At 36.4% G+C, this 143,903-nt stretch overlaps 5 protein-coding genes, 1 long non-coding RNA gene and 1 other non-coding gene across 9 annotated transcripts; 4 read left to right on the top strand and 3 right to left on the bottom strand.

Annotated features, from left to right (window-relative positions):
* The first annotated feature begins 3,096 nt into the window (after nucleotides 1-3,096).
* On the top strand, nucleotides 3,097-3,203 carry LOC144322882 (U6 spliceosomal RNA). Its single transcript, XR_013388480.1, has one exon. It is a non-coding gene; the product is annotated as a U6 spliceosomal RNA (small nuclear RNA).
* Nucleotides 3,204-5,306: 2,103 nt separating this feature from the next.
* LOC144322576 (uncharacterized) lies at nucleotides 5,307-95,212 on the bottom strand. Its single transcript, XR_013388188.1, has 3 exons — nucleotides 95,037-95,212; nucleotides 91,677-91,826; nucleotides 5,307-5,730 (listed from the first exon to the last, which is right to left on the bottom strand). It is a non-coding gene; the product is annotated as an uncharacterized LOC144322576 (long non-coding RNA).
* LOC144322798 (olfactory receptor 13F1-like) lies at nucleotides 48,754-49,737 on the top strand. The gene has a single exon (XM_077913149.1). The coding sequence runs from the start codon at nucleotides 48,754-48,756 to the stop codon at nucleotides 49,735-49,737; it is 984 nt and encodes a 327-aa protein (XP_077769275.1).
* LOC144321769 (olfactory receptor 13C4) lies at nucleotides 74,499-75,455 on the bottom strand. The gene has a single exon (XM_077911014.1). It carries the CDS (start codon nucleotides 75,453-75,455, stop codon nucleotides 74,499-74,501), a length of 957 nt encoding a protein of 318 aa, XP_077767140.1.
* On the bottom strand, nucleotides 90,644-91,597 carry LOC144321770 (olfactory receptor 13C3). The gene has a single exon (XM_077911015.1). The coding sequence runs from the start codon at nucleotides 91,595-91,597 to the stop codon at nucleotides 90,644-90,646; it is 954 nt and encodes a 317-aa protein (XP_077767141.1).
* Nucleotides 95,213-113,158: 17,946 nt separating the features above from the next.
* Nucleotides 113,159-118,617, top strand: LOC144321771 (olfactory receptor 13C8). 3 transcript variants are annotated; one of them, XM_077911017.1, is made up of 2 exons: nucleotides 113,159-114,087; nucleotides 117,937-118,617. In XM_077911017.1, exons 1-2 carry the CDS (start codon nucleotides 113,159-113,161, stop codon nucleotides 118,010-118,012), a joined length of 1,005 nt encoding a protein of 334 aa, XP_077767143.1. In that variant the 3' UTR covers nucleotides 118,013-118,617. The 3 variants fall into 3 exon arrangements, with proteins under 3 accessions (XP_077767143.1, XP_077767145.1, XP_077767144.1); XM_077911019.1 differs by lacking the exon at nucleotides 117,937-118,617 and adding an exon at nucleotides 114,963-114,990; XM_077911018.1 differs by lacking the exon at nucleotides 117,937-118,617 and having other exon boundaries at nucleotides 113,159-114,118.
* Nucleotides 118,618-140,884: 22,267 nt separating this feature from the next.
* LOC144321772 (olfactory receptor 13D1-like) lies at nucleotides 140,885-141,823 on the top strand. The gene has a single exon (XM_077911020.1). It carries the CDS (start codon nucleotides 140,885-140,887, stop codon nucleotides 141,821-141,823), a length of 939 nt encoding a protein of 312 aa, XP_077767146.1.
* The last annotated feature ends 2,080 nt before the right edge of the window (nucleotides 141,824-143,903 follow it).

Genomic DNA, 143,903 nt, shown 5'->3' on the forward strand with positions numbered 1-143,903 from the left:
GGTGATGGCAGATGCTTCCATTGCCAGAACACAGTAGTACTCTCAGTGGTTATCATAGCTGATGGGAATTTCTCAAGCTCCACAAGCAGAAGGACGTAGAAGCATAATGGTTAGACACTGCCTTAGCCCCTTTGCAAAAGTCATCTCTGGCACCTATAACCCGTGGCAAGAATTTTAAGGCAAGTTTTTTCAGAACTCATCAGTGAAATTCTTGAAATGTTCTTGCTAAGAGTTCCAAATTATTTTCAAATTTCTAATTCCAATAAGTGGTCTCTTTTCATTTATTTTTATACTCTGAGATATCCGGCAGTAATCATCACTTCCTGTTATTGGAAATACTTTCTTTACTAGATTTCCATCACATCATGCTATCATAATTTTTTCTCTCTCTTTTTGCTTCTTTTCAATCTATTCCATTTATCTTTCAACTTGTTGCTATTCCCTGGGAGGTGTACTATTGGCTCTTTTCTCTTTTCCATGTATACTCTTATTTCAAATCACCTACTTATCTAAACTCAGCTATAATCTTTATGTTGGTTATTGTTTGAAGTGACATTTTATGCTCTAATTCTTGAAATTTGGACTTAAATTTGAATTCCCCTCTGGACATCTTTCTCTAGATTATCTCCAGGGCCCTCAACTTTAACCTATCTAAAACCATAATTACGATTTCCCCTGCCAAAAGTTTTCTTACCCACTTATTTCTTATGTAAAAAAAAATGATTATAAGTTTTGGTGAGTTACAAGTTCTATGAGAACGCCTATGACAAAGCTTTTCTCTTCCTCAGTCAACATATCTAATTATTTGTTAAGTTCTTTTGAGTCCAACTTTTCCAGTGTATTGTCAACCCTGTCCTTTCTATTCCCACTATCCTCGTCCTGGATGAAGTCTCCATTGTCCTCTATATTACTATAATAGCGCCCTTATTTATTTCCCTGAGTATAAAGTCTCCTCTCTATCTATACTGATACTAGAGTCGTGTGTCTTTAAAAATAAGTCAGTAACTATCATCCTCCATTCCATTTACTTTAGAGAAAAATCCACTGCCTTTGCATGGAATTTTCCAATCCCAATAATGTCTTTTGCAATATTCCAAATATATCAATGCTTTTATGGAGCAGAAATGGACTAAATGCTCCACTTAAAATAACAAAGACTGCCAAACTGAATGAAAATGCAAAACCTAGACACAAAAGGCACATCTAAAATGCAAAAATACAAAATGATTAAAAGTACAAGAAAGAAAAAGAAATACCAAACCAAACAAGACAGAACAAAAAACCAAAGAAGTTTATATTAGTGCCTGGTAAGTTGTATGAGCTCCATAAATATCGATTTTATTGAGAAACCTATCCAATGTTCTATAATGATGACAGGAACAGGATTATAACCCTGGCAACCCAAAGTCCATATGCTCTTAACTATTACACAGAGCAGCACAGGCACAGAATAAACGTTGTTAACAAGAAAGGGAATAGAAAAGAAATACAGCAAAATGCAAAATTCCTACCTATCAAAGGTACCATAAAGAAAATTAAAGGAAAGCTATACTTACAAAGAAATTATACTTTAATCTGATCTAGTCTCTAGATAGAACTATTAGTTTACAGGTATTATAAACTCAGAACATGTTCAGTGATGCCAGAGATGCAATCAGCAAAATACAAAGCTGTGGGTTTTTGGAATCCATCTCTGCCTTTACTGTAAGGCCATGATAGCCATGGGCTGTTCTCCATAAATTACTATGATAGACTTCTTCCTAGAGGAATTCTTTTATCTGTAGATTTCGTGCTAGGTATCCCCAAAAGACTTGAGGCTGACTGTCAGTCTAAGATGCTTCCACCCGATTTAGATCATGATCTAAAAGTTCTCAGTTTTCCCTGATTCCTTCCTACTTATTTTCTCACAATCCCCCAATTAAACACTGTTTTGGCATCTGCTTCTTGGAGGATACAGACTAACACATCTTACTTAGAAGGCCCTGTACAGCATGGCCTCTTCATCTCCACCTTGCACAACACCTCCTCCGATACTCTCTTCTCCAACACTAGTCTTCTCCTGAAATTAATTCTCTTCTATCTTTTCCTACTTAATCTACTGGTCCTTCAGCTCTCAGTTTAAGAATACCATTTGCAGGGGTGCTTTCAACATATTACATGTTATAAAAGCCTCTTGATGATAAAGCACTATTGCATTTCAAATTTTTAAAAATATTTTATTTATTTATTCATGAGAGACACACAGAGAGAGGCAGAGACACAGGCAGAGGGAGAAGCAGGCTCCATGCAGGGAGCCCAATCTGAGACTCGATCCCAGGACCCCGGGATCACATCCTGAGCCAAAGGCAGACGTTCAACCACTGAGCCACCCAGGCGCCCCTGCATTTCAAATTTTATATTTATTTTGTGACCATTATGTTCATTATTCTCTGCCTTGCAAGACTACAAGCTAAGTAAATAAATGGTTGCATGAGCAAACTATTCACTCATCACTGTATTCCCATCATATTGTAAAGTGCCTGGCATATAATAAGTGCTCAATAAATCTATGCCAAATAAAACAATGAAAATTAGCTGTATAGAAATCCCCACTTTTATTGACAGCAAATCACACTAGAGTCCAGCAAAATATTTGGCTGCTTATATCTCGTCTTTCCCCTCACCTGCCTGGGGCTAACCTTATTTATTCTTTTGATCTCAGCACAGTTATCTTCTCCTCAGAAGAGCCTTCAATGAAGATTGCCACCACCAGATAGAAGACTCTACATTATATCCTCTAATGGTCCAGATAGTCTTCCTTCACATATTTTATCACATCTTTTAAATTTTTACATTAGTTTATATAGTTATTTAATTGCATAAAGATAAATTGATTAAATAATCTACCTTCAGTAGATTCTAAGTTCTATAAGGATATAAATATCCACAATATATATGGATATTACATATATTACATATGTACACATATTACATATACCCATATGTATTACATATATCCATATATATCCAGAAATATATGTAATATGTATATAATATATACATATTACAGTTAAATGAATTAAGAAGATTTCTCTTCGGTTAAGAAGGCAGCTTTAGGTGCTCGCTTCAGTAGCACATATACTAAAATTGGAATGATACAGAGAAGATTAGCATGGCCCCTGCGCAAGGATGACACGCAAATTCGTGAAGCGTTCCATATTTAAAAAAAAAAAAAAAGAAGGCAGCTTTAGGAAGGAATATTTGGACCAGTTTAGAATAAAGGGGGCAACTGTTACCTAAGCAAATCATCTAAGCCAGTCCTGGGATAAAAATGGGGTGACAGATATGTTACACAGATCACTATTATATTCATAAAGATGAAAAGAAATAGGAACACCTAGGTGGCTCAGTCTGTTGTGTCTGTCTTTGGCTCAGGTCATGATCCCAGGGTCCTGGGATCAAGCCCCGGATCTGAGCTCCCTGCTCTATGGGGAGTCTGCTTCTTTCTCTCTCTCGCTCTGCACCTCCCCCTTGCTCATGCATTCTCTCTCTTTCTATCTCAATCAATCAATCAATCAATCAGTCAATCAATCACTTTAGAAAACAAGATGAAAAGAGAATAAAGCACATACAAAGAAATAAGTCTTGGCCAACTGATGTATAAAATGTTTGCCAGGAACACGTGGGTGGCTCAGCATTGAGCATCTACTTTTGACTCAGGTATGATCCCAGGTCCAGGGACTGAGTTCTGCATTGGGCTTCCTGTGGGGGGCCTGCTTTTCCCTCTGCCTATGTCTCTGCTTCTCTCTCTGTTTCTCTCTCTGTCTCTCATGAATAAATAAATAAAATATTTTAAAAGCAAATAAATAAAATATTTTCCAGAATTACAATGCAAATACTAGCCAAGCCCAGGGAAATAAATTTTTACATATTAGATCTATTTTATGTTAAACAGCCAGCAAAAACAAGTCCTGTTCCAGCATTTTATAGAAGACTGATTTTTGAGCATTAGAGTCTTAAGTGTGAGTTCACCTTGTTTATATATTTCTCTATTACAATATCTTAAGGAGTTATCATTTAAATTATTTACCCCAAATTATAAATAACATATACTGAATGAAACATTAATGCTGATAATAATCACCACCACTTATGGAGGACCTACCATATGTTGGAGTCCATAAAATAGGGAATTTGGATGTTCATTCACCCTTTCCCCCAAAGCTGGTACTTCCCTCACCTTTATCCAAAGGAGAGGGCCTTCATCACCTCCTGAGCTTGTGGGTATATACAGTTGCAGGGTGAGCACATAGCTTAAGTTGGAAGAGAACCAGACAAAGTCTCAGGACATAGTCAAGCATTGAATAAGTTCTGGGAGGTCTTTAGTCTAGATTCGAACTGCTAGTGAATACAAATCCACATAAAAAATTGACAGAGACAGCATCATAGACCCCGGATATAGTTTCAGCAAAGGTTGCATGGTCAGCTGTGGCAAGTTACAATTAAAGAGGGCACTTGTGATGAGCACCTGGTGTTGTATGTAAGTGATGAATCACTGAATTTTACTCCAGAAACCAATATTGCACTGTTAACTAACAAAATTTAAATTAAAAAAATAAATAAAATATTCAACAGCTATAAACTATTAGGAGCTGAAGCAATTCTGTTTCATTCCTTCTCTACCTCTATAACCATAAATATGAATCAAAATTTGTTCATTATATAGCATATAATGAAGTGCCTTACCAAAAATTACCATTAACATCTAATTTTCACCTATACCATAACACTGGAGATTATTATATAATGTATAATGCAATTTCTCTGTTTAGCAAGGCTTTATCTCACATATATCTATAAACTCTTATTCTTAGTTCACTTTAGTATGTTGTTTTTCTTCTGAACTATTATTTATAATGCTTTTCTTGTCCCTTATCATTTAAGAGGCTTTCATAGACTAAAAGCAGTACTTTGGGTACCCTTCTGAGTGAGCTGTATTGGCATTTTATAGAGGAGTACAATCCCAGAGTGAGAATACATAAAACAGATCAGAAGTCTTTGTTTATGATTCAAAGAATTAAATGATCCATCAGAGAAAGTATATAACACACACAAAAATAATTGATTGGATTTGATGGTATTTTTGTCACTTTTGCAAAATGGGACAATCTAGGTAGCCATGGGAGATATAGCTTACTACATATCCTAATGATTATTTATGGTTATTCTTGTAGAAAAAGACTAAAATTTAAGCAGAAAAAAACTGATTCAAATCCAAACTCTATCATATCTTTTTAAAGATTTTATATATTTATTTTAGAGAGACAGCAAGCACGAGTGAACATGAGCAGAGTGAGAGGCAAAGGGATAGAGAGGGAACCTCAAGCAGACTCCTCACTAAGCATGGAGCCCAATGCTGGGCTGGCCCATGACCCTGAGACCACAACCTGAGCCAAAATCATGAGTTGGGTCTCCACCAATTGATCTACCCGGGCACCTCTAAACTCTAACATTTTTAAATTTCTGAAATACATAAAATTTGGATTGACATTTTAGATATTTTTCTTCAATCATTTCTTTGGAGTATAAAATGGAATTGGAGTAAACTGGGATCCCTGGGTGGCGCAGTGGTTTGGCGCCTGCCTTTGGCCCAGGGCGCCATCCTGGAGACCCGGGATCGAGTCCCGCGTCGGGCTCCCGGTGCATGGAGCCTGCTTCTCTCTCTGCCTCTCTTCTTATCTCTTTGTGTGACTATAATAAATTAAAAAAAAAGAAAAGAAATTAAAACAAAGCAAAAAAAAGAATTGGAGTAAACTGCAGAAGCTTAAGTTCAGTTCAAAGAAGTAAACATTTCCCCAAAACTTGGGTATAATAAACTCTTGAATATTTCATAATTCCTCTTTAATTACCTACTGATTCCTACAACATATCACATCTCATAGTAAGTAATTATGCTGCTCTAAAGAAAGTCTGAAACAAAAAAGTTTGGGTTTTCTTTCTAAAACACTATCAGATATCTGACATTTTTTGGTGGTAATTTTAAACTTTTGATCATTGTTAACTAGTATAAGGTAAATTCCAGATGCATTTGGCCAGTCCTGGCATCCTGGCATATAATATCCTGCTTAAGTAATGCATGCCTTCACTTAATAACATCCAATAATCACATGCACAAATAAAAAAAGTTTAAGCTGTGTAGATCATATTTAGCAAATAGAACAAAAATAAAATGCACTTTCAAAGAGAATAACATTTCATTCTATCTCATAATACCTCATATAAAGGGAGGCTGCCACTCATCCTCCATTCCTAAACTAAAACAGAATGCCCACTGACTCTAGATGATTGTCTCCTTGGATGAGTGAATGCATTAGTGAGAAGCCTTCCAACCAGCAGAACAAATGAGTAGAAGACTAGCCCAAGTAAATTCAAAATTCTCCAATCTATAATCACAAACTACTTCTTCCATTTTAGGCCTTCCCAGGATTAAGTTAAGGTTTCCAAAGCCATAAAAAGCTAAAAATACCATTTTTTTGTAGTCTGTATCAAAATGAATACAACTATAAACCACAGACTAAGAACCTTTCCACTATACAATTAATGAAATTAAAAAAAAACAATTAATGAAATTACCTGATTAGATTTCAAAATACTGGTTGCATTGGGAATGCAATCCATTAGTGAATAAGCCTTTAAATCTTTGAGAGGATGTTATTAGAAAAAAATTCAAAGTTCATTGTTGAGTCACCGATTTCTTCAACTAGTTCTTTCTGTATTGTAATTGATAATTGAAATTTATTTGATCTTTGTAGCAAAAGGACTAGTTTTCATGAATGGTTAAGCACAGAATTAAGTATGGCCGTTGAACAGTCAATAATGTACTTGCCTATCCTCAATCAAGTAAGCACTTGATCAGCAAGAGAAACTGTTATTCACCCAAGGGTAAGTATGGTGAAAACAAATTGCAGTACCTATTGGAATAGTCATCACTTAACTTATCTGGAAGAACATGTTTTTTTTGTTTTGTTTTGTTTTGTTTTTTTTTGTTTTTTTCATTTTGTAGACATTTGGGTGAGACTGCCTAGACTTTCTCCTTAATCACTCCATAAACTTAATAAATCACTAAGCCCTATATATTTTACCTTCTAGAATCTCTCAGAATCATACCTTTTTCTCCATCCCCACAGCCACAATCTCTGGGCCATTACCATCTATTACCAGAACTATTAAAACTGTCTTTCAACTATTTTTCTGCCAATTTCTCCTTGTCCCAGTGTATGTCTACAGTTTGTCCAAGTCTACTTTGACTATGTGACTTCTCTAATCAAAAGTCCCTATTTGTACACTGTAATCTGGATCAAGTTCAAACCTCTTTACATGCCACACGGGGCTAAACATTATCTGGCCTCTGTCTTCTAATCTTACCTTCCTCCAATAACGAGAGGGGCAGAGATCTATGCCAATCAAAGGGTTTACTTTGCCCTGAGTATCTGTTTCATGGTGATTCTTCCTTCACAATACTCTCTCTATCCAGAATGTTCTCCCAACCCTGAAAATAGTACTCATTACTCTTTCTTGAGTCATCTCAGACAGAGATAACTTTTTTAAAAAAAGATTTTTTTTATTTATTCATGAGAGACACAGAGAGAGAGTCAAAGACATAGGCAGAGGGAGAAGCAGACTCCCTGAGGGGACCCCAATGTGGGACTCAATCCCAGGACCCCAGGATCACAACCTGAGCCAAAGGCAGACACTCAACCACTGAGTCACCCAGGCGTCCCCAGAGATAACTTCTTGAGGAAAAACTGTCCTGATGACTGCAGAAAGAACAGCTAATGAGAATATTTCCTATTATTGCCAGCATGTATAATTCATTTAGTAGCTATAATAACCCTAGGAAGGTCTATTGTTATTTTCGTTTTTCAGGTGAGAAAATGGAAATTCATAGGGATTAGAATTTTGCCCTATGTCACACAGGTAGGTAGTGAGTGTTAGTGCTAAGATACGAACTCTGGCAGTCTGAATCCAAAACATCCACATACTTTATTGTCACACCATATCACTTTCTGATCTTCGTCATAATACATAGAACAGCCTTGGAACACTACAGCTTATGAGTCTATCCCTACCAGACTCTGAATCCTTCAGGGCAGGCTAAATATCTATATTATCCTCCCTGAGCTCTCAACATCCAGTCCCCTCCCCCAAGACAGTAGATCCTTGAATAAATGAGAAAAAAAAAAGACTCATGAATTGACTTTTTTCTTTTCCTCACTTTCTTTTTGTTCATTAATTGCCCTGTAAGTGTGGCCACCTAAAAGACAAGCTAAAGAATTGAATATATAGGAGCTTCAATTCAGTGTTTCATGTTCTGTTAGATACAGTGTTGGGAAAAATGAAAATAACTGATTTAAGTGAAGTATCTGCATGTATTCTTGGAAGCCTCCTATTTTGTTATCAAGTATATATTTAAATTTGGCCTGTGTGTGTTTTGTCTTTCAAATTAGATCAGAAAATCCTGAGAGGAGAGACTGTGTCTATGTTCCTCTGTACCTCTTCCATTACTTAGTAATATATGCTGTGCACATGAAATGCTCAGTAAACATGTGTTGAATAAATGAGCCAATTATTTAATTACCTACAATTTGATAATACAGTGGCATGATTCTGTTAAGGTATTTATAGTATTTGAATCAGAAACTGTATTTGTGCAATTGAAATAATTGCAAGAGAAGGACTCTGGAGATATTTGTTCCTTAAATTTTAAAGATCACTCTGATGCTATAAGGGAAAAGATGATGCACCATCGACTTATCAACTTCTCTGAATTTGCTGACCTCAATTTCCACCCACTTGTGTTCCTCATTGAAAAAATCCTAGTGTCGGGGAAGGCCAGGGCACATTGACCATTGATGAACATCTCTTAATATCACCTCCAGAGACTCACACGATGGAGATCTGAAGCAATGAATGAACCACCCCACGAAAAGACCATGGAAGGGCATCAAGGCAAGGAGGAGAGCAAATATGTATACAATGGAATATTCCTCAGCCATTAGAAACGACAAATACCCACCATTTGCTTCAACGTGGATGGAACTGGAGGGTATTATGCTGAGTGAAATAAGTCAATCGGAGAAGGACAAACATTATATGGTCTCATTCATTTGGGGAATATAAAAAATAGTGAAAGGTAATAAAGGGGAAAGGAGAAAAAATAAGTGGGAAATATCAGAAAGGGAGACAGAACATGAAAGACTCCTAACTCTGGGAAGTGAACTAGGGGTGGTGGAAGGGGAGGTGGGCGGGGGGCGGGGGTGACTGGGTGGCGGGCACTGAGGTGGGCACTTGACGGGATGAGCACTGGTGTCATTCTGTATGTTAACAAATTGAACACCAATAAAAAATAAATTTATTTAAAAAAAAAAACAAAGCTGAAAGGAAGTTGGAGTGTTTGCAGAGACTTTGGGCTGTATAGAGTCTGCATTTATTCTAAAAGCAAGGGAAAGTCCTTTGGGATTTTAAGCAAGGCAGAGATCTAATTAATAATTTTAAAATCTGGGGCACCTGGCTGGCTCAGGTGGCAGCAAATGTGATTCTTGATCTCAGAGTTTATGAGTTCAAGCCCCACTTGGGCATAGGGATTACTTTAAAAAATAAATTATTAAAAAATCTTTCTACTTGTAGTGGATATGGCTATCAAACATTATTACAGATGAGGAATGAGATGGCTATCTTGCAGAAATGACTAGTAGATATTTTTGCTTCATCCTCAACCTCCAAGTATAGTCCTGTTAACACCACTCACGTCTGTTTTTTCAAAGCTACCTCCTTGTACTCAACCCTGCTGCCTTGTATTCAAGTCCCGCTGGTTTGGTCCAGTGTCTCGGAATCTGTCTCATTGGTTATTCTAATAGGGTCCAAACTGGTTTACCTCCAGGGGTAAACCTATCGCTTCTTAAAGCCCTTCGTTGAATCTCTAATACTTAAAGTAACCACAAATCCGGGTTTGCCCATTCTCAGTTTATAACTTTTGTCTCAGGGTAATTAATAACACCTACTGTCACTCTCAAAAGTCTCCTAGTTTGAATAATAACTTACATAGTGACTCTAATACTTTTAGTTTTAAATCCACACTCTTGAATGGAGGGATTCATATGACCTACATTCCTCTACACTCTATCCTATATTTTCCTGCCAAGCCTAGAAATCTGCAGTATTTTTAAGCATAATGTGCTCTGCCCTCAGTGTCTCTGCCTGTGCCCTATGAACCTCTCCCACTTCTTCCCACAGCTAGCTTCTGCATGATCTTCAAATTTCAGAACATTTTCCATATCTTTCAAGAACGCTTTTTGAACTTGGCTGAGGTTATGTGCTTCTACCTATAACACCATAACTGTTTGTATTCCCAGCAACTACCACAAAGCCAGGAAATGCCTGTTGAAAGCAGCAAAAGACGAAACTAAGAGAGCAAACAGGCAGACAGGAAAGAAAGGAGACAAAGAAAGAGGGAAGGAAAAAAAGATCACAGAAAGGAAAAATACCATGTCTCACACATCAGAAGTGTTTAATAACCTCTGGCTATCATCAACTTAAAAATTTTCCTCTAACCAAATTATCATTTCCATTATAAAAATGTTTATCAGTTTCTAGTCTAAAAAATATATTTTATGACTGCTATTTTGTCTTATTCTTAGAATCCTGTAATATAGATGAGATTGCTTCCATTAATTTTACAGATAAAGAAACTGAGACTCTCTCCCAAAGAGAGTCTAATTGCTTTTAAGCAGCATTTTTTCATCATTACTGGATTAAAACCAAGGTGTACCTATAGTATGTAGCTATGGATTTATTTTTTTAATATGGATGGATGACAACTGATTACAAGCTATGGTTTCTCAATTTGCATGATCACAGATATTTCACTCATATGCTTTTAGTCGAATCTCATTTCCCAAGGATAGATTAATTTAATTCATCGGTTTGCACATTTCAAGTTAAAGGGTGGATATCTGATATTAGAGAAGAGCTACTGACTTGTAGTATGTCAAAGAGTAACTGAAATGAAAAATGGTCAAAATGAGGCTAAAGTTTTCTAGGACACTGCTGATTATTTTTCATTTCCCCTATGCTTCTCCAAGATTAATTCTCTGTCTTTCTCTGCCCTGCACTTTCCCTAGGAGGCAGACATAAATGGACTCCACCTAGTAGGCTCCACTGCCAAAAGTTTTCCAGTTGGATTTGGATACTGGAACAGAGGCAGGCGATCTGAAGGCAGGAAGACAAAAACTGCAGTATTTCTTCACTTCTTTTCTATTTCCTTGCCATGTTCCTGGTGTAGCTGTGACCCTCTGTGTCAATAAGTTTTACCACCAGGCCTTCCTCCATAGTTTTAGCTTTCAATGGGATGAGATAACTAAATTCATTTTCCTTGTCTATTCAATTTTAAGAATAACATTCAATTTTTAGAGTGATAATTGTCTATTTGATTTTCAGAGTGGTAATCATTTAATAGTGATAATTCAGAGTTATTGGGAATATAAACTGCTTCTGGTCTCTGGGTGCCATTTTTTATTTTTATTTTTTTAGCCCTATTCAGTATATGTTCACTCTTTTTGTTAAAGTCTCTTCATTTGTAACATTTGAGTTCATTTCTGTTTCCTGCTGGGACTCTGTCTGAAACAGACACAGTATCTTCATTCATGATAATAATTAAAATTTAAAAATTGATATTTATGAAATCTCTAACATAGAAAATATATTACACTGGATTCTATCTGACAACAAGGAATAAAACACTTGGTTTAAAAGGCTTAAATGAATTAGGGTTTATTATTTTCACGTAACAAGAAGTCTGGATGTAGATGGCTAGTGGTATTAATTCTGGACTCCACAATACAGGTTCTGACATCCTTGATTCACTTAGCTTTTATTTAAAGATCATATGAAGTCTATTGTAGCTCCATCTGTCACATATTTATTCAATTAGAAAAAAAAAGGGAGAAGAGGAGAGGTAAGAGCAGCTATGTCCTTCTTAGGACTTAGTTTACTGGACACTGCTCTCAGTGGTCTTATGCTTAGCATTTGTTATGGGCCAAATTATATTCCTCAAAATTGATGTTGAAGTCCTAACCCCCAGTACTTCATAATGAGACTATATTGGAAATATAACCATTAAAGGGGCTATTAAGGTTAAATGAAATCATATAGATGGACCTAGTCTAATCCACATATGATTGGTGTCCCTATAAAGAGAGAAAGAAACACCAGGAATATGTATGCCGAGAGGAAAGACTACATGAGGACACAGTGATGTCCTTTTCACCACTCCTTTCAATATCAATGGAAGTTCCTAGCTAATGAACTAGATAAGAAATGGAAAACTATGGGGATCCCTGGGTGGCTCAGCGGTTTAGCGCCTGCCTTCAGTCCAGGGTGTAATCCTGGAGTCCTGGGATCAAGTCCCACGTCAGGCTCCCTGCATGGAGCCTGCTTCTCCCTCTGCCTGTGTCTCTGCCTCTCTCTCTCATGAATGAATAAATAAATAAATAAATAAATAAATAAAATATTTTTTAAAAGGAAACTAAAATTATACATATTGGAATGTAAGAATAAAAGTAGTTTTTTGCGGGGGGGGTGTTGGTAGATTGTTTTGTTTGTTTTTGGCAAATGACATGGTGTCTATGTAGAAAATCTCAAAGAATCAACAACAAAAATCCTATAACTAATAAGCAATTATAATAAAGATGTAACATATAAGATTATATCAACAATGGAAAATTGGAATTTAAAACACAGTACAATGGCCAAAATCCAGACAACACCAAATGCTGGTGAGGATATGAAGCAAGAAGAACTCTTATTCATTACCAGTGGGAATGAAAAATGGTACAGCCACTCTGGAAGCAAACTGGTAGTTTCCTACACAACAAAACATACTCTAACAAATGACTCAGCAATCATGCTCCTTGATATTTTACCTAAGGAGTTGAAAACTTATGTTTACGTAAAAGACTGCACAAAGATGTTTATACTAGCTTATTCATGACCGTCAAAATTAAAAGCAATGAAAATGTCCTTCAGAAAGAGAATAAATGAACTTTGATACAACCAATTAAATACTATTTGGTTCTAAAAAGAAATAAGCCATAAAAAAGCATGGAGTAAACTTAAACAAATATTATGAAGTAAAAAAAAAAAGCCCATATGAAAAAGCTATACACAGTATGATTCCAACCATATGACATTCTCAAAAACACAAAACTTTGGAGACAGCAAAAATATCAGGGGTTGGTTGCCAGGTGTTGGTTGGTAGAGATGAATGGGCAGAGCACAGAGGATTTTTAGGGAAGTAAAACTACTCTACATGATAGTATAATAGTGGATACATGTCTTTGTGTAAACCTACAGCAGATACAACACCAGAGTGAAACTTAATGTAAACTATTGACTCTGGGTGATAATGATGTGTCAACATAGGTTCAACAACTGCAACAAATGTACCATTCTGCTACAGAATGTTGATAATGAGGAAGGTTCTGCATGTGTGAGGGTAGAGGGTATATGGGAAATCTCTGTACTTTCTGTTCAATTTTGCTGTGAACATCGAAATGCTCTAAAAAATGAATCCCATTTATATTAGCATCAAAATGAAGTACTTGGGAATGAATCTAATACATATAGGATCTATATGTGAAAGACCCAGAAGAGCCAACACAATACTGAAGTAGAAGAATAAAGTGGGAGAATTAGCACTACAGAACAGCAAGACTTACTATAAAGCCACAATGATCAAAACGGTGTGGTTTTGGTGAAAGAATAAACAAAGAGAGTGATAGAACAGCCTAAAGAGCCAGAAACAGACCCACAGAAACATAGCTAACTGATCTCTGAAAATGGAAAAAAGCTAATTAATGGATAAAGGATAGTCTTTTCAACAAATTGTGCTAGAACAAAGGGATACCCACATGCGAAAAAAAAAATCTAAACACAATAATGAGTTTTGATGAAGCTAGAAAAAAACAATAAGTCTTTTTAATAGTGCACACAAATACTAACCTTGTGTATGAACATAGCTCCTATTTATATTATCATTATCAGCTTCAGAACTAAAGTAGATTCAGGTCTTAGAAAAATGATACGACGTACTGTAATGAAGTAGGGATTTGTGATATATTCATTGTCATTTATTAAATCTTTGGTACTGGAAAAATGATTGAATATCCCTGAGTAAGGTTTCCTTACCTATAAAATGGAAACAAAGATATTGCCTTCCCTTCCTAACATGGTTACAGAGATATTATTAAATAATGAAATAATTTAACAATATTGCAATAATGAAATAATCTCTGGAAGAGATCGTATTGGAGAGAAGCATCTTCCAGAGCTGAAAGTTAATCACAGGGTTATCAAGTCTTTATCAAACCACACCAAGTTCAAGTACCATGAGGAGAGGCAGCCACAGAGCAGCCACTTGAGAGTAAGATTGAGCATGAGAGAGAGAGAGAGAGAGAGAGAGAGAGAGAGACGAGGTCCAGAGTAACTGCTGGAAAGAATCTAATGGCAGCCACAGCTCACGTTACTATAGGCAGGTATATATGGGTCCTGCCTGGCTTTCAGCATGGACTGGCCTTTAGCATGAAAGTATGTATATATCGACATGCTCCAAATCCATTTTATGTATTCTCTATAGATGACTCTGGCCTTGAGCCTATTTCAACCTTGATGCTGAAATGTCTCCACCCACTTTGTTTTAATTTGGGTTTCTTCTAATACACACACACACACACACACACACACACACACAACCATTTACTCTTACATCCTCTCTATTCCTGGGATAGTAGTCTGTGTAGTTCCTTCATAGAAGTATTTACAGCTTTGCACAAAAACTATTACATAGTTCTGAGCAAATGAGCCAGGGAAAACTAGGATTATTTTTAATATTCAAGAGCATGGAACTTTCCAAATATAGTATGAGGTTCCTAACCTCCTCTTACATTTACTTTTTACTAGTTCAATCCTTCACTGGAGTAGTTCACCAGCAAACCATTCACAGCTTCCAAAACTGTAGTTTGAACTTCCTAATTATGTTCTTTAAATTCAATGCTTTTGATAACTATTTCTATAATCTGCATACTAGTCTCCATCTTCTGATGACCTGTATATTATGAAATAAAATGTTTTCTATTTATTTTTCCATCTATCTCATTTCTGTTGTTTCAGACCCTTCTAGTTGAAAGGGAAAGAAGACTGAACCTGCAGTAAAAACATCTGAATATAGTAATTAGCTCTGCTATTATATATTTATGTGACCTTGGGAAATAACTTGAATGCTTCAATGCCTTCATTTCAGTCTCCTCGTCTCCAAAAATAAGAATATGAACATGCACCTAGCTCACAGAATTGTTGTGAAATTAAATTAGATAATATAAGTAAAAGTTCCGGGCATTGGGTACTCAATAAATATCTGTTACCACTCAGTTATGAGCTCTCATTGCCCTTGACGTTGCTTCCAAAATGTTTAGAGCCATTATGATGGTAAAATACTTACTCAGACAAGGCTGAACTAAGCTATAAATTCACTGAGGCGTTCATATTTTCACAAGGAACAAATTCAAAACTCCTCTTCAAAACTGTAACTATCCATGTTCCCATGATAACTGCTTAGGATAATGGTGAAAGTTAGACAAAATTCTTCCAAAGGACAAGTTTATTCTTACAAGGTAAAGGCAAAAGGAACCCCCCCCCCAAAAGTCATCCATCTCTCTGCTCTCTGTTCACACTTCTTCCCCATCATTCTCTCTCGTCCTCTTATCCTATTTTTTTCTATATCTGTAGCCCCTGAATTCCTATGTAGAACCCTATGAATTTTAGAATCCAAGTTCTCAGCAAGTAGTACAGCATATCCTTTAGTCCCTTCCTACTCCAAGGTCCGCCCACCAATGACCAGCATTATGATCACGGTGAAGCTTGTTAGATGTGCTATCACAGACCTTACCTCAGATGTATGGAAACTTATTTGCATTTTAACAGGATTCCCAGCTGATTCTTATACACCTTAAAGTTTGAGAAGCACTGGTGTAGCCAATAGTTCTCAACTCTGGCTGCACAGTAGAACTACTCGGAGAATGTTAAAAAATGTATGTGTCCAATCCCTGCCCTCAAAAACATTCTGATATAGTTGGTGTGAGGTAGTGCCTGAGCATTACTATTTTTAAATTGTCCCAGATGATTCTAATGTATTGCCATGTTTGAGAGTCTTTTTCCTGTCTCAGTCAGGTTTTAGTACAATAATACTTTTAAAATCAGTATTTACAAACTTAAACAGCTTTAGCTACCCATTTAGCAACACTAAAAACCTATACAATGAGACATACTCAAAAACACTGTTATTAAAAAAAACACTGTTATTTCTTGCAATATGATGAGAACATACAATGTCTTAAAATTTAAAGATTTAAATTAAAAAATTTTAAATAGACATACACATTTTGTTTTGTGGGCTTAACCTCAGTCCACATATCTCCTGCTGACACTTATAAAAAATAAATAAAGTTGCATTATAGGACACAGAGGATTCCAAGTGAAAAGTGAAAACTGCTCTTCTCCAATCAATCTATCTTCCCAAAGGTAGTAACTATTAGTATTTACTTTTATCATCTAGAAAAAAAAATTTAATACCACATAGATAGATAGATTTACTTTTATTCTCACACACCAGAATCACACTATATGTTGTGCTCTTTATTGCCTTTTTTCATTTAATATATCTTAGAAATCCTTCCTTTTGTGTATACCTTATTCTTTTCAATAGCAAGTTTTTTAGTTCTCTGTTTTGATTGAAGCCCTGGTTGTATCCAGTTCTTTTTTGATGTCTTTTTATTTCTTTGTGGTTTGATTATTTTTCTATATCACAGCATTAAATGAATATCCTTATACTTGTATCCTGGCACAATCCGGTAAGGGTATCTATGAGATATATTTTAGTGGTATAATTCCTGGAACAAAAGGTATGGGCAGTTTTAATTTATATGTGTTACCAAATTGACACTAATGAGGTATATGTCTACTGTCTCTCAGCACCAGTATATGCTTCTGCATAATTTTATCCCCACCAGCTCAAGATATTATCAAATCTTATAATTTTTGTCAACATGATATATAAAAAATGAGATTTTATAGTTGTTTAATGTTGCATTTCTTTATATATGAAAAGGTCAAACATCTTCTCAGATGTTTACTGGTTGTCTTCTCTTTTTTCAACTATGTCTCTTTCTGACTTTTATATTCAGCCTGGACCAATTAAGTTCAGAAATCAGATGTTTAGGAGTGATACTTCTTTTCCTTTGCTGCTGTATTGGAAAAAAAACACTGAAAAGAACCAAAGCAGAGAAAGAGGCCATTACCTGGTATCATCCTAATATGTATGAGGAATATAGAGGATTCTATGGTTCACAAAGATAGTTCTTTTCAGCTTTCTGATAATTGGTAGATTACGAGTAGAGTCTGAGGCTGAAACTAGAGTAAGTCAGCTAGAGAAGGAAGACCCCCTTTGAACCATTGGTCTTTGATTTCCTACACCACACCAGATACCAGATAGCCTCCCATAGAAATAGGGGTCATCTTGCCTGAGAACATGTCAAGCATGCCTAAGAAAAAGTTTGGGGGTAGAAAAGGCCTAGTTATAGGTTGAGATTCCCAAGGCAAAGCCAAAGAAATATGGCTAGCAGCAAAACTCACTTACATAGGTCTAGACTGGGAATCTTATTCATACTTCTTTATCAGTGGTTGGCAAATGGCTATCTTCATCTCTAAACAGCCTACCTGAGAAGACACATGGTGACTCTATGTGATGAACACTGGGTTTTATATGCAACTGATGAATAACTGAACTCTACATATGAACACTAATGGTGTACTGTATGCTGGTTAATTGAATTAACCTAAAAATTTTTAAAAATATTTCCATCCCATCCTCCATCCAGAACAATTACTGGATATTAGTAAGGACTCTTCAAAGAATTATAAGGACTTACTAAAGAAAAAGTAAGCAGGAAGTCTCAGTTTAAACTGAATACTATAGGGGATCCCTGGGTGGCGCAGCGGTTTGGCGCCTGCCTTTGGCTCAGGGCGTGATCCTAGAGACCTGGGATCGAATCCCACATCGGGCTCCCAGTGCATGGAGCCTGCTTCTCCCTCTGCCTGTGTCTCTGCCTCTCTCTCTCTCTCTCTCTCTCTCTCACTGTGTGCCTATCATAAATAAATAAAAATTTTAAAAATATAAAAAAATAAAAATAAACTGAATACTATACTTTATTAAAAGTATATATGCTCAGAGCAATAATTAGAAAGATAGAAAAAGCCAGGTGCAGGCAGGTTGGCTTAATAACAAAGCCATAGTCATTGAAGATATTTCAAATATAACATGTTGCCGATTCTAAATGTATTTTCTAGACCAGTTCCCACTGTACATACATCTAAATCCCATTAGAGAGCAAAAAACAAATGATGAAGGAGCTAGTTCATAAGAATCCCTGTAAAGGACTATGACATATATAGCACTACTTTATGGACCTGAAAATGTAATTTTAAGAAAGGAAAGAAAGCTTTGCTTCTGAAAAGAGAACTTCCTCGCTTACTTTTTTTTTTCTTGGCTGCAGAGTATCCAAAGCTGCTTCATCACCCAGACCTCACCACAGTAATAGAGGCCCCCAGGAAAGACCCATGGTGCAGAAGGCGGAAGAGGCACCTCCAGAAGAGGTGATATACAGTGGAAGTGACTTCATAGCCAGGAAAATGTAACCAAAAAAATAAGGTAGTACTCCTCCATCTGAGAGGAGGGAGATGATCTCCAGAGGAGAGTGAGACAAGGCAAAGTAGTATGGCTTAGTAAGCAGAGGCACTACCCCTAACCCCTGGAGTCGAGGTGAGCAAGGGAGTAAGGAAGATGCAATGTGACCAGACTTGGTCTAAGCACACCTGATATATATCCAGGAGGCTACAGAAATGATGAGGAAACAAAAAGAAAGTGGAATTATGCATTAGCAGGTGGATCATGAACCAGTGAAATAAAACCTATTACTTATTACCGTATTACCTGGGTGTGCTAAGGAAATACATGTACAGGTATTTATTCATGTATAACCAGAAAGGGTAACAATATTTTTAAAAATATGGCTCGTATGATAAAATACCATGCAGCCATTTTAAATGCTCTGCATCACTGGCCATCAGGGAAATACAAATCAAAACCACAATGAGATACCACCTCACACCAGAAAGAATCGGGAAAATTAACAGGAACCACAAATGTTGGAGAGGATGCGGAGAAAGGGGAACCCTCCTGCACTGTTGGTGGGAATGTGAACTGGTGCAGCCACTCTGGAAAACTCTGTGGAGGTTCCTCAAAGAGTTAAAAATAGACCTGCCCTATGACCCAGCAACTGCACTGCTGGGGATTTACCCCAAAGATACAGATGCAGTGAAACGCCGGGACACCTGCACCCCGATGTTTCTAGCAGCAATGGCCACAATAGCCAAACTGTGGAAGGAGCCTCGGTGTCCATCGAAAGATAAATGGATAAAGAAGATGTGGTCTATGTATACAATGGAATATTCCTCAGCCATTAGAAACGACAAATACCCACCATTTGCTTAGACGTGGATGGAACTGGAGGGTATTATGCTGAGTGAAATAAACCAATCGGAGAAGGACAAACATTATATGGTCTCATTCATTTGGGGAATATAAAAATTAGTGAAAGGAAATAAAGGGAAAGGAGAGAAAATGAGTGAAAATATCAGTGAGGGTGACAAAACATGAGAGACACCTAACTCTGGGAAATGAACAAGGGGTAGTGGAAGGGGAAATGGGTGGGGGGATGAGGTGACTGGGTGATGGGCACTGAGGGGGGCACTTGGCGGAATGAGCACTGGGTGTTATGCTATATGTTGGCAAATTGAACTCCAATAAAAAAATAAAATATAAATAAATAAATAAAAAATAATAAATAAATAAATAAATAAATAAATAAATAAATAAATAAATGTTTTAAAATAAATATTTAAAGAGTTACGGGTAAAGTTATACCATAAGAAGGAAAAAAAAGAAAATTAAATTGTATATATAATATGACCCAAATATTTATTAAAGAAAAACATAGGTAGAGATTAGAAAAAAATATCAAAATATCAATGCTTACTATTTTATCATAGTAGAATTATGTTGTTTTCTATCATGTTTATCATTTTTAAATAGTATAGTGAAACTAAAAGCCTACATGTAGAAGTCTAGACAGGTAGGCGTAAACAGTGCTGTGATTAATATCTCACACATTCCTTGTTGCTCATTGGTTCATAATTACTTTATGTAAAATGATACAAAGTTAAAGCAAAAAACAGCGGCAGAGCTATATGATACATACTTTAAAAGCGACTTGAATTTTATTAAGAAAGGTGCTAATATTTTTTTAAGATTTTATTTATTTATTTGAGATAGAGAGAGAGAAGACCAGCATGGGGAGGGGGCAGAGGGAGAAGAAGAATGAGAAGCGACTCCCCATTGAGCAGGGAGCCTGACTCAATCCCAAGACCCTGAGATCATAACCTGAGCCAAAGACAGATGTTTAACCAACTGAGCTACCCAGGCATCCCTCAGAAAGCTGTTAATTAAGCTTATCTCCAGATGAAAGTATTACAGGAAATTAAAAATTTTCTCTAATTTTTCTTTTCTTCTTTCTTTCTCTTCCTCTTCTTCCTTCTCCATTTTCCCTTCCTCCTCCACCTCTTCCTTCTCCTCTTTTTTTCTCTTCCTCCCTTTTCTCTAATTAATCAGGAAAATACATGTTATTAATCTCTTCAAATGTATCGTTTACTTCATGGATTTTTCTGCCTGCTGTCTTTCTTTGGTATTTTGGAAAGCAAAAATACCATATTTTTGAAAGCAAATTTGAATCTTATGCGTTCCATAAAGTGTCCCAGGTGACTACTCTTTCCTCCACCTCACACAAGACCCTGGGAAGGATTTCATATGTAGAACATGTTGTGTAGTATCCTACACTGACACTAGCACATTAGCCCTGAGAAGGCAAAGTTCTTCACTCAATGTCCTCAATTTATGGAATATAATAGCTGTCTTCTATTAGATAGGCAATTAATATTATTGGATGCTTAATAGCTTTGGTAACCCCAGGTTAACCATTTTAATACCAGATTATTTAAATATTAATTAAGAGACAATCATACATTTTCCTCCCATTGATTCAAGCTTAGTATTTTTTGAAACTTATCACATTATTTTTCAATTAGAAAATATTAAGAAGACAATAAACAAGACTTGTGCCTATCAAATTCCAAGGACTCCTTCTCCAAATCCCACATGCTTACAGCTCATATTAAATCTGCAAGTTGACTCTGAGTAAATAAATGCACACAAAATCAATACTTGATCTACAGAAATACTTCACTGCCAAATGTTTGAATAAAATATCCATTCCCTGTAAGCATGCAGGATTTGGAAAGAAAACTAAGGTGGATGTGACTGATGTTCTTGGAATCCAGAAATACTTCCCTCTCCTCCGAGGCACAAACATGGCAAGAACCATGGAGAAGGGGTCCTTGGAATTTGATATGCACAAGTCCATGGTTCTCATTGTTGTTAGCCCAAATTGTCATAAAAGTTTGTCAGATCTCAATTACATTACTACATCTTTGACTAAACGTCATAATGTGATCAGGATGGCAAAAGGGTTTTCAAATATGCAAATCTGTTCTCTTCACTTTGATCCTCTAAAATTCTTCAGTACTTTGTTCACAGAGTAAAACTTAAACTTATTTTACCAAATAAGACTTTCTCTTTTTCCCAAAATTGTATTTAAATTCTGGTTAGTTAACATATAGTGCAATATTGGTTTCAGGAGGAGAATTCAGTGATTCATCACGTACATACAACACCCAGTGCTCATCATAACAAGTACCCATACCCCATCTAGCCCATCTCTCATCCACCTCCCTCTATCACCCCTCAATTTGTTCTCGATCCCTAAGAGTCTCTTATGGTTTGTTTCCCTCTCTACTTTTTTTCTCCTTTTTCCTCCCTTCCCATGTGTTCATCTGTTTTGTTTCTTAAATTCCACATATGAGTGAAGTCATATGGTATTTGTATTTTTCTGACTTATTTTGCTTAGCATTATATATTGTAGCTCCAACTCTGTCATTGCAAAAGACATCTTTTGATGGCTGAGTAATATTCCAGTGTGTGTGTGTGTGTGTGTGTGTGTGTGTGTGTGTATCACCTCTTTTTTATGCATTCATCAGTTGATGGGCATTTGGACTTTTTCCATAGTTTAACTATTATTGATAATTCTGCTATAAACATCGAGGTGCATATACCCCTTCAAATCTATATTTTGGTATCCTTTGGGTAAATACCTAGTAGTGCAATTGCTGGGTTGTAGGGTAGTTCCATTTTTAACTTTTTTGAGGAACTTCCATACTGTTTTCCACATTGGCTGCACCAGGTTGCACAAGAGGGTTTCCCTTTCCCCATATCCTTGCCAACACTTATTTTCCTGTGTTAATTTTAGCTATTCTGAGAGGTATGAGGTGGTATCTATCATGGTTTTGATTTGTTTTTGTATTTAATTTGTATTTTCCTGATGATGAATGATTTTTCCATGTTCTGTTAGCCATCTGAATGTCTTCCTTGGAAAAGTGTCTATTCATGCCCTCTGCCCATTTCTTAACTGGATTATTTGTTTTTTTGGGTGTTGAGTTTGAGAATTTTTTTGTAGGTTTTGGATACTAACCCTTCATCAGATATGTCATTTGCAAATATCTTCTCCCTTTCTTTTTTTTTTTTAATTTTTATTTATTTATGATAGTCACACAGAGAGAAAGAGAGGCAGAGACACAGGCAGAGGGAGAAGCAGGCTCCATGCACTGGGAGCCTGATGTGGGATTCGATCCCGGGTCTCCAGAATCGCGCCCTGGGCCAAAGGCGGGCGCCAAACCGCTGCGCCACCCAGGGATCCCATCTTCTCCCTTTCTATATGCAGCCTTTGAGTTTTGTTGATTGTATCCTTTGCTGTACAGAAGCTTTTTATCTTGATGAAGTCCCAATAGTTCTTTTTTGCTTTTATTTACCTTGCCTCTGGTGATATGTACAGTAAGAAGTTGCAGCCAAGGTCAAAGAGGTTGCTACCTGGGTTCTCCTCTAGGATTTTGGTTTCCTGTCTCATGTTGAGGTCTTTCATCCATTTTGAATTTACTTTTGTGTATGTGTAAGAAAATGATCCAGTTTCATTCTTCTGCATGTTGCTGTCCAGTTTTCCCAATACCATTGTTAAAGAGACTATTTTCCATTGAATACTCTTTCCTACTTTGTCAAAGATTAGTTGACCATATAGTTGTGGGTCCATTTCTGGGTTTTCTATTTTGTTCCATTGGTCTGTGTCTATTTTTGTGTCAGTACCATATGATTTTGATGACTACAGCTTTGTAATATAGCTTAAAGTCTGGAATTGTGATGTCTCCAGCTTTGCTTTTCTTTTTCAGGTTTGTTTTGGGTATTCAAGGTATTCTGTGGTTACACACAAATTTTAGGATTGTTTGTTCTAGCTCTGTGAAAAACACTGGTGGTATTTTGATAGAGATTACTTTAAATGTGTAGATTTCTTTGGGTAGTATAGACATTTTAACAATATTTGTTCTTCCAATCCATGAGCATGGAATGTCTTTCCATTTCTTTGAGTCCTCTTCAATCTTTTTCATGAGTGTTCTATGGTTAGGAACAAGACAGAATGTCCACTCTCACCACTACTATCTGCTATTTAACATAGTACTGGAGGTCTTAGCCTCAGAAATCAGATGACAGAAAAAAAAATAAAGGGCATCCAAATAGGCATTGAAGAAGTCAAACTTTCCCTATTTGCAGATGACATGATACTTTATGTAGAAAACCCAAAAGACTCCACAAAAATATTGGTAGAACTAATATATGAATTGAGCAAAGTTGCAGGATTTAAAATCAAGATACAGAAATCTGTTACTGATAATGAATCAAGAGAAGAAGAAATCAAGGAATTGAACCCATTTACAATTGCACCAAAACCACAGGATATCTAGGAATAAACCTAGCCAAAAAGATAAAAGATCTGTACTGAAAACTACAAAGAAGACTTTTACAATCTTTCCCTTTCCACCTTTTGCATCCTTTCACATGACTGTTCCTCTGGGTATACTTAATTACTCTATATGGTATTCATTTAATATATCCAGAAATATTTAAAGTGATATATTTAAGTACTTTTGGTTGTCCCAGTTTCATGACCTTGAACCTTTTTACTTGCTCACTTCTGATTAAAATATGCTCTTACAGACGTTCCCAAGTTAATGTAGCTATATAGTCATTTTTTACAACTTAGCCTAAGCATAATTTGCTATAAGAAGTTCTTTACTTCAATTTGAGTTAAAGCTCCCAATTCCTACTGTCACCTTCTACCTGTGCATGTCTCTATCTTAAGGCCCTCTATTGTATTTTCCTCATTGCTTGTGCATCTCTACAATTCAAATGCAAGTAAACTAAGACAATTACAATTGTTTGATTCATCCTTTTATTGCCAACAGGAATTACTTAGTGGATTATCCTTAGTAGGGTCTTTAAAAAGGATTTACTGAATTAACACACACGTAACCAATATCGAAGTATTAAAAAAAAAACCTCATTGCTAGATGTTCTAATAAAATGTCCATTTTCTATAGTTCATACAGGAGAAAGGAAAACTGAAGTGATGCCATACTCTTAAAATCCAGAGCTTTATCACTATAGCCTGGCACATCAGGTGACAAAAACTATGGACTACCTATTCTTAGACTTCGATTTGTATCAGAACCATCTAGTTTCTCCCTAAGAAAGTCTGATTCATTAGGGTTAGCATCTAGTTTGAGCACCTGCATTTTAAAAGATGATCCTGATTCACATAGAAATCTGAGAACTAGAGATATGGAGGGTGCCTTGAATATTTTCTATTTGTTTTACAATGTTTAAGAGGTCTTAAAGAAAAATAAAATGCTCCATTTTTACTAGGACATTTATTCTATCCTTTGGGACTATCATCTTGTCTACTTTATTTGTCTTTGAAATCAATAAATTCTTGCTTGATGCTCTTAAAAATCTCCCGCCTTAATATCTTCCTCCATCCATCTTAATTAAAGCACAGATCCATAGCTGGGGGCATCACAATGCCAGATTTCAGGTTGTACTACAAAGCTGTGGTCATCAAGACAGTGTGGTACTGGCACAAAAACAGACACATAGATCAATGGAACAGAATAGAGAATCCAGAAGTGGACCCTCAACTTTATGGCCAACTAATATTCGACAAAGGAGGAAAGATTATCCACTGGAAGAAAGACAGTCTCTTCAATAAATGGTGCTGGGAAAATTGGACATCCACGTGCAGAAGAATGAAACTAGACCACTCTCTTGCACCAGACACAAAGATAAACTCAAAATGGATGAAAGATCTAAATGTGAGACAAGATTCCATTAAAATCCTAGAGGAGAACACAGGCAACACCCTTTTTGAATTCGGCCACAGTAACTTCTTGCAAGATACATCCACGAAGGCAAAAGAAACAAAAGCAAAAATGAATTATTGGGACTTCATCAAGATAAGGAGCTTTTGCACAGCAAAGGATACAGTCAACAAAACTCAAAGACAACCTACAGAATGGGAGAAGATATTTGCAAATGACCTATCAGATAAAGGCTAGTTTCCAAGATCTATAAAGAACTTATTAAACTCAACACCAAAGAAACAAACAATCCAATCATGAAATGGGCAGAAGACATGAAGAGAAATCTCACAGAGGAAGACATAGACATGGCCAACAAGCACATGAGAAGATGCTCCACATCACTTGCCATCAGGGAAATACAAATCAAAAACACAATGAGATACCACCTCACACCAGTGAGAATGGGGAAAATTAACAAGGGAGGAAACCACAAATGTTGGAGAGGATGCGGAGAAAAGGGAACCCTCTTGCACTGTTGGTGGGAATGTGAACTGGTGCAGCCACTCTGGAAAACTCTGTGGAGGTTCCTCAAAGAGTTAAAAACAGACCTGCCCTACGACCCAGCAATTGCACTGCTGGGGATTTACCCCAAAGATACAGATGCAATGAAACGCCGGGACACCTGCACCCCGATGTTTCTAGCAGCAATGGCCACAATAGCCAAACTGTGGAAGGAGCCTCGGTGTCCATTGAAAGATGAATGGATAAAGAAGATGTGGTCTATACATACAATGGAATATTCCTCAGCCATTAGAAATGACAAATACTCACCATTTGCTTTGACATGGATGGAACTGGAGGGTATTATGCTGAGTGAAATAAGTCAATTGGAGAAGGACAAACATTATATGGTCTCATTCATTTGGGGAATATAAATAATAGTGAAAGGGAATAGCGGGGAAGGGAGAAGAAATGGGTAGGAAATATCAGAAAGGGAGACAGAACATGAAGACTCCTAACTCTGGAAAATGAACTAAGGGTGGTGGAAGGGGAGGAGGGCGGGGGGTGGGAGTGACTGGGTGGCAGGCACTGAGGGGGCACTTGACGGGATGAGCACTGGGTGTTATTCTGTATGTTGACAAATTGAACACCAATAAAAAATAAATTTATTATTAAAAAAATAAAAATAAAGCACAGATCCTAGGTCTTTGAAGACTGCTCATGTCTTATATTAGACTGAGCCATCCCTGCAGTGACATCAGCTATGGATCAAAACATCTCTCAGTTACCCTCTGGGGCTCTGCTGTTTACTCGCAGAGACAACAGCATATATGGCATTCTTCAAGCAGCTTTCAAAATAACTTGAGGGTTTAAAGAATTTAAATGGAAAATAACCTATGAATTTTGGAGGTTTTCTGTCCAATATACAATATATTAAATGGCATGTTTCCCCCCAAGCAAGATCTTCATTAAGTTATAAAATTCACACACTGTAATAAAAAGGAGTTCTTGGTCTGATACAACAACATAGTGCCCTAAGGGTAAGTACTACAGAAATAAAAATCAACAGTATTATAATTTGACTATCTTTGTAGACTTAAAAGATGATTAAAAGAAACTTCAATAGGTTTTTGTAGTTTAACTTTTGTGACAGTGAATGATTTGGAATTTTACTAACACTCTTATTACAGTCCTTCAGAATACTTACAAATCTGTTATGCAGAAAAGTAGTTCTCATGTTTCACTCAGAAGCAGTGATGCTTTTTCTTTACCACAGGAGGGAAAAAATGGATGGGGAAAAAGGAATGAAAAGTTAACTACTCTTATCGTCAAGAAACATTCAAATGAGATCCATATTTTGCTATGAATTTGTGCACTGTGTGTTTGTTAATATACAAATGCCAAGTATTAGTACCAATTATTAACCATAATACAGATGGTTTCTTAAAGCCAATAATAGTTCATATCATATTTGCATTAACATGAACTTCAGATTGAAGTCTACATGATACTTTATAAGAAAAAGGAAACCTGTAATCCAGCCTGAACAAGATTAAGAAGACTGTCTGCTTTCTGATAATTCTGTGATAAATGAGAAAAGATTTGTGTTTGAAAAACATCATTCCCTTGATGAGAACAGTAGATACCTTTTCTCCTCAGATAGCTACCTAGTATCCTTCAGTATTCTGTTATTTTATTTAGATGAACCACTGAAGGGGAGCAATAGGAACTGTAGTGAAAATCTGATACAATAATATGTGTAAAAGATAAATTATAGTTCCTGTACACAGAAGGTATTTGGTAAATTCCACTGTATGCCACACTAATGCTTCGTTATTTAACTATAGAGAAAAAGCTAAAACTGATGGTTAACAGAGGGGAAGTGGGGGGGGGATAAGGAAATAGAGGATGGAGAATAAAGAGTACACATAATGAAAAAGATAAAATGAAATGAAAAAAAATTACAAAAAAAAGGAGGGGGTACAACATATACCAGCCCTGCGACAGATGCTGGGGATATATCTGAAAACAAAAGTAACACAGTTCTTCCACTCTCGGAGCTCACATTCTACTGGAGAGGAGAGATAATAGGCAATTAAGTAAGTGTTTATAAAATATCAAATTGTAAGATATTCTATTTAAAAATAGAGCTAATAGGGAGCCATAAAAGTGAAAAAAAAAAAAACATTCTAGCCTCTTGGAATCCCTTCCCTCTCTTAGATTTAGCCCTTTCCCCAATCTGTCACTTTAGACCAGGACCTTTACCTATACCTCTGCTCCTTCTCCTCAAGCTGTCTCTCTCTGTCTCCTAAAAGCTTCCAAAAACATGCCTTATATTAATTCACTCAGTTGATTTTAATAGAATTGAAGTCATTTTCAAGAAATTAAACACTATCATCTTGGCAACAATTCACAAAAGACAGGAATTTGATTTGTGAAACATCGCGGTACAATCACTGGACCTCCAAGCTTGTAATGCTCTAAAAATTCACATGCACAATTCCATCTGGATAGAGAACCATCAGCCAAACAGGGCCAGATTCACACACTCTTTTTAGAACTGATACTGAAGAAGTCATTTCAAACATTTAAACTTAGCATTACTTTTTAAAACTTGAAGAAGTGGGCAAGTATAATTGAAGTGCACTAATGACTCTAGTGTAGTTTTAACCTACATTAATCAGAAGTGTTCTCATTGTTTGCAGATGGACTTTATAGAAATGGCTTTGCAAGGTTTTGCTTACCCATTCTGGCAGTTGGAAGCAGCATAATTTATTTGCAAAGCATCCTTTATGCAAACTATATCCATTCCCCAAATGTTCCCCTGAATTAAATAAGGCAAGAGTGTAGACAGAATAAATTAAAGAAAATCATAGCATGCAAATATTATAGAAGGAATTAATTAAAACCCACATGGCGTTTGGCCAGAAAAAAAAGAGGAGAAACTAATAAGTATATTCAAGTACAGGAAAATAACTTTAGATGATATTTGGAGGAAATGGAATGTTGAAAGTGATAGAGAAAAGCTGACACTGGCATTATTATAAAGAGTGCAAGAGACTCTTTTACCAAAACAGGAATAAACAGAATTTCAAATTATATGTGACTTCAATATTAGATAAGTCTACAATTAAATATAGGAAGAGGATTTTCTTCTAAGAAACTACTACAAATTGCATTCAACTAAGATGCAGTTGTATTATATCTTCCAGGAATAATTTTAATAAAGTATGTTTTAGTTATCCTATGATATATTCAATTTCATTTCAGAAGTGTAATCACAATAATGAAATAAGAAAATTAAAAAAAAATAATTCGCTGTATTTACTTGAAGAATTCTACCTCAACATTTCTGGATAAAGTCAAATGGTTATGTATTCTTCTAAAATAATGTCACAATTTCTACTGCTAGGATAACTAACGAATTGGGTCTATGGAATTATTAGATCTTCTGGTTAACCAGGTTTGAGATAATCCTTTACACATCAAGCCTATGTCAAAATTCCTTTTGAATGTAAGTACCAAATAAATTCATGATCTGGTGGTGGAGATGTTCAAATAAATAGCTAATTATAGTACAATGTGATAAGACATACAAAAGAGTTTTGCAAGTTGTTGGAGAGCAGAGGAGGAATTACCAACCTAGGCTGGGAGGAATCAGGGAAGATTGCACAGCTGGTATGATACTTGCAATGGGTCTTAAAACCAAGAATATAAAGTTGACAAGTACATTTTAGACCTAAGTAAAGAGAGAGCATGTCCAAAGACACAGAGGTGTGAAGGTCTCTGCCCAACTGTTTCCCAATACTTGGCAATGTCTGTGGTGAATTGTGGAAAGAGCAAAAATGAAACTGGAAGGTGTGTAGTGGCCAGATGTGGAGTGGCGTTGGTTCAGGGAGACAGGACAAGTTCTATGGGCCAATCAAGAGCTTAGGGTGAAGCAGGCTGGGTGGGGTCTATGGTAAACTGGATAGCATGGATTCTTTCCCAAAGGAGGCATCCCCTAACTAGCTCCAGATGTATACTGCTTTGTGTGAATAATATTTTGTATAAAATATTGCTGTGTTTAAATGAGGAAGTTAATTTGAACTTATAGAAATTAGAGTATAGGCCAAAACAAACACTTCCATGGACAAATTCCAGTGGAGTAGGCTTCCACTTTATAGCCACTGCTATAATATATATAAGCATAATATATACATTTAATTAATCCTAAACCATATTGTATACAATCTTCTAGATCTAGAAGCTGGACCTGTAATTCTATATACATGTTATCAATATATTGTCTTAGAATTTCTCTTTTCTTAAAGAAATGTTTGGGTTATATGAGAGTTCTAATTAATCATTGTAACTATTTTTTTTTAATTGTATCCTATAGGACAAGGCTACCCACATTTATATATCTACAGACTATGGTACAATGTGACCACAAAGTGATGTGATTACAAACTAATCAGAATCTTGCAAAATGTTAAACATTTAGATTGCTGGCACTGACTCAAACCAATAATATCAGAATCCCAGGACCCAGGAATCCACCTTTCAGGAAGCAATCTAGATGTTTCTGATATAATGGCCTCATGACCACACATGGACAATCCCTATGTAGAGAAAGCTCAGTGCAAGTAAAAAGATCCATTCTTATTCCACTGCAAATATGGAACATGACCTGAAGCAGAAGTTAATCAAAGTCTAGGAAGCTGAGATCATCAGACTAAAATGATAACCTACTTGATGGAGGACCTAATTCTGTCTCACTGAGTCTCCTTCTTTAGACTGGAAGTCACTCACTGAGAGGAAACTGATAAGCAACAGGGCCGCAGAGCTTCCCTCAGAGCCTGGTAAACTTACAGAACCAGGAGATTGGTCCTTGATGTTTTTGTCCCTTTAGAAAAAAAAAAAAACAGCTTTATTGAGATATAACTGATATACAAGAGACTGTACATATTCAAAGTATACAACTTGATGGGCTTTGACATACATATATATCCATGGAACTATCACCACAATCCAGACAACAACTATATCTGTCACCTCCAAAGGTTTCATCCCTTTCAGTACCAAAAATTTAAATTTGTAAGTGTGCCAAGGGTTACCTGTTAAGGACTGGTTCATAACAACCAAATTCTCAAGAGATAGATGGTAAAGCAGACACTAACAGATTTGTTAATTTATTATAGAAGTCTAAATGCTTCCAACAAACTGAGAGTGCACTTTCTCCAGTATGAGGAACAAGATATATTCGTAGTTTGGAAACAGTACGTCATCAGAAGTTTGTTCAGTAACAAAGAATGAGAGCAAAGGAATTAGATGCTCTTGAGGGATATTTCTACAAAGATATAAAAAAGCGAATGGTCTCTCTCTGTTCCCCAATTCTCTTCACTTTTCTACTGGTCAGACTCTGTGCCTTTTAGGTTAAAGTGTTTCTATTTCTGACAAAAGTTCGCCTTTTCTAGACTCAAGCAGATAAAACCTCTCCTTTGTCTATAGGGATGTGCATACTGCAGATGATTCAGTGACAACTTTCTTTTGTTGCAGCTTTGTCACTAAGACACTGTCCATAATACAGCCATTTATCTTTGCACTTGTTTGTAAACTCAATGGTTATGTCTGCATAGGATTAAACTCCAGGATATTGTGTGCTGAGCCCTATGAGATATGCTCACAGAGGATGATTTTATCAACCTATGCACATTGAAGTCATCTTGCCATGGCTCCTATGGAAATGGCAACACCAATACTTACTGGGCCACTAAGACGCTAAAACATTTTCATTTTACACTGCAACAGGACTAGCAACCTTGATCTGTGATATGACTTCATAGTGAATGCTGCAGTCATTTCTCAAGGATATGTGATGTTATGGGTAGCCTTCTCTTCACTTTTGGTAGATGATTTACAGAAATATTTAAATGTGTTTCAGCAGTTAAACATGTCAGCACATGTCAAAACACTTAAATTATAATGAGAATCTATGACCTTACCACAAACATGATGTCAATATCAAAAGACCTCTTGCTGTAATGAATGTCCTCCATGAATTGAGTCTCTTTGAAATGACTTTTTACCAAGCTCTTAAGTTAACTACTGCACATATTTCCTAATTGAAATATTCCTAGTATGAATTTTTAAGGAAACAAAAAATTTTAAAGGCTAGAAACTACTTGATCATTTTCATAGTGGGAAGAATTTTGTTTCTAATAAGAACTTAATGAAAAGATCTCTTTGTCTCTTTTAACAGATAACTAAATAGAGAATTTAATTTTTCTATCAACATGGTAAGAAAAATTATTATTTTTGAATACTGAATCAGTTCAGAGAAGAAAGTTGCATCATAAGTCTGGATATTTGGTACATAGTAGTAACTCAAGTAATAGTAACTGAGAGCTTTAACATCATGTGTAAAGTTTTGATTATAAAATAATTTTTATGGTTTTTGACTTGAGATTACTTTTTGGACATTTATCCTTCAATTTCAAACTAATAAATGGTTATTAAGCACTGTTTAAGGAAGTAAACACATGCATTAATCAGGAGCACTGTAGTAGGCATCATGTTAAACTAATAAGAAGTGAGAGTGACAGCGCATTTCAAACTATTCCAGAATATACAATCTTCCACACTTGTTGATTTACAAATTTGAAAATTTAATTTGATTTGATTTTGTAGACCATTGTTCAATTATGTTTGTCAATTTCTAAATTATTTACTCTTGAAAATAATAAAATAAATAATAAAAAATATCTGGTCTTGTGGTCTCCTGTGACTTGCCTAAAGATAATTTGTCAAATAAATTGTTGATCTTTTAAACAGTATTTAACAGAACCTCCAATTCCAAAACTATTGGGTTAACTGTGTTTAGTCAGTTTTGTCATATAGTCAGTGAATGTGTATTTATGCTGCACTCAATGCTGAGAACAGTATAAGCAAAACAAAAGAGCTGCCATTTTGATTCTGTGTGATTCCTCCAAGGCTTGGGTTCTATCTTGTATTAGTATGTGGACCTCCATTTTTGGCTGGGTCCTACTACGAGAGCCCCTATTACTATTTTTAGGGATAGAATTTGCCTAGCATTTCTCCACCCAGCTCTTCCTTTGTGTCCTCTTACGACATGGGTGTCACACTAACTCTATTGACAGAACGCCTAAAATATATAGTGTTCTCTGCAGAAGCATAATTGATCTGGCATACAAATTGGGAAGAATTTTTCTGCAGAAATAGGATTCTATTTCATGAATAAATTATATAATTATAATCAGGAATACATTGTTTCATATATTAAAAAGATATTCAATAAAGCAAAATTGAGAGCTTTAAAAATAGGCTTAAGCCAGTGAAGGAAGAGTTAAGTGTTTAAATAATGTTATTTGAGAATGCTGATGAATTGGAGAATTAATGAGTATATTAAGGTTAATAGAGGACATTTAAGAGTTGTCCTTTATTTGAGAAGAGGACACTAATCATGATAATCACACTCAGCAGATATGAGGTGTTCTCCAGGTGTTCTGGCCACACTTACTTGCTTGACCCAAAAACATGACCAACAGAATGGTCAAAGAGGATTTAAAAAAGAGACGGTGGCAAGAGTACAATTTCCCCCACAAGCTGGCATGACATCCCCATCAACCACATGCAGAGTTTCTGACACTTGTCCTGGATTTGGCACTGGTCTAACTATGGCTACTTAGGTTGTTTTTCACACTGCTATAATACACATATGTGTGTTCAAGTTGTTGAGTTCAATTATAAGGGATGATTCTTTTGAAGACAGAGGTCATGCCTTATCCAGCTCAAAGCTCTGTGTGCTCAAAACTGAGTCTTCACATGGAAAGTATTCTTCAAAAATTTGTTGAATGTATGAATGAACAAAATGTTTTTCTAACTATACATAATGTAAATAATGCATTTTGTGAAGACAAATCTAATTCAACACCAAAAGTCCAGTTACAATACAACCATGGTTAGACTCGGGTGCTCACTAGAGCAAAGTCACTCACTAACATCCTGCTTTGTTTTGTTTTGTTTAAAGATTTTATTCATTTATTTGAGAGAGAGAAAGAGCAAAGCAGGGGAAGCAGCAGGCAGAGGGAGAAGCAGACTCTCCACTGAGCAGGATGCAGGGCTGGATCCCAGGACCCTGGGATCATGACCTGAGCAAAGGCAGACACGCAATGGACTGAGCCACCCAGGGACCCTCACATCCTGTTATTGAGTGTTCTTCCTCATGGTCAGTTTGCCTGCTATAGGCCACATAATAGGCCACATAATAGGCCTTAATGGGCTTCACCTTGAAGAGCAAACAAATACAGAATAGCATTACACATCTCCTATGAAGTAAGCAAAGGTCTTAGAATATCTGCTATAGAAACTTGGCTATTACAACTTAAAGAGGTACTGTGTTGTCATTTTTTATTTAAAACATGAAATATGGGAATGGCTGGGTGGCTCAGTGGTTGAACGCCTGCCTTTGGTCCAGTGCATGATCCTGGAGACCTGGGATCGAGTCTCACATCAGGTTCCCTGCATGGAGCCTGCTTCTCTCTCTGCCTGTTTCTCTGCCTCTCTCTCTCTCTCTCTGTCTCTCATGAGTAAATAAATACAATCTTTTAAAAAAAACATGAAATATGAGTGCTAATATTTTGATAAATTACAAGCTTCTCCTATTTTTTCCTACTTCCATGCTCTCCTATTTTTCACTGATTCACATTTGCCAGTCATGTATGAGATCAAAGCTCAACATCACTGTGTGAAAAAATAATAATGAAGAAGAGAGGACAGAAGAAAGGAAGAAGGGGAACAGGAAATTTATCATTGCTTTGTAGCAATCTAAAAATAGATACTATGGTACATTTTATACATTCTATAGAGGGGTCATGTAGGCCATCTCATGAAATTTAACAGCCCCCTCCTTCAAAGTAAATCAACCAGAAAATACCTATAACATCCTCTTGGGAAATAGTTTTAAACTCTTCTGTTGTTAACTGAATTGCGTTCCCTAAATATTCATGTGTTGAAGTCCTAACCTCCTGGTCCTCAGAATGGGACCTTATTTGGAAATAGGGTCATTACAGATGTAATTAGTTAAGATAAGGTCATACAGGAGCAGGGTGCGTCCCTAATGCAATATGACTGATGTCCTTATAAAAAGGGAAAATCTGATGGGATTCACCTGCAGCAGAAATAGATTGGAATGTCCAGAATGCATTTGCTCAAATGTCTGGTTCTTTCCACTCGGAGGCTCCAGCAGAACAGTCAGACCTCTTCCATAGTGGTTAAGGGCTCCAACAGCAAGTTTCCAAGAGCAGGGAAGTGGAAGCTGATATGTTTTTTAAAGGCCTGGGCTCAAAAACTGGCATAGTACCACATCTTTAATATTTTATCAGTCAGAGCAAGCACATAACCTGCCCAGAACTCAAAGGGAAACAATGCTTCGACGAGAGAAGTGTCTAAGAATCTTCAGCCTAACTTAATATACTACATGCCTCTTATCAGATATCATTTCCAGGGACACCTGGGTGGCTCAGTCAGTTAAGCATCTGCCTTCAGCTCAGGTCACAATCCTAGGGTCCTGAGATTGAGCCCTGCATAGGGCTCCTTGCTCACCAGAGCATCTGTTTCTTCCCCTCCCCCCCCCACCGCCCCTTCCCAACTCGTGCTTGCTCGTTCTCTCTCAAATATATAAAAGTCTTTTAAAAAATCATTTCCATATGTACTTTGAAAGATCATTGCATTAATTACAATTAACTAATCATTTTGATTTTTCAAAATCTCTTTTTTCCAGGCAAGGATTCATTACTTAAGAAATTCAACATCTTTCAGGGCCCTTGCCTTGTCCCCTTCAGTGAGCATTTTTGTGTCCCTTTATATCCAATGTGTGTATTTATTTTTTATGATTATATTCATAAATGAATTCATAATGCCTCAAAAATCCTTAAAGCACCTTGTCTTCTACATCTTTTATAATTTCTCTCAGAGAGGAAAAAAAAAGGGAAAACTTGGATACAGAAATGGACACAGGAAGGAGGCCATGCTAAAATCAAGGCAGAGATTGAGGTGATGCTTCTACAGGCCAAGGAATGTCAAAGATTGCCACAAACCATCAGAAGGTAGGTAAGAGATTCTCTTACAGCCCTCACAAGGAATCAAGCCTGCCAATACCTCAGTCTTAGCCTTGCAGCCTCCAGAACTGTGAGATAATACATTTCTGTTGTTTAAGCCACCCAGTTTGTGATACTTTGTTATAGCAGCCCTAGCAAACATCCTCTTTAAAGTCATTGATTAGAAATAATAGTGTCTGTCTTGTCAAGACAGGCCATTACCACACTCCCACCCTCAATGAAACCATACTCTATAGGACAGTAGAACCTTGTGTGCTACTTTGGCTGAAGCTTGAAAAATCACTTAACTTTGAAACCAACACTGTATCTTGCTCCCTTGTGGTTACACAAAGCAAAAGCAGGAGTAGCAGTAGAGCACAGGTGCTCCTCATAGAGCTTTCCTATTGTTTACCCTAAGCAATGGTGAGGCAAGAGAGCTGTTGACTGATACACTACATAGATTAATGTAAGAGATATTAATGAGTTCAAGGGCGGAAATGAATCGTTTTCCTTATTTCTATTCCCCATAGCCTCTAGCTCAATGCTGAGCACAGAACTATTATTTAGTACTTAATCTTTGATAAATGATACTATCAACTCTCCTCAACAGTTTATTTTTATTTTGAAACCTTATGAATAAAAAATATAAGTAAAACAACTTGTTTTCACTGCATGTAGATATCAATAAGTACAAAAAATAGTGAATTTGTTTTGTTTTGGAGAGATTTTCAGTAGGGTGGTCTCAAAGACAGACAAGCTAGTCTCTGTCGCCATCTAGGGAAAATAGAGGATAATAACATAAAGAGCTGAAATTTAAACTTCCTTCTGAAAGAATAGTTGAAACTATACTTGAAGATTTTGTTTTTCAGCCCTCTGATAGGCCAAACATGTCAGATGGATTTATAAATATGCTATGATAGGCTCAGAATGAATCATTTATTGGCTGCCTCCTCATTTGTGACAACTCAAGTGCTATGCTTTTAGGAACTGCTTTTTTTTCTTGCAGATTTTTTTCTTCCCCAGTGGTTTCATGTTAGTATTTTTTTTCTATTCCAATACTTGTCTAAAATAATCATAATCTACTCATATTTATAAGTAAGCAACACAAATCAAACTATTATATACCTTAAAGACTTATATGAATCTTTAAATTCAAGGAAATGGACGTAATCTGCACATGTTAACCTTTTCAAAATCAGTTTTATATATCAAGGTAAATTATAGTAAGACAAGCATAAGGGTTTCACTTATTTGAACAATGAAGTGAAAGTAGTTACTCCTACACATCAATTATTAGTAGACAATTATTGTGGACAAAATGTTCTATCTCTATTGCTTTACATGCTTGTCACATCCCAAAATGTTATACTCTAAGGCCTTACATTGCTTCTTGATTATAGAATTCAACCCCTTGGGGAATATACAATGGTTTGCCTAGAATATCAAGATAAACAAGGTGATTCTTCCTGGATATTGATTTACAGAATAATAAATATTATTTTATGCTAAACAACAACAACAACAACAAAACTATACTTGAAGAAATGCTGGAATATAGAGTTCACACATAGAGCTGCTTCCTGCATCTATGTTGGGTAGGCTAGTGTATACTTTCACTCTTTGTTACTTTGTGCCAGTTTGCAGGAATATGCACCTCTATGATTAACTCTTTCTTCATTTAACAAATCTCTATATAGACTATTATAGTATATAATATTATATATAATAGTCTATTATAGACTATTATATTCTAATATTATAGACTATTATATATAATAGTCTATTATAGACTATTATATCCCAAGCACTATAATGATAATCAAAAGTGGTATAGAACACCTTACTCACAAAATAGTCCATCATGTGATATAAGGGAGTCTGACCTAAATTTCTGTTTCAATTAATCCATTTTGCCCTTGCTATGCTATCCAAAATTCTAAAAATCCCACCTATTTGTGGTTACTCTGTTCACTCATAGTCCTCTCTCTCCCTCCATTCAGATCCATTATTGCTTGCTTTCATCACCCTGGGCTTCCTAACCACTTGGCTTTGCCCCCGTGTTCCTGGTTCAGGCTGAAAGCTACCTTTTGCTTGAGGATTTTTTTTTTTTTGCCTCATTTTTTTGACTTTGCTCCTCAGAAATTTTTATTTTTTCTTTAATATTTTAGTTACTGATTTAAAGAGAGAGAGAGAAAGATAAAAGGAGTGCATAAGTAGGGTGAGGGGCAGAGGGAGAAGGAGAGAGAGAATCTTAAGCAGACTCCATGCCGAGCAGGGAGCTCAATCTCACAACCCTAAGATCATGACCTCAGCCAAAATCAAGAATCAGATACTTAACTGACTGAGCCACCCAGGTGCCCCTCAGAGATTTTACTTAAATATTATTTTTTTTAATTCTAGCTTCTATGCCAGCCTTAGAGAATCTTACTGAACCAAAAATTATACTGGGAAGCAAAAATGGCACCCATCAAAAGCCTTGGGCCTTGAGGACATTATCTACATTACATAGATTAATGCCTTCTTTACTCTTGGTTTAGGAAATGCAGTACAAACCAATGTGCACCCAGCTGTTAACAGTGACCCCTATACCTGCCTGAAGTATCTACTTTGCTGGAGTCCCACTTTAAGAAAGGTGCCAGACAGCTATCAGGTAGGTGTGCTCCCTGCCACCAAAAAAGAAAACTCACCACTACTTGGAGCAGATCAGTATGGATTTTGGTGGGCAGTTTACTTCAAAGGACCCCAGATATTCCCTGAATCCATGCACAAGCTTTAATAGGCCCTGAATATATTCCTGAAGAATTGTAAAATTGCCAGGTGCCAAGCAACCATTCATTTTGTTATGGGCTGAATTATGCCTTCCCAAATTGTTAGGCTGATGTCCCAACCTCCAGTACCTCAGAATGGGACCATATTTGGAGATAGGGTTTTTTTTTTTTAAGTTTTTATTTATTTATTTATGAGAGACACACAGAGAGAGGCAGAGACACAGGCAGAGAGAGAAGCAGGCTTCCTGCATGGAGCCCAATGCAGGACTAGATACCGAGACTGGGATCACACCCTGAGCTGAAGGCAGATGCTCAATCACTGAGCCACCCTGGTGTCCCATGGAGATAGGATTCTTAAAGAGATAATCAAATTAAAGTGAGTTCATTAAGGTGAGCTCTGATCCAGTATAACTACTGTCCTTATAAAGAGAAGAAGTTTGGACACACAGAGAGACACTGGACATGTGCATTCAGAGAGTCAACCACATGAACACACACAAGGGAAAGGAAAGCCATCTGCAAACCAAGGAGAAAGGCCTCAGGGGAGGCCTCCTCAGGGTAGAAACCAATTCTACCAACACCTTGATCTTGGACTTGCAGTCTCTGGCACTGGGAAAGAGTAAATTTCTGTTGGTTAAGCCACCAGGTCTTGTGATATTTTGTTATGGAAGCATACCAAATTAATTCATTCTCCTATGCAATAACCCCAATCTTGGTTCACTGCTCTCTCCTCTCCAGAAAATTTGGCTCCATAGAGCCTTCAACTTGAGTAACTGCTCTACTCTTAGAAGATGAGGTTATCTTTCCCTTGATCTTAACCCTTCTTTGGGGAGGCATAAAGATTTTTCAGGCAGACTTAGGTCCAGTCAGGAATAAATGATTGCTTTCTTTAGGAAAGATCAGTAAAGTATCAAAGAAATTCCCTCAGCCCCAAATATTTGTCACATCATAATTTAACCATGCACACAGGTCCTCCTGAGATCACAGAAAGAGGCTAACCAGTCCTCCCAGTGCCCTTTATTAACACATCTTTCTTGTTGCTCCAGGAACTTTTAGAATAAGTCAAAATAAGACTTTTATTAAGCACCTGTAAGGACACATTACGACCTCAGCTGAGAGCTCATGTTACCCCTCTCTCAATTTTCTCAAATTATGTTCAACTATGATGTTCTAACTCCCTGAATCAAGATATACTGTAAAGTGAACACCAGATGATGTTATATTTCAGGACTCAAACTTGTCTCACTCATTTTCATTGTCAGACCTTTAGTTTATTTCAGCTTTGTTTCAAATTCCTTCTCCCCAATATCACCAAAGTGATTTTTTTAAATTAAAGACATATTCTCTATTTTTAATTTATTTTTATTTTTTAAAGGTTTTTTATTTATTCATGAGAGACACAGAGAGAGAGAGAGAGAGAGGCAGAGATATAGACAGAGGGAGAAGCAGTCTCCCTGTGGGGAGCCTAATGTGGGACTCAATCCCAGGACCCCGAGATCGAGACCTTAGCGAAAGGCAGATGTTCAACCACTGAGCCACCCAGGAGCCCTAAAGACATATTCTTATTGCTTTTCTCCCAGTAAAAAAAATCTTTCTGCAGTACCTAAAACATGGACTATGAAGCTCCTAAATTAGTATGGACTACCTCTTGTGACAATTCCAATTTTATCCCCCGCTACTCCTTTTGCATTTAATGATCAAATCACACCAATCTACTTACCTTTTCCTGAAGGCAAAATGACATTGTACAAGTCCAAGTTCAAATATAAGTCATTCTCCTTGCCTGGAAGGCCTTTCTCTCACAAATGCATCTGGCCACCCGTAATAAGCATCCAAATTCAGCTCTAGTATCAACTCTTCCAGGAAGTCCTTTGTAAACCATTCCCAGACCACAGCAAAGGTTACTCACTCACTCCTATACCTCACAAATTACTCTATCCTTATATTCCATTTCCCTAATTAGACTGAGGAGATGCTAAGAGAAGGACTTATTCCTTTATCATCTTCTGATCATCAGCACCTAACACAGTAATTAAAAATCGGTGTTAATTACATGATTTATTCAAGATCAAAACAGAGCAGGAGAAAAGCATGCTCTATAGGTGTTTGCTTGTTTGCTTGCTTGTTTTTTGAGGGGGAGGGTAGTTAGATATGGGAGTAATAAAAATACTGTTTTTGCAATACCTGGATCATCTAGGTAGCAGGAGCTTCTCAGTCCATACTCTCGCATCCAAGTGTTGGGGAGGATGCAGAGAAGTTGGAACCCTTGTACACTATTGGTGAGAATGTAAAATGGTGCAGCCATTAAGGAAAATATTATGAAGATTCCTCAAAAATTAAAATAGAACTATGATATGATCCAGCAATCCCACTGCTGGGTATAGATCTAAAAGACTTTAAAGCAGGATCTCAAAGCAATATCTGTATACTCATGTTTCACACAGCACTATTCACAACAGCCAGGAGAAGGAAACAACCCAAATATTCATCAACTGAAAGTATAAAGGACAGTGGTATATACATACAAGGGAATATTATACAGCATTAAAAGAAAAGGAATTTCTGTCACATGCCACAACATTAATGAACCTCAAGGATATTATGCTAAGTGAAATAAGCCAGTCACAAAAAAGACAAATACTGTATGATTTTCATTTATATGAAGAAGGCAAAATCATAAAAATAGAACATAGTTGGTTGCTAAGGGGTGGTGGTGGTAAGGGGGATTAGTGTATAATCAGTACAGAGTTCCAGTTTTACAAAATGAAAAAGTTCCAAGGATCTAGTACATGATAATGTGAATATACATAACACAACTGAACTATACCTTAAAATGGTCAAGATGATAAATTTAACCAATTTTTTCCATGATTAAAAATAAAAAGATGATCTACATCAATCCTCTCCACCTAGAGACAAGAAAAAAAAAGAGGCTGAATATGGGGGATATATCTGAGGCAAAACAGCAGTATAAAATCAGTTAAAAGATTGAATGTTCTCCTGAGATCAAGATCAAGGTAAGAATGTCCACTACCATCACTTCCATATAACATTGTATTGGGTGTCATGGGCAGTGTAACGAGGCAAGAAAAATAAATAAAAGACCTTATAAATAGGAAGAAGGAAACTGCCTTTATTCAGAGATTGTGTATGTAAACAGCTACAAAAAAAAAAAAATCCAAGGAATCCACAAACTAACCAATAAAATAGTATGAGAATTTACCTAAGCTATCAGAATGTGTCAGATTACACAAACTAGTTGCATTTCTATTTACTAATAATTAACAGCTGGAAAATACATTTTAAACATAATCTGTAATAGATTAAAAATAAAAATAACAGAAAATTAATAGAAGATGTATAAGACTTTTACACTGAAAGCTACAAAGCACTGAGAACAGATTAAGGAAGACCTATTATAGAGATACTTTTGTCATGAATTAAAAGAGTCAATATTCAGTTACCAGCTCTACCCAAATTGATTTACGGATTAATGCCATTCTATTCAAAATTTAGGCAGAGATTTTAGAGAAATTGTCAAGATGATTCTAAAACTGATATGGAAGTGAAAAGACCTAGAATAGCTCAAATTTTTAAAAGAATAAAGTTGGAAGATTATACTACCTTCTTATTAAATCTATAATAATCAAGTCACTTGGTATTGACATAAAGTAAGACAAATCAATGGAACAGGACAGAGGTCTACAGAAAGAAACCCACATATACATGATCAACGGATTTTCAACAAAGTTGCTGAGATAATTCAATGGAGGAAAGAATAGTTTTTCCACAAATAATGCTCCACATCTCACACCATATACAATAATGGATTTGAAATAGATCATAGACCTAAAGATAAACATTCAGTCTATAAAACTGCCCAAGAGACACAGAATATCATTTTTACCACGGAGAAGGAAAAGGTTTATTAGATAGAATCCAAAAATATCACCATCTAAAAGAAACATTCAAACTCTTCTTTGATTATGTTTGATGTTAGCTGAAGTCTTCTACAGATGTCCTTTATTATGTTTTGAAAGTACCCTATTATTGTTGTTGTTAGGTGCTATTTTTAATTTTTTCCCAGCTTTATATAGGTACAATTGACAAGTAAAATGTATGTATTTATGGTGTACAATGTAATGTTTTGAAATGCATATACATTGTGAAATGATTACCACAATCATGCTAATTAACATATCCAACACCTCATTTAGTTACTTTCTGGGTACCTATGCAGAGTGAACATTTAAGATCAACTCTCTTAGCCAATTTCAAGTATAAAATATGGTATTATTAACTATCCTCACCATACTGTACATTAGATCTCTAGAACTTACTCTAGAGATAACTATTTATCTGAATATCTGAAACTGCATAACTGGAACTTTGAACCATTTGGCCAACATTTCCTTATCTTCTCTAACCTGGAGCCCCTGCTTGGCACTATTCCATTCTATGATTCCATGAATTCAACTTTTTTAGATTCCACATATAAGTGAGACAATCTAGTATTTGACTTTCTGTGCCTGGCTTATTTCACTTTCACTTAGTATAATGTCCTTGAGATTCCCCCTAATTGTAGCACTTGACAAGGTTTCTTTTTCTTTTAAAGCTGAATAATGTTCAATTGTATGAATATACCATAATTTCTTTATCTATTCATCTGTTGATAGACACTTAGGTGGATTACATATCTTTACTATTTTCAATAATGCTATAAATAACATGGGAGTGGAGATATCTCTTTGAGATACTGATTTTATTTCCTTTGGATATATATCCAGGAGTGGGATTGCTGGATCATAAGGTGGTACTATTTTTAGTTTTTTGAGGAACCTCCATACTATTTTCCATAATGGCTGTATTAATTTGCATTCCCACTAACAGTGCCTAGCATTCTTTTTCTGCACATCCTCACCAATATTTATCTTTTATCTTTTTTTATAATAGCCATTCTAACAGATAAAGGTGATAGCTTAATGTAGGTTTCTAAAAGTTTTTATTTAGGGGTGCCTGGATGACTCAGCTGGTTAAGCATCTGCCTTCAGCTCAGATCATGATCCCAGGGTCCTGGGATTGAGACCCACACAGGGCTCGCTGCTCAGTGGGAAGTCTGCTTCTCCCTCTTCCTCTGCTTTCCTCCCCTGCTTGTGCTTGTGCATGCTCATGCACTCTCTCTTTATGTCAAATAAATAAATAAAATCTTTGTTAAAAATAAAGTAAAAGTTTTTAGTTAAATTCCAGTTATTTAACATATGTTGTAATATTAGTTTCAGTTGTACAATTTAGTGATCCAACACTTCCATACAATACCTGGTGCTCATCACTACAAGTGCATTCCTTAATCCCCATCACTTATTTAACTTACCCCCACCACTTGCCTCCCCTCTGGTAGCCGTAAGTTTGTTCTCTATAATAACGGTATACATTTGTGAGCATTTTGTCATATACATGTTGGCTATTTGTATGTCTTCCTTGGAAAATATGTTTATTCGGTCCTTTGCCCATTTTTAAAATTGGGTATTTGTTTCCTGAGTTGTTGTAGTCCCTAGTATATTTTGAAAATTAACTCCTTGTTATTTGTATGGTTTGCAAATATTTTCTCCCATTCCATAGGTTGACTCTTCACTCTCTTGATCGTTCTTTACTATGCAGAAACTTTTAGTTTGATGCAATCCTATTTTTCCATTTTGCTTTTGTTGCTGGTGCTTTCGGAGTCATAATCAAAAGACCAATCTTAAAAAGCTTTCTCCCTATGTTTCCTACAAATAGTTTTACCATTTCAAGTCTTTTATTTAAGTTTTTAATCCCTTTTGAGGTGATTTAAGTATACAGTCTGAGGTACGAGTCCAATTGCATTCTTCTACATATGGAGATCCAATTTTCTGAACACCTTTTATTGAAGAGACTATCCCTTCCCCATTGTATAATCTTGGCACCTTTTTAAAGATCAATTAACTCTAAGTGCATGAATTTCTGGTTTCTCTATTCTGTTCCCAGTGAGCTATAGGTCTGCTTTTATGCCAGTACTATGCTGTTTTAATTGCTACAGCTTTGTAGTATATTTTGAATTTAGGAAATGTGATGCTTCCAGCTTTGTTCTTTCTCAAGATTGGTTTGGCTATTTAAGATCGTTGTGGTTCCATAGAAATTATAGGATTTTTTTTTCTATTTTTGTGAAAATGCCATTGGAATTTTAATAGGGATTTCATTGAATCTGTAGATTGCTTTGGGTGGTATGGACATTTTAACGATATTAATTCTTCCAATCCATGAGTGTGGGTATCTTTCCACTTATTTGCATCTTTTTCAATTACTCTAATCAATCTCTTTAATTTTTAGTGTACATATATTTCACCTCCTTGGTTAAATTTGTTACTAAGTATTTTATTATTTTTAATGCTATTACAAATGGGATTGTTTTCTTAATATCTCTTTCTGATTAGTTTATTGTTATGTATAGAAATGCAACAGATTATTGTACATTGATTTTATATCCTGCAACTTTACTGAATGTGTTTATTAGTTCTGTTTTTTGGTGGAGTCTTAAGGGTTTTCTATATATGAGAAGATGTCATCTGCAAGCACAGACAATTTTCATTCTTCCTTTCCAGATGCCTTTTTCTTATCTAATTGGTCTTGCTATGACCTGCAGTACTATACTGAATAGAAATGGCAGGAGTGGGCACCTTTGTCTTGTTCCTGGTCAGAGAGGAAAAGCTTTTAGCTTTTCACTATTGAATATGAAGTTAGCTGTGACTTGTCACATATGGCCTTTATTGTATTGACGTACATTCTTTATAATTTATTGAGATTTTTATCATGAACAGTGTTGAATTTTATCACATATTTTTTCTGCATCTATTGTGATAATCAGCAGGGCTGCAGCTGCCTGCCTGACACTGGGGTAGACATGGAAGGGAGGTCCAAAGGGCAGGCATCCTGCCTGGGGCCTCGGGTCTTGACCTAGCACAATGGTGGCCAGGACTCTTGTTCTGGGGGAGTGAGCTTGGAGCCTGAGAACACAAGTGCCAGCCTGGGTGCCCAGATTCACTGGTGTGGGCCCTGTGCTGATGTTCACAGTAAAGTTGGATACTGCTTCACCCTTCCTCTTCCTAGGTATATTGATGCATTTCACTGCTCAGGCTTGAGGAAAGGATAACATGGGTAACGTAAACGTGTTGTTCTTACCTTCTTCAATGTATCTTTTCTTATTTCTGTGCTGGGTTTCAGTAGAGATCTGGAAGTATTTACCAATCCATAATCTCTCACCTAAAATCCTTAGCTCTTGTAAAGATATTTTCATTTGTGGACAGCTATTCAAACTTATGTTTCTGTGAGAGTACAAACTCTGAAACTACTATTCCACCATTTTGCTGATGTCTCTGTGGAAGTATCCTTTATTGCTAGTTTGCTGAGAATATTTTATTGTATCATAAATAGGGTTTGAATTTTTCCATGGAGGTTCAGAATATCTCTTCTTTTCAGTGTGTTGTGAGGTGTCTCCAAAGCAGGACTGTGGTTTGGTGCTATATACATAGTGGGGGAGTCAGATCAGCAAGCTTCCTCAGTCTTAGTCACTACTTCCATCTAAATCTGTGTGAGGAAGCCCTAAAATACAGTTCTCTTCTAGGCACAATGAGCCCAGCCTGAATTATTTACTTTATAAGCTATGGCCTACAGAAATCGAACAAGTAAGTTGGGAATGGTATTGGATAAAGGAATTCAAAGGGAAATGGGACTCTGGGGCCTCTTTTGCTTCAACCATTTGTATTACGGCTGCAGTGAATCTTGTCTAAATGGGGGGGGGGGAGGCAAGAATATTGCTGTAGTCAAACGAGAGGAAACAGTGAGAAGAGGAAGTAAATACAAGAAAGGAAGAGGATGCAAGAAACAAACAATACTGTAGAAGAGAAAAAAATCTAAAATCTGTAGGTACCTACTATATATAAGGTACTATATAAGTTGCTTTACATAAAATATCTCTACTCCTCCAAACAACCCTGATAAAGAAATATTATCATTGCTCTTTTATAAATAGGCTGAATCTCCAACTTGCCTTAGGTGGCAAAATGGAAGTGGCAAAGTGGGAAGTATTTGTAGCACCAAAGCCTAAGCCTTTCCTGTGCACCAAGCTGTCCTTTAGTTAAAGAAGTGAATCATCCCAGGACTTTGAAGGTTATATCCCTATGGGAGGAGAGTAAATAGAAGACCTCAAGGCTACATTCTATTTGTAATAAACCAAATGGTGAGGAGGGGATTTCTGGTTTTCTGGTTGTTGGTTTTGTTTGTTTGTTTGTTTTAATCTTGGCAATAGTTCAAATTTATAATCTTTTCTGAGAATGAGAACATATTCAATGTGATATAAATAATTTAGTAATAGCAATGATTACAATCTGTTACTAAAAAACAAGGCAACTAATCAGAGTTGCACAGTGATGAAAATGACAGCATGTTTTCTCCAAACCACCATGCACTATTCACCATTAGTCTCTCACTTGGAAAACAGAAAATTGTGAATAGAGCTTATAAAAATAACAAATAAATAGAGCACTCATTGGATTTCTGAAGGGTCAAGATGTTTATATGGTGATCTTATCTTCTTAAAATGGTTCTACCTTGAAATAAGTGTTCTTTAAGCAAATTGGCCTTTTGTGTCCCATGAAGAATATTTACTTTCATCTTACCTTTGAGCTATGATGAGCAATGGAAGAGTTACTTAAGCTCTCTTTCTTCCATGTTTGGTGGGCTCCACATTAAGTATAACTTCTTGTCGTACATAATATGAAATCTTCTTTAAATCTACAGGAAAATCTGCCAACATTATTCATTCCTCTTAACTTTATTTAAATTAGCCAGTTTGACTGATTTTATAACACAAGCAGAAGTAGAGCAAAGTTCCACTTCCCAAAGACAGTGTAGACAGGAACATATTTATTTCTTGTTTGAATAACACTGCAATTAGAACAGACAAGCTACTGACTATAATTGGATCTATGGGACATTATCCCTGGAGTTTCAGGATTTTAATACTGCACAAATAGATTTCTAACTTTAATTTGCTGTATGAATTGGAAACTTCTCATGAGCAACAAAAAAACCTAAATTGCCTTATAGTGCCAATAGCTGATCCTTTGGAGGATGTTTCTGGAGCCAGATGCCATGGCAACTCTGGCTGTATGAAAGAAATTTCTCTATATGTCTACTACTGTGAAAATATCTGTCATCGTCTTCCAGGGTTTGAGATGGAAAGTGTGGATCTATGTTGAAATGTTCAAGGCTTTCAGTTAATTAATCTGTGACTGCAGAAATTTAGAACTGGTTTGTTTCTCACTGAATCTCCAAAATTATTTTGGACAGAACTGTAGGAGTGACAGAAGAAATGATGAGCTTGGAAAGCAGAACAATTCCTAAGGAAGAAGACTATTACCAAACTAGGGGAAGAAAATCATTCCAATGGTTCAGGTAAATGGGTGACTTATCCATAGATCAGTTACAAATGCAGTTTCAGGAAAAGAAAGAATGCATAAGATTATTTCTTTCCTCAATCTCTCATGATGTTTATGAAATAAGCTTTCCCCTCACCAACATTGCCAAAAAAAAATCTTGAATCAAAAATAACAGCTTGAAGATTTATCTGTTGGCTTCCTGCTTGAAATTTTCCTAATTAATAACAAATTCCCTCAAACATATATTACTAATACTATCACCAAGCTAGAGAAGCAATTAACTACATAAACTACAAGTCTATAGCATAGACTACAAGTTCATATGAAGAAAAAAATACCAGAATATATAAAGGGAGACGATCTTATGTTTTATATATAATATGTGATATTAATCCGTCTATGCATATATACAAATGAATATGACATAATAAAATGTTCCAGGCAAATTTGACATATGTAACACATTTTTTCCTCCTGGGGTTTTCCCACTACCCCAAAGTTGAGGTCATCGTATTTGTGCTGTGCTTGCTGATGTATCTGATCACTCTGCTGGGTAATATAATTCTGATCTCCATCACCATCCTGGATTCCCACCTACACAAACCCATGTACTTCTTCCTCAGCAACCTCTCCTTTTTAGACATCTGGTACACCTCTTCTGCTTTCACTCCAATGCTGGCAAATTTTGTTTCAGGGGAATACACCATCTCATTCTTAGGGTGTGCTGCTCAGATGTACTTTTCTCTTGCCATGGGTTCCACTGAGTGTGTGCTCCTGTCCATGATGGCATATGACCGGTATGTGGCCATATGCAACCCCTTGAGATACCCCATCATCATGAACAAGAGGGTTTGTGTGCAGATTGCAGCTGGCTCCTGGGTGACAGGCTGCCTCACCACCCTGGTGGAAACAGTATATGTGCTGCAGCTCTCTCTGTGTGGTAATAATACAATCAATCATTTTGCTTGTGAAATTCTGGCTGTCTTGAAACTGGTTTGTGTGGACACCTCCATGGTGGAATTAATCATGCTGGTGATCACCATATTTCTCCTCCCTATGCCAATGCTTCTAATTTGTATATCTTATGCGTTCATTCTCTCCAACATCCTAAGAATCAGCTCTGTGGATGGTCGAAGCAAAGCCTTTTCAACATGTACAGCCCACCTGACTGTGGTGGTTTTGTTCTATGGGACAGCTCTCTCCATGTACCTGAAGCCCTCAGCTGTAGATTCACAAGAAATAGATAAATTTATAGCTTTGGTATATGGTGGATTAACCCCTATGTTGAATCCTATCATCTATAGTCTACGAAACAAAGAGGTGAAAGCAGCCGTGAAAAAATTGCTGATTAGAAATCCTTTTGGTACTGTGTTAATTTCTGCCCTCAATAATATTGGAGCAAGCACACTCCCCTGAATAATCTCAAACATTATCCAGAAAGCTGCAAAATAGTTGGTATAAAACAAACCCTGGAAAATACTCAATTTTGATAGTCCAACATTAAGTTCAATATCTTGATTTATCTTGTAAATAAATAAAACTCCTGAAATTAATGAATTATTCAGATAGAATGAATTATTTCCAGAAAAGTATTTAACACTTATTGAATATTAATATAACTTTAAAAAATACACAATTTCTTATTGTTTCCTATTGACTTGCTACATATCTAAGAGTCAACTCTAGCATCACCCTGGCAATAACTAATACACCAAGAGTGTAAAATTTTAAGCTTAGTAAATTTTTTTAAGCCTAGAAAATTTTGAAATAATTTCTCCTTATATGATTTGCAATTATATCTGAATATATAAATAAATAGGTATTTTTACATAAGTGTCAATATAATCCAAGGTATAATATGTCATAATTCATAAACCAAGACACTATCAATTTTAGAACTTTTCCTAGTTTCTGAATGCTAAAATATGGAAAATATGGTTTTAGATTTGATGAACTATGGCATGAGTGATTTTGTTTATTCGGGATGTATATGTGGGGGATGAATAAATATCTATGTTTGTTCAAAGATACCATAACAAGGAATTGTAATCTTGCATTGCATATGAAATTGAGTAAAGAAATATATGAAATGCATATGAAATTGAGTAAAGAAATATCTTTTGGGACATCTTGAAATATCTATGGTAATAAGGTCAGAATACTCTCATTAAACTTTGAATGTCTTATCAACACATACACATACCATGTTACTATTTAAAGCATGCTAAATTGACCCTTTCAGGCTGAGAAAGAAAAGATTCCTACTCTGTAGAGATTACATTGCAAAAGAAATGATTTATGAATGTACACACATATTGCAGGAAACCATTCATGGATATGTTAAATATATGTGAACAAAATCGCATAAATATAATTTTATTAATATTACATATTGATGAGCTTTTCTTTGTCTTTTCCACCTTCGCTAGAGCTGGGGAATAATGAAGCCAACCTGTACACATAACTTCCTTTCCTCTATCAGTGAGGTATTTTTGGATATGCATGGCTATGACTTTATTATATGGAACAAGTGACTCTTGCTAGCATAGATATAAATCTTCCTGAGTTTTAGATTTAAAGAAGGTGGAACAATTATAGGTACTTATTGCAGAAGGCCCCACTCTGAACAAGTCAGAGTTTGCAAGGAATTATTCAGTTTAGGTCATGTGAATGGGTTGATGAGAGAAACTTGAGGAAAAAAAATCAGAGCAGCAACTGTGCTAGTGTCCCTAATCCAAGTACCCTTAGTATATATGAGTCTACGTAACTTCTTTCTCAGATAACAGATGTCTAGTCCTATTAATTCAGAAAATCTTCAAAGGTAGGAACTGGGAATTTGTATCATAAATAAAAGCAACATAGTTATTCCTATTTTCATCCTTACTTAAGCATTTCACTACCAGACAATGACTACCATGTGATGCTGTTATTTGGTAGAAGAGGAGGAAGGAATGTTAACCCTATTACCTACCCAATCTCTATAATCATTTACAACAAAAACTGATTTCAAGTAATCATGAACATTGAGCCTATACATATTCATCTTCTTCATTTATATGGGTGAAGAGAAAAATCTATAAATAAGGTATTGAAATTAAAGTCCTCTGCCTCATTAGTTCCAGGAGTATATATCTTCTTCCGTAACTTTTGTCTGATGCTCTTTCTGAGGATGTGGATGAGCTAATTACTGCCTGTGAAGTAAGCCAACCAGCTGTCTATATGCAATACAATACCCAATAAAATTGTCTTATCCCACCTGCTTGGATCACCGTAGGCCTAGGGAAGTTCCTCAGAGGTCAGGACCTTTTCCAAGAGTCATCTTATCTAAACAACTAGATCCAAGATTGAGTAAACTTCTGCATGGTTCAGTATGTTTTGTTTGTTGCCTTTCAAAACTGGAACTATATATGTTTTTTGTTTTGTTTTGTTTTTTTGGGTTTTTTTTCAGATACCTATTTTAACTTTTTTTTTTAAATAATAAATTTATTGTTTATTGGTGTTCAATTTGCCAACATACAGAATAACACCCAGTGCTCATCCCGTCAAGTGCTATATATGTAATCTTGAATTGTATTTTAATTACTTCTTCATTACTCCATATTCCGTGATGAGCAGTCTCCACTGCTACAACATTCTTCGTCAAGAGGGAAAGAGTTCATTAGAATGAAGCTTACAAATTGCATCATATTCCCGTCCTGCTTCTCTGAGGTAACATGCAGTTCACACTTTGCAGTATTCATATTCAGTGTTCTTGGATGTTTCACTCACAGAGGTGCTTAATTTCAATGGATGAGTAACTTCAGCTCTTTGTGGAAAATTTACTGTTTCAACTTTCAGAGAGCGACCTTGATTCCAAGTTCTTAGGAGCATCTCACTGTGACCCACACCCAAGTACTACTTTTAAATATATTCATGTGAGCTCAGAGGAAACACTTGCCTTTGCAATCATCCAGTAAATGGGAACTTACCCATGACACTAGATTTCTAAATGTCTGTCTGATCAAAGGTTTTGTTTTTTTATTTTCAGGTTAATAAGATTTTACATGATTTCTAATGTGGTCTTTTATTTTTCAATTCAGTAATTTCCCACAACCAAAGAACATACTAATACCTGTGCTACTTTACTTGTTTTAAATTATCCTGAAGCTTAAATATCAAGATCATCTGGAATGTTTGCCTAAAATATCATGTTCATGCTCAATCTAGAATTTCTAGGGGATATATCTCTATAAGAGACTCCTAACTATAGAGAACAAACTGAGGATGGCTGGAGGAGAGGTGGGTAAGGGGATGGGCTAAAGAGGTTATGGGCATTAAGGAGGGCACTTGTAATGAGTACTGGGTGTTAAATGCAAGTGATGAATCACTAAGTTCTACCCCTGAAACTAATATTACACTACATGTTAACTAGCTTGAATTTAAATAAACTCTGGTAAGAAAAAAAGAAAAAGAAAAGCATTTCCAGGGGAGAGATCTGCCAATCTGTATGTTTTATTAGACTCAGTCATTCTTATTATGTGAGAATGATGAGAATTCTGATTCAGAGCAATGAAATGGAAGAGATTGAACCTTATTATTCAATGCTTTTAGAATCGGGCAGGGAGGGGAGAGATGTGTTAAGTGCTGAGGACATAGAATATCCCATATTGGAACTGATCAGAATTTAGGGAAAATGTCCTTTGTCTGCCAGAGCTCAGAGCTTCATTGTAAACTACCAAGGAAGAATCCATTTAGTGATGTGAAAAGCTTGAGTGCAAAACCCTTGGAACTCTGTTCAAAGAAAAGCTGTTTAAATGCAAGGTTCATTCTGTTTTGTTTACTGCAGCTTTCATTTATATGGAGAAAAAAGTAAAAAACAAATTCATCAATTAAATTTGAAAAATATACTCTTTTTTTTTAAGATTTTATTTTAAAGTAATCTTATACCCAACATGGGGCTCAAACTTACACCACCAAGATCAAGAGTTGCATGCTCTACTGACTGAACCAGCCAGGCACCCCTGAAGAATATATTCTAAATATAGTAGAGGGATGAAATATTTTAAAGGCTATTAAAATATGTTTACTTAAAAAAAAAAAAAAACATTATCACTTTAGCAAGACTTCACATCAGCAATGGACAATCCATCACAGCAGAATGATCCTAGAAGGTCATCAGAAAAGTGGAGTTTGTTTGAGACAGTTCTCTCCTTTAAGATGTGAATCATGTTCATATACCACAGTATTATTAAAAGTTCTCTTAAAATGTCATCTGCATGTTGTGATAAGATCAGTCTGTAGGGGATAATTTTAAAGTCAGGAAGAGTTTGGAAACCAGGGATCCCTGGGTGGCTCAGCGGTTTAGCGCCTGCCTTTGGCCCAGGGCGTGATCCTGGAGTCTCAGGATCGAGTCCCACATCAGGTTCCCTGCATGGAGGCTGCTTCTCCCTCTGCCTGTGTCTCTGCCTCTCTCTATCTCTTTCTCTCTCCCTCTCTCTCTCTCTCTCATGAATAAATAAATAAAATCTTTAAAAAAGGAAGAATTTGGAAACCTAGTGTAGTAATTTTGGCCCAGGCCAGAATGACAGTTATAGAGAAAAGGAGCGATAGTCAGATTCTGGATACATTGAGAAGGCAGAGCCAACAGGATTTCCTGAAGGATTATATATGGGTGACAGAAGAGAAGCAACAAAGATGACTGCAAGGTTTTCAGACTGAAAGTGGAAAAGGATAGAGGTGGAACTCACTGAAAGAAGAAAGGCTGTAGTTGGAGTGGACCTGCAGCTTAATACCAGGCATGCATTGTAGACAGTAGGTTCAAAGTGTCTTAAATATGACAACAATGCTGAAGAATGAATGTACAAACCTTGTGTTTAGAGCAGAAGTGTGGGATAGGAATATCAATATGGGAGTCATCAGCATATGAATGGTACTTAAAATCAAGAGACTGGATAAGATCACCGAGGTAGTGAGTATAGATAATAAGACAAGAGGTTGAGCCCTGGGGCATCATATCAGCAACAGTCTGTATTGAAGATCTTTACCTGTCAGCATGCAGGGCTGACAGATGATAATGTGACCTCTCCACTCTCTGTGTCTAATTCTAAATCTGGCCCACAACTGAATACCCTGTCACACAGTTGTCACTGTGTATCTAATTATCATTTTATAGCTATATATTTATTCATATGAATTAAAAATATATATCCTAATCATTCCTCTATTCAAGAGTGTTTCTAATCAGTGTCTATAATCACTAATGCTGAAATAAATACCTTCCTATGTTTGATTTTCCCTTCTTTTTGATTATATCTTAGAGTAAATTCCCAGGAGTGGCTTTACTTCATCAAAGGCAATGAACAATTTTATTGCTCTCAATAGCAAAGTTTTATAATTTTTTATATATATCCCCAAATTACTTTCAAAAGGGGCTATGCCAGTTTACTTTACATGCTACAACTCTATTAAAATAGGTAATATAACTAAATGAAACTGCAACACTAATTTAACCAAAATCAAATTGTCTAAAACTACTTTTTCATAATATAATCTGTCTACAACTGTTTTGTTTTTTGTTTCACTTCTCACAATTAATATATGTCTTCATTTTTCTTATTAAATGATATCTTGTGTAATGGTGGTAGTGGGCATTCAGATGGAGTGAATTTGAGAATTCAAATGCAGAGGAATCTGGGAAAAATTGGGCCTACCTTCAGAACTTGAAAATATGTATATATAGGACATAGAATAATAGCTACAGGTTTAGTGACTCATATGCCTGACTTAAAACTCACAGTTTGTGCACTTTGGCTACCTCACAAAGCTGTATGTTGGCATCTGTCCATATGGAGTATGTCAGCAGTAATATTTTGAGAAGCTGAGGCCTTAGAAGTAGGATAATTCTGGTTAATGATGAAATATGAGGATTGGCCATGAAAGTCAACTTCTAATATGGAGTCAAAGGAAAGGTCATTGAAGTTGACAAGATTAAGGTCTGGAAACTAGATGACAACAAAGGAAGATTTTCCAGCTAGATCCAAAACAGGGTATCTCTTAGCACTCCAGGATTGGATAGTTCCACTCCTCTATTTAGGAAGAGTTATTATGTGTGATAAACAGAAAATTATCTCTTGTGGGTTCAGTTTTTTTTTTTATTTATTTATCTCATCTATCCTATTTATCCATTTAAAGTTCTAAAACCCAACAAGGTCAAAATTTCCTTTGACCTTAGTGAAAACAATTTTATGGGCCCTGCAAACCTTATGTTTGATCTTGTCTCCATCTCTTAATTTACCTGTAGGATGCTCAAGAAAAGATTGTGACAAATTTTCTGAATATGTGAAAGAATTTGTTATACATGTTGGTTTTCAAACTTTACACTACTAATTTACTTTCACCTCAACTTTTAAATATATTTTATCCTATTATACAGGCTGCATGTATGTTAGGTATTATTTCTTCTATGCACTGATGTATTTGAATGAATTTAAAAATAAAATTAAAAGTGCTATTAGTTTCAGAGACACCTAAGTGGCTGTCTGTTAAGTGTCTGACTCTTGATTTCAGCTCAGATTGTGATCTCAGGGTTCTGAGATCAAGCCTGCATGGTATAAAGTCCTTTCCCTGATCAGTGGAAAGTCTGTTTGAGGTTTCTCTCCCTCTGCCCCTCCCCCTGCTTTATCTCTCTCTCTCTCTCCCCCCATCTCTTCCCCAAATAAATAAATAAATCTTCTTTTTTTAAGTGCTATTAGTTTCTCTTTCCTGGTCTTGTTTTTATTGTCAGGGAGAGTTTGGACTCAAGTGGGCTCATATTACTTGTGTTTTTATCATGTTGGTTTCCATTGTAGGTGGCCCAGTAGATGGTCAACTGCTCATGAGGTAACAGCTTTTCTGGACAATATCTAAAGTAAGATCTTCATTTTGAGTGAAAAGTTAAGGATAGTGATTTCAGATTTGCTGAAAACAGAGGCAATCCTGAAGGAAGGGCACATGCATGTCACTGGTGTAGACAGTGTCGATCTTCTTTTTAAAAAACATTTATTTATTTGTTTGTTTGTTTATTTATTTATTTGAGGAGGGGAGGGGCAAAGAGGGAGGGAGAGAGAAACCCAAGCCGACTCTAAGGTGAGTGCAGAGCCTGATGTGGGGCTTGATCTCAACACCGTGAGATCATGACCTGAGCTGAAACCAAGAGTAGGACACCCAACTGACTGGGCCACCCAGGCACCCTGTGTTTTCATCTTCCAAAATAGTCTTTCTGGGTGCTCCATAATTTCCCTATTCAGCCGAACACAAAGGAGGATAGGCACAAAAATTAGTACACCTGAACCTAATAACTGAAATTTATGTACACCGTTCTACTTGTGTAGTGTCTGTGTAAATGATGAGCAAAATGAGTCCTACTAAGTAAATTTACTGGGGTACAAGCTGTGGAAGACTGTCATAAGCTGGCTTCCCAGGAAACAGAGTCTGAGACAGAGATTTGCCACTGGAGTTTTACTGGGGCATGTCCTCAGAAACAATATCTGTAAGAGGTGAGAGAAGAGGACTGTGCAGAAGGGAAGTTAATTGCCACCCAGCATTATCAGAAGCCTCAGCCAATCCTACAGTGCTCTCTAAAACTGAGATGGTCCTTTAGAGAAATCCCAAAATGAGGCTAAGATCTAGGGCATTTGTACTCTTACATGGAACAGTCATTGAATAAAATTTGCTCCTGGGAAGGAGTAAAAACCATGGGCAAAGCAGTTCTCTCCAGACAAAAGAAATTGCCAAAGAGGGACACAGCTGTGTACTTTTGCTGCCAAAAATCCCAGCAGGGTGGTACATCACAGAAAAACAACTGCCATAGTGAAGATGAACACTTTAATTTGTCTAATGATAGGATGGAACAAGGTGGAAGGGAGAGAGAAAAGACAAAATCAGAAGAAAGATCGTGGCAATATTAAGCTCAAAACTCATTGTGAGTTTAATAAAAACAAAAATCACACAAAAACTAGTCAGCCTCTGGCCTTGATCCCTTCATACTCTTTTAAGAGAAATCAAAAATTAGTCTTGATGAGAGAATCTCCCAAGTTAAGCAACCAGAGCTTACCCTGTAATTAAGGTATAGTCTCCAGGCTAATTAGGGAAGATAAGAAGTAGAGAGAAAATTAAATACAAAGTTAAGGGCAGACAAAACTAATACTCTGCAGTATTTTCATTGTGTTTTGCCAGGCACTATACTTGGTACTTAATAGATATTATTTAATTGAATTCTATCAATAAATATAAGAAGTAGGTATTATTCCCATCTTATGGATGGGAAGCTAAAACTCATAGATTAAATGGCCAAGTTCATACAACTTGCAAGGAGTTCACATGTGAACCCATCTCATGGTAAATCATATTAAATTGATGTTTTATAGAGGTTATAAATTATATCGTACTTTTTTATTCATCATCTATTATTTAATGATAGGTTATTTTATGTCAATAAAGATACTGAAGTCCAAAGAAATGAAACATCCCACCCTAGAATTCCACCTAGGTGGTAGCACAATGACTCCTATGAAGGAGTCCTCTTCTTATCCTTCTTATCATTCCACAGTATCAGCTGTTTGGAAAATTAAGGCCCTTGACAAAACCTTTCTTATTTTTTTTAAGATTATATCTATTTATTCATGAGAGATACAGAAAGAGATAGAGGCAGAGACACAGGCAGAGGGAGAAGCAGGCTCCATGCAGGGAGCCCGATGTGGGACTTGATCCCAGGACTCCAGGATCACGTCCTGGGCCAAAGGCAGGCACTAAACCACTGAGCCACCCAGGAATCCCATGACAAAATTTTTCTATCCATCTCTTTCACAACAGACTAAATGCTAATGAGCCAACAAGTGACTCTAACTTTTTAAAATCAGTAGGTTCCAAAGGGGGCCAAATAACATAGCATCAATCTAAATAAGGAGGTAAACTGAGGCAAGCTTGAATTATTAGAAAGAGTGTAATGAGGAATAGAAGATAAACTACAATTTAGGAAATTCAAACTATGGCAAACCACAGATGAGTCTATTGAAGGTTTGAGTTAGGCTGCATCTATGAACAAGAAATGCAAGGAATCGGGAAAGTCCAGCTGGAGTCCAAATAGGAATTTCATTTGCTTGAGGATGGGGAGAGATTCTTGCCAAATGCTCATTGTCAAGAGAAAATTCCAGTTTTCTGTAAATCAGGCATTTACCAAGAATCAGTCTCTTGGTTCTAGCATTTTATTCCTGAGGGCACATACATGACATTCTCTATTTCACATCCTCTGGTTTCATTTTAGATGGAAACCCTTTCACACTAGGAAACTGTTGACTTTCTATTTGTTAGTACATATATTGGTACTGGCAGATCTCTTCCCAAGGAAATGAGGCCACATTCTAATATCAAATGTTTTACTGGAAACTATATCTTGTTTATTTCTAAGCTCCCTTAACAGTGTGAGTCTGGGCAAGAACTGTTTTGTGAGTCTAAAATAAATTAGGAATCTGCCTCAGTCTGGCTTTGCAACTTGTTTCTTTCCAAAAACCATGACTTTGTTTTCAAAGATAAGATCAGAGCCTGCACAAGGAAGATGGAAGGGATTGACGATTCCTCTGTGCTTTCAGGATGAAAGTAGACCTGACTACCTAACCAGCTCCAACACGCTGTCAACTGACACAGAAGACAGTCAGTGCAGAGTGGCTTCTGCATCACCACAGAAAGATGGCCTCTCCATAAATGATTGTGTCATGATGAGAAAGAGAATTATTGGATTGGAAAAATTAACTAAACAGGGATGAAAGGCTATACTCTGAATGTCAGAGAAATAAGGGCTAGCAAAAGCTTCCAAGAAAGAATGACTTACATACAAGGTGTTACGGTATCAGCATCATAAAAAATGAATAAAAACTCTCATGGAAGAGGATTCCTGGCTGTAGCAGTAATATTAAAAGTAATAGTAATAAGTAATAGTAATTCAGAACATTCATTGAGTTATTACTGTGTTCCAAACATGTTCCTAAATTCCTTACATGTAGTAATTTAATACAAACAATAATGAGTTGGTATTCATAGTAAATTATTCTGTCTCTCCAGCTATATTTCTTCCTCTACTTTCCAAACAAGCAACCTTAGTAAAGAGATTAAGTGATTTATGTTGCTTACAAATCAAGAGCTGGGATCAAAGCAGTTTGACTCTAGAACGAGTCACATAACAATTATGCTATTCTTCCTTTCACAATAAACTGAGCAATAAACTTGAATTCATGTTTCCCTCTTATCATCACTAACAGACAGTTATGCTGGAAAAACTTTGAAGTCCAGGTTCTTCAAAAGGTTTTAGATTGGGTTAAATTCCTCAATCCTTATATTTAGCCTCTTTGGGGAGTACAGGAGCACCACCATAGTTCACTTAAAAGACAAGGCAAAATTTAGGGTCAACTCAAAGTGAACACAAATCATAATGAACACTTCCATGCTCACCCCTGTCTTGAAGATCATCAGTCACCATAAAGATCATCATAAATTATCACCTATATATTCTCTTAATAGAGATGGAGAAAAGCTGAGGAATGAGCCTGGGTGGTAATATTATATTTTTCCCTTTCCTAGCATCTTCAAGAATAATATCCCAGATGCAATGAAATTGAACTTGAAGGTATTTCTTTCTTGAACCAGTAGTTTTAAATAGGTTAATTATTTAAAGGTATAAAAACAAAGAAGCTAATTCTTTTTTTTAATATACAAAACAAAAACAAGGAAAACAGAAGAAATTAGTAACAGCAAATGTTTCTATCTAAATGACATTTAATTCAAGATAGTTTTAGTACTTGATTCAGTTTTATTTTTTCATAAAACTAACATATATATAATGATATTAGTTATTTATTTAGTTATTGTGTGTTTCAACCTGTAAACTGTAAGTCTCATGAGAACTTTTCAATCTTATACTACATCCCCATCTCCTTCAATAATGTTGAAACTATATAGGCACTTTATTTTTCTTAGAGATTTTATTTATTTATTTATTTGACAGAGAGAGAGAGCACATGCACAAGCAGGGAGAGCAACAGGCAGAGGGAGAAGGAGAAGTAGGTCCCCCACTGAGCAGAGAGCCTGACATAGGGCTTTATCCCAAGACTCCAGGATCATGACCTGAACCGAAGGCAGATGCTTAACCAACTGAGCCACCCAGATACCCTGATACATAAGCACTTTATTTTTTTAAAGATTTTATTTATTTATTCATGATAGACACAGAATGAGAAAGAGAGTCAGAGACACAGGCAGAGGGAGGAGCAGGCTCCATGCAGGGAGTCTGACATGGGACTCGATCCTGGGACTCCAGGATCATGCCCTGGGCAGAAGTCAGGTGCTTAAACCGCTGAGCCACCCAGGCTGACCGTATATAAGCACTTTAAATATATATTTATCAAATGAACCAAAAGCAGGTATTAAGAAAATAAAAATTAACTCAGTAGAATCCATGCAAAATTAGCAGTAAGTAAATAAATCATTAGTTAGCTCATTTAGAAAAAGAGAATAATAGAAATACATTAAATTGTGAAGAACAGAAGCAGTAAAATCACATATACAGAGCTATTTTTAAAAGAGAAAATGTTATGGATATATAAATTAATTTGAAAATCCTCTTGCAATGATTTTTGAATGATAAATATCTTTTAAAATCAGTAGGCCAGAGTTGCAAAATTTATATTAGACAAAATATACTTTTTTTAAAGATTTCACTTATTTATCTGAGAAAGAGAGAGGAAGAGCATGAGGTGGGGAGGGGCAGAGGTAGAGTCAGACTCCCTGCTGAGTAGGAAACCTGATGTGCTGCTGGATACCAGGACCCTCAGATCATGACCTGAACTTAAGGCAGATGCTTAACTGACTGAGCCACCCAGGCACCCCCAAAATAGACTTTAAAACAAAGACTGTAACAAGAGACAAAGAAAGACACTATAAAAAGGGGATAATCCAACAAGAAGATATAACAATTATATTTATGTACCAACATAGGAGCATCTAAATACATAAAACAATTAAAACAAACACAAAAGAACTAATCACAATAATATAATAATAGGGGACTTTAACACCCCACTTGCATCAATGGACAGATCACCTAACCAGAAAATCAATAAAGAAACAATGACTTTGAAGGACACACTGGAATAGATGAATTTAACAGATATATCTATACATTCCATCCTAAAACAGAATATACATCTTTTCAAGTGCACATGGAACATTCTCCAGAATAGATCACATGTTAGGACACAAAACAAGCCTCAATAAATTCAAGAAAATCAAAGTCATATCAAGCATCTTTTGTGACCACAATATTCTGAAACTAGATGTCAACCACAAGAAAAAAATCTGGAAACACCACAAATATATAGAGGTTAAATAACATGCTACTAAAAAATGAATGTGTCAACCACAAAATAAAGAAAGAACTAAAAAACTATGTGGAAACAAATGGAAATGAAAACACAACAGTCCAAGTCTTTGGGATTCTAAGAGGGAAGTGTATAGCATTGCAGGCTTACCTCAAAAAATAAGAAAAAAATCTCAAATAAACAAGTTAACCTTACACCTAAAGGAGCTAGAAAAAAGAACAACAAACAAAACCTAAAACCAGCAGAAGGAAGAAAATAATAAAGATTAAAGCAGAAATAAATGATATAGAAACTAAAAAAAAAAAAAAAAAAAAAAAGTAGAACAGATTAATGAAACCAGGAGCTGTTTCCTAGAAAAAGAAAATCAATAATATTGATGAATCACCAGTCAGACTCATCAAGGAAAAGTGATAAAGGACTCAAATAAATAAAATTACAAAGGAGAGAGGAGAAATAACAACCAACACCATAGAAATACAAACAATTGTAAGAGAATATTATGAAGAACTATAAGGCAACAAATTGGACAACCTGGAAGAAATAGGTAATTCCTAGAAACATTTATACTACCAAAACTAAATAAAACAGGAAGAAACAGAAAATTTGAACAGATAGCTAGCAAAGAAATTGAATTAGTAACCAAAACACTCCCAAAAAAACAAAAGTCCAGGACCAGATGGCTTCACAGGCAAATTCTATCATTCAAAGTAGAGTTAATACCTATTCTTCTCAAACTACTAAAAAAAAAAAAAAAAAAAAAAAAAAAAAAAGTAAGAGGAAAGCTTCCAAATTCATTCATTCTGGGGCCAACATTATGTTAACACCCATACAAGATAAACACACCATTAAAAAAGTGAACTACAGGCCAATATCCCTGGTGAACATAGATGAAAAAATGTCAGCAAAATATTAGCAAAGCAAATCTAAAACTACATTTAAAAAAATCATTCACTGCAATCAAGTGGGATTTATTCTTGGGTTACAATGATATGTAAGTATTCACAAATCAATCAATATGATACATTACATTAATAAGAGAAAGGATAGGAATCATATGATCATTGAAATACACACAGAAAAAGCATTTGACAAAGTACAACATCCACTCATGATAAAAGCCCTCAGCAAAGCAGGTTTAGAGGGAACACACCTCAACATAATAAAGTCCACTTACGAGAAACCCTCAGCTAATACAATCTTCAATGGGGGAAAAAAAATGAGAGCTTTTCCCTTCAGTTAAGGAAGAAGACAAGAATATCCACTCTTACCAGTTATTTAACATAGTACTGGAAGTCCTAGCCATAGCAATCAGACAACAAAAAGAAATAAAAGACATCCAAATCAGTAGAAAAAGAAGTAAAACTTTCATTATTTACAGGTGACATGATAACATATATAGAAAAATGGAAAGGCTCCACCAAAAAAACTACTAGAACTGATAAATGAATTCAGTAAAGCTGCAGGATACCAAATCAACATACAGAAATCTTGCATTTCTATACATCAATAATGAAGCAGCAGAAAGAGAAATTAAGGAATCAATCCCATTCACAACTGCACCAAAAGTAATAAGATATCTAGGAATAAACTTAACCAAAGAGGTGAAAGGCCTGTATCCTGAAATCTATAAAACACTGATGAAAGAAATTGAAGATAATACCAACATATGGAAAGATGTTCCATGTTCATGAATTGGAAGAACATGTATTGTTAAAATGCCTATAGTAGCCAAAGCAATCCACATATTTAATGCCATCTAGCAAAATATCAATAGCGCTGTTCACAGAACAAACTAGAACAAACTATCCTAAAATTTGTATGGAACCACAAATGACTTCAAATAGTCAAAGCAAACTTGAAAAAGAAAAGTAATTTGGAGGCATCACAATTCCATACTTCAAGTTATATTACAAAGCTGTAGCATGGTACTGGCACAAAAATAGACACATAGATTAATGGAACACAACAGAAAACTCAGAAATAAACCCACAATTATATGGTCAATTAATCTTTGATAAACAGGGAAAGAACATCCAATGGGAAAAAGGCAGTGTCTTCAACAAGTGGTGGGAAAGCTGGACAACAACATGCAAAAGAAAGAAATTGAAACTCTTTTTTTCCACTGTACATAAAAATAAATTCAAAATGGATGAAAGACATAAGTGAAACCTGAAATCCTAAAAAGCCTTAAAGAGGGTCAGCCCTGGTAGCTCAGTGGTTTAGCGCCGCCTTCAGCCCAGGATGTGATCCTGGAGACCTGAGATCAAGTCCCACGTCAGGATCTCTGCATGGAGCCTGCTTCTCCCTCTGCCTGTGTCTCTACCTCTCTCTTTTTCTCTCTCTCTCTGTCTCTCATGATTAAATAAATAAAATCTAAGAAAGAAAAAACCCTTGAAGAGAACACAGGCAGTAACTTTTTTGACACTGGCTAAAGCAACTTCTTTCTAGATATTTCCTGAGGCAAGGGAAACATAAGCAAAAATAAACCGTTGGAACTACATCAAAATAAAAATCTTATGCACAGCAAAGGAAACAATCAACAAAATTCAATGGCAACCTACAGAATAGAAGAAGATGCTGCAAATGACATAGCTGATAAAGATTTAGTATCCAAAGTATATAAAGAACTGATACAACTCAACACCCAAAAATCAGATAATCCAATTAAAAAATGGACAGAAGACATGCACAGACATCTCTCTAAAAAAGACACCCAGATGGCCAACAGACACATAAAAGATGTTCATCATCATTTACTATCAAGGAAATACAAATCAAAACTACAAAGAGATATCACCTCACACCAGTCAGAATGGCTACAATAAAAAACACAAGAACCAAGAGGAAGATGTGGAAAAAAAGGAACTCTGTGCACTGTTGGTGGACATGCAAGCTGGTGCAACCACTGTAGAAAACAGTATGGAGGTTCCTTAAAGAGTTAAAATAGAACTACCCTATGATCTAGCAATGCAAGACTCGGTATTTATCCAAAGAATACAAAAAGTACTAATTCAAAGGGATACATACACCCTTTTGTTTATAGCAACATTATTTATAATAGCCAAATTATGGAAGCTGCCCAAGTGCCCATTGATTGATGAATAGATAAAGAAGATATGGTAATGGAATATCAATCAGCCATAAAAAAATAATGAAACCTTGCCATTTGCAATGACATGGATGAAGCTGGAGAATATAATACCAAGTCAGTCAGAGAAAGAAAAATACTATGATTCACTCATATGTGAAATTTAAGAACCAAAATAGCAAAGAGAAAAAAAAAAGAGATAGAGAGAGAAAGCAAGAAATAGATTCAACTATAAATGGTTACCAGAGGGGAGGGAGGTGGACTGATGTGTGGAAAAGGTGATGGGGATTAAGGAGTGCACTTGTGATGAGTGAGTACTGGGTACTGCATGAAGTGTTTAATCACTATATTGTATACCTGAAACTAATATAGCACTTATGTTAACTAACTGGAATCAAAATTAAACTTATAAAACAGCTTCTTGGGATCCCTGGGTGGCGCAGCGGTTTGGCGCCTGCCTTTGGCCCAGGGCGCAATCCTGGAGACCCGGGATCGAATCCCACATCGGGCTCCCAGTGCATGGAGCCTGCTTCTCCCTCTGCCTGTGTCTCTGCCTCTCTCTCTCTCTGTGACTATCATAAATAAATAAATTTAAAAAAAAAACAGCTTCTTTACAATAATAATTGCTAGAAGTTATGGAAAATATTCAAATTACATAATAAATACAAAATGTTAAAAGTATATTAAAGATATTGAAATATCAAAAAATGCAATATATATGTAGTGATAATAAACTTGATATATAAAGAATTCTTACAAAAAAGAGGAATTTCCAATTCATTTATTTTGCTCAATTTTCAATTGAAACCCAAATAGAAAATGGATAATCAAAAAATAAAGAAAAATCACAAAGACATAGAATAGAAAATGAAAATATGCTCAATTTTACTGTTATGTAAATAAACACTACATTGAGTAATAAAATGTTATTTTTTTTTTTAAATTTTTATTTATTTATGATAGTTACAGAGAGAGAGAGAGGCAGAGACACAGGCAGAGGGAGAAGCAGGCTCCATGCACCGGGAGCCCGATGTGGGATTCGATCCTGGGTCTCCAGGATCGCGCCCTGGGCCAAAGGCAGGCGCCAAACCGCTGCGCCACCCAGGGATCCCAATAAAATGTTATTTTTAAGTGATTAAAAAATGTATACAGACTTAGGGGTTAGTGATGATAACAGCAGCTACTTAAATTGCTATATCCCTACATATTCTCTAAAAACAATACAGAACAATGGAAGAACAAATAAAACTATCCAAACTCACAGTCTAGACATAACTAGAAAATACTCAAACTTCAAGTTACTTATAAGAAGGAAATTTAATATCCAAACCCCAGCATCTCTCATGCTCCCACTGAATGTTATCACAGAGCAAAAAACTTGCATAGAAAAGAGAAGTTGGGAACTAGTAGCAAATTTAAGATTGACCTAAAACCAAGACAGAGCCCTGAATATAGGTGGTACACAAAAGTATATATGAGTTGAGGTGATTTTCTTTCAAAGTTTTAGGTTTGAGAGGAAAAGTAAGTTAAAAGGAAGGGAGAAGGACTTTTGGAAGTTTTAGAAGTGAAAGAGTGAAGAAGCAAAAAAGAACTTGGATCATGCTAATCAAAAAAATTCTGAAATACTAGAAGGCATACAACTCCTCCCTACTTAGTCAAACAAGATAAAGGGGAAAGATAAGCGGAGGGTCAGAGAGCTCTCAGGACTAAGGGTTGAAGTGGCTTTAATATGGTAATGGTGGTATAAATTTCTCTCTATTTCTGCAGCAGCAGAAGGGGAAGGGAGGAAGAAGCCAGAGCAATCATTTAAGGAAGTTCTACTTCACAGTACAGACAGATGAGGGCACTCTTGACCTACAAATCTTATAAACTAGTCCAAATCCAGAAACGAATGATGGAAACAAATTATATTCAAAACAACTATAAAATGAAATAGAAAATGAGAATCAAAATGCCTCTGCCCTCATTCTCTAAAAAAAAAAAAAAAAAAAAAAAAAAAGGCCAATTAAAACTACCACACTACAAATTGATGCCAATATCCTCAGTCATTTGAAGAGTCAGAAACTATTTGGAATCAGAAATTCCAAAATTAAAAAGGAATTGACCTTTTTTAAAATTTAATATATTTGCTGCTGACAAAAACATGTTATAAGTCAGTCAAGAAAAGATAAAATACCTTGTGATTTCACTCATATGTGGAATTTTTTTTAAAGATTTATTCATGAGAGACACAGAAAGAGAGAGAGGGAGAGAGGCAGAGACACAGGCAGAGGGAGAAGCAGGATCCATACAGGGAGCCCGACATGGGACTCGATCCCAGGTCTCCAGGATCAGGCCCTGGGCTGAAGGCAGGTGCTAAACCGCTGAGCCACCAGGGCTGCCCTCATATATGGATTTTAAGAAACAAAACAAATGAGCAAAAGAGAGATAGGCAAACCAAGAAACAGACTCTTAACTATAGAGAACAAAGTAATGGTCAACCAGAGGGGAGATCGGTGATGGGTAAAATAAGTGATGAGGATTAAGAAAGGCACTTGGGGTACGCACTGGGTGATGCATAGAATTGCTAAGTTACAATATTGTACACCTGAAACCAATATAACATTGCATGTTAACTCTACTAAAATTAAAATAAAAACTTTTTTAAAAAGAGAAAAAAAGAAATTTGTATCAGGAAGACATAAAAAAATTGAATGAACTCAGGAAATAAGCAAAAGACAAAACTATCTTGGAAATGAAGACTAAAATAAAGGTAGCCAAGGTAAAATGAATTAAAATACAACTTAATTAAGGGCATTGAATAAAGGCAGGGAAGCAATCAACAAAATGAAAATAAGATAAAGAAAAAAGTGCAACCAAAAGTTGTTAAAATGAATAGGCAAAGAAGAAATACTATTTCTTTAACAAGTAAATAAAATTTGAGACTCTAAAAAAGAAACAAACCAATGAAATAGAATTAATATTTAAAACATAAGTCCAGAAAAACTTTTCATAAATAACAAACTGAAAATGTCCAAGAGATACCTGGAAAAATAAGTTCAGCATAATCAACTCTGACACTATTTCAGTAAAACTACTGGAGTTTAAAGATTAATACAAAATCTTCAAATCTTCAAAACAAAATGCTAATATCTTATAAGGGCAAAAGAATCAGTCCAACATGATTATTCTGAAAAAAATCATACAATGGAGTTGCATTTTCAAAGCACTCAAGAAAATAAATATGTATTTAGAAATCTATATTCAGTCAAGCTGTCTTTCAAATATTAATGCTTTTGAAAAATAGTTTTAAACATACAAGATCCAAGGAATGTTGTACTCATAATCTCCTTTTAGAGTTGATGAGAGAATAATCTTTATTCAAATAAAAGATGTATGGGGAAATAGGCAAAAGAATAAGTTGCAAGCATTTCATACATTTATTTACATATCCAAGAATAAAATATAGGTGAGAATGAGGATGTTAGAATAATATATGAGTATTATATGTTCTGGAGAAGTAAAAATTATACGACCAGAAAAGCTAAGAAGGAACACGCTTTCCAATCCTACCATAAAGTATTAGAAAACTGGACAAAATATATGAAATAACACTTTTCAGATACTGAACAAGCAAGGCAAGACTGTGATCCCTGGGAAAAAAAAAGATTAAAATTAAAGGAAACATAAGATTACTTTTTAGATTTTGGTTCATGGAGGAGGATCCCAAACAGATCATAGTGGTCTCACTAATTTAAGAAGAGTCAAAAAGAGTTCAAGGGGCTGGAACAGCTTCTTTACAGGGCAGAATTCTGGAGGTGAAAAATCTAGCAAAGAAAAAGCTCCAGATATCAGGAGGATTCCATTAAGTCTGTTGCTGAATGTTAAGCATATACACAGAAATGTTGAAACTCCAGGAGTCCAAGCAAAGAATGATCAATGGTGAGTTATAAGCCCAACCATTCCCAAAGGTTTGGGAGATATTTGCGTTCCAAGCAATTAGGGTGGAAAATCTTCATTGAATATCCAGACCATTTATTACAGACCCATGAATTGTCAGCTAGCAGTAGGGCTAACCTAGTTCTAAGATAGGGATTCTCAACTAGAGCACTCTTGACACTTTGGGCTGAAAAATTCTTTGTTGTGTGATTATGTCCTGTGTATTGTAGGATGTTTAATAACATCCCTGATTTCTACCTAATAAATTTTAGTAGCAGCATACCCACTCCCTTAGTAATATAACAAAAAATGGACACAGACATTGCCTAATGTTCCCTGGGAGGAAAACCACTCACAATTCTAAAGTAAATTACATTCATTGAGCCAGAATAAATGCAACTCTAGATCTACCCTCATAAAAACTTGAGCCAAGGGGGTCAAGGTAACTGCAGGTAACTGCCTGTTAGAATATATCCAACACATTTTAAAGGGAAACTCCAAAATCCAGTATTCAATGACACAAAGGTCAAAATGACTAGCATACAACTCAAAATTATTTTTAAAAAAATGCTAAAAGGCAGTATAACCTGTCCCATAACCAGAAAAATAAAAGCCATTTAATAGAAAGTTTAGGATAATGAAACTAGCAGGTTAGCTATTATAAATTACCCACGATTTAAAGAAAACCAAGAACATAATGAATATAAATGTTATTGTTTAAAAATGACATCCGGAAATGGAATACACAATTTGGAAAATGAAAATTCTACTATATGGGGTTAATGGCATATTAGAGAGTACAGATGAAAATATAATTGAACTTGAAGACACAGCAATAAAAATATTCAAAATGAAGTATTACTTTTTTTTAAGATTTTATTTATTCATGAGAGAGAGAGAGAGGCAGAGACAAAGGCAGAGGGAGAAGCAGGCTCCACACAGGGATCCTGATGTGGGACTCGATCCCGAGTCTCCAGGATCAGGCTCTGGCTGAAGGCGGCTCTAGACCACTGAGCCAACCGGGCTGCCCCCAAATGAAGTATTTCAGTGCTAGAGATGAAAAATATAAATATTAAAAAAAGGAACGAATGAAACTTGTAGGGTTGAACTGAATTTTAATGTGTCAGTATGAACCAGTGGTTTTATATAGCGATAGATAGATAGATAGGATAGATAGATAGATAGATAGATAGATAGATAGATAGATAGATAATAGATATTAAAATAGATATACATGTAGGTATTTACATGCATATATTTCATAGCTTTAATTATTGAAAGGGCCTAGAAAGAATGCTACCCTACTAACAATGAGTTTTGGTTTCTAAGTATACTCTCTTAATATTAAAAGAAACTAGAACTCTTAAAGAAATGAGTTTCCTGGAACTGGGATTGGAAAGCACAAGATGAGGTTTAACATCTTATTTTTCTGGGGGGTTTTGTTTTTAAGAAACAAAATAGATGAACATAGGGGAAGGAAAGGAAATATAAAAGAAGATAAAGACAGAGAGGGAGGTAAACCATAAAAGACTTTTAAATATAAGGAACAAACTGAGGGTTGCTGGAGGGGAGGTAAGTGGGGGGAAGGGGTAACTGGGTGATGGGCATTAAGGAGGGCACTTGATGTAATGAGCACTGGATATTACATGCAACTGATGAATCACTAAATTCTATCCTTGAAACTAATACTACACTATATGCAAACTAACTTAATTTAAATAGTCTTGAAAGAAAAAAAAATCTTGTTTTACCAGAAAGTAAGAGAAAGTAAGGAAGTGCTCAGAGAATTGTGGACACATTTCAAAAGAATACAGGAACCAGCTTAAAGGGAAGGCATTGCAAAATTCAGGCCAAATTGAGCTTTAAAATTAATAATAATAATCATGGTTTGTAACCCAAAGAAAAAAAGTAAGAAGGCGTGAGTTCAAATGGATTTAAATAAATCAATGGATAAATAAATACTTGAGTTATCTTATTTGTAAAGCTGTTCCTTTGAGTAGAATGACAATGGATAAATTAGAAGAAAATTATAGTGTTATAAAATCACCAGGTGACAACCACAATAATAAGGATTGATGTAGGCGGGCACCCGGGTGGCACAGTTGGTTAAGCGACCAGCTCTTGGTTTCAGTTCAGGTCATGATCTCAGAGTAGTGAGATGGAGCCCCCTGTCAGGCTCTGTACTCTGCAAGGAGGAGTCTGCTTGCGTTTCTCTCTCCCTCTCCCTTTGCCCTTCCCTCTCCTCTCACCCTCCTCCCTCCCCATCAAAAATAAATGAATAAATCTTAAAAAAAAAAAAAGAATTGATTTAGGGAAGAATTATCAATTGATGCTAAACCTGGCGGTATAAGTTGGTCAAGGAGTAGGATATTCATATAATATCAATGTATCTTCTTACAAGAACTTCACAATGAAAAAAGAGAAAATAGTGATTTTACACAGGAGATATCCAAAATATACCACCTTAACCAGTAATCAATGTTAACGCTTCCCATAATGAATCAAATCAATATCAAGTGTCTTGATATAAGATGCTGAGAACAACAACAAAAAAAATGTGTTATTCTCACCAAAAATTGCATAACTTGAACTTTATCATGAAAAAACAAGTTTAAATTCAAAGGGAATCCTAAAATACCTGGCCTCTAATTATCTTTAGGTCATGAAAAACAAAGATAGGCTATGAACCATTACAAATTAGAGATTAAGGAGATGTGACCACAAAATATAGCACTTTATTCTAAATCGAATCTTTGACTTGAAAAATTTTTTTTCTATAGAGAGACTGGAAATTATTGAGACTTTAGACTAGGTTTATCAATTATATCAGCAGTCAATGACCTTTTTGTTTGTTTGTTTCGATTGTGATAGTGGTTATAAGAAACTGTACGTAGGCTAAAATTGCATAGAACCACACACACATACACATATAATATATGGAAAAATCATAAAAACTGAGTAAGTTCTGTTATGTAATTAATAATATTGAACCAATGTCATTTTTGTGGTTTTGTTATTGTACTACCACCACTGGGAGAAATGAGGTGAATAGCACACGATATTCTATATACTATTTTTAAAATTTTCTATATGTCTATATTATCTTCACATAAAGTCTTTTTTTAAACTTCATGGACACTCAAGTTTGATATTCATATGATTTTCATGTACCATGGAGTGTTAATATTACTATCATTTTTTCAGCAGTTTAAAAAGATAAACATCATTCTTAGCTCACGGACCACACAAAAACAGCTGGCAGGCTAGATTTGGCCAGGTTTATTGTTTGCTGACAGGTAAACTAAATAGAATTATTTCTCCATGTCAATAGTCATATTCTAGTTAAGGTAAAACAATGTCACAGTGATTTTTGAGGATGACATAGTATCTGCACCTCTTTCTCAAACAGCTCTTTCTATATACACATATACAATACACATACATACACATATATAAAGAGAAACTTATATAAAGCAAATATGGTAGGATGTTATTACCTGAAGATCTGGGGTAAAGGCCTAAAGAAAATTCCTTGTGTGCTTCTTGCAACTTTTCTAGAAGTTTGAAATTGTTCCAAAATACAAATTATTTACACACACATATATATCCAATATTTGCTTAGAAATCCAGAGAAAGGGGATAAGTGGGTATAGATAATGAAACAATGAACTGGTAATCATTTAAACTGAGTGATTGTTACATGACGTTTCCAATTTATGAGTATTTGAAGATTTCCAAAGTGAGAAGTTTATGTATGTAAAACCACACAGACTAGAGCTGCAAAAGTTTGTAGAAACCCTTACAGTGTCACTGACAGCAGATAATACAATCTTGGAGTGGGAGTATAATTTTAGCAAGAGAATTTAAAAAAAAAATTGTTATCAACTGACCCAGGGTTTTATTTTCCAGAATTTATTCTGTGAAACCTGGATACATGTACACACATTTTTCAAACTTATAACCACTTCGAGTGTACATGGTGAATCAAAAGAAATAAACATAAAGAGATTAATTTTATGACTCCAAATTAGTAAGACAAATAATATAAATGTTAACAGTGATCACCTATAGGAGGTAGCACCAGGGTGGCTCAGTGGTTGAGTGTCTGCCTTTGGCTCAGGTTGTGATCCTGGGGTCCTGGGATCGAGTCCTGCATCAGGCTCCACACAGGGAGCCTGCTCCTCCCTCTGCCTATGTCTCGGCCTCTCTCTGTGTGTCCCTCGTGAATAAATAAATAAAATCTTAAAAAAAAAAAAAGCTATACTCACAGGGTTTGGCACGTACCTGTCTAAATAGAACCCAAAGCAGCACCCATTGTGATCTAAGCCAGAGAAGGACCAGCAGCTAGAGGTTTACGACAGTGACAACACGCCAACCAGGAAACAGATAGGCAGCAACATTTTAGTGACCAGATTACTCAGGTCAAAATCAAGATTTATCCCTAGGATAGAGTTTGGCAGGGAGTACAGCCCTCAGCTAGGAGACTTGGGGCTATATTATGGCTCTGAAATCAACAGGAAAGAGAAAATTTGGATGGGAAAATAAGACTGAAACCAGCTGTCATGATGGCTGGTGATATGGGCCAACGATATGCTGTGCTCAGCCATGGCAGAAAAATCTACAAAAAGTGGGGGGAAACCCGTAATAGGTTTACTAAGGAGTTTCAACTACTTAAATGTAAATGAAATGGTTTTCTCTTCCCAGACACTAATTTCAGCCCTCCTCCAGTGCCCAAAAATCACTTCAGGCAAACTAAAAAATTCTGATTATTTTCAGCCCTAAGATACTCATCATCCTCCAAGCCTTTTGTAGACTAGTTTATCAGTTGAGTTTATGGCCTAGAAAAAAAAAAAAAAAAGGTCATTAAGCCAAAAATCAGCTCTCCTTTGCAGCCACCCAAAACCTCAAGAGGCTCTTTTGTATCCCCTTTACTTGGCTTGGATTGAAACAGTCTTCCTAGTCTTTCACAGGGACAATAGAGAAATGCCTCTCATGATTCAATGAGCTTTCCTTGTGATATAAAAGTCCCCTGATTCTATCTTTCCCTTTCTTGATTTTTCTTTATACAGGTATGTGGGGAAGAAGGTGCAAGGAGGAGTGGTGATTGATATTATTAAGAAGACTTAAGGGAGGAATGACTGACCCTAATAATTAGTAGTTTTAAAAAAAGAGATGCTAGCTAGTGTCTTTTGTCTTCAATTTGTAATCTTCAATTCCTACTTTCTAAATCAATAGGAAAAGTCAAGTTTAACATCATCTACAAAGAGAACTACTATGAACTTAGTACTTAAATCTTTAAAAAAAAAAAAAAAGAACTTCTTACTTGCCAGGTGCTTTGTGCAACTTACTGAATTTTTATAATAAGTGTTTAATTACTACCTTTTTGCAAATAAGGAAACTGCAATTTGGAAAGAATAAATAACTTTTCCAATATTAAGTAGTTTTTGATACAGCAGAATTTATACTTCTTCTCTATTCCTAAAGCTTATGTATGATGTTTTCCACTGTGTTGCCACACAAGATGCCAGAAACATTCATTTCAGATATCACCCTGGATGAGATTCTAATGGAATTCATTAACTTTCCGAGATATGAATCAGAACCTATTACAATCTGAGTTTATGGCAGACTATTGTTTAGTAATTATAGCTAAACTGGGCCAGCGAAGGCAAAGAATAAAAATCTCTCTTTATAAATTTTACTTTCTCCAAAGAAGGTTCTCAATGGTTGCCCAATGATGCCATATCTATTCTTTATATACTGAAGACTCACATCTCCCTTTGGTCTTACTGCTTAACAGCTTTCCAATTCAGCACATATTTCACAGCCACTTTTACATCCTTATTTCTCAAGCTATAGATTATAGGATTTAGCATAGGGGTCACTACCCCATAAAACATGGAAATAAGCCCTTCCGTAGCTTGCAAATTGTCATTCCCTAGGTGGTCTTGAGACTTGGGCTTGGCATACATGAAGAAGATGGTACCATAAAATATGATCACCACGGTCAGATGTGCTGAGCAGGTGGAAAAGGCTTTGCGTCTCCCTGTAGCTGAGTTCATTCTCAAGATGGTGTAGAGGATAAACATATAGGAGAAAAAAATGACCAGCAGTGGAAGAACCAGGAATGCCATATTTGACACTGCTAGGGTAAAAATATTGAGGGATATATCAGCGCAGGCTAGCTTTAAGACAGCTAGTATCTCACATAAGAAATGATTGATAATATTATTCCCACAGAAAGGCAGTCGCATAGCAAGAGATGTTTGTACAATTGAGTTGATTCCATCAGAGAGCCATGACACAGAAGCCATTAGTACATACACCATCTTGTTCATGATGACAGGGTATCTCAGAGGGTTACAGATAGCTACGTAGCGATCAAAAGCCATCATGCCAAGGAGCAAACACTCTGTTGACCCCATTGCAAACCCAAAGAACATCTGCACTGCACACCCAGAGAAGGAAATGTTTCTTTTCTTTGAAATTAAGCTCACCAAAGTTGAGGGAACAGAGGAGGATGTATAGCAGATGTCCAGGAAAGAGAGGTTACCCAGGAAGAAGTACATGGGGGTGTGAAGATGGGAATCGAAGATGCTTGCTATAATCAGAAGACCATTGCCAATTAGAATCACTAGATACATTACTAGAATCAGAGAAAAAAACATGATCTCAAGTGTTGGGTAACCGGAGAGTCCCAGAAGAATGAATTCTTTCACAAATGTCTTGTTTATACTATCCATATCCCAGCTTTCAGGATTTCAAAGGAAAATCTAATATAAAATATTTTCACTGCCAAGCAACAAATGTAACAAATACTTTGCATAAGCATTCTTCTAGGGTGAAATAGAATATTTTCATCAAAGCTCTGTCATCTGCTTCTGTCATCTGTTGTTACTCTCAACCATATTTATTCCTAGAATACATTAGGATATTGAGAGTTTCTATGCACTGTGTCTAATATGTGAATATCTACGTAGGATCAAAAGCAAGTTCAGAAGCAACATTCCCTCCTGCTTAAGACACTCTGAGTTTTCTAAAAGCCCTAGAATATTTCAGACAACAAACTGGATTTCTTCATTTCAATCATGTCCAATGAGAGAGTGATAGGGAAGAGGCAAGAGACGTCTCAGCACAGACTGGAATTCCGATTCAGTGTTTAACACAAACATTCAAAAGTGTAAAGCAAATTTCATTTTTATGTATATTTGTCAGCCTCACATTCTTTTCAGTCAAATTGTGTGTTTCTGTGGGGCAGACTTTTGATCATAGTAAATTGAATCATGTACACAGCAATTTAACATCTGCTCAAAGGCAAAGTTAGTTGAACTCACAGTCACCGCCCACTCTTACTATTTTGTTTTTTTTTTTTCCTATTAAGACCAGTGTACAGACCAGCTGTGCATGAATCTGATGGAGCATCTTTGAAGAATAATAATCTCTCTTCATTTGTTTTATTCTCTGGCTTCAGAGTTATTCTTCATAATTTATTTACTTAAGTGAACCTGAGAAAACAGTAATAATGCTTAAATATACTTGTGTATACACATCTAGCAGTTTGTACTTTATTTTTAAAAAACAAATTAATCTTCTGATTATCCCTATTTATTTTTTCAAATGTGAATGACGGAATGTGGCCAAAGCTATCCAGCCTATAAATAAAAAGTAGAGCTTGAAACTCAGATCTTTGCCAACAAACTGCAGCTGCTCGGGCTACAACATCACAAGTTAGTATACCTTATTTCCACCTGACTAGTGTCAGAAATTTTGGCCGTGGTGGAATAATACAAAACCAGCTATTTCAGTCTTCCAAACTTTTCATATGCATATAAATTACCTGGGGAATCTTATTAAAATGCAGGTACTCTTTTAGTTGGTCTGAGGCAAAGCTTGTGATTCTGCATTTCTTCTTTTTTTTTTTTTTTAAGATTTTATTTTTAAGTAATCTCTACATCTAACACAGGGCTCAAATCTACAACACTGAGATCCAGAGTCGCACGCTCTACCTACTGAGCCAGCCAGGTGCTCCTGTGATTCTGCATTTCTAATAAGCTTCAAGTGTAGGTCAAAGAAGCTGGCATGGGGCCATATTTTGAGTAGCAAGGCTTTAGTTTATCTATAGTGAGTTGGCAGGCTATCCAGATGTTTCTGATCCAAATAGATTTTTTTTGGTTGTATTATATGGATTAGCTTAACAACCTAGAAAATGACTAGAAGGACACAATCCTTTGTGTTTTCCAGTGAACAAATTCCAGAGCCATATCTCACTGTTCAGTACAATTCAGAGAATAATACTACCGAAAGACAAATTTCATAAGAGAAATATAAATTTTTGCTGGACTACTATGTGTAGGATATTTCTGAGAGCCTAACCTGAACTCATTTCTGCTCCAAGCTGAGTAAGGATAGGAAAAATATAACAAGTATCTGTAATCAAAAAACTCACAACTCAGGGAAACAGTAGAACTACATATAGAACAATTAGATACAGATTATAATTACACTGTGCGACCAGAGTGTTCACAGGAGGAGGAGGCTAGTAAGAAATAAAGTCAAAGGAGAGTTCTAGAAGAATTTCAAACAGGTTGGATCTGTAAACATAGAAGAGTCAAGGCAGGTTTGGGAGACAATAGAGGGAAGGGGTATCCGAGAAGGGAGAACAGGTTGAGCAATGTTGTTTTGTTTTGTTTTGTTTTGTTTTTAACTTTACAGGTTGAGCAATGTTTAGTAGTAAGCATATTGGCAGTACCTCTTTTTCAGACAAGGGGGTTTCTGTGGAGGAATGATGAGAAGCACATTTGATAGGGTAAATGAAGCAAGCACACAGAAAGTTCCAAAAATAAGGCAGATAAACTGACACTTATTTTTGTGGGTAAGGGGCCCATCATTTGAAGCACCAAGCACAGGGTGAGTGCTTAGATTTTAGCTACCCTCCAAACTTAACATCACACAGTTTGACTTTATCAGATGTTTGAGCAGATATGTGATATTGGAATTAAAATGTTTAGATTAGGGACACCTGGGTGGCTCAGGGGTTGAACATCTGCCTTCGGCTCAGGGCGTGATCCTGGGGTCCGGGATCAAGTCCCATATCCGGCTTCTTGCAAGAAGCCTGCTTCTCCCTCTGCCTATGTCCCTGCCTCTCTCTCTCCCTCTCATTCTCTCTCTCTCTCTCTCCCTCTCATGAATAAATAAATTAAAAATCTTAAAAAATAAATAAAATAAAATGTTTAGATTATTTAGGTTATCATTAATTATGGACTGGTACACACACACAATTATCTTTTCATAATCATCACCAGTTTTCAGAGTAACCAGAATCTCAAGCTAAGGCCTCACATAAACTAACAGTTTTGAGAACGTCACCATAAGCTCACTACCCTACTCTAACACTGCCATGTGATAATAGGTGAGAAGATTGCTCTACAGTGTATAATGTCAGTCAGAAGCCAAACTCAACAGAGTATTGAGGTATCAATATCAGAGGTAGTCTCACTTCAGAAAAAAAAAAAATCAGTTACAGAATACAAAATAGAAGCTTTCAACTTGAATGAGAGGTGCAAACGAGAGAATATTAGATCTCCAAATTAGAGATGAGAAAATTGAACCTCAAAGCAAGTTTTGTCTATTTATTCAGTTAACAGTCAGAAGTACCTAAAAGAAAAAAACACCTATAATTTATTTAAACTTAAATTTTTTTAAGTTTTTTAAGTTTAAAAAATTTAAAATTTTTACCCAGGGGCACTTGGTGGCTCCGTCAATAGTTCAATAGTTGGTTGAGCGGCCAACTATTGATTTCAGCTCAGGTCATGATTTCAGGGTCCTGGGATCCAGCCTGCACCAGGCTCCACTTTTAGGAGGGAGCCTGCTTGAGTATTCTCTCCCCCTCCTTCTGCCCCTCCCCTTGCTCATGCACTCTCTCTCTCCCTAAAAATAAATAAATGAATCTCTTTTAAAAATCTGTATAGGGGATCCCTGGGTGGCGCAGCGGTTTAGCGCCTGCCTTTGGCCCAGGGCGCGATCCTGGAGACCCGGGATCGAATCCCACTTCGGGCTCCCGGTGCATGGAGCCTGCTTCTCCCTCTGCCTATGTCTCTGCCTCTCTCTCTCTCTGTGTGACTATCATAAATAAATAAAATTTAAAAAAAATCTGTATAGAAAACATATGTCAACAACAGAAACTGGGCAGCAAAAAAAATGGTGAGTATCTGTGAATATATTGAAGTCATAGAAGCAAAACTTGACTGTATGCAGTTAATAATATACAAGGAAAATTGCTCAGTCTTGAGAATTTAGTAATTCTTATCATGAAGGAAGAAGGTTCAGGACTATGGGATTGAATCATATGCCCAGATGGTCTATTTCTCTGAAATGATTCTAAACTCATGGTATGCTACTTCTTAGGATATATCAAAGTTCTCCCAAAGTGGGGCTTGGAAATTAGCCAAGGAGTACTTTTTTTTAAGATTTTATTTATTTATTCATGAGACACAGAGAGAGAGAGAAAGGCAGATACATAGAGGGAGAAGCAGGCTTCCTGCAAGGAGCCTGATGTGGGACTCCATCCTGGACTCTGGGATCACACCCTGAGCCGAAGGCAGATGCTCAACTGCTGAGCCACCCAGGTGTCCCAGGAGTACTTTAGATAAGAGACAAAAGCTGTCTCATTGGCCTAGAAATGAACACAAAAGGAAGAAGATATTAATACATTCGCTTACCAGGAAATGTAAAATGTTCCAGATCCAGCCCATTTGGGGTCCAGGCCTGGGACAGCCTATTGGCTTCTCTTTAAAAAAAAAAAAAAATGTAGTGACAATATATCTTAAACCACTTCTGTGACATACTTTAAGCCTTCTCCTCCTGGACGTAAATTCCCTCACCAATTCAAATCCACCTTGAGCCAGACTTGTCTTGCTACCTTTATTCTTCTCCCAGAAATCTAATAAGATAGCAAGAGACATAAGGAAGGAGCTTGTCTGTCTTGCTCACCACTATTCCTGTAAGGTCTAACAAAGGGGTTGCACATTATGAATGGATTTTGACTGAACAGGTAAAGGTTTACTTTCTAGACTCTTAAGAAATGTCTCCTGTGTAGTATTTGTGGACTCATATTCAAAGAAACTTTCATATACCCAAATTGCTCACTCGCAGCAGGCTCTAAGTTTCAAAAAAACATGTATCTTTTAGTCAATACTAAGAGGTCATCTTATATAGAAATTTACCAATTTATGTAATGAAAGTAGAGCAGGATCACATACTACTCACTTGAATGGATACAGCACGGGACTATCCCAAGTGAAAAAGTGCTTGGAATTAAGAATCAAAAGCTCTAGTTTGAGGTTCTTTTCTTTTAATATACAGTCTCAGTTTTCACATTTGTGAAATAGTGATCATTGTCTTATTTTCTCTCACAGGTATCCTGAGGCATATGGAAACTGCTTTATGGATTGAAAGGCATTATACAAACAATAACAATAATAATAAATCATAGCTATTTGGTAATAATAAATTAGTACCCGTATGGTCTCATGCCATTCACATTTTAAATCTATATTTAATAATAGTTTTAATGATAGATTGAAAGGGTATGGTGTCATGGTAGTCAAGACTCACCTGGACACTGATAAATTATTTCCACCTCCTAGAAGACCCAGTTACTTTTTCCTAGTGTTCATGTCTGCATTCTGAATTAAAGTCAGGAGTGCTCGCTTCAAGCAGCACATATACTAAAATTGAATTAAGGTCAGGTTCAACAAACAATGCCAGATTCCACAGATGTGGAAGACTAAGTATTTGTTATGCCACAGTTGCTGTCACTGTTCCCCAATTCCCAAAACAATTTAAAGTTGGAATGAGAGATCTGTGGAACGGAGAAACTTCTGGTGCATTAGGGACAGTGTCCCACAGACCCAATTAAGAGCGGTGCTGGGAATAAATGGTGATTGAACCACAGCTCAAAACTGAAATGACATTCTCCTACTCTTGTAACTTTTGGAAACAGGGGCAGATGTTCACCAAAGAGACTTTCTGAAATATGAGAGCTTTTCAGTTTAAAAGAGCAAAGTTAATTCAAAGTAAGATCTTGATTCAAGTGATAATTACCAAAATGAATTGGTAGAATTGAAAAATGATCTACGGGGATCCCTGGGTGGCTCAGGGGTTTGGTGCCTGCCTTCAGCCCAGAGTGTGATCCTGGAGTCTCAGGATCGAGTCTCTCATCGGGCTCCTTGCATAGAGCCTGCTTCTCCCTCTGCCTGTGTCTCTGCCTCTTTCTCTCTCTCTCTCTCTCTCTCTCTCTCTGTGTGTGTGTCTCTCATGAATAAATAAATAAAAATTTTAAAAAATGATCTAGATATTGTAAGTGACATAAAACATATTTGCAGATATTCAATACATTTGAATTAAATGTATTGTCATTATTTGGGGGGATGAAAAAATACAGATAAGCAATAAAATTATTAAATTTATAGGACAAAGTTTAATTCATATGTTTAAGGCCAAAAAAAGTTTTCAAAATCCCAGAATGGATAGTTTGGAGCATGAGTTCAGATAAGTAGATAGCACATTATTGAATCAAAGTATTTCAGAAAATCTATTGAGCTATATTATAGATGTTAACACTTAGATTCTATAATTTTCCAATAGGTGTTATATTTCACTGTAAAATATCTAAATTCTGGAGAGCCATTTTGAGAAGGCAAGCCCATGCCCGAGTAGGAAACTCAGTGACCAATCACAGACTGTGGTCCCAGCTACTGACTGGGAAATAGCCCTGTCACCTTGTTACTTGGCTACAGCTCTGTTTGACCTTGATCCTGCCAGCAACACCATCTGCCAAGGGACCTGACAGGAATCATGCCACCCCATGTCCCAGGGAACAAGCTCACTGACCTCAATCCCAGCAGTGGACCCTGAGGTGGTCCATGACCAAGCTCCTGCCATTCCCAGCCAATAGTGCTGATTGTCTAGACACCAGACAGGTGACACACCCAAGACAGGCCCTCCAACTTCTGTCTGACTACAGATCTTGAATAGGTCCTGTAACTCTGTTCCAGTCTGTGCAGTTCAGGCTGGGAACACCCTGCCTGCCCAGGGATCCACCTAGAGTCACACTTGTCTGAGCTCCTGGAGGTAGACCTGCTTGCTGACCTCAGTCTGACTGTAGATCTTATAGCAGCCCCACTACTGGCTCCAGTCCTTCAGAGCTACATCAGAGAGCAGTCCTGCCCACCAAGAGACCTACCAAGAGACACATGTGTCTGGTCTCTCAAGGTAGGCAGTTGACCTCAGCCAACTGCAGATCTTGAAAGGCTCCAGCTCCTCACACCATAGTATGAGTGGTCCTGCCCTCCCAGAGACAAGCCCAGGGACCTGTTGGGAGCCCCTGAACCATCACCACCCCCACAGACCTGGAGAGAGCTATGCACATCTCTGTACCTGATAATAGGCCACCACCTGCAAACCCTGAAAGAGACCCTTGTCCCAGCACCAGAAACTGATATTGACCAAGGTCTTGGAGACAGGCCCACTCACCCTGGGACATGAAAATATATGAAATATAAATTTCACTGCTAAAGATAAATATGAATACAAATAGACTATTGTATACTATAATGATGGCATGTAAATCACTTTTAATACTAGCACATAAATTAAAAGACAAAAGTAGTAAGAATAACACCACAGAAATGTGTTGATAGTGGGGACCTGGGGGCTCAGTCGGTTAAGCTTCTGCCTTTGGCTCAGGTCGTGATCCCAGGATCCTAGGATGGAGCCTCACATCAGGCTCCCTGCTCAACAAGGAGCCTGCTTCTCCCTTTACCCCCTGCTTGTTCTCTCTCTTACTATCCCTCTGTCTCTCTCTCTCAAACAAATAAATAAAATCTTTTTTAAAACTGTACACAAATCCTTTCTTTTTTAAAAGAAATGTTTTAATATAAACAATATAGACAGAAGTAAAATCTGACATGAACTACATAAGGGGGTGGGGAGTAAAGGGTAAAATTTCTGTATTTGGCTGTATTAAATTAATGTGAACAGACCAATAATGAATAAGGAGATCAAAGCAATAATCAAAAACTTCCCAACAGAGTCCCAGACCAGAGAGCTTCAATAGTCAATTCTACCAACCACTTAAAAAAAAAAAATCAATGCCAGCTCATCTCAAACTTTTTCCAAAAATTGAAGAAGAAATACTTCCAACTCATTTTAAGAGGATAGTACTACCCTGATACCAAAACCAGATAAGGATACTACAAAAAAATAAAACTGTAGACAAATATTCCTGATGATTATAGATGCAAAAAATCTCAACCACAATTTAAGCAAACCAATTCAAAAGCACATTAATAGGCTCATAGACAATGACCAAGTGGGATTTATTACTAAGATACAAAGATGGGTCAATATACACAAATCAATAAATGTGAAACACCCCTTTAACAGAATAAAGATTTAAAGGGAGAAGAAATGGGTAGGAAATATTAGAAAGGGAGACAGAACATAAAGACTCCTAACTCTGGGAAACGAATTAGGGGTGGTGGAAGGGGAGGAGAGCGGGGGGTGGGGGTGAATAGGTGACGGGCACTGAGGGGGGCACTTGACGGGATGAGTGTTATTCTGTATGTTGGTAAATTGAACACCAATAAAAAATTTATTATTTAAAAAAAAGATTTAAAACCATATGATGGACTCAATACATGTAGAAGCATTTGACAAAATTCAATTCATGATAAAAACTCTCAACTAATTAGGTATAAAAAATGTATGTCAACTTCATAAAGGTTATATGTGACAAGCCCACAGCTAACATTATACTTAATAGTAGAAAGTGAAAGCTTTTTCTCTAAGACCAGGAAGAAGACAAGAGTGCTCTTTCTTACTCCTGTATTCAACATAGAATAGGAAGTCCTATACAGAGCAATTAGGCAAGAAAAAGAAATAAAAGCATTCATTGGAAAAGAAGAAGTTAAATTATTCCTGTTTGCAGACAACATGATCTTATATCTGAAAATCTTAAAAACACCATCCAAAAAACCTGCTAGAACTAATCAACTAATTGAGAAAAGTTCCAGTTTTCATTTAAGAAAATGAAAGATTTGTACACTGGAAACAAGAAGACAATGAAAAAAATGAAAAAGCCACAAATAAGTGAAAAGATACCCTGTATTTATGGATTAGAAGAAATAATATTGTTAAAATATCCATACCATCCAAAGCAATCTATAGATTCAATGCAGTGTCTATAAAAATTCATATTTTTTCACAGTAATAGGAAAAACATCCCAAAATTCATAGGAACCCCAAAGGATCCCAAATAGCCAAAGCAATCGTCAGGGAAAAAATAAAGCTAGAGGTAACACACTCCCTGATTTCAAACAATATTATAAAGCTTTAATAATCAAAACTGTATTATACTAGCATAAAAACAGACACGAAGACAATGAAACAGAATAAGTAGCTCAGAAATAAACCCAAGTATATATAGTCAACTAATCTTTGACAGGGGTAATAAGAATATTCAACGAGGAAAGGATAAACTCTTTAATAAATGGTGTTGGGGAAACTGAATAACTCCCTGCAAAAAATGAAATAGATCCATATGCACCATATAAAAAATTAATTTAAAATGGATTAACAATGTATCTATAATACCTGAAACCATAAAACTCCTAAAACTTAGGGGAAAAGCTACTGGACATTGACCTTTGCAATGATTTTTTTTGTACATGACACCAAAAGCATAAGAAACAAAAGCAAAATAAAAGCAAATAAATAAGTGGGTCTATATCAAACTAAAAAACTTCTGCATAGCAAAAAATCCATCAACAAAGTGAAAAGGCAACCTATGGAAAGAGAAAATATTAATAATATTAATATTCAAATTCATACAACTCTGTAGAAATAAATAAATAAATAAACAAATAAACAAACAAACAAACAAGCAATCAAGCAAAGGAACTAAATAGCCATCCCAAGGAAAACATTAAAATGCCCAACAGGTGTAGGAAAGGTGCTCAACATCACCAATCATCAGGGAAATGAAAATCAAAACTGCAATGAGATAATTCCTCATATCTTTTGGGATGGCTATGATCAAAAAACAAATGATCACAAATGCTGGTGAGGGTATGGAGTAAAGCGAAGTCTTGAACACTTAGGTAGGAATGTAAATCGATACAGCCATTATGGAAAACAATATGCATGTTCCTCAGAAAATTACAAATAACTTATGATTCAGCAAACTCACTTCTGAGTATACATCCAAAAGAAATTAAATCAGTATCTCAAAGAGATACTCCCATGTTCATTGCAGCATTATTCACAATGGGAAAGATATGGAAACCTAAGCGTCTGTTGATGGATGAAAAAAATGTGATTTATACCCACACACAAACACACACACATAATGGAATATTGTGCAGCCATAAAAAAGAAGGAAATCTTGCCATTTGTGACAATATGGATGAAACTGGAGGATATTATGGTAAGTGAAATAGGTCAGACACAGAAAGACAAATATGGTATGATTTCACCTACAAGTGAAATAAAAGTAAAGAAACTGACAGGACCAGGGATTAGAATGGTGGTTGCCAGGGGTTTGGATAGAGGGAGAAATGGAAAGATATTGGTCAAAGGGTACAAACTTTCAGTTATAGATCTGGAGATCTAATGCAGGATGGCAATTACAGGTAATTACGCTCTATTGTATACTTGAAATTTGCTGAGAGTAGATTCTAAGTGTTTTCCCCACACACATAACAAGGGTAACTTTGTGACGTGATGGATATGTAAATTAACAAGACTGTGGTAATCATTTCACGATTTTTAACATATATTAAGTCATCATGTTATATACCATAAAAACCACATTGAAGAACCTAAATATATATAATTTGCACCTGACAATCATACTTCAATAAAGTCAAAAAAATGTTTAAAATATGTGCATTCTGAGAAATAAAAATTTACTTAAGAAAGACTGGTATTTAAGCATGCACATACACACAAACACGCACACACACACCCACTCATACCACAAACCATACCATGTGGTATACTGAAATTCAAATGGAAATATGTCCAAGTTGCTTTTACATTATTAGATCATAGAAGTTTAGAGCTGGAGAGCTCTGTGAAAATCATTTAGTGAGATTTCCCCCTCTATAAACAAGTGAACTAGAGTAAAAGTGATGAAATAATATTCCAATTTCACAAAGTCACTGTTACTATATAATTAGGAAGAAATAAAAGCAGTCTTGCTCATGTGTTAGTGGAATCAGACAATAATAAAAATGATATGGTATGATTCTCAGACAGTAGCTAATGGTACAGTCTGAAAATATAGATCAATTGCTGACTACACATGAAAATATAGGCCTTATATGACTGAAAGATAAAGGACTCCTATAGAGGGTAGTACATTATAGGGCACTTTATGGATTGAAGGATTACCAAAGTGGGGAATACCTATGTTTATCATAACATTTTCCATAGGAATTCATAAAAGGACAAATGGAAGCCTTTATTCTCTTTTTGTAAGTAGCCCCTTGAGGACATGAGATGAGAGTACATAAAGGCTTTCAAGCAATGCAACAATGTGTGCAAAAAATATGCATCCTACTATCTCCCTCAGGATCTGGAAATGTACTTAACAATTTTTATGCTTGTAAGCAGAAAAGTCTGGAACTAAAAGCGGTTATGGGTTCCCTACTAAAACGATCCAGGAGGAGGCAAATCTGGCAAATGGATTACATTGGTCCATTACCCTTGTTTCTCAGTAAATAACAATGAGACTTGATCGAGAGAGGCATTCACTCTGGATTTGATTTGTATAACTTGGCAAATGAAGCAGAAACTCCTGCCACTGTTTAAGGCCTAGAGCAAGAGTATTATTTTAAGTTGAATATTGGTTATTTAAAGTGAAATTCAATAAGTTACAAAGCATTAAACATATACATTCTCATCCGCAAGATGTGGACTAAAGAAAATTGGAATAGACAACTGAAATCCTTGCTTACAATATTGGAGGCTGATAAGATATTAAAAGGTTGGCTTTCAGGACTGAATGAATGTGTGTTAACACTTAATGTATGTAGGATTAAAAGATCATCATTGACTATATTGTTGAGATATCCAGGGAGAATATATGGAGAAAATAGAATGAAAGAAACACTCATAGAAACTTCTATATTTCTAAAAATTTTCTTTTTCTTTGGTTGACCCTATATTCCCGTGACATAGATTGCATTAATGAGTTCTGGAGGAAGGATCAATTGTTGAACACGACACATGACAATACATCTAAATATTACTGCCCATGTTCCTAAATATAGGTCATTCCTTCTTTTATTTTTTTTTTAATTTTTTTTTCATTTATTTATGATAGTCACACAGAGAGAGAGAGAGAGGCAGAGACACAGGCAGAGGGAGAAGCAGGCTCCATGCACTGGGAGCCCGACGTGGGACTCGATCCCGGGTCTCCAGGATCGCGCCCTGGGCCAAAGGCAGGCGCCAAACCGCTGCGCCACCCAGGGATCCCCTTTTATTTTTTTTTAAATGGAATTAATGGGCAAATACTAACGCAATTGCTGGACTGTAGTATAGTTCTATTTTTAACTTTCTGAGGAACCTCTATAGTGCTTCCCACAGTGGCTGCACGAGTTTCCACTCCCACGAACAGTGTAAGAGGGTTGCTCTTTCTTCACATCCTCCCCAAACCTGTTGCTTCTTGTGTTGTTGATTTTAGCCATTCTGACAGGTGTGAGGTGATAGCTCATTGTAGTTTTGATTTGTATTTCCCTAATGAGCAGTGATGTTGAACATCCTTTTATGTATCTATTGGCCATCTGTATGTCTTCCTTGGAAAAGTGTCTACTTATGAGGGAGATAGTAGGATGCATATTTTTTGCACACATTGTTGCATTGCTTGAAAGCCTTTATGTACTCTTATCTCATGTCCTTAAGGGGCTACTTACAAAAAGAGAATAAAGGCTCCCATTTGTCCTTTTATGAATTCATATGGAAAATGTTATGATAACCCATAGTTGGGTTTTTGGGGGGTATTAAGTTTTATAAGTTCTTTATATATTTTGAATACTGACCCTTTACCATATATGTCATTTGCAAATATCTTCTATTCCATAGGTTGCCTTTTAGTTTTATTGTTTCTTTCTATGAGCAGGAGCTTTTTATTTTGATGTAGTCCCAATAGTTTATTTTTGCTTTTGTATCCCTGTCCTCAGAAGACATATCTAGAAAGAAGTTGCTATAGCTAATGTCAAAGGTTACTGCCTGTGTTCTCCTCTAGGGTGTTTATGGTTTCAGACCTCACATTTAGCTCTTTCATCCCTTTTGAATTTATTTTTGTTTATGGTATAAGAAAGTGATCCAGTTTCATTTTTTTGCATGTTGCTGTCCAGTTTTCCCAACACCATTTGTTGTCTTTCCCATTGGATACTCTTTATTAATGGTTTTTTTCTGTCTCTTACCTAGTCAACAAGCAAACCTATATGCTTCTACTTACCCAGCCTTACTCTATATAACAGACTAGAAAAAGGGGAATCACTGGCCATATCTAAATTGCTGCTAGCTTTATGGGTTGGTCCTCTAGCTGAACCTAACATCCCTACCCCAGGGAAGATAACCTGCATAAAAATTAACAAAAAGTGAGAAATCAAAGTAAAAACATATGTATGACATCCTGATGACTAGGAGAAATACCGAAAATGACATCTTTGGGAGATGGCTATATAGACAACATTTCTAAAATATTTTTTAAAGATTTATTTTGTTTATTTTAGAAAGAGAGATCATGCACACATGTACACAATCAACGAGGTGGGGGCAGTGGGAGAGGAAGAAGGAGAGTAGCCAACTCCCTGCTAAGCGCAGAATCTGACCTGGCGCTCAATCTCACAACCCTGAGATCCAATGCTGAAATTAAGAGTCCAGTGCTTAATCAACTAAGCCACCCAGCCGTACATTTAAACATTTTAAAATAATTTTTAATTTTAAAAATATTTATTAATCAAAAAATAATACACCTAACAATCTCTTAGAAATTTTCTGATTTTCCAGGGAGGGAAGCTTTATCATCAAATCTATTAATTTTCTGATCATTAATTAACATAATCATTCTTGTTTTATCAAAGCCCTACTGAACCCACTTTTACGTACCTATGGGATATTTTATCAGGTGAAAGTTTATTAGGTTCAACTTGATATAAGCCTATATAGAAGTTGCTAACATTTTTTATACTGTGTGGGAAATAATTTAAAAATTAAGATCTAAGGAGTTGGTTTAAACAATAGACAGCATTTCTACATGCCTAAAACCTTGTTGTCACATATATGAAATTAAAGAGAATTAAACAAGGATCAGATACAAACACAGGGTCTCTAGTGGGGAGGAAGGAGGAGAAGTGCCAGAAATTCAAAAGCCATCACCTGCAGGGTCTATCTAGGGCATGCCTTTCTGAATAGAACCAAAAACAACACTGATGTGATCCAACCCAGAAGACAGAGCAGCAGCTGAGGGTTTTCTGCAGTGACAATACTTCATTCCTGTTGGGGTAGTGGTAGATCAGAAGAATTCAGTAACCAGATCACTTAGGTAGAAACTTAGGTCAACCGACAGAGGATTGGCAAAGAGTGAAGCCTCTGAGTAGGAGATAGGGAGTAACATTGTAGCTCCAAAACAAAATAAGAAAGGGGAATATTAAGTAGGAAATAAAGTCAAAGCCCAGCTATCACAGTGGGCTAAGAGATGACAGAAAAGATAGATGGCATCGCCCAAAGATATCCTACACTCAGCAATGGCCTTCTAGACAAGGAATCAATAGAAAAAGGAGAAAAAAAAACTAATAGACTTACTGAGGAGTTTGAACGCACTGGAAAATGAAATAACTGGTTTTATATTCCTAGTCATTGTTTTTACCACCCCTTCAGGCAGGTTTGAAATGTTTCTGCTTTATTTGGCGGAGAATACTCACCTTCCTCCCCCTTCTAGACTAGCTCCTCTGCTAGCCTGCAGCCTAGAGAACTCTGTAGGCCTCCACTCATCAAGCCAGAAGCCAGACTCTCTTTGTAGGAACCCAAAACTTTAAAGGGCTCTTTTGCAGCACCCCTCACTTGACTTGAGTTGGAAAAAAACAATTTTCCATTCTTCTGCAGGGACTATAGTGAAACATCTCCCACCACCCACTGTGGAACCCCCATAAGGTAGAAAACTCCCTAGATTGTTCCTTCCCTGGGCCTGAGCTTCTCTTTATATAGATATAGAAGGAAAGACAAAGACAGTATGCTTTATATTAACAGAGTGACTTTTAGGAGAAGATTTTAGTTCTCATAATTATTAGCTTACAGTAAAAGAGGTGCTCAATAGTAACTTTAGTCCTCAATTTGAAGTCTTAGCTTCAATTCTGAAATTCTAGGACACTGTGAAGTAGTGCTATGCTAGGTGCTTTCTCCAATTTATTGAAGCTCTAAGTGACAGTGAAACCTGGTTTTATTTATTTCCTTATTACAAGGTAAGGTAACTATGGCTTACAAAGAACAGTCTATCCAAAGTCATTGAGGTAGTTTGTAAAATAAATTTTATACTCTTGCCTATTTCCAAAGCTATGTGTGAATGTTTTCTATTATGTTTTCATACAGGACACCACAAACAATCATTTCAGATATCACCAGGGATGAGATTCTAATGGAACTCACCATGCTTGTGAGCTCTAGATCAGGACATTTTGGAAACTGAATTTAAAGTGAACTACATTTCTCAGTAATTCTACCTGAGTAGGGCTGGGGAAGGGAAAGAATAAAAATATCTCTCCTTAACTATATAGTGTCTCCAAACAAGATTTTTACTAATTGACCTATGAGTCCACCTTCATGCCTATTAATCAAAGACCTATATTTTCTGTATAGGAAATACTTACCGAATAGGTTTTCGGTTCAGCAGATATTTTACAGCAGTTTTTACATCCTTATTCCTCAAGCTATAGATTATAGGATTTAGCATAGGGGTCACTACCCCATAAAACAGGGAAATGAGCTTGTCTGAAGTTTGAAACTTGTCTTCTCCAGGCAATTCTTGGGACTTGGGCTTGGCATACATGAAGAAGATGGTACCATAAAATATGATCACCACAGTCAGATGTGCTGAGCAGGTGGAAAAGGCCTTGTGTCTCCCTGTAGCTGAGTTCATTCTCAAGATGGTGTAGAGGATAAACATATAGGAGAAAAAAATGACCAGCAGTGGAAGAACCAGGAATGCCATATTTGATATCACCATGGTGACAATATTGAGGGATATATCAGCACAAGCTAGCTTAAGGACAGCTAATATTTCACACGTGAAATGATTGATAATATTATTCCCACAGAAAGGCAGTCGCATGGCAAGAAATGTTTGTACAATTGAGTTGATTCCACCAGAGAGCCATGACACAGAAGCCATTAGTACATACACCACCTTGTTCATGATGATGAGGTATCTCAGAGGGTTACAGATAGCTACGTAGCGATCAAAAGCCATCATGCCAAGGAGCAAACACTCTGTTGATCCCATTGCAAACCCAAGGAACATCTGCACTGCACACCCAGAGAAGGAAATGTTCCTTTTCTTTGAAATTAAGCTCACCAATGTTGAGGGAACAGAGGAAGATGTATAGCAGATGTCCAGGAAAGAGAGGTTACCCAGGAAGAAGTACATGGGGGTGTGAAGATGGGAATCGAAGATGCTTGCTATAATCAGAAGACCATTGCCAATTAGAATCACTAGATACATTATTAGAATTAGAACGAAGTAAATGATCTCAAGTGTTGGGTAACCAGCGAGTCCCAGAAGAAGAAATTCTGATGCAGATGTCTGATTAATTTCATCCATGTCATCTGCTTTTCAGGATGTCAAAGGAAAATATAACATAAAATATTTTCACTGCCAAGAAACAACTGTTACAAATTACCTGAACAATTCATTTTTTAGATGGTGTTATAAGGAGTGTTTGCTTGGAGCTCTGATATCCAATCATCTTCAACAATGCCTGTGACAAGGAATCAATGAAATTGGGAATGACGGAAGTGCCGATGTCCACTGCTAATATGCGAAGATCTACCTACGATTAGACAGACAAACAGAAGTAACCTTTCCTGCTGCTGACATGTTCCTGGATTAAGGTTTCTAAATTTCCTAATTACCAACTATGAGCCTGACTTTATAAGCCCCAGAAAGCAGGCAGTGGAGATGGCAAAGTCCACTCAACAAGGACCAGAAATGTGATTCAGCAATTATATCATGGTCACAATTTCACAGCAACTTTGATATTTATGGTATATATCTCTTTCCATGCCTGACACTTTATACCTTACATTAGTCAGTTTAAAAATTGTATATTTTATAGATATTTAATAAGAATATATTGAATAGCATAAAATAAAATTTAATGTCTGTTTAAACATAGTTAGCTGTTGATCTCATATTCCAGCCCCCTCTTAGCATCTTATGTGACTGTTCCTAGGACAAGACCACTGCATAGATCAGCTCCACATGAATGGTAACAGTCTTTGGAGAAAATTACATAGTTTCTAACTTATTCTGTAGCTTCACAGAGTATCTCTTGACTTGTTTAAGTCAAGAAAAGTCTTAAACAAGTCAAAAAACTTTGACTTGTTTAAGTCTAAGAAAATAGTAATAAGGTTTAAATATTTTATATTGTTATGTATATGTGTGTATATGCGTCACTTTATGCTTTACAAAATACAATCATTCTTTATATTAGCCCCATTTTTTTCCCAATATAAAAGATGGAACTTGTCCAAGGTTAACCAGGCAGTAAATAATACAGTGGAGCTCAAAGTTCAGATCAAGTCTTGTTCACAGAGGTGCCGGGCTGGTTTAGTAGGTAGAGCATGTGACTTTTGATCTCAGGGTCTTGAGTTTAAACCCCATGTTGGGCTAGATATTCTTTAAAAAAAAGTCTAGGTCATAGCTTCACTGGTTTTCATATATATATGTATCACCAGTGTATCTTGAAAAACTTTAGATTCTGTTTTAGAGTTCAGGGAAGCTTCTGAGACTCTCCATTTCTCATAAGTGGTTAGGTGGTACTTACGCAAAGGTCTTGAAAGCACTTGCTACTCAAGTTTAATCTACACTGAATTGACAGAGTATCCAGATTTTTCTGATCTAACCTGATTTTCTTTTGCCTTATTATGGATTGGCATGCCAACCTGGAAAATAAGAACATACTTTTGTCTTTTATAGAAAGCTCCAAATACTTATCATGTTGCTATACACTTCTTAAAAAAAATATTATTAAAAGACATATTTCTTAAAAAGCAGTTTTAACTTGTGCCAGGCTACTATAATAGATTTAGGATATTCCTGACAGCCTACCTTGAGCCTAGCCATATTCCAAGCATAGTAAGGATAAAGTAAAGAACAACGTAAAGTGTCTACTATTACAAACTCACAATTCAGTTAGGGATATAGGAAAAGTGCACGTGAAAACATAAATCCAATTACATAATGTAGTTTGAGTTAAAATTATTGATTTTCCTAGAATGAAGAAGTTTATGAGAAATAAGAAATAGTGAAAGGGAAAAGAGGGGAACTTAGTGGAAAAATTAGAGAGGGAGAAAACCATGAGAGACTCTTAACTCTGGGAAACAAACAAAGGGTTGCAGAAGGGGAGGCGGGTGGGGGAATGGGGTAACTTGGTGATGGGCACTGGGGAGGGCACTTGATGGGATGAGCACTGGATGTTATACTATTTGTTGGCAAATTGAATTTAAATTTAAAAAAAAGAAAGAAATCAGACGACGGAGAACTTAGAAAGTGTTTCAGTCTTGGGCAAGATCAGGAAGCATGGGAAGAATTAGACAGGTTTGGAAGAAAAGTGGAGAAGTAGGTTAGCCCAAAAGTGAGAATTTGAGCCAAAGATAGGAATAAACAGAGCACATCCTTTTTGAACAAGAGAATTTCTGTGGAGAGGTGGTGGCAAGAACATCTGAAAAGAAAAGCACAATAGGTGCACAGAGTGTCTCTAAGGTTGGGCAGTGAATTTGGCCTTTCTTTTGGTAAAGAAGGGGTCTATCATTACAAAGCACAGAGCATGGGTTGAGTGCTTAGACCCTGTGGTATTAGTCCTCTCCAAAAATTGCCATCATGCTATGTTTTATGAGATTTTTTTATCAGAAATATAACACAAGGAATTAAGGTATGTAGATTAATGGGATTGTCAGCAATTATTGACTAGATGTGAAAACTGATCTTTCCAAAATCACCACCAGATTTGACATTGGTCAAAATCACAAATTTAGGCTTCATGTGGGCCAGTAGTTTTGAGAATTCCAGCAAAGCCACTTTTCCCCCACTCTACCACTTGGTTTGTCTTGAGACACTAGTTGGGAAAATTACTGTAAAACAGGTTATTACAGGCTGCCCCCGTGGCTCAGCGGTTTAGCGCCACCTTCAGCCCAGGGCCTGATCCTGGAGACCCCGGATCCAGTCCCATGTCAGGCTCCCTGCATAGAGCCTGCTTCTCCCTCTGCCTGTGTCTCTGTCTCTGTCTCTGTCTCTGTCTCTCTCTCTCTCTCTCATGAATAAATAAATAAAATCTTAAAAAAAAAAAAAAACAAGTTATTACTTAGAGTCAGAAGTCCAACTCGACAAAAGGATTCTCAGTACAGGAAAATTTCAGTTAAGAATACACAAAAGAAATATTTCAACTCTGAAGATAAAGACAAGGGAATCAAAAAAATCTCAATTTTGAGCTGAAAAAAATAACCAAGAAGAGATTGTTTTTTTTTTTTCAGCTTAAGTCCAGAATTTTCTTTAAAGGAGAGGGAGGAGACAGGAAGGGAAAGATAGAGGGAGAGAGATGGAGAAGGGAAGAGAGAGAGAGAGAGAGAGAGAAAGATCTTCAACTCATTTATGTAGCCAACTCTTATTTCAAAATCCTGTGTGCCTTGAAATTGGTTCAGTTGGAATAATGAGCAGAGGAAAGATCCAAAGCCCATTATCTTTACATTACTACTATGTCTAACTGATATCATTAACATTGTATAGAAATTATCAACAGACAGGAATACTCAGCAAGAACTGTAGAAATATTAGGGTCACAAAAACAAATTGACTACATTCATTAAACAGTGCCCAGAGGAAATGGGCAATTATTCTATAATTATTCTATACTACTTATAATAAATCAAAATTCTCCTCAGCTCAGAAATTGGTCAGAGGATGCATTGGATAAGGGACATGAGCACTCTAATCAACCTAGTCACTAATGCAAAGAGAAGAACGCAGCAAGATGTTGACTTACTAGGTAGGATATATGGAGATGGTCCAGGTAGGTCCAAAGGTCCTGAAAAGCCTGTTGGCTCCCTGTTGCAGACAACTTCTAGGCAATGCTTCGAAGCTACCTAAACTGCTTCTCCCTGCCACCGGCTCCCAGTATTTCCCTCCTAGGCAGGAAACCCCTTACTAATTCAAACTCTTCTTGAGCCAGGCTTCTCTTGCTAATTCTGCTCCCAGCTCTTTAAACTGGTTATCTGGTTACATTGTGAGATAACAAGAGACACCGGAGAGGGAGCTTGCCTGTTTTGCTTATCCCTTTAACATTTAAGCCTAATACAGTGGCTGTATATAATAAACAGGGAATTTGATTAAATAAAGGCTGACTTTCTAAACTCTTAAGAAATTACCCTACATAATATTTGTGGCTTAATGAGAAGGAAAACTTTAATGTGTCATATTTATTTTGCAGCAGATTTTAATTTTTTTTAGATATCTTTCAGCTTGTATTAGCAAGCTGCCATCTTATACAGATAATTAACAATTTATACACTGTCAAAATAGAGGATCATCTAATATTCATTGGAATATATATGATGTGGGTTTAGTATGGGGGATAAATGTCTCAGACTAAAATGATTTGAGGTTCTACGCTTCTAATTTATAGCCTCAGTCTTCTCATTTGTAAAACAATGATAAAAATACCTGCTCTACTTCCCTTGCAAGGATATTGTCAGGAAATGAGATAGCATAAGGAAATTGCTTTAAAGATTAATAACATTATACAAATAATAACAAAATACTATCAATAATAATGATTCACAGCTATATTTTGATGATAATAAATTGGTATCTGTATTGCACCAGATTATTAACATTACAAATTCATATTAATAATAGCTTTAACTATAGATTTAAAAGCTAGAGTTTCATGGTATTCCAGACTCACCTGGACATTGATAAATTATTTTAACCTCCTAGAAGACCCAGTTACTTTCTTCCTAGTGTTCATGTCTGCATTCTGAATTAAGGTCAGGTTCAACAAACAATGCCAGATACCACAGATGTGGAAGACTAAATATTTATTATGCAACAGTTGTTGTAACTGTTCCCCAATTCCCAAAACAATTTAAAGATGGAATGAGAGATATGTGGAATGAAGAAACTTCTTGGTGTGTTAGGGACAGTGTCCCACAAACCCAATTAAGAGTGGTGCTGGGAATAAATTGTGATGGAAACACAGCTCAAAAATGAAATGACATTCTCCTACATGCGTAACTTTTGGAAACAGTGGCAAATGTTCACAAAACTAACTTTCTGAAATGTGAGAGTTTTTTAGTTCAAAATATGCTTACCAAAATAGATTTAATTCAATGTAAGAAATTAGTAATTCAAATGATAGTTACCTAATGATATACTAGAGCTGAAAAGTCATCTAAATATTATAAATGAAATAAAACATATTTTCCATGAATTAAGAGCACTGTCATTTAACTTTTTTGCTTACTTTATATGCATTCTTTTGGATCAGCTAATTTTATGCAGGATGCCATTGCCCAATGTTTTTGGAATTAAAAGAAAGACAGACAAAAATACAAATAAATGCACAGGACAAAAAATGAATTCATATTTAAGGCCACAAAGTAAAAGTTAAAGTCTAGAATGGATAATTTGTGGCATGAATTCTGATAGGTAGACAACACGTTAATGAACTAAAATGTTTTAGGAAAATCTATTGAGCTATATTGTGGATGTTAATATTGATGTTCAGTAAAGTTATCCATCAGAAACGAAGGAGAAATAATGGCTTTCCTAGACAAACAAAAACTGAGGGAGTTCATCACCACTAGACCCACCTTACAAAAAATGCTGAAAGGAGTTCTTCAAGCCAAAATAAAAGAACACTAATTAGTAACATGAAAACATATAAAAATATACAACACACTGGTAAACATAAATATATAGTCAGACTCATAAGTCTCTAATTCTGTAACAGGATGGCATGTTCACCACTTTACTATAGTATAGAAGTTAAAGCAAAAGAGTATTAAAAATAACCATAGCTATAGTTATATCAAACTATAAATTAACTGTAATTTGTTACAACTACAAAATATAGAGAAAAATTGTCACATTAAAAACATAAAAGGGAGGGAGTAAAATAGTAGTTTTTGTATGCAACTGAAGTTAAGTTGCTATCAGTGTAAAATAGACAGTTATATGTATAAGATGTTTTATGTAAGCTGCATGCAAAAACCTATAGTAGATTTACAAAAGATAAAGAGAAGAAAATCAAAACATATCACCAGGGAAAATCACCAATCCACAAAGGTAAGCATCAAGAGAGAAAAAAAGTAATAATGGAACTACACAACAGCCATAAAGCCATTAATAAGATGGCATTAGTAAATATTTACATATTAAAAAGTACTCTAAACATAAATGGATTGAGCTCTCCAATCAAAAAGCACAAAAGGCTGGATGGATTAAAAAACAAGACCCAACTGTGTTCTGTCTACAAGAGACTAATATCAGGCTTTAATGATACTAGGCTTAAAGTGAAGGGGATGAAAAAAGATATTCCATGCAAGTGTAAATCAAAAGACAATGAGAGTAACAATATTTATATCAGACATAATAGACTTTTAGACAATACTTGTCATGGAGACCAAGAAGGTCATCATACCATGAAAAAAGAAAAAAAGTCAACTTATGGGAGAGAGGTAAGATGGCAGAGGAGTCCTGGACCCTAATTACATCTGGTCCCTGGAATTCAGATAGATAGCTCTCAAATCATTCTGAATATCTGTGAACTCAACTGGAGATTTAAGAAGCGAATTGCTGTAATTCTAGAAATAGGAAGGCAACCACTTTTTGCAAGATAGAAGGTTCAGAGAAGTGAATCTGAAGAGATATATCTGAGGGGGGAGGGAGCTTCGTAAGCCAGTACCGAAAAGTGATATAAGCAGTGAAGCACAAAATCAGAACTTTTAGAAGTTTGCTTCAGTGAGGGCCATCCCTGCCTGAAAGGCATTCAGGTGGTGAAGTGGAGGTGGAATCCTAGGTGGGGCAGTTGTCTCAGGATCCTCGGGGTGACAGAAAGAATGGGGTTGCCTGAGTGCAGCAGAGTTCCAAGCACTGGAGCAAAACTCTTCATGGTGTAGGGACAGAGGGAACATACCTCAATATCATAAAAGCTATATATGAAAACTACACAATGAATATCATCCTCAGTGTGTGGAAAAAAGCTAAGAGCTTTTTCCCTAAGGTCAGGAACATGACAGGGATGTCCACTCTCACCACCATTGTTCAACATACTAGAAGTCCAACTAGAAGTCCATACTTCAAGTCCATACTAGAAGTTCAACTGTACTAGAAGTCCTAGCCTCAGCAATCAGATAACAAAACAAAACAAAACAAAACAAAAGACATCCATATTAGCAAAGAAGAAGTCAAATTCTCACTCTTCACAGATGACATGATACTCTATAAGGAAAACCCAAAAGACTCCACCCCCAAATTGCTAGAACTCATACAGGAATTCAGCAAAGTAGCTAGATATAAAATCAATGCACAGAAACCAGTTGTATTTCTATACACTGAGACAGAAGAAATTAAGGAACCGATCCCATTTACAATTGCACCAAAAACCATAAGATACCTAGGAATAAACTTAACCAAAGAGTTAAAGGATCTGTACTCTAGAAACTATGGAACACGTATGAAAGATATTGAAGAAGACACAAAGACAAGGAAAAATATTCCATGCTCATGGATTGCAAAAACAAATATTGTTAATATGTCTATGCTACCCAGAGCAATCTAAACATTCAATACAACCCCTATCAAAATGCCTTTGATATTTTTCACAGAGTTGAAACAAATAATCCTAAAATTTGTATGGAACTACAAATTCCATGACCCTGACCCTGAATTGCCAGAGGAATATTGAAAAAGAAAACCAAATCTGGTGGCATCACCATTCTGGACTTTAAACTACATTACAAAGCTGTAATCATCCTGACAGTGTGGAACCGACTGGCACAAAAGCAGCCACATAGATCAATGGAACAGAATAAAGAACCCAGAAATGGACCCTCACCTCTATGGCCAACTAATTTTCAACAAAGCAGGAAAGAATATGCAATGGAAAAAAGACAGTCTCTTCAAAAATGATGTTGGGAAAATTGGACAGCCACATGTAGGATAATGAGACTGGACCATTTTCTTACACCATTCACACACAAAAAAGACTGAAAATGGATGAAAGACCTAAATATGAGATAGGAATCCATCAAAATCCTAGAGGAGAATACAGGCAGCAACTTCTGTGATCTTGGCCACAGCACTTCTAGCTAGACACATCCCCAAAGGCAAAGAAACAAAGGCAAAAATGGACTATTGGGACTTCATCAAGATAAAAAGCTTTTGCACGGCAAAGGAAACAGTTGACAAAACCAAAAGACAACCTACAGAATGGGAGAAGATATTTGCAATCATCTTATCAAATAAAGGGCTAATATCCAAAAATTGAGTCAATAAGTTTTATCAACTCAACATCCAAAAAAAAAAAAAATTCAGTCAAGAAATGGGCAGAAGACATGAAGAGACATTTCTTCAAAGACACAAACTGTCAACAGACACATGAAAAAAATGCTCAACATCACTTGGCATCAGGGAAGTAGAAATCAAAACTACAATGAGATACCACTTCACAGCAGTCAGAATGGCTAAAATTAACAAGTCAGGAAACAGCAAATGTTGGTAAGGATGCAGAGAAAGGAGACACTTCTTACACTGCTGGTGAGAATGCAGCTGGTATAGCCACCCTGTAAAACAGTATGGAGATTTCTCAAAAAGTTAAAAATAGAGCTGCCCTACAACCCAGCAATTGCACTAGTAGGATTTACCCCCAAGATAAAATGTAATGACCCGAAGGGGCACCCGCACCCCAATCTTTATAGCAGCAATGTCCACAATAGCCAAAATATGGAAAGGGCCCAGATGTCCATCAATAGATGAATGGGTAAAGAAGATGTGGTGTATATACATACAATGGAATATTACTCACCCATCAAAAAACTAAATCTCATCATTTGCAATGACATGGATGGAACTAGAAAGTATTATGCTAAGCAAAATAAGTCAGTCATAGAAAGACAATCATCATGATTTCACTCATATGTGGAATTTAAGAAACAATTGTAAATGGGATTGACTCCTTAATTTCTCTTACTTCAGTCTCATTAAAAAACAAAACAGAAGATCATAGATGAAAGGAGGGAAAAATAAAACAAGATGAAATCAGAGAGGGAGAAAAACCATAGGAGACTCTTAACTATAAGAAGCAAATTGAAGGGTCCTGGAGGGGTGAGGTGGGGAGGATAAGGTAATTGGGTGATGAGCATTAAGGAGGGCATATGATGTAATGAGCACTGGGTATTATACACAACTGATGAATCACTGAACTCTATCTCTGAAATGAATAGGTTAACTGAATTTAAATAAAATATTTTTTAAAAAGGTCAACTCACCAAGCAAATATAACAATTGCAACCATATATGCATCCAACATCAGAGCACCTAGATATATTATTTAAATACTAATATATCTTAAGGGAGAAATAAATAACACATAGTAAGGGACTTCAGTACCCCACGTTCAGCAATGGACAGATCACCCAGACAGGAACTCAACAAAGATTCACTGGACTTGAGCCATACGTTTGACCAAATGGACCTAATAGACATATATAGAACATTCCATCCAAAAGCAACAGGATACACATACTTTTCAAGTGCACACAGAATATTCTCTAGGAAAAATCATATGAGAGGCCACAAAACAAATCTTAGCATATTTAAGAGGACTGAAGTTATACCAAGTATCCTTTCTGAGCACAATGGTATAAAACTAGAAATCAACTAGAGGAAAGCTAGACAATTTACAGATGTGGAAACTGAACACACTCATGAGCAACAAAATGCTCAAAGAAAAAATTTTTTAAAATATATCTTTAGACAAATGAAAATGGAAAATACCACACACCAAAATCTATGGGATGCTAAAAAAAAATTAAAAAGAAGTTTATAGTGATAAGGCAGACATTGAGAAAAAAGAAAAGGGTGCCTGGATGGCTCAGTTGGTAAAGCATCTAACTTTTGATTTTGGCTCAAGTCATGATCTAGGGGTCATGAGATAAAGCCCCATATCAGGCTCCGCACTGAGCATGAGAATCTGCTTAAGATTGTTTCCGTCCCTCTTCCTCAGCTTGTGCTCTCTCTCTCTCAAATAAATACATAAAAAATTTTAAAAAGAGAAAAGAAAGATATCAAATAACCTAACTTTACATCTCAACAAACTAGAAAAAGAAGAACACACTAAGCCCATAGTTAGCAGTAGGAAGAAAATAACAAAGATCAAAGAATAAATAAATTAAATAGAGATCAGAAAAAAAAATAGAAAAGACCAATGAAATCATAAAACTCCTGGAAGAAACATAAGAGAAAAGTTTCTTGACATTGATCTAGGCAACTATTTTTTGGACATGATACCAAAAGCACAAGCAACAGAAGTAAAAATCAACAAGTGGGATTATATCAAACTAAAAAGCTTCCACAGCAAAAGAAATAGTCAACAAAATGAAAAGGCAACCTATGGATTGTGAGAAAATATGTTTGAACCACATATGAGATAAGGATATCCAAAATATATGAAGAAGTCATATAACTCAATAACAAAAAAAAAATCTGATTTTAAAATGGGCAGCAGAACTGAAGAGACATTTTTCCAAAGTAGACATACAGGTGGCTCACAGGAATGTGAAAAGATGCTCGATATCATTAGTTATCAGGGAAATGCAAATCAAAATCACAGTAAGTCATCATCTGATACCTATTAGAATGGCTACCCTCAAAAAGATGAGATAAAAAGTATTGGTGAGAATGTGGAGCAAAAGGAAACTTTATGCACCATTGTTAGGAATGTAAATTGCTTCCACCACAAGGAAAACAATATGGAGTTTCCTCAATATATAACACTACCATATGATCCAGCTATTCCACTTCTGGATATATATCCAAAGGAAATAAAAACAAGATACCAAAAAAGATATCTGAACTACCATGTTCATTACAGTATTATTCAGAACAGCCAAGATATGGAGTTAAGTGAATATCAAACCAATAAATGGATAAGGAAGATGTGGTATATAGAATAAAATATTACTCGGTCATGAAAAAGTAAGAAATCCTGCCATTTGAGACAACATGGATAGGCCTTAGGGGCATTATGGTAAGTGAACTATGTCACACATAGAAAAACAAATACTGTATGTTATCACTTATATTGGAATTTATAAAGGCCAAATTCATAGAAACAGAAATGGAATGGTGGTTACCAGCAGCTTAGGGTGGGAGAATTAGGGAAATATTGGTCAAGAAGTCCACACTTGCAGGTAGAGGATGAATAAGCTCTGGGGATCTAATGCACAGCATCGTGATCGTAGTTAACAATACTATATTATATACTTAAAAGTTGCCAAGACACTAGATGTTTTTAAGATTTTATTTATTTATTTGAGAGAGAGAAAGTGAACAGGAGAGAGAGGGAGAGAGAATCTGAATCAGACCCCACATTGACTCCAGAGCCCTACTCAGGGCTGCATCACACGACTGAGAGATCATGACATGAGCCAAAACCAAGAACTGGATGCTTAACCAACCGACTGAGCCACCCAGGCACCCCAAAAGACTAGATCTTAAATATTTTCACCACACACAAAAAGATACTAATCATATGCTGTAATGGAAGTGTTAGCTAACATCATGGTAGTATTCATAGTATAGCATAAAAGTGTATCAGATCAACTCAATATATTATCTTAAGCTCACACATTATATGTCAATTATCTGTCATAAAAAAAAAAGTAGCACATAAAACACAGATTTCAAGTTTTTAAGGCTGAAGGGACAAAGAAAGAGGTTAGGGAAAGAGGATTCAAGTTCTGCCTCCTTTCAGAATCCTTTGTCTCTTCATTAGTTCTTCAATGGAAAGTACCACTCCAGTATTAAAGTGACATAATGTCATAGTGTACAAAATATAGAGCATCATTTGAGGGACTATACAACAAAATTGCCCATGTATCTACAAGTATGTTATTGCTGCACTACCATGCTGAAGATACATCTTGAGATGGTGCTATGATATGGAAAAATAAAATAGAAAATTTTCTGCCATTAAGTAGTTTTTAATCCCTTTAGGGAAACTGTTGCATACACATATCATAGGCAATGAATAATAACTTCTCATTCCTCAGTTACTCAACCTTTAAGATGAAGATAATAGTATATATCTCATGAGATTATAATAAGGATTAAATAAATACATGTAAAGTGCAGGGGAAATGCCCCTCCCACCTCTCAGTTGGTATTAGCATGATCTCGCAGTAAATGTCAGATGCCTGAACAGCATAACTTACAGCATTTAGAGTGAACTAAGGAAGAAATATGTAAAGGAGAAATTGCCATCTTGAGAAAATAGGCTTGTCTAAAAAAGCGTTTGCAGAAAAATATTGAGAAAGGAAGATTCATTTCTGGGACAAAAGTTGAGTTGAAATGCAAACATTAGTTATTAAAGTCAAAGAGGAATTGTTTTTAATAAAAGGTTACATTCTGTTCCATATGCTTCAAGTCTAACTTGAATCTAGAGAGAAAATAAAGCTTATTAAAAATAAGCTTTATTGACATTTAACTATCAGTTTAAATTGTTTAGATTCTTCTAACCTAAACTTTCTGCACACAGTGCAGAGTGGAAATGCAAATTTCTAATTCATAATAGTATCCCGAGAAGCACATTAGATATTTGAAAATATATACAAATGAAGGCTCTTTATGCTATTATTATGGGAAATTTTCAAATAATATCAGAAAAGAAAAAAACAATACTTGTTAAAGACTATTTCTCTGTTTGAGTCTTGAAATCATCAAATACTGTGGTAATGTAGGTGGTGACATACATTTCTTATTTGAGTTGCAAAACAACAAATATATGCCAATTATATGATATAATTGGATCCAACTACATTTTCCCTGGAGTTTTAGAAAGTTTTTAATCCTTCATGTTTACATTCCTAACATTAGTTTGTTGCAAATATTGGATCCTTCTGTGACTTGCCCCAAAACAAATTTAAATTGCTGTGCTGGGCTAATGGCTGGTCTTTTGGAAGATGCCCCCAGAGCTCAAAATGTAAAGACATACTTAGATAAGCACAAAGTCCTTAAGAATCTATGGGTCATCTCACGTATTTTTTTTTCTGATATTGAACTAGAAACTGAGACTGATAGAATATTTTAAATATGATGCATCTATCAGTTTTATCAGAGGAGTAAACTACTGATAAATTGAAACTTGAAGAAAATAACTACAAACATCTTCATTGCTATCTAAATCTCACTAACATCCCCTCACTTTATCCTGAAAATTATTATGTAAACTAGAGAGCACTACTTGAGGCTATAAAGCAAAGAACCTGTTAAGGAAGAAGACTGTACTCAAATCAAGGAAAGGAAACCATTCCTCAAGATCAAAGGTACATAAATGACATTATATTTCATCTTCTCCTCTTGTAAATATTTTTTTCAAATTATGGGTAAGATATCAATTTTATATGCTCTAACCAGATATATCTAATTTTTCCATCTGTCAAACTTTCATCATTTAGTGTCATAAGGCTTTGCATTAAATTTTAGACCGTTGCTGAGTAGTTTTCACAACAAAACTCTTAGGTAGGAACTGGCCTCATTTAAAGAAGGAAAAAAAGAGGTTCCAAATCTTTAGTTTCAAAGCTAGGCACTCTAAAATAAAATTCAGTGTTCTTTTGCCACACCTGACTCTTCAAAAACATTCATCCTGCTTTTCTTCCTTCCCCACAGCAGATAGAATGAGAACATTCGATTCCTCCATTTGGTGTTTTTAAAGACAGAATTGCACAACAGGTGCATTGCAGCCAAGCAATTTGAACACTATTATTACTGGACCTATAATCTGCTAAATAATTAATTCTCTGTCCCAAATGTGTGAAATTGCAATGTAGTTATCTGACCATCTTCCATAGTTACTATGACCATCATCTTTTTTAAAAAAATATTTTAAAATAGTTGAGATATCATATCACCTGTATTTCAAAATAATTAAGACAAAAATATAATTCCTATATCTAACTCTATAAACACAAATAAATGTATACCACCTCTTCCGTTAACCTTTCTGAAAGCTCCTTGGATCAGGATCACTGTAATCAGTGTCTCTTTACCCCAATGTCCCTCAGTTCCAGAGTGAGCTTTGACTTGAGAATAAATTGTGTGGGAGGAAAAATTCACCACAGGCCCCTTAGCTCTGTCTTATTTTGATTGCTACTGACTTGGATTTAGCTGGGCTAACAATAATCTTACAGAAAAAAATCTGAGTACCTTCTCTATTTCTACATAGTAGTAAGTGCTTTAATTTGTAGCAGAAATTCGGTTTATGGATCAACACTGTGGTTGTCATATTCTCAAATGTCTGTCATTCTGCTTGGATTCCAAGTTGACTTAAGTTAGCCTCTCTCCAATTATCACTAAAACCAGTAAGATTAACATTGAACACATTTTCCTGTCTGAGATAATACAGTGTTTCAGAGTATGAGCTTTATAGCCAGACAGTGCTTGCTTCCTACCATTGTTAATTAGGTATAGAACACTAATTAAGTCTTGTACCTTCTCTCAGCATCGCTTTCCTTGTTTCTAAAAGGAAAAGGCAGTAACTAGGAGGACAATTCCTTTGCAGCTTCAAAATCATAAAGGAAAAATTAAGTTGTTTAACAAATACTGAAATATTTTTTATAAAGAACTATCCTCTGGTCTTGAGAAAAACAGATGTTATAATGACTTCATTGGCTCACCACCATGCCATCACCACCAACCCTAGTTACACTGTCTAGCACACACAAGGCTACTGCTATATACATGTTGAATGAATTAGTGGATAAGCATTTGGATACTACATTGAGCTTGCCAAGTGCTTTCACGGTATCATATCATTGGATTCTTTCATTAAATGTCTGAAGAAGCAATTGGTAACTTTACAGATAAAGAAACCTACAATCTGCAAAGTAGTGTAGTCCTCACTTACCTAGCATGTGAATTGGGTATATTGAGTCTCATTCTCTTTTAATTGCAACTAATTACGACCCAAGAAAGAATCAAATGTGTTTTAAATTCCTACTCTATATCATAAACTTAGCATGTGTCACAGTTAAACTCAGACAATGCTGCTCCCAATATATAAGTGAGCACACAGTTGCTAAGGGAAGCTAGAAAATTAGCATCATGTCACAGAGCTCAGAAGAGATGCAGCCAAGATTTCTTTCAGCTCATGTACATTTGACTACTATTGCTTACAATGTCCAACATATCCTGGGACCACTAAGGGTAAAGTGTAGACAAAATTTCACCCAGTGAGTAATACCTTAATAAACTCACTTTTTCTGGAAGAGAAATTTTCTAGGGGTGGAAATTTTTCTAGGGGAGGAAAGGCTCTTTAAAAAAAAAAAAAAGTGTGAATAGCAGAAGGGTTGGGTTCCTATGACCCCCCAGGAATCAATCTTTTAATTTATTAACTGGGATGTTTTACTTTTCCTCTGGGTATCTATTGAAGTGCCCTTCATACTCAGAAATGAAAAAGAAAACTGAAAAACCCAGGTAGAACCAGCCAGTTTATTACCTTGGTTAGTTTAATAACTAAAGCAATCAGTTAAGACCTGGCTGTGAAAGATCCAACAGAGTATTGGTCTCACCTCAAAGTGAAGCTAGATACATTTAATTTTCACAGACTATTACAGGACCAAGCTAAGAACCCAGAGGAGATGGGAGGATTGCATCTTTGCCAAGGGAAATAAAATTTTATGATACCAATTTGACCTAAAATGAACCATTATGTTTCTAATTCCAAAAGAAGATTAAATTTGATCCAGGTTGACTACAAGCTTGAGGAGGAGACAATCAATGATCGCCCTGAAAAACAATGATTACAGACCTACCAAGTACACAGGTCACAGTTCAATATTAGTGAGAAAAGTACATGATCCTGAAGAATACCTCTACATTAAACTTTTTTCTGTGTTTTCATCCTTTCACCCTTTGAAAATTCCAAAGGTTCCCGAGTGCCTAGAAAATAAATTTTAATCCCTTCATGCTACATTTAATATATCTCACAAAATGGCAAGTCTTCCTTCTTTTTTCTCCATCTTTTCTTGACTACTGCACCCCTACACACTTTTCTTGCTTAGAAGCTCCACTGACACATTTTGCCTCTTCCTATTACCAAAGACTTTTCCCCCTCTGTTCATCAAGGCTAAATTCAATTGACAAGATATAAAATCTTTTCATGGCTCTTTTTCAGATGATCTCCTCTTTGAAGTCTGTTTGTACTTTTTGTAGTTTGAATAAAACATATATAATGATTAAGGCTTCTCCCGGGGGAAGCTTCTGGTTTTCTACCCACAGACCTTGCTACTGTGGTGGTGTGGTGTGCTGTGGTTTTATCAAGGTCCACATTCTGTTCTTTGACCCACTGACTCAAAATTGATTGGTTAAAACAAGAAGAGGCTGGATCTCATTCACAGGGTTTGATTCAAACCCACTCACATACCATTATGAAGCAGAGTTCTATGCTTTACAATGAGAAGCAAAATGGCCAATAGAGAGCAGCCACTTGACTCCTCTGCTCAATCCATTCTTTCTTTCTATACAAGTGACCTAGATGCCCAGCTTCTCATTCTCATCAGAAGGGGAACTCAAGGGAGTTATTTATATGAATAGTACACTTAGTGGTATCAGGCTAATAGGAATTCCAGACTCATCTCTCTCTCTACATTAAGGATAACTTTTCCAATGGGACAAGACTTGAAATCTGTTGGGTGAATATCGCTTCTCACTGATCCTAGGAACTTCCTTTCATTCTCCACTACTGACCAACTATTTTATGCCTGACTTTTCTTTAGCTAGATTTAGATTTTTATTTTGTAAAATGTCTGATCTAACTAAACTTTAACCCATTTCTTTTAAGTGCCTTAATTTTTTCCTCCAATCCATTGTGTATTGTTTTTATGGAGTCAGAAGTCAATTTTACTTTATTTTTACATTTGTGATAGTCTCCTCTATTAAAACTACATACTTTTAATCAGAGCTCTTTCATTGGCATGTGCTCTATATTACTCTCTATGATTTTTATGTATTTTATTTGTTTTCTTTAAAGCGTAGGCTTTAATCACACTCCCCTGTATTTTATTTTATATTCTTCTATACATTATTTTCCTCAGTCTTTACAAAGCCTTCTATTTTTCCCATAATTGCTGATTCCACAAAACACTAGGTGTTTGATTTATCCCTAAAATGTATGTACCTTGTAAAATAGGTATTTTAAATTTATAGGTAAATTTTATTGTGCCTTACTTAAATCACAATATTGCTTACTTTTTTTAAAAAAGATTTGTTTGTTTGTTTGTTTGTTTATTTATTTATGGGGGCAGGGGGGTGTTGCTGAGAGAGAGGGAGAGAGAAACCCAAGCAGACTCTGTGCTGACCATGGAGCCCAACTCCAGGCTCAATCTCTTTTTTTTTATAATAAATTTATTTTTTATTACTGTTCAATTTGCCAACATACAGAATAACACTCAGGGCTCATCCTGTCAAGTGCCCCCCTCAGTGCCCGTCACCCATTCACCCCCACCACCCACCCTCCTCCCCTTCCACCACCCCTAGTTCGTTTCCCAGAGTTAGCAGTCTTCATGTTCTGTCTCCCTTTCTGATATTTCCTACCCATTTCTTCTCCCTTCCCCTCTATTCCCTTTCACTATTATTTATATTCCCCAAATGAATGAGAACATATAATGTTTGTCCTTCTCCGATTGACTTATTTCACTCAGCATAATACCCCCCAGTTCCATCCACGTTGAAGCAAATGGTAGGTATTTGTCATTTCTAATGGCTGAGTAATATTCCATTGTATACAAAAACCACATCTTCTTTATCCATTCATCTTTCGATGGACACCGAGGTTCCTTCCACAGTTTGGCTATTGTGGCCATTGCTGCTATAAACATCGGGGTGCAGGTGTCCCGGCGTTTCATTGCATGTGCATCCTTGGGGTAAATCCCCAGCAGTGCAATTGCTGGGTCGTAGGGCAGGTCACTCTCATGAGATCATGACCTGAGCTGAAACCAACAGCTGGATGCTTAACAGACTGTGCCACCCGAGTGGCCTTATTGCTTACTTTTAAACACTTCTTCAGGGATCTATTTATGTTTCTGTCTGGACATCTAGTTCATTTGCTTCTCTTCTGCAAAGTGTTCCATAATGCGTGCTTACACGTGATAGAACCATTACTCTGGTGATGGGCATTCAGGTTGTCTCTGACCTCCTTTTGTCACAAATGAGGCAATGATGAGCATCCTCGTGCTTGTCTTCTTTATAGTCTCGGGCAAGAACTTTTCTGGGACATATTCCCAGGACTAGAATCACTGGTTCCTACCCAATTTTAATACAATTAGAAAGTTTTCTCATCTACTAATGTACACTCCCAACAGAATATACCTCCCCACATACTTACCAACTTTTAGTATCATTTACTTTTCTAGTGAACATGAATGATATCTCATGGCAGTTTTAACGACCATTTTTCTGATTTTCAAAGTGTGAGAATCTCTGTATATTTGTCACCATTAAGGAAATCATTTCCATGAATCACTAATTCACATCATGTGACCAATTACCTATTGGTTTAAAGCTTTATCTTTTGGGTTAGCAAGAGAGTTTTTGTGGGGTTTTTTTGTGGTTTTTGTTTCTTTTGTATATTCCATCAAAAGGGTTACTTGTCAGTTTTAGATACTGTAACTCTCTTTTACGGTCTGTTAACTTTATCGCTGATGTCCTTCAATGAATTAAGTCCACCACATTTTGCTTCCTAGTTTATGCCATTTAGATTTTGTTTTAAAATTTTTTTCCTCCACTATAAGTTCACAAAGATTTCCTATATTGTCTTTTATTAATTTTGTAATTTTTTTCACCTTTCAAATTGTTAATTCTTCTGGTTTCCACTATATATGGTAACCCAAGGATCTCATTTTATCTTTTTTCTATACATAAAGACATTTTCCTAACATGATCTACTAAGCTGTCACTTCTTCATTGCTTTGAGATGACAGTATTATGATTTATCAAATTCCCATATACACGTGTCTATATCTGAGATCTCTTTTCTTTTCCAATTGACTATTTAAAAGTCCTTGAGCCATTATCAGAATGTTTTTATTACTGTAGCTCTGCAGTGTGTTTTAGATATGGATGTTCTCCTTATTTTTCCTTTATAAAATTAACTTTCCAAGTTGTATACCTTTATTTTTCCATATAAATTTTGGGATGGGAATCCCTGGGTGGCGCAGTGGTTTAGCGCCTGCCTTTGGCCCAGGGCGCGATCCTGGAGACCCGGGATCGGATCCCACGTCGGGCTCCCAGTGCATGGAGCCTGCTTCTCTCTCTGCCTGTATCTCTGCCTCTCTCTGTCTCTCTGTGTGACTATCATAAATAAATAAAAAAAAAAATTAAAATAAATAAATAAATAAATAAATAAATAAATAAATAAATAAATAAATTTTGGGATGAGTACTCATATTCCTCAAAAAATTTAAACTAAACCTTTTTAATATATTGAAGTAAATGTATAGACTAATTTGGGAGGAAATGGCAACCTTATATTTTTATCTCATATATTAACATTCTATACTTTTTCAATTACTCATATTCTGCTATGCTATCTATTATACTTTTAAAATGATTTCTGTAAAGGTTTTGTGCATACTTTATTAGGTTAAAACCCAGATGCTTTATATTTTTTGTTAATTTTATTATATTTATTTCTATGACATTTGCTAATCATTTGTTATTACCATAGAGAGGACTACTTATTTTTTAGTTGATCTTACTTCCAGAAGTCTGATTTTTGTCATTTGTTCTTATAAATTTTTTAGTATCTTTTTGTTGCAACTTCTGTCTTTTTCTTGTCTTACAATTTTGACCAGAACTACGAAGTCTATATAAGATTGGGCATCTGTATCTCATTACAGATAATAATAATGTATAAACTGTCTCAATTATTAGTGAATAATAATTTTTATAGGTTTTTGGCATATCATTTTCTTCCAAGATTAAGACATTATCTCATGTTTGTGAAACTTCAGCTATTGAGATGAAAATTATAAGTTGACCTCCATCAAATTCATTTCCTGCACCTCTTGAAATATTTCCATTTAATTGTCTTTAGTCTATTTATATCATGATTTACTTATGATGTTTATCAAATATTTAAGGAAGGATAATTTACATATCACACAATAATAATCCCTGCTTCATTGGATTGTTATGAAAAAGCATTTAGATATGAATCTGGCATTGAGTATCAATACATACAATACATTGAGTAATCAATACATACATAATGATAATACTAAAATCAATACTATTTTAGTATTATCATTTCTAGTAAAACTATTAAAATACAGATTATTAATATTATTTCTAACTCATTACATTAGTGGTTTTCAATTTATGCCCCTCAGAATCCTCTTAAACCAAACTGAGAGAGGAAGAGTAAATAGGGTATGAAAGGAAGAGTACTCTGTCTTCTCCAGCAAACCAGTATAATATCAGCCAGAGAAAATTTTTTGTTTTACATATTATGCTTCTTTATAAATTTGGCTTGCTAAAATATAATGACTGCATATCACTGGTTTAGTTAAATGTGTACATTTTGAATGAAAGCACTATTATTACAGTTGATCCAAAAGTGATTGGCCTTGCATGAGGTGAAAATAAACAAATTAAGTGAAGCCTACAATACATAATATTATGTCTTTCTATTTGTGATAAAATTGGCTTTGTAAGTAATTTCAATTCATTTCTATTAAAAAACACTTATTTGAACACATAAAAAGTTATTTGAACACATACTCCATCACTGTATTGAAGTATTTACTAGAATAACATAAAGATATATCCCTCTCTTCATTGAGGCCACTGTCCTCAATGAGGCCACATGCAGGTATGTTATGACTACTTATACCACCAGCAAACCAAAATGAGCTCTAAAGAGATATTTGATTATACTGGACTGCATTATGATGTTGATGAGCCCTGCACACTTTGCCTTCATGGGCCCTCTCTTCCATGAAATAATGTTAGACATTATGCTTTACATCTCCTTTGATATAAAGATTAATATATTAATATTATAACTAATATAATTATTGTATTATATAATATATTAATATTAAGGTCAAATTTTGTTGTTTTATTCAGATTTTAAAAGAAATAAAAACATTTTCATAGGCTTCTAACAGTATGGGAGGCCTGTGCCTACTGGTAAGTTGACCCTGCAGCTGTGCATCAAAAATTCAAATACATATATGATCCCATCAGGCATTATGAATAATTGAAATCAACTGAGAATAACATGCTAATTGGCAACTAATATTCACCTCCAGTGACAAGCAGTAAGAAAGAGAGGAGGGTAATCTGGTGGAATGGAGAACATGCCTCAAATCCAATGAGTAAGTTGTAATTGAGCTCCATGATGGAAATAGGTCTAATGATTTTAAATATTTCAATTTATTTGAAGACAAGCTGAAAATACATATTTTTATACCATACCTCTTGCTTGTAAAATGTTGACATCTAATTCAAATGTAAAACATAGTGTACAAAAGACTTTCAAACAAAACACATCTCTCTGTTGCATCCTGACTACAGACCACTGATTTGCAGTCAATACGTTAAAAGGCAGAACTAGTAGGGATGGAAATAAACTGGTTTGGGGATTAATTTTTTTATAATTAAATGTATTTTCCTTAACCTTGAGACAATCAGATTAGGATTCCTGCTCTAAAGGCCTGGGTTTACAGTAAGAAACCTGCCCCAGAGTTATATTGTTACATCCAAATATAGAACTGCAGTAACACAGAATATTATTCTTAAAAGAGATAGCTCTTGCAGATACTGTATTAACAAATTTCTGTTCTATCTTCTACAGAGTGCTGTTGGAGAAAGGGTAAATGTAATATGGAAAGGACCAATGATTCCATGTTGACAGAATTTGTCCTTGTTGGGCTTTCTGCCCACCCAAAGCTCCAGACAGTTTTCTTTGTGCTAGTTTTGTGGATGTACCTGATGATCCTTCTAGGAAATGGAGTCCTTATTTCAGTAATCATCTATGATTCTCACTTGCACACCCCCATGTATTTCTTCCTCTGTAATCTTTCGTTCCTGGACATTTGTTATACAAGTTCCTCTGTGCCACTAATTCTTGACAACTTTCTGAGAGTAAGGAAAAGGGTTTCCTTCTCTGGGTGCATGGTGCAAATGTTTCTCTCCTTTGCCATGGGGGCCACAGAGTGTGTGCTTCTAGGCATGATGGCACTTGACCGCTATATAGCCATCTGCTACCCACTGAGATACCCTGTCATCATGAGCAAAAATACCTATATGCCCATGGCAGTTGGATCCTGGGTCACTGGGCTTATTGACTCAGTGGTGCAGACATCTCTCGCGATGCAGTTGCCATTCTGTGCTAATAATGTCATTAACCATTTTGTCTGTGAAATTCTGGCTATCCTAAAACTGGCCTGTGCTGATATTTCAATCAATGTGATCAGTATGGCAGGGTCAAATCTGATGGTTCTGGTTATTCCACTGCTAGTAATTTCTATCTCTTACATTTTTATTCTCACCACTATTCTGAAGATCCCTTCCACTGAAGGAAAACGTAAGGCCTTCTCCACTTGCTCAGCCCACCTAACAGTAGTGATTATATTCTATGGAACCATCTTCTTCATGTACGCAAAGCCCAAATCTAAAAGCTCTGTTGGTGCCAATAATCAAGACATCACTGAGGTCCTCATCTCTCTCTTCTATGGAGTAATGACTCCCATGCTCAATCCTCTCATCTATAGTCTGAGGAACAAGGATGTAAAGGCTGCTGTGAAGAACATGTTGGGGAGAAGAAACTCTGATGGAATATGAGTACTGATTTACACTACATGGCTGAGCAGCCAAAGCTGCTATAGATACTAAATTCAAAAAGAAAAAATTACCATGTGAAAACAAATTCACCACATGGCATTCAAAATCATCTGAGAGAACTATTTTGGTGGCTGTTGTTACTATTAGTTTTTTTGTTTTAACGGCAGAAATAAAACATGCTTGTGGTTTTAAAAAATAGTTATGGGGGATCCCTGGGTGGCGCAGTGGTTTAGCGCCTGCCTTTGGCCCAGGGCGCGATCCTGGAGACCCGGGATGGAATCCCACGTCGGGCTCCCGGTGCATGGAGCCTGCTTCTCCCTCTGCCTATGTCTCAGCCTCTCTCTCTCTGTGACTATCATAAATAAATAAAAATTTAAAAAAAAATTTAAAAAATAGTTATGGAAATGCAAATTGTTGAAAATCTCTTAAGAAGCCCCAGCAAAATATAGTCGCTCTTAAACCTTTAGAAAATGATACAGGCAAAGGTATACTAAAACCACCTGAAACTAATATAACACTGTACATTAACTATTTGGAATTAAAATAAAAACTTTTTAAAAAACACAATAATATTGAAACAGAAATTTATAATATGGAAGAAGTAAATGTTCAGTAAAAAAATAAAGTGTACTAGATATTCTCCAAAACCTAAAATAAGTATATTTTTAAACTAATTATGCAAAATAATATTAATTGCCACATTGCTTATTATATATTCATTTTTAATTTATTCATTTATTTACTGTTTGTGTCTACCATATAAGCTCTCTGAGCATAAGAATTTGTCTATTTATTACCCTACCTGATCCCAAAGACCCAGAATAGATCCTGGCACATAATAGAGCCTCAGTAAACATAAATATTTATTTTAATAAATAAATGAACCGTACTTTGTTTAAGAGTAGGAATGTATGTCACATCCAAGGCAACAAAGGTTATTCAAAAAGAAAGCTGATTCAATGTAGTATTTTCAAAATAAAATATATTGGCAGTGAAATATGAACTCCCCTAATAGTTTAAATATTACCTTTTATTTTCTATGTGATGTGTATTATAATGTAGAGGAAAAGGTTTTGTTAACTAGCTACCATAACTTACCTGGATTTGGTTTATAATGAGACTTACAAGGTAACTAAAAGGGACCCCGGTAGTGCATCCTAAGTTTTAACGTAGTAAAATAGAAGTGACATGGTAGCACAGTCCCTCTTGGACTTTGACAAGACAGAGGTTGTAATGAGAACTATTTTCCTACTTTGCATTGGACCACATAGTCCCTAAGCAGTAACAGAACTAGATAGAACTGGTAATTGACAAAAATTGCAATAAAAGGATAAGAAGCAGCCAAAGAAAGAGTCAAGTCGCTTAATAAACTAAAGAGTTATAGGATTTTGGTGTTGGCAATAAGACAAAAAAATGGCCCCAAATTGAGGTGACTTAATCTCGAATGATTAAAGAGTGCAACCATATGGAGCAGTGCCAGTATGAGGATGGAAGCCCCATTTCTGTGGAAGCAACTGAGTCACATATACCAATAGAAGAAAGCATTCTTTTTATCTAGCCCTTTGAAGAGTCTATGGAATTTGAAATATAGAATACAAATCTAAAGTATGACTATAACTACTTCTAAATTCTAAGAGTAAGCCCATAATATCTTCCTTTTTTGTTGATGGGTAATTAATGTTACTATAAGATTAATACATGCATAGTACTAAATAGTGCCTGGAAATATTGGTTGTTTTATTAGAACGAGTGTTGAGTGAACTTTAATAGCTCAGAAAGCTTTGAGCAGGCACAAGATTTTCATCCTTATTTTATATGGGTAATTTTAATGCTATTAACCTACTGCCTCTCAATTCAAATCCACTTTTCTATGCTCCATTTTGTGTAGGATTGGGTCACTGAAAACCCATTTCCCCTTTGCTAGTTAGCTTCGGTTAAATTCTTCCCAAAGAGTTACTGGAGAATGGAAAGCTGGTTGATGATAAGAGCTTTGAGCTTCCCTACTTGTTGCTTGTTCCTTAAGCATCACTCCAGCTATGGTTCTTCACTCTGACAATGGAAGTTCCTTAGTTTCTTCCAGTATTGGTTTCAATTTTCATTTTTTCTCTATAACCTAGAATCAGTAGTGCCATCTCCTTAGATGTTTGAATGTGTCACTCAGCTTTTACTTCTGGAAAATGAATATTCATATCAAGTGCTTAGTCTGTCTTAAGGTATCTTTTAAAAGCAATAAAATAGGCAATTCTCTGCTTGAGAAATGTAGTGAATCAGATAGAGCATAAATAATATATTTGCTCAGACTATGATTTCCATACACAAATAAATAACAGAAGGTACTGGGCAAGACATTTGTGTTTCTTCTACAGTTGGTTTCTTGTTTCCCAAATGTAGATTGTGAAAGTCTCTTTAGTATACTCTAAAACAACATAGCAATAGTTATGTACTCTATGAAAGGAGAACATTGAGTGGCTCACCAACCCTTTGTGAGGAAGGATAAACTTAGGACTTTGAGAAAAAGAAATGTAAGTATAACGCTTTTCTTTTTTCTCACCCCTGCATACCTAGCATCCACTTAAGTTTTATGCCTGGCACACAGTACACTATTTCTATAAATGTGTTAAATTAATGCATAAGTAAGTAAATACAGGAATGAAGAAAAACAACTTCAAGAGGATATAGTTTCCAAATAATTTATCAAGATATTATTGGATCCTTAGGATAATTCTTCAAGGAGCTAATATTTCTCCAACTTTATAGAAGAGAGATACTAGATCCAGAAATGTAGAAAATCTGCAGCTACACTTGGGATATGAGAAGTCTTGTTTGTTTGAACAAAACAATTAACAAGCTTAACAAGCCAACTATAATGGCATACACAGTCTTCTAAAGCACATATAGAACATGTACAAAAACTGATATTTTTGTTAGGCCAAAAGCAAAAATTACCAAATTTCAAATAAGTTATATTGAACAGTCCATATTCTTTCAATTAAATAAAAAGTGATTAATTTAAAAGTTCCATAACTTGGCATAATTAAAATATAAACTAATAGCAATATATTTAAGATATTTAACAACTTTTCTGGCCAGTGCTCCAATAAATCAGATTGAATACCTGACATAAAAAAAAAAATAGTGCGGCTATTGTAATGCATGCCAGCTAATTATCAACTCTGCTTATAGATAAGAAAAAAAAATTACAACAAAAATATTAAAACCTCATAAAGCCAGAACTGAACTTGCATCCACTGGTACAGCCATATTGGTTGTCCATATCTAGTGTTCATTCTGATTGGTTGGTAGCTGTGCCATAGCCTTTATAAAATTTCAATACCAGTGTGCAGCCCTGACTTGGCACCGCTGCACTCCCCTGAACTTGTAGCACCAGCGAATACATGGGATCCTTCAGCAACCCGGCAATCCGCCCTCAAATCTGCCCTGGCAGCCTGGCCTCCGCGAGCAGGGCAGAGACAACTGGAAGGATCATTAGCACTGAGTACGAGTCCCCCCCAGTAAAAACTGCCAGGAGCAGGACCCGGCCCCTCTCCGCCGCGTCCCTTCGGGCTCCTGGTCCTGCTGTACTGGTCCCGGGGGACATCAGGCCAGGCGACAAATGCTACTTCTCTTTCTTGTGAATTCGTCATACTTCAGCCCAGTGCTGGGTGACCATGGTGTGAGGTTCGAGGCTACGTCCTGTTTCTTTTCCTACAACTGTCAGAGCAAGGAGATCACACTTGTTGGTCCTATGAGGATGAGGATGAATGATAACAGGGTTTAGGGAGACACAGAAGGAAACTCTGAAGGACCTGATGGAAGAGCTCCAAAAGAAAGTGCGTGACATCGAAGCAGAGATTTACCCTAAGAATGGTTCTCTCGACCTGTAGGGTGAGATGAAGTGTGTTTGTGGGGCCAGCAGATACCCCAGTGCATCCTGGAAGTTTGCCTTCAATGGGCAGATAACCCACCTCTTTGACTCAGAGAATGGAGAGCGGACAGTGGTTCAACCTGCAGGCCGACAGTTTCAGGGCACATTGGACAGTGACAGAGATGTGACCAACTTCCTCACAAAGGTCTCCAATGGAGATTGTAAGAGCTGGATGGAACATGTAATGAACCACTGGGATGAGAAGCTGGAGACAACAGTGCCACAAAGCAGACCTCAAGACACGGCCCGATCCGGGGCCTCCGGCAGCACACCCAGCACCTGGATCTTCCTCCTGTTCCTCTGCTGTGCCATCCTCCTTGGCATCCATGTCGGGGTCCTTTAGAGGGACAGGCTGGCGAAGCTACCAAGGAGCCCAGGAGAGTAGGGTCCAGCTGCACAACCCTGCCTTTGCGCAGGCTGCCTTTGGATGAGCTGCTGTTCAATTTTAGACCACTAGAACTTGTGGCCTTACACTCCAGAGACCTCCAACCAGACCACATGGTGCAGCACTTGGACATTCTGTGTCCCTTCCTACGTTCAGTGCCTCTCCTGTTCAGCACTCTGCCTTGGCAAATTCCTGCCATTTTTCTTGATGCTAAGTTATAGAATCTTTGAATGGAAATGTTTAAAGGCATTATCAAGAAATCTCAACAAAGAGAATGTTCTTCATCTTGTCCTTTGCTTATGCAATATCAGAATCTCCTCTGTATGATGACATTGTTCTTGAACATAGTATTTTTTTTTAAGGGGAAGAAATAAAATCCACATTTTATTGAACCAAAATAAAATTTCAATACCAACCCTGCTAAGAAATGAAATATAATTGAACACTAAAAATTAAAATTTACCAGATATAATATAGTATAGAGTTTCCTCAAAAAATTAAAAATAGAACTACCCTATAATCCAGTAATCGCACTACTGGGTATTTACCCAAAAAGTACAAAAACACTATTTCAAAGCGACACATGCATCCCTTTGAAAAAGGGCATTATTTACAATAGCCAAATTATGGAAGCAGCCCATGGATAAAGAAGGTGTGGCGTCTATATCTATATTTATATCTGTATGAAATCTATCTATCCATCTATCTACACACTGGAATATTACTCAGCCACAAAAAAGAATGAAATCTTGCCATTTGCAATGACATGGACAGAGCTAGAGAGCATTATGTTAACTGAAATAAATCAGAGAAAGACAAATACCATATGATTTAATTTACATGTGGAATTTAAGAAACAAAACAAATGAGCAAAGAGTGGAAAAAAAGAGAGAGATAGAAGCAAACCAAGAAATAGACTCTTAAATATAGAGAACAAACTGATGGTTACCAGAGGGGAGGTGGATGGGGGGGATGGGTTAAATAGATGACTGGCATTAGCAGTTCATTTGTGATGAGCATTGGATGATGTAATGATATGCTGAATCACTATATTGTACACCTGAAACTAATATAACATTGTATGCTAACTATATTGGGATTAAAAAATTTTTAAAAGAGAAAACAAACTGAACCAAATGCTAATAATAATAATAGTAAAGTAAAATTTATCAACTGTAGAAAAAACAGGGCATCCCCGGTGGCGCAGCGGTTTAGCGCCGCCTGCAGCCTGGGGTGTGATCCTGGAGACCCGGGATCGAGTCCCACATCGGGCTCCCTGCATGGAGCCTGCTTCTGCCTTCTTCTCCCTCTGCCTGTGTCTCTGCCTCTCTCTCTGTCTCTGAATAAATAAATAAATCTTTTTTAAAAAATCATAGAATAAACAGTTTTTTGAAGGAAATGCTTACACTTAAATTCCTTTTGGGAAACTTGGCTAGAGAAAAAAGGAAAAAAGTAAAGAAAGAGGGCAGCCCAGGTGGCTCAGCGGTTTAGCGCCGCCTTCAGCCCAGGGCCTGATCCTGGAGACCCCAGATCGGGTCCCATGTCGGGCTCCCTGCATGGAGCCTGCTTCTCCCTCTGCCTGTGTCTCTGCCTCTCTCTCTCTCTCTCTCTCGAATAAATAAATAAAATCTTTAAAAAGAAAAAGTAAAGAGAGATAAGGATATGGAACTATCCAAACATTTTGAATGCAAAGCTAATATGCAAAGCATTCGTTATATATTCTCATGTTATTATTTCTCACTAAATCTTCACAATCATCTTAGGAAATGATTTGCTCTTAATTTATAGATGAAGAGACTAAGACACATAGAAGTTAAGATCATACAGATTCTAAGTGGGAAAGCTAGTTTTCAAACCACAGTCTTGACTTAAAACCATATATTTTCTTTACTGCCTACTAGTCAGAAGGGAAACATCTTGAAGTCCAAGTGAATCTGAATTAGGAAAATTAATCCAAAGATATTATAGGATAAAATAGTTGAGATATCCTAATTGGATTTAACTTTGGAATTTCTCCAAAGCTGTTACCTATCTGTCTATCTATCTATCTATCTATCTATCTATCTATCTATCTATCATCTATCTATAGGTGAATTCAGGTGAATCTATATGATGATCAAGTCTTCAATGACTGTAGCAAAAGCCATGAATAAGAGTGGATAATATTTTGACTTTGTCTTGAGCCCAGTATTTCAACTTCTTCTTTAGAAACTCATTGATCCCCATACTTACAGGTAACAGGTGATATCACCAGGAATCAATTGTTTTAACTAATCAGAAAATTGCTGAATAAATCTAGGGTCATAAGTTTTCAGTGTGATGCACTTTAGAGAAGGTGAAGTTTTAGGGTACAAGAATTTTTAATTTGTCAATAGAAGCAGAAAATATTAATGGAGAAGATACTGAATATGCAAACTGAATATAGGGTAAGATACAGGGAATCTTACCCTATATCTACCTTACTAATCTATTAGCCAATTCAAGTAGTTTAACTTCTCTAAACTTCAGTTTTGTCATTTGTTGTAAAGATTTTTTTATGGCAGTGATTTTATTTTATTTTATTTTATTTTATTTTATTTTATTTATTTATGATAGTCACAGAGAGAGGGAGGAGGCAGAGACAGAGGCAGAGGGAGAAGCAGGCTCCATGCACCGGGAGCCCCATGTGGGATTCGATCCCGGGTCTCCAGGATCATGCCTGGGCCAAAGGCAGGCGCCAAACCGCTGCGCCACCCAGGGATCCCTCGTGTAAAGATTAAATGTTCCAGCTTATTCATCCACATTTTACAGCACTTCTCTCACTCCAGAAAAAGAATCTTAGTTTGAAAAATCAAGAAGCCAGAGGAATAGGGAAAGCTTGACTATAACCAGGTTTGCTTGTGGTGATTATGGATCACCAGACTGATGGCACCTAGCCAGTATATGAAGCAAATTTAAACACTAATGATGAACATTCAGTTTGATGCTGTAGATGGTGTGATGCTCGACACAAATATTACAGGTTTATCTCATAATATTATGAGAGAAAGCTGGACAGCCATTACTAACTACATCCCAAATTTTAGGGAAGAAAGAAGTAAAACTACTGAAAGGAAGACAAGTAGCCCGCCCAAGAATTAGAAAGAAAGGAGATCACAAAAGAGAGAGTCTCAAGAAGTCTAAAAGGGAACATCACAATGTTGATAGCAGCAATGGCCACGATAGCCAAACTGTGGAAGGAGCCTCGGTGTCCAACGAAAGATGAATGGATAAAGAAGATGTGGTTTATGTATACAATGGAATATTACTCAGCCATTAGAAATGACAAATACCCACCATTTGCTTCAACGTGGATGGAACTGGAGGGTATTATGCTGAGTGAAGTAAGTCAGTCGGTGAAGGACAAACATTATATGTTCTCATTCATTTGGGGAATATAAATAATAGTGAAAGGGAATATAAGGGAAGGGAGAAGAAATGTGTGGGAAATATCAGAAAGGGAGACAGAACGTAAAGACTGCTAACTCTGGGAAACGAACTAGGGGTGGTGGAAGGGGAGAAGGGCGGGGGGTGGGAGTGAATGGGTGACGGGCACAGGGGGTTATTCTGTATGTTAGTAAATTGAACACCAATAAAAAATAAATTAAAAAAATGAAAAATAAAAAAAAATAAAAAAATAAAAGGGAACATCACAACTCCAAGAAAATAAAATGGACATGTAGACATTGGCAATGTCAGAGATATTAATAATGCAGGAAGAGGGACTATGACCCACTTGGTTCGGGAACGGTTTCTGTAGAGCAAACTGGAGGTCACCAGGGGTACATCCAAACTTGTGATAGGATCAGTAGGACTCTAAACAAAGATGAAAGAATAATACTTTCATTGAGCCAAGATAGAAAATTCTTAAGAATTATCCCTGGACAACTTCCATGAAGTTTCTAAAAAACTGGGAAAGGAAGAGATCTCTTTCCTGTTGCAGATTAGTTAAAAATGAAGAAGCCACCTCAGTGATTGATGAGGGACAAGAATATATTAAATATCATTTATGTTGCATACATACTTACTCTTCATAAAACCTGAAAATACACATGATCTTGTACAATCAGAAATGTGTAGTCCAAAAAAAAAGCCTTAGGAAGTGGCACAGTGGGGACTGGAGTACAACTAAATAGACTGAAAATTTCATACACTTCTCATCACCCCATCATGTATCTCAATGTTTCTGGCTGCTGGAAGGCCTTCCTGTCTCTTTAGCAAATACACAAAGGACGATTTCCAGCACGATATGACCTCTAATTATGTAAAACATGTAGGTTCCAAAGAGGCCAATTGACCTAAGAAGACATTGCTTCTTTTTTACTTGTTATCTCACAGCCTGGTAATCTCTTCCCACAGGAATATAAAACACAATCTTATATTTACACCTGAGCAGGAAACTACATCTCAAAGGACATCATTAAAAGTTGACTGACCTACTTCTATCTGATACCAAGGTACAAATAGGTTACATAGGGATGGGATCCCGCATGCTTGCAACAGTCTAAAGTCAAGCTTGTTAAAGTAAGCTTGTAACTTTTTAACAACACTCTTCCCTCCACAAGTTTTCTGGAGGGAATCTGGGACTGTTCCTAGGAGATTCATTTCTCCCCCCTTAGTTACAACTAAACAGTAAAGAAAAGAGTGTATGATATCATCATGTGGAAAATTCTAAAAGTGGAATCATTTTATTCTGTGAAGAAAAAGCATCCCTCCATGCTTTGCCATCACCAAGTCATTAATAAAATATAATTAGACAAGGTAAAGAATACATATTGCAATAAAAACATTGAGTTAGGATCAGAAGTAATACACCTCTAATGGAAATAGGATATTATAGCACATGTATTTTGTTTAGTTACCTAAAATTAAAGAGATTTGCCACAGTCCTCATTCCTCCATAATGCTTTAGACTCAGTTTGCTTTATTCAAGTATAATTATGGCATAGCAATGAAGACATTTGGGTTTGTGACTCCCAAGAGACATGAGACCATTCAGACAGTCCATTTTCATCCTGAGAAAGTAACTGAAGACCCATATAATTAATGTTATGATTTTTTAAAAATCATTAGAATTGTTTGAAAATAGAATTATCTAACTTTTGAAATAGAGTATCTTTTCTCCAATAGTCACATAAATCCAGGACAACCATAGGGCAGGACATTATAATGGAGAATCCTAAATCACCTAGAATAGGATTCAATAAATATTAAGATTTTTTTCAAACTCAGAATTTACATAATCTATAATGACATTTAAATATGGCATAAATTGAGTGCTCAGCTCAGGACCGTAAGATGATAAATGGCAAATAAACAAAGAATGGTAAATTAAAAAAACCATACTAATCAGCACACCTTTGTAACAGAACTATTTATCACATCAATTCAGAATCACTGAGGAATAATCATGACCATCCCCAAAGAGCAACCAGTTCTAGGATACTTTGCGGGGATACACATGAACAAACTGCATGTTCATCTGCAACTAGGTATTTGAGCATCTATTATAGAAATTTTAATATGCAGAATGTCCAAAGTTTTTAAGAGTAGCTATATGACAGATATTCATGAGACCATCAACTGAGAGAATATTTGTATGGAATATAATACAAATGTATTAATATTACCTAGAACCTAACAAATAAAAATATCAGTACCTGTCCCTTTGGTATCTGATAGTACTGGACACAGGAATCTGCAGTGAGAAGAGAATTGGGGCCATGCTCACTTGCCTACTCCTGTGTTCCTGTCATACTCTGCCCTCACCCACTCCCACTCTATAAAAAGCTCCAGGAGGAATAAGATGTGCTACCTGGCTGCAAATGAAAGACTCACATATGAGCATGGCAATGACAACCCTGACCCTGGAAAGTATGAACCCTACTTCTTCCAAATGTACATTTGCTTTTATAGGAAACTGCTGCATGTGAAAGTTAAGAACATGTAGTCAGATGGCAATATCTTCTCTCATTTTGAGGAAAATTTCACTGTCTATGAAGTAGCCCTCACAAGATATCAAGTTGTGGCCATTTCCTAGTTTGACTATGAATGTAAAAGTAAGCCCTGACAAGAGATGATACTCAAAAAATATTTAATAAGGCATAGGCAACAACAAATCAGAACAGAAATCCATCTGGAGTACATATTAGGCTATAAGCAGAGTGATAGTGTGCTCTGTATCACATTTTAAGACCCACCATGCTATCTGGAGAATATATTGAAGGAAGGTGGAGTAAAAGATGACAGGCCAGTTAGGAACTGTGGCAGAAATGCCATTTTAATCAGGAACTCATGACTTGTCTGAGTCATGTATTACTAATCTTTGTGTCTCCCATGGCTTTTTGGTCTTCCAAAGTACTTGTTGAGTTAAACCTACTTGATACCCAAGAAACAAACAACCCAATCATGAAATGGGCAAAAGGTATGAACAGAAATCTCACAGAGGAAGACACAGACATGGCCAACAAGCACGTGAGAAAATGCTCCGCATCACTAGCCATCAGAGAAATACAAACCCAAACCACAATGAGATACCACCTCACACCACTGAGAATGGGGAATTGGGCCCCAAGACAGGAAACAACAAATTTTGGAGAGGATGTGGAGAAAGGGGAACGCTCTTGCATTGTTGGTAGGAATGTGACCTGGTGCAGCCACTCTGAAAAACTGTGTGGAGGCTCCTCAAAGAGTTAAAAATAGAGCTACCCTATGACCCAGCAACTACACTACTGGGGATTTACCCCAAGATACAGATTCAGTGAAAGACCGAGACACCCACACCCCAATCTTTATAGCAGCAATGTCCACAATAGCCAAACTATGGAAGGAGCCTTGGTGTCTATCAAAAGATGAATGGATAAAGAAAATGTGATATATATATATATATATCATATATATCATATATCATATATATCATATATATGATACATAAATACATATATATCATATATATATATATTGTGTCATACATACACAATGAAATATTACTCAGCCATTAGAAACGATGAATACCCACCATTTGCTTCAACGTGGTTGGAACTGGAGGGTATTATGCTGAGTGAAGTAAGTCAATCGGAGAAGGACAATCATTATATGCTTTCATTCATATAGGGAATATAAAAAATAGTGAAAAGGATTATAGGGGAAAGGAGAGAAAAATGCATGGGAAAATTAGAGAGGATGACAAAACATGAGAGACTAACTAACTCTGGGAAACAAACAAGGGGTAGTGGAAGGGGAGGTGGGCAGGGGATGGGGTAATGGGCACTGAGGGGGACACTTGACGCAATGAGCGTGTTATACTATATGTTGGCAAATAGAACTCCAATAAAAATATATTTAGAAAATGACTTGAATACACTTATCAAGAAACATAAGTCTCCTCTAATTTAGATGGAGTTACTTTAAATCTCTTGTCAAGATTTTGTGTAATCAAATTCAGTAATTTTGTCTCACCAAGCAATCTATATTTTCCACAACTCATCAAAAAATAGATTCCATTCTTTGGTGGTGATGATTCATGTGGATGCTCTTTCTAATAATTTTTATAGCTTCTTATTGAAGCAGGATGATTATGTATGTTTTACTTATCAAAACCAACTGAGAGAGATTATTTGTAGCATCAACATTAGGCAAACTATTCTCAGATTCCCTAACTCATAATCAAATACAATAATGTTAGCTGTCTTCTATGGAGAGTCTATTAAATACCAAAAACCATGAGAAGTACTTTTTAACAGCCTTACAAGGTAGTTCTAATACTCACTTTACAACTCAAGTAGCTTACTCAAGGCCAACTAGCTACAAGTCAGGAAACTGAGGTCCTAACACATGTATATCCAACTTCAAAGCAAAACACTTGCTATAATAACAAAATGCATATTTAAGATCACCAATATAAGGGATCCCTGGGTGGCGCAGCAGTTTGGCGCCTGCCTTTGGCCCAGGGCGCGATCCTGGAGACCCAGGATCGAATCCCACATCGGGCTCCCGGTGCATGGAGCCTGCTTCTCCCTCTGCCTATGTCTCTGCCTCTCTCCCTCTCTCTCTCTCTCTGTGTGTGTGTAACTATCATAAATAAATAAAATTTTTTTAAAAAATAAAAAATAAATAAAATCACCAATATAGGGGCATCTGGGTGTCTGAGTCTTTGAGCGTCTGTCTTTGGCTCAGGTCATGATCCTGGGGTCCTGGGATTGAGTCCCACATTAGGCTCCCCTGCTTCTCTCCCTGCCTATGTCTCTGCCTTTCTCTGTGTGTCTCTCATGAACAAATAAAGTCTAAAATAAAATAAAATCGCCAATATAATTAAAATAGCAAGCACTTTTACTGAGTACCTAGTATGCATCCATGACTATATGAAGTTCTTCAAATGCACTGCCTCATTAATTCTCAGAATAAGAGTCTCAGGTAGGAATTTTTAAGTTCCTCACTTTATAGACATGTAACCTACGGTTAGAGAGCTCACTGAGTTCATGGAGGTAGTGCTTGACAAAACTGGACTGTCTAACTCCAGAATCCAATGTTCTCTACTACCTTACTCTCTGCCGTCTAAATGATAGACATTACTTTGCTCCTGTAGAGTCAGGCAAAACCAGTAACTGGAATATAAACTACGTAGGAGAGGTCCTTATTTATCACACACAAAGAACCTCATAATCTAAAATATTCTCTTCAGTAATATATGTTCTTAACTATTTTAGCCAAACTCATGGGGAATGGCTGAAAGAACAAAGAATTATAGCCTGGTTCAAGAAAGACTCTAAGTGAAGCAGCTCAAAAGACCTGAAAACTGCTGAATAGCTCCTCCACAAACAAAAGATAAAGGGCCACACAGAGATAGGAGAGACAGAGATGTGGTCTACCAAATATCTCACCACCACTCCACCCATGTGTTATGATCCCCAACCAGGAGGGATATTGCAAATACAAAGTTTCTCTCTGAGAAGCAAGGGGTTTGTGCCCCACATGAGGCATCTTAATTAACTCTTGGGACTTGCAATGGAGAAATGAGTTCCCAAAACATCTGGCTTTGAAAACCAATGGGGCTTACATCCAAGAGAACCATAGACCTATAGGGCACTGATACTGCTCATAAAGGGCTTATGCAGAGACTCACTTGCCCCAGGTCCCAGCACAAAAGCAGCAGTTTGAAAAGCACCAAGACAATATATGAAGGAGATTCATTTACTAATATTAAAGTGTCTGCCAGGGGCAGAAGCCTATTAGGACTCGCTCAGGAACAAAGGCACTAGTGGGCCCCAATTTTGCATTGTCCCTCTACCTTGCTAGCACTAGTGCTTACATTGCAATTTTTACACTCTTCCACTAACCAGCTAGTCCTGTGAGTGGGCCCTGTCCCTGTGACAAGCGCCCCCTTCCCAGGCCTCCCTCACAACCCCTATAAAACCAGTGGGTATGCATAGCTCACACAGCCCACCTTTATGTGCCTAGCTTTGGTGGCCAGAGAGGACTGCATTTCTGAGCCCCAAGAGTCTGAAACAATTGAAGAGACAGTTCTTGGCAGCTACCACTTCCAGGGCACTGCACTAACTGCAGACCAAAGCACATTCCCAATCTTCCTGAGAAAAAGGACTATTTACTTATCTGGGAGCTCAAACCTAAGAGGTAGGTTTCAGGATGACCACACATCTAGAAGCTACAGAAGTACTCTCAAGAAACATAGGCCAGAGAATGCCATCTTTGCATTCTCTCTTGGCCTTGCTACAGCTTGCCAGTACATCCCACAAAAGAGCTCATACACTTGTCTGGAGCCCTTGTTTTTGCAACTGTCTCCAATGAGACACCTCCAGATCACCTGATCTGAAGGCCAGCAGAGTTTATAATTGCTGTTCCATAGGACGGTGTATATTTGTGTAATTTAAAAGTGCTACCTGAAGGTCTAGATTCCAGTCAGCCTGAAACTAGGTGCTGACTGAGATTCCTTCCTCTGGAACACTCAGAGGACTTGGCTCTCCCTCAACACCTGGTATCTATCAAGAATAAATCAGGCTGCTTAGAAACTCACAAAAGTTTGAAAGACAACCAAAATATAAGGCAAAGTTAAACAATAAAGTCCATCTCTCAACACAAGGCCAGGAGAGGCAATTATTTCACTTAATCCATACAAACAAACATAGAGAGTCAAGCAAAATGAGGAGACAGAACAATATGTTCCAAATGAAAGAACAAGCTAAAGCTTTGGAAATATACTGTAATGAAATGGAAATAAGTAACTTACTTGATAAAGAATTCAAAATAACAGTCATGCTCACCAAATTCAAGAAAAAAATGGATGAATGTGACGAGAACTTCAACAAAGAGACAAAAATATAAGAAAGTACCAAACAGAAGTCACAGAGCTAAAGAATGCAAAAATTGAACTGAAAAGTATACTAGAGAGATTCAACAGCAAACTAGATAAAGCAGAAGGAATTGGTTATCTGGAAGCAACACAGTGGAATCCCCTCAACAGAGCAGCAAAAAGAAAAAGAATTCTAAGAAGTGAATATGGGTTAAGGGACCTATAGTTCATTATTGAACAGAATAACATTCTCATTGCAGAGTTACCAAAAGGAGAAGGAGGCAAAGAAAATGTATTTGAAGAAATAATGCCGAAAACTTTCCTAACCTGGGAGATGAAACAGACATCCAGATCCAGGAAGCCCAGAAAGTTCCAAAGAGTAAAACTCAAAGATATCCACAATACACATAATTAAATGTCAAGATTTAAATATAAAGAGAGAATCTTAAAAGCAGCAAGAAAAAAACAATGTGTTACATATAAAGGAATTTCCATTACCTTATCAGCATATTTCACAGCAGAAACTTTGCAGGCCAGGAGAGAGTGGCATAATACATTCAAAGTGCTGAAAGTAAAACATATGAAAATAAAATCCTCACTAGTAAAGATAAATATATAGTAAAAGTATAGGATTAATCACTTGTATATATGAAGGTTAAAAGGCAAAAGGAATAAAAAGTAACTATAATAAGGGATACACAAAATAAAAGATGCAAAATGTGACATCAAAAACATAAAAAGGGGAAAGAAGAAAGTAAAAATGTAGTTTTAGAATGTATTCAAACTTAACTTGCTGTCAACATAAAATAAACTATTATATATATGCTATTATATGTGAATAAACTATTATAATTATATGTATGTGCTATTATATGTGAGCTGCATGGTAACCACAAAGCAAAAAGCACTAGTAGATAGATACACAAAAGATAATGAGGACTCTAAGCATCACACTACAGAAAGTCATCAAGCCAAAAGGGAAGAAAGCAAGAGAAAGAAACAGAGAGGAACTACAAAACAACCAGAAAATGTTAACAAAATGGCAAGATGTGAATACCTATTATAATTAAATGTGAATAATTTAAATGTAAATTTAAATTCTCCAATTAAAGCATAGTCCTGCTGAATGGTTAAATAAACAAGACCCATCTATATGCTGCCTATAAGAGACTCATTTCAGATATAATAACACACACACAGACTGCAAGTGAAGGGATCGAAAGAAATTTTTCATTAAAATGGAAACCTACAGAAAGCTGGGCTAGCTATGCTTATATTAGACGAGATAGACTCTTAATACAAAGACTATAATAAAAGACAAAGATAGGCATTACATAATGATAATGATGTCAACCCAACAAGAAGATATAAGACTTCTTAATATTTATATACCCCACATACAAGCACCTAAATTTATAAAGCAAATATTAACAGACCTAAAGGGAGAAATTGATAGCAATAGCAAAAACAATACTAAAATTTATATGGAACCATAAAATATTCTGAATAGCCAAAGCAATCTTAAGAAAGAACAAAGGCATCATGCTCCCTAATTTCAAACTACTACAAAACTATAGTGATCAAAACTTTATGGTACTGACATAAAAACAGTCACAGAGATCAATGGAACAAGAATAGAAAGCCAAGAAATAAGTCCATGAATATATGGCCAATTAGTTCACAACAAAGGAGGCATGAACATACAATGGGGAAAAGATAGTCCTTTTAATAAACGGTGTTGGGAAAATTAGAAAGCTAAATGCAAAAAAATAAAACCAGACCACTATCTTACACCATACACAAAAATTAATTTAAAATGTAAAGATCCCAATGAAAAGTTATAAACCATGAAACTCCTAGAAGTAAACATAAGCTCCTTGCCATTGATCTTGGTGATATTTTTTTAAATCTTATTCCAAAGGCAATGGCAACAAAAGTAAAATGAAACACTTGGGACTACATCAAAGTAAAAGGCTTCTGCACAGTGAAGGAAACCATCAACAAAATAAAAAGGCAACCTACTGAATGAGAGAAGATATTTGCAAATGATAGACATATCCCATAAGGGGTTATTTTCTAAAATATATTTATTATATTTATATATATTTATAAATATATTTAATATATTTATACAACTCAATATCAAAATAACAATCTAATAAAAAGTGGCAGAGGACTTGAATAGACATTTTTCCAAAGAAGACATACAGATGGCAAACAGGTACATGAAAAATGCTCAACATCACTCACCATGAGAGAAATGTAAGTCAAAACCATAATGAGATATTTATTATCTTACATCTGTCAGAATGGCGATCAACAAAAAGGACAAGAAATGATAAGTGTTAGCAAGGATGTGGAGAGAATGAAACCCTTGTGCACTGTCGGTATAGCCACCATGTAGAACAGTATGGAGGTTCCACAAAAAATATTAATAGAATCTTTTAGAATTAGTTGATAGAATCATATATATGATTCAGCTATTCCACTTCTGGGTATTTATCCAAAGGAAACAAAAACTCTAATTCACAAAAGTATAGGCAATTGGTTCAGGGCAACTTCATTTACAATAGCGAGCCTACTACATCAATGGAAGAATGGCCAATCTCTCTCACACACACACACACACACACACACACACACACAGACTGGAATATTACTTAGTCAAAAAAATGAAATTTTTCCATTTGTGATAGCATGAACAGACCTTTGAGGGTATTGTGCTAAGTGAAATAAATCAGACAATGAAAGAAAAATCCTGCAGAATTTCATTTATATGTGGAATACAAAAAAAAAAAAAAACAGAACAAATGAACAAACAAACCCAAACTCAGATACAGACAACACTCACGGGTGGGCTCTTAGGGCAGAAAGCTGACCATTGTGATGTGGTGACATCTGGAGTACTTTAAGCGGTTGGGCTTTCTGGGCATAATTCTGTTTGCTTTTTGAGAATAATTGAAGGAGTCGGAACAGCTTTCAAAGCTTAGTTGGGAAGACAAAGAGCTGGTTTATGTAACTGCCCCATATGCAGTCACACGGAAGGCCATCAAGTGGCTTTCTCAAGAAGCAGATTGGCTCCACCTGATTCTTACAAATATAAAAACATCAAGTCTTCAAGTCACAGTAATTCCAGGGAGCACAGGCCATTCTCCCCAGGGAATCTGGACGCCCCCAGGACGGCCCTGGCTTCCGTCCTACTCTGCAGAGGTGGGAGGAGGCCAGGTGGGGCTCTCAAAATGGTGTGTGGGAGACGTTGGGGTTAAGTTCAAGGGGATCTGTGAATGGCTTTGGGGTCCTGGCTAAGGTGCAAATAAGGCAGGGACTGGTCAGGATGCAGTTGTCACCACGGGTTTACTCTCCTTCATATTCCTAAGTCACACCATGAACAGCACTGGTGGCAAATAAGGTGAGAGGGGTGAATGGCTTTTTACATGTAAAGAGCTCCTACGAATCAAGAAAATCATGAAGCCAGGATGCAAAGCGTCATATCCCAATATAAGTGACCAGCACAGATGGGAAGCAAAGTGAGCCGAGAACTGTAAACTGGAGCCCCCAGGAGATGCCTTTTTGTCATCTGTACTGGAAGCAGCAAAGGCCCACATGCCTTCACTTTCATTCCTCTGGGGATGGCACCACCTCGCCCCCGGATGCACAGCAAAGAGAACACACACACACAGCAAAGAGGGAAGGAAAGGTGCGCCCAGGCGAGCGGGTGACCTGAGGCGAGCTGATGGGCCGTGTGCGCAGGAACAGAGCCAGGGGAGTCACAGCAGGAGCAGCTGGAGGTCTGCACCGGGGCACGGAGGTCAAGGTGCCCAAGTTCAACGCTGGTGATTCAAACCAGAAGAGACCTCCACACCTGTTTGGAGGAGAAACCTGGTATTTCCTTCATGGGAAGCAAGCGCCAAAGGGAAAAGAGTTTTGCCTTCAGCTTTGACAGACGTGCATCCTGCCCCGTGGCTCGTCCAGCCCCAGCCCCAAGACATTCTGGGAGCCCCGAGAACTGCACGGGGCCCGTTGGTGCAGAAACACCACTCCTCATCCCCGCCCCCCCCCCATCCCTCCTGCATGTGGACAGGCTCCTGTCACCCTGGCTCCAGTTCCCATCAGGCCTGGAAAGTCACCTGGACGCTCATGAAGCTCCACACACGTTCACACAGTTTGATTTGATTTAAATTAGTTCAGTATTTATCATCCACCAAGAAAAAGCTGATCAAACTGTCTGAGCTCTGCAGGAGTGAGTCTGAGCTGTGTCCACTTGCAGGTAGAAGCCCAGCTGCAGAAAGCAAAAAACTCAGCGTGTCTTGCTGGGCGGCCACCGTGGACCACACCCCCTGGGGTCTGCCCAGGTTGCCCAGGTTGCCCAGGTGTCCCCCGGCACAGCGAGGACCGGGAGGGAGCCGGGAGCCAAGCTGCGCTTGGCCTGGTTCATCACACTGGGATTTGATGGGGAAGGATGCAGGCAGGGAGCAGGGACACGGGCCAGCATGGGGGACCAGGGAGGGCAGGAGAGTGATGGGGCCACGGGATGCCCTCGGGGACCCTGCAAGGAGACGGGCAGGGAGGGTGACGCCGGAGCTCCCCCTGCAGCTGGGTGGGCGGGTGAGGGATTTAATGAGCACCAGCCTAGGCCCTCGCTGCCTGGAGAAGCCAGGTTTTCCTGCCATGGTGTGGAGGAAGATTCTAGAAGACAAACGCTGTGAGGGAAGCGATGTTTGGTGCTTAACCAGTCTGTGCGCCTAGGGTGGGCAATAGTAGGCATCCAAGAAAGGTCTGTTGAACGTATTAAAAAAAAAAAAAAAAAAACTCAGATACAGAAAACTGATGGTTGCCAGAGGGCTGGGGTAAAGGAAATAAGTGAAGAAGATAAAGAGATACAAAATTCCAGTTATAAAACAAACAAGTTCATAAGAATACAGCATGATGACTATGATAATACATAGCAACTTAGATTTATTGTGGTGACCATTTTGCCTAGTATGCAAATGTCAAATCATTATGTTGTATATCTGAAGCTAATGTTGTATGTCAATTAACTTCAATAAAGAGAAAAAGATTCAGAAACAGCATCTGGAAAAATGTGAAAAACTGTCATAAAAAAAGGAGTATATACTTTTTGTTGTTCCACAGGGAAAGATGAAAGATGTATACAGAGAGCTATATATACAGTTAAATGTGAAGAACTTTCGAAAAATGAGAATTGTCCAAAAATAATCTGTGTGGCCTTATAAAGTGCTCTAATCATCACTGGGTGTGGGGGCATAAGTAAGAAGAACACCAACCACACTGTAGGAGTGTTTCTGTCATTTTATATGGTTTAGAATTAAATTAATGGAAAGATAATTCCCAGTCCTAAGATCCAATTCTAAATGAATTTTACTGTTTCAGTAGAATGACTGTATTAGAGTAAGCATTTAATTATCTTTATCTCCCCATTCATAATTCATTATTCATAATTCACTATGAAAGTTACTGAGATTATTTCCAAAAAATAAACATAAGCACTCCTTTTAAAGAATAAGTTATAATTGCAGCATTGTTTATAATAGTAAAAAAAATGAAAGCAAGACAAATGCCCATTATTTAAGAATAGATTAGAGACATAAATATAATAGACTACTATGTCGCCCTTATAAACATGTGTTACCCAAGTATTTGATGACATGTGAAAAACTGCTTATGATATAATGTTAAGCATAAGAGGATGTAAATTACAGATAAAGACCGAAATTTTATGATTTTTGAGCCTATCTTTTTCTATCAGCTATATCCAAGTTTATCTCAATGTTGCCATAGTGCCAGGTCCATGACAGGTCTTCAGTAAGTACTCGATGAATGAATAAAGAGGGGAAAGGTGTGACACATTTTTAATAAAGTATTTTGGAAAAATTAGTTAATATTTTTAAAATTTGTCCCAATCCTTAGACATAAAATAATATAGTTATCATATGGATGAGACAGAAAAAAAAATCAATTAATAGAAGAAAATTTCATGTTTTTTCAGGGATAGTATGAAAATCTTACCTCAATGAAAATTAAAATAACCAGTCAAAAATAAGAAGAACCACAGCTGGAAAAGTATTTGCAAAAAATTTTAAGAACAAAGTGTCAATCTAATTAAGAGTTCATATAATCAAGACATAAACTATCAAAATACCAAGAGATAGCTAAGCAAAGGAAGTGGATGGACAAAAAAAAGAGAAAATATAAGCAACAAATAAACATGGAGGAAATGTTCACTCTAACAATCAGAAATGAGGGGACCCCTGGGTGGCGCAGCGGTTTGGCGCCTGCCTTTGGCCCAGGGCGCGATCCTGGAGACCCGGGATCGAATCCCACGTCGGGCTCCCGCTGCATGGAGCCTGCTTCTCCCTCTGCCTGTGTCTCTGCCTCTCTCTCTCTCTCTCTCTCTCTGTGTGACTATTATAAATAAATAAAAAATAAAAAAAAAATGTTTAACAATCAGAAATGAAAAGCTAAAAGTAAGGTTTTATACAGGCAGAAAAGAATAAATGCCTTCTCTAGTTCTAGAAAATACACATAAAACTGTGCAAATATTTCAGTAGCAGTGTAATGTTTTGGATTGGAAAAATAATTTTGCCTATGCACTGAGAATTATCTCAATTCATGCATTCATTCTATAGTCTTAATCTCTAGAGATTTACCATAAATTCTGAATTTTCAGTAAAATGGATAACCTGATAAATAGATATCAATAGCTATTGTATCAAAATCTCAAAAAATTTGAGACAAATTAAAATATCCAATATTAAAATTATAGGAGAGATTAAAGTAATTCCACTTAATGAAATAGTCTTCAAATGTTAAAAGGAATATTAAAGACTTATGAAAATCACAAAAAAACATTGCTATAAAGTAGCAAATACTAATTAAAATTTATACTGCAATTATACCAGTATAAAGAAAAATTGTGTGATGTGTGGTCTAGAATTAACAAAAATATTATAGATAAAAAGAGTTTTAAAAAGGTGAAATGACTATTTAGGACTCTATTAGGACTGACCTAGTATTATTTCTAGAATAAAAAGAAAAACAAATTCTCAAAGAAAGGTTCCCTTTTCTGAGAACTTTTGGACATATTCTGATTCCAGCCACAACTTACATAGAGGCCATCAAATACAGCCATATTTAATGAATACTCCAAGAAATGTATAGCTGGGAAGATTCTCTCCAAGTGAAGATAATTGGGTTTTTAGAATGTGCAGAAGTTAGGGACTTTATCTCTAGAGAATCCCAAATTTCTGACTCATAACCTTAGGGATTGAAGAAGTTTATAAAAATAAGTGCTAAATTGACTTCCAAAAGGAGCTGAATCTCTTGAGTAAATATCAACTTCAGGACAAATCATGGGAAGCTAGAGTCGCATCATGCAACTTTATTGTTAATGTATTTTATTTCCTTGATATCTTCTTATGAAAATTCACATACAGACTAATTGCCTGATTGTAGCTATTCTTTCTCACATTTCTTTGTAGGAAGGAGAACAACTGTCTTTCAAAGTGAAAATCTTCTGGTCTTATCTGAAAAATGCAAATGAAATTCAAATCCGTGGAAATTTTCTCTATTACCTAATAGGATGGAATGGTGTGGATGACTTTAAAGTCTAATCAGGAGGTAAGAAAAAGAGAAAAGATTTATTAGAATTATTTCAAAAGGAAAATATCCTGGAATTTAAATAAAAATGTATAAGAAAGCTATTGAAAATTGTACTTGACCTTTGAAATTTCAAACTCATTTCCTCATTGGTAAAATCCATAATAACATTTGGGTTGTTTTGAAGGTTAAACTATATGAACTATATGAAGTATATGAAGGTTAAACTATATGAAGTGCCTCATACTAGGACCTCACATGACAATTTCTCTTCTCTTTGTAAGCTAAAATAATACATCTTTCCCTGTGGTACATCAATTGAAGATTAGAGTTTACAAAATCTATAAATTGAGGGTCAAGAAATCCAATGATTTTTTATACAGTATCAGTTGTCTTAATTGATATCTTTAGAAGAGCTGGAGAGAATAACAGGATTATTTCCTCTAGTGAGAATCTAGAGTGCAGATAGTGTGTGTTTTTCATTGAAAAGTCTTACCATTTTAGATATTAGATCTTCAAGTAGCTAAGTCAATAAAACAAAATGACAAGTTTATAGAAAGTTTCCTTCTAGAGAGTTAGAGAGCTTGACTTCTGGCTTGGATAAAAAGTCACAAACTTTCCTTACATCTATTACAAACTAACAGTGCCAAGATGACATCCCACAGCATTGAACCACAGAGTGGTTAACTCTTGTAAAACACCAGGGGTTGCAGGGGTTGGGAGAGTGGGATTAAGATCCAGGCCAGTTCAGATCCGTTACAAATAGGAATGTCATTTACTAAATGATAATTCTGTTCTAGGCATCATTAGCCTGCAATCTCTTTTTGTAACATATGATAAGGTCAAGAACTCCTTGGCATACCTCCTAAAAACAAAAAACACTGTTACTTGGACGATTTGGAGGGTAGGGATTATAAATGCTCCCTATCCACCAGAAATAGTAAGTTCCTACCAATAACTGCATAGGATACACCCCTACAGCTCAGCCTCAAAGTGTAGTTTCTAGACACTTAAGATAATCACTGTACTACTTAAATTGTTTTAACATTTTTTGTTCTGAGTTAGTTTTCCTAACATAACTGGAACCTGCATCAGTGTTTTTCTCTTTTTTAATAATTTTTTTCTTTATATATACCTATTTTAAAATTTGGGGTAATTCAGAAAAGTAAAAAAAAGGTCTCTAAGATGACCATTAATGTATTTCTTTCCAGTCTTTCTATTTTATCTAGGTTATCTTGGTTTAGGCTTTAATTTGGCAAAAAATGCTGTTGTTTTGTTTCTGTTTCACTTAATCATTTTAACATAATTTAAGCATCATTTTTGTTTTAATGCAAATTCCACACAAATGTCATATTAATAAGTGCATAATGGCCCATCAAATTAGTCTGCTATGATCATTTAACAATTCCCATTGGCATTAGCTAAGAATGAAAAAGTGTTTCAAAAGATAATATTCAATAACGGCACAGATTTAGTTAAAATAGAATTGTCCGATATACACTTTGCATGGAAAGTGATTTATTAGAACTATCAAGAATCTTAAAAATCTTCATTCCCCTGTTCCCAGGAATCCATTTTAGTGAAGTAAGATATAATGAAGAAAAGATTTCAGTCACAATGCTATTAAAGAGTACTGTCAATTGTTAAAAATCACACTAGCATTGCAAGAGTAATGAAAGTAACGTCCCCTGTACTGTCCATCATCCTTCCTCTCACCCTCCAGTTTATTTATTTTTTTAAAAAATATATTTTATTTTTGTATTTGAGAGAGAGAAAGAGAGGACAAGCAGGTGAGTGGCAGAGGGAGATGCAGGCTCAGTGGCAGAGGGAGAGGGAGAAGCAGGCTCCTCGAGGAGGGAGCCTGAATGAGGCTTGATCCCAGGACCCTGGAATCACAACCTGAGCCAAAGGCTGCCACTTAGACTGAGCCACCCAGGTACCCCCACTTATCCTCCAGTTAAAAAGCATAAAAGCAAATTGGTGATTTTTCTTATAAATGTTTGAAGTGAATTTTTTTTACAGCAACTACATCTGAACTGTCAAGATACTAAATGCACACCATGATTATTTTCTGCAAGTAATTTCCAAATAGGAATCAACTTGTCCCTAGAAAAGAAAAGAGAAGGTATTTGACATAGATTCACATCTTCCCTGACTCAACAGACCCCAGACACTGATGGTCCTTCAAAGCTTCTATCAGAATTTTATTTTCAGATTCAAAGTAGGTTGATATATGCACCTACAGTCAACCAAACTCCTATCTTAACACCAAATAGAAGTATATCCTGGCCTACTTAATCTTTCCTACTCTATTTGTAATGTATGCCTGCAAAGTACAATACCGCTTGAATTGGAGGAGAGTCCTCCTTTCCATGGCCAATAGGTATTTAAACATTATTTTATGCTCATTAATATGTCTCTATAGTATTAACTAGAGTTGCCAATGAAAGCAGCATAACCTGTTAGGAAATGACTATTACAGAGAAAAATGGAAAACTCTATACCAGAAACACAACCTTATTTAGAAACGCTAAGTAGAAACTCATCCATTCAATCAATTCTTTTCTTTTCCTCTAGGGATATCTTTCTACAGATCTATTTATTTGTTTGAGAGAAAGAGAGAGAATGTGGGAGGGGAGGGGCAGAGGGAGAAGGAGAGAGAGAATTTCAAGCAGACTCCTGCTGAGCAGGGACCCTGACTCAAGGTTTGATCCCAGGATCCTGAGATCATGACCTGAGCTGAAATCAAGAGCCTGACAATCAACTGAACCACCCAGGTGCCCCCCTCTAGGCACATTTTTAAGTTTGATAAGATACTTTGGGAATGAAAAGGTGTTTTCAGAATTATGTTCTTTGATTTATTTACTATAAAAAATGGTCATCTAGTAATATTCACTCTTTGTTTTTTTTCAAATTAAAGTTATTTGCTCCATGCTCTGTGATGCACAACTCAGATACCTGAGCTGACCACAAATTCCTTTTTTGGAAAATATTGACCCTAATTGCAAATTCAACAAATGGAAAAGAAATGACTTTAATATAGACAGAAATAAAAAGCAGTTTCTTTTGTATGCAATTTGGTCACTAATATACCTAAAATCTAAGGAATACAAAACTGACTGCAATAGATTCACACAGATGTCTCAACTCCAAATCTCATAAAATGCTCAGTTTTTCATTATCTACTATTCAATCACAGTCCTACATTACAATGGAAGCACTAGTGGCACTCCACAATAGTATTGGGAGATGGTCTAAAACGCCTTGTGTTCATGTGAGTTCTGTAGACAGCAGCAGCAGCATCTGGGAACATGTAAATAAATTCAGATCTTAGAGTCCACTTCAGATCCATTGATTCAGACTCCTTTACAAAGACTCCCCACGTGATTTGTCTATATACCAAAATTTAGGCACTCTACTCGGCAGGTGGTTTTCTTCCACACTGCACATAAGAATCATCTGGAGAACATTATTATTTTTTAAGACTTATTTTATTTATTTGAGAGAGAGACCACAGAGAGCACAAGCAGCAGGGGCGGCAGGGGGAGAGGGAGAAGCAGGCTCCCCACTGAGCAGGGAGCTCAGTGCAGGACTTAATCCCAGGACCCTGGGATTGTGACCTGAGTCAAAGGCAGATGCTCAACCAACTGAGCCACCCAGGTACCTCCCTGGAGAACATTATTTAAAAAGATGTCTGATTCCCACTCCTTAGACAAGTTAGATAATTTGGAGAGGGCAATAGCACGTTGTTTAATAAGGGCAGGTGATGTAAAGTTAGATTACACAGATTTGAATAGTGACTCACTCACTGTGATTTTTTGTACACATCTTACCTCTATGAACTTTACTTTCCTCAGGAAATTATAGTAGACATAAAATGAGTATTATGTGTGAACATATTTATAAATTATAAAGCCCTAAACCAATTATATTGTTAATGATTGCCATGACATAAAATCAAATACATAGATATTTTAATAATAAATTTATTTTTTTATTGGTGTTCAATTTGCCAACATACAGAATAACACCCAGTGCTCATCCCGTCAAGTGCCCCCCTCAGTGCCCGTCACCCATTCACCCCATCCCCCTCCCTCCTCCCCTTCCACCACCCCTAGTTCGTAGATATTTTTAACCAATTAGGCACACTCTCTCCAAAATGATGATATTCAAAAGTGGGGTCTGTGGGTCCAATAAATTGGAAATAACAGATGTTTGTTAAAAATGCAAATAGTTCTCCCTTGCTTCAGAACTATATATCACAATCTCAGGAAATGGAATACAAAAACCTATATTTTTAATAAGCTGTCAATGTAATTATTAGACATCTTTAATCCTCTCCCTTATAAGCCAGAGGAGAAATTCAAAAAGCTACACTCACAGCTGTTACCACAACTCCACTGGCACTGACATACTTGTTGCCCCTCCTCCAATGATCTCTCACTGCATGTGATAATAGGTAGAGACTCACAGGAAGTTTTCTCTTCTGGATCATTCCAGGTATATATAAGAAAAATGGACGGGACAAATTGGACAGAGATTGAGTTCATTCTGCAGGGACTTTCTGAGTACCCAAGAGTGGAAAAACTCCTTTTTGTGATGTGCTTGATGATGTACCTGGTGATCCTGCTGGGAAACAGCACCTTGATCATCCTAACTCTCCTGGATTCCCGGCTCCATACACCCATGTACTTCTTCCTTGGTAATCTTTCCTTCCTAGACATTTGGTACACATCCTCCTTTATCCCCTCAATGTTGATACACTTCCTATCACAGAAAAAAACCATCTCCTTTGCTAGATGTGTTATTCAGATGTCTGCCTCCTACACTATGGGGTCCACAGAGTGTGTGCTCCTAGCAGTGATGGCATATGACCGTTACGTGGCCATCTGTAACCCTCTGAGATACTCCATCATCATGAGCAAGGCACTGTGTATTCAGATGGCAGCTCTCTCCTGGGGATTGGGCTTTCTCAATTCACTGACAGAAACTGTTCTTGCAATACGGCTGCCCTTCTGTGGAAAAAATGTCATTAACCACTTTGCTTGTGAAATATTGGCCTTTGTCAAGCTGGCTTGTACAGATATTTCCTTGAATGAGATTACTATAATGTTGGGAAATGTAATATTTTTATTTTCCCCATTGCTGTTAATTTGTATCTCCTACATTTTCATCCTTTCTACTGTACTAAGAATCAATTCAGCAGAAGGAAGGAAAAAGGCCTTTTCTATCTGCTCAGCCCACTTAACAGTAGTGACTTTGTTTTATGGGACAATCCTCTTCATGTATATGAAGCCAAAGTCCAAAGACTCTGCTTTTAATAAATTGATTGCTCTGTTCTATGGAGTAGTCACTCCCATGCTCAACCCTATCATCTATAGCCTGAGGAATACAGAGGTACATGGAGCTATGAGAAAATTGATGACTAAACACTCATATTGGAGAAAAGGATGAGAAACTTACTTCTTTGAGTTCATGCTCAAAATAAGCTCATAGATTCAAGGCAAATGCTTTTAATATAAGTAGAACAAAAGAAATATTGTATGCAGAATCACAGAATTTAGGAGTCGGAAAGAAATTTCAAAATAGTAGTCTAACCTCACCTTTTTAATGAAAATGACTGTTATAAAAAATTTAGAGACAACTGGTATAAGACTTGAGAGTAAACTTTAAGAAATAAGAAAAAAAATAAAATTTGTCTTTTTCCCAGTAAATCCAGTATAGATCTTCTTCAACTGATGGGGTTATGTCCTGATAGATCCACTGAAAGTTGAAAATGTCATAAGTCAAAAATGCATTTAGTATGCCTAGTCTACTGAACATCATAGCTTAGCCTAACCTACCTTAAATGCATTCAGAGCACTTACATTGGTGTACAGTCTGTCAAAATCATTTCACACAAGCCTGTTTAAAATTAAATATTGAGTATTTCATATAACAATAAATTATAGGAGGACTATACTGAAATTGGAAAACAGAACGGTTGTACTGGTACAGAATGGTTGGGAGTGTATTGGTTATTTACCCTTGTGATCATATGGCTTGGACTGGAAGCTGCGGCTACTGCCTAGAGTAATAGGAGAGTATCAAGAGCTGCAATGTTGCTAGCCCAGGGAAAGATCAAAATTCAAATCTCAAAGTACTGTTTTTACTAATCACATTTCACTTTCACATCATCATGAAGTTGAAAAATCCAAGTGAAACCATTTTAAGTCATGGACCATCTATACCTTTATCTACTGAGTAAGTAAAGCATTTTTAAGTTCCCTTTTGAGAGAACTACTTGAGCTTTTCTGTTTGTCTGTCTATTACTGACTTTTGTTTTACCCAAGGACATGATCTGGCCCCAACCTCATTTTTTTTTTTGAGATTTTTTTTTTTAATTTATTTATGATAGTCACACAGAGAGAGAGAGAGAGAGAGAGAGAGGCAGAGACACAGGCAGAGGGAGAAGCAGGCTCCATGCACCAGGAGCCCGACGTGGGATTCGATCCTGGGTCTCCAGGATCGCGCCCTGGGCCAAAGGCAGGCGCTAAACCGCTGTGCCACCCAGGGTTCCCCCAACCTCATTTTTCATGTACATATTTCCTCTTCTTTCCCTCTTCATGTTTCTCCCACCGCCTTTAGTTCTCCAATTATATTATGTTCTTTCCATACCTAAAGACAATAGCATATGCCACTTCATCCCCATCATCACATTTCTCCTCATATGGTAACAATCTAGCAATCTCACTGAAGACAATTCAAGTGTTAGATCTGCAAATCCTTCCAAAATTTACTCAGTTAGTTAGTTGTTCCATCTTCTATTCTGCCTTTAATTTTACCTCTGTTATGGCAATTTTCCTTTTATATTAAATCATTTGTTAGATTCTGAAATCACCCCAATAGCAAAACTCACTGTTCTCTGTGTGAAGTCTAATGTCAAATAAACTTAAAACAGTAGGCAATAATTAACTACAGAATTAACTTACATTCTTAAAGAATAGTAAAATGTAGTCCAAGTACTTGATATAATACAGCGAGATAGAGAATTAGAAACTATGTATTATTTCATTGGCTAAATAAAAAATTCAAAAGATTTTGGTAAGGGATCAGCTAATTTTAAATGTATGGAAATATGAGGGGAGATAAATGATTGATAAATACACTGAAGAGGTCATCTGCACTGGGTAAGACAAAAATCATATCAATGTATAATTATTCTCTAATAAGCAATTGCTAAGAAAAAAGATCTCTCAGTTGCATAAACCTTTGTTTAAGAATACTGACAATTTCACTATTTCAGTAGCGATAGTTTCATTTTAAATATTTTCCTTTCAATAAAAAAAGAAAAACGCCTGACTGGTATGAGGTGGTATCTCATTGAAGTTTTGATTTGTATTTCCCTGATGCCATGTGATGAACATTTTTTCAAGTGTCTGTTGGCCATTTGTGTTTTCTTTGGAAAAATGTCTGTTCATGTCTTCTGCTCATTTCTTGACTGGATTATTTGTTTGGGGGGGTTGAGTTTGATAAGATATTTATAGATCTTTTA

The sequence above is a fragment of the Canis aureus genome, chromosome 10 (genome assembly GCF_053574225.1).
Source record: "Canis aureus isolate CA01 chromosome 10, VMU_Caureus_v.1.0, whole genome shotgun sequence".
NCBI classification, from domain to species: Eukaryota; Metazoa; Chordata; class Mammalia; order Carnivora; family Canidae; genus Canis; species Canis aureus.

Bases quoted from the DNA above. Each gene is read 5' to 3' on its own strand.
- LOC144322798 (XM_077913149.1), top strand. From the start codon at position 48,754: ATGTTCCAGGCAAATTTGACATATGTAACACATTTTTTCCTCCTGGGG.
- LOC144321769 (XM_077911014.1), bottom strand. From the start codon at position 75,455: ATGGATAGTATAAACAAGACATTTGTGAAAGAATTCATTCTTCTGGGA.
- LOC144321770 (XM_077911015.1), bottom strand. From the start codon at position 91,597: ATGGATGAAATTAATCAGACATCTGCATCAGAATTTCTTCTTCTGGGA.
- LOC144321771 (XM_077911017.1), top strand. From the start codon at position 113,159: ATGGAAAGGACCAATGATTCCATGTTGACAGAATTTGTCCTTGTTGGG. The intron at 114,088-117,936 runs GTTGGGGAGAAG...CTGATGGAAGAG, and splicing joins AAGGCTGCTGTGAAGAACAT to CTCCAAAAGAAAGTGCGTGA.
- LOC144321772 (XM_077911020.1), top strand. From the start codon at position 140,885: ATGGACGGGACAAATTGGACAGAGATTGAGTTCATTCTGCAGGGACTT.